This window comes from Notolepis coatsorum (genome assembly GCF_963971535.1).
Source record: "Notolepis coatsorum genome assembly, chromosome: 9".
NCBI lineage: Eukaryota > Metazoa > Chordata > Actinopteri > Aulopiformes > Paralepididae > Notolepis > Notolepis coatsorum.
In genome coordinates this window covers 49656792-49783837 of record NC_140173.1, presented here as the reverse complement: position 1 = coordinate 49783837, position 127046 = coordinate 49656792, and the positions used below count along the sequence as shown (strand labels likewise).

Sequence of the window (127046 nt, the reverse complement as noted above, 5' to 3'; positions counted from 1 at the left end):
GAATGTGAGGCACAAGTTGTGAAGCGCTTTGGTTAAAGCTGTTATATAAATGCAGTCCATTTTCCATATGGTGAAATCCATACTCTTATCACTTTTGATGCTTTTGATGTGAAATGGCACAATGACACATTGAGGGTGAAATGCAGACTGTTGGCTTTAATGTGGTATGTTTAATGTTTAAGACATTTACCTTCATTAATGCACTGCAAGGCAGATTTCGCTATGCTTTTTCAGCAAACCCTGTGTCATACACTCGTGCAACTAGATTAGATTCGATTAGATTCAAATGTATTGTCATTATACAGCACAAGTACAGTACCAACAACATACAACCATAGTGTAACAGTAAAGTGCAATAGTAATATACAATGTACAGGTGATTAAACAGGGTATAAAATATATAAATGAGTACTACTGAGTAATAGTGCTAATCAGATGATCAGTATGTACAGAGTTGTATTATTAATATGTACAGTGATACAGGTATAACAACACTATGGTAGTAAGTCGTGCTGGCCAGCAGCGTAACGTAAGGGATATGTACAGGCAACTTCACACATATATCCACACCTGCAGCTGCCCAAATACCACTGCAGTCACAGTCTTCTGTTGGCCAATGAGCACTTCCACTGGAGCAGTCGGGGGGGTCTGTGCCTTGCTCACGGGCACCTCGGCAGACATGGTGATGGAGGACATTTACTTCCACGCAGACCTTCCAGTCACGAGGCTGCTTCTCAGACCTTTAGGCCATCATCGCACGCCCCCATAGAATGAATAATTAAAGAACTGCATGCTTTCGGCACCCTGCCATGCAGGTTTACTGTGCAGAAAGGTCTTTTTAAGATAAGATAAGATAAGATATTCCTTTCAGATTCAGATTCAGTTTTATTGTTGCATCTTGTCACATTTACATACAAAAAGAGCTAGATTCTTGGGTCTTGCCCACTCGACCTACAGCAGTCAATAAAATACACAATAGAATACATACGATATACAGGGGAGCTCCCAGCCGCAGATTTTCTGAGCTGTCTTAACAACTCTCTGTACTGCTCTGCGGCTGTGAGCAGTGCAGTTCCCGTACCAGGCTTTATTGATCCCCTTGGGGAAATTCGGTATCATAGCAGCATGGGGGAGGGGAGGTACAGGTAGTAGAAGACATACAGGTACAGGTCACAGAATTATAGTACAGTGGAGAAGTAATAATTAAAATAGAATAAAAAGGCAGTGTAAACAATATACAATATAATTAACTCTGGACATGCGCATATGGGTAACAAGGTGCGAGATGAGGGTATGTATGCCCTCTCAGTTATTTTGCCCTACAATAAATATAGTTACAATATATAATCTAATAATCTAAATCGAATCTAATATATAATCTAAAAAACCAAATGCTAGAATGCTAAATATATGCAATATATAATCTAATAATCCAATATTCTAAATCTAATTTAATATATAATTAAAAAATGCTAAATGCTGTTACTGTCCATCCGATTGAAGTTATCCTCAAGTGAATCTGGCGGTCTGCACTTTGACCAGATTGTTTCACGTTCAAAACAATAGGAGCAGAGCGTCAAACATTACATTATTATACAGTTATCCAAATACGTTGGGGCTCGCCGCCTTTATCACGAGGCAGAAGATAAGATGTTCCTTTATCGATCCCCTTGAGGTCATTCAGGGGTCATTGCGGCACAGGGGAGGGGGAGGGGAGGGACAGGCAGAGGCAGGGTAATAGAAACGACAGTAGGGGTATATGATGATATAAAATATAAGAATAAAAGGTAAAAAAAAAACAAGATAAAATATGAATACAAAATAAAAGTGAGGGTCTGGTCAGCCGGGCAGGTGAGACATATGTATACTCTATAATAATTATTACACAATGTGCCTATATATTAAAAAAAAAAAAAAAAAAAAAAAAAAAAAATATATATATATATATATATATATATATATATATATATATATATATATATATATATATATATATATATATAATAAATCTGGTGACCTAAGAAATAAACATAGATAAGTAAATTTACAAACTACACTATAGTGTAGTTTCTCTGGCTAATTTCTGTCAACCAGAGCTGGAGGTCTTACAGCCGAGTAACCTGATCTCAGTCGTAAAATATACTTTATTGCTGAATCTCTAAAAGCAGGTCAACTTTTCAGGAATTAAGACAAATATATACACAAGGCCCCATCCCAATTCCCTTCCCTTGGCCCGACCCCTAAATTGCAAGGTTCTCTTAATCTCTTATGATAATAACGGCTCGTTCCTGCTGACAGCTAGTCTGCTAACACTGCAAGGTTAAAGCTGAGGTTTTTCCATTTCATTAATTCTTTTCATTTAACATACTGTATATTTATCTACCCGAGAACCTCTGAGGGTGGACCATTCAATGACGTGAGGTGAGGCAGTCCGGGGGGGTGGGTGATTCTGTAGATGCTGAGGAGGGTGTCACTCCTCCTGGTTAATGGATTAGCCTCACGGTGTGAGCGCTCTGCCACAGAGCCTCTCCACGCTCCTTCATGTGTGACCAAATGATGCTATGGAACTAACGAAGGAGCCAGCGAAGAGAAGCTCGGGGCGAATTCTAATCAGCCAGGAGGGACCAGTGAAGGACTCCAGGGAGGAGGAATTATTTCATCAAATTATTCACCAAACCACTGTAGCCTGAGGGTGTAACTGTTAACTGATAGATGTGGTTAAGTTCTAAACGTTTCAAAACGGTTAGTGCCAACTTCCAAGAGCATGTCTGACCACGTTTTCAATGAGCGTGTTTACATGAATATTAATATTCTGGATACTAATGCTAATAATAATAATACGTTAAATGTATAGAACCTTTCTAAGTCGCTTTACACTAAGTGGTAGTGAGACAAACAACAGGCGAGCGTAACACAAACACACAAGGATGGGTGGATGGGTGGTGGGGGGCTAAGAGAAGGCAGTGGAGAAGAGATGAGACTTGAGGTGAGATTGCAAGAGAGTGAGAGAGAGTCCCAGAGCCTGGGAGCTGCCCTGGAGAAGGCTCTGTCCCCAAAACCATGAAGGGGGGGGGGGGGGGGGGGGGGGGGGAGATTGGTGGACCAGGAGTTTGTAGTTGCTCCAGTAGGGAGACAGGACGCCAGTGGAGGGCTGGGGTGATGATGTGGTGATACTAGTGATACTAGATAGGGATGCTCGATATTGGCTTTTTTACCGATACCGATATACCGATATTGTCCAACTCTTAATTTCCGATACCGATATGAACCGATAACAACCGATACCGATATATGCAGGGTTACCCCCCCCAAAAAAACGGAATAATATTAGGTAATTAACATTACATATCTCTTGTCGTGGAATTAACACAACATTATGCATACTTTGACAATAAATAAAATAATAATTAATTTGTTCTTACTTGCTTGCCTGGGTAAATAAAGGTTAAATAAATGTTAAAAATTTTTAAATTTCAAACCGATACCGATATTTTCCGATATCACATTTTTATGCCAATATCGGCCGATAATATCGGACATCCCTAATACTAGGTGATGTGGTGATATAGTGATAGCCTACTAGGTGATACTAGCTAACGTCCCAGTTCACGGCATGATATGACATAAGCAGCGCTGTTGATATGCATTTTCATGCATTGATTACCAACACATCAGTATAATGTGAGGAGACGGAATCTTGTGAGCATGACCATGGAATAAAATTGGATTCATTTGATAAGCCTCAGTACCAGGGCAAGTCATGAGCTGTCATGTTTTGGTTTTTCTTGAACTTACTCTGGTTATTTGCAAATGGGACATTGTACAGTATGTGCCAACTCATAATACTTGCTTATCCTGAATAAAATCAGATTATCATTGTGCATGTAAACACAGCTAGTGAAAATCGACCTATGTAGGACGTCGTGTGATCCTTACAGAATTGAGAGTTTTCTGACCCATTATTTTGAAGCCATTAGTTTACTGGGCTGAAGGGAATTATAGCATGGATAAGCTAATTACCTCTGTGCACACAGTGTTCCCACACATGAAGTTATGTGTGGTGGTGGCAAGCTGGGGCAAGTAAGGGACTCAGAGTGCAGTGTAAAGGACTTGTGCAACCCAAGAGGTGCTGTCAATGTGTCATTGTGTCAGCTCGGGGCCTCTATTTGTGGCGGGCCGGTCTGCTATTGCGGTGGGCCCCCCTGTCTCCGGAGGTCTCGTAGTGGTGACCGGAGTGCCGGATGTCCCGCGATGATGTCGGGGAGTTCGTGACCCTCTCTGCGCCGCCCCCTATCTCCCTGTCTCCGGCTGTCCCTGAGCAATGACCAGAGTGTTGAATGTCCCGTGACTAAGACGGGGAGGACGTGACCCTCTTTGCGCCGCCCCTGTGCCTCAAATAGATCCGCTCTATCTTTAATCTTTCAAAATGTTCAGTTGCTATCGCTATTAGCTCTATCTTTAATCTTTCAAAATGTTCAGTTGCTATTGCATGCACTCATCTGTGTTTCACTACACACATGAGTGCATGCTTATGTAACAGAGGCAACTCGCCCCTGTCACGAATTCGACCATGCCTTGAGTGGGAGTCGAACCCCAGGCGGGCGACATCACAAACCGCTGCGCCAAGAAAGGAATTCCCTCCTAAGCGCTCAGTTTGGATGCCTCTGGGGAGTGAGTTTTACACCTGTTACACTCACCCCCCCTAAACTCACACCACCCAAGGCATCCGGGTCTACGGCACCAGTGTAACAGAGGCAACTCGCCCCTGTCACGAATTCGACCATGCCTTGAGTGGGAGTCGAACCCCAGGCGTCCGCACTGCGGGCGACATCACAAACCGCTGCGCCAAGAAAGGAATTCCCTCCTAAGCGCTCAGTTTGGATGCCTCTGGGGAGTGAGTTTTACACCCGTTACACTTACCAACTGTCCGTCTGCAACACTACCATCACCAACATCTAAGAAGGGAGATCCCCCCTTGAATGGCCCTTCTAAGGTTTCTCTCCTCCACACTGCCTGGGGAGCATTTTCCCCTATTGTTAGGTTTTAGTGAGTTTTTCCTTACCTTCGCGTGGGGTATGTCTGGGAGTGCTTGCATTCTTTCATTTATTTGCATTTATCTTACATTTTTTGGACCTTATGGTGTTCTTGTTCTGTTCTTGACTTATTGTTATGTTTTCTTCTTGACTTGTTTAAAGAAGACCTGTACGGCCCATGGGGACATTAACGTGTGTTGTCGGGCCTTATAAATAAATTTGATTTGATTTGATTTAGATAAGTCTAGGCATTTAAAGAAAGGCTGTGATTCGCTGAGCAGATGGTCACATGGCATGGTTCATGGGTCAGCCTCTTTGTGGGGCGTCCTGCTGTGGATTCTCTCCGTACTCTGTCATGTGTGACCAAATGATGTTATGGACCTAACTGGAGCCAGGGGCAAGACACGGAGGTTCCCAGGTCCTGAGGCCATAAAGGTCACTATGGTCAGGAGAGGATGGGTATTCAATCAGCTGGCAGCTGATGACCAGAGGCACAGTGTTTGTTGCGCCCTATCATAGGCGTCAATCAGATGCATAGGGATGGATGGCTGTGGGCTGATACAAGACTAGACTAGAGTTAAAGGTGCTGTACGTGGTATTTTATTTGTTAGAATAAGTGGTCTTATGATGAATTGAAAATGGGGGACCCTGATGTAAACAAGATGAAAGTCTTTCTCTGTCTGCATCCCCTCAACAATTGTGTGTATTGAGCCGTACTGTATTGTACCCATTCTGCAATCTGTTAATAAAATGTTCAATCAATCAATCAATCAATTTCAGTCTACATGTTAGAATAATAGCTCAACATTCTGACAGTCATCACTGATACAGAGTGTCTGGTCAGTAACGGGGTCTCCCAGTCCCTGCAGCTAACAGAAAATACATCTGCCAGCAAATTTGGCTTAGCAAGACTTCTTCTATCTAGATAAAAATAAAAATCGATCTTCTCCTGATTGGATAAAGTGGGAAGGGATACCAGAACATTTATTTTGTGTTTACTGCAGAGTGGAGGGACTGGGAGACCCATGTTACTGACCAAACACTCTAGTGATGGCTGTCATAATGTAGAGCTATTTAACATTTTAACAAAGAAAATACCGCTTACAGCACCTTTAACAAAGAGGTTTTGTTTAATTCATCCATTAGTAAAATCCAATACCAAGACCTAAGAAACATTAGATTAGATTCAAATGTATTGTCATTATACAGCACAAGTACAGTACAACATGTCAGAGAGGATCAAGAAAGAGTCCGGGATGGGGGAAATGGGAAGAATACAGGAGGGGAAGTAACGACATCACAGAGGTTTGAAAAGGATACAAGGAAATGAATGAAAATGTAAATAAATAATGCAAATATAGAATGGACCGAAGGACCCATGCCACACTTTTTCTTTACTCATTTTTTGTCTATTTGTTTTATATTTATGTACTGTTGAGATGTTGAAATGTATTGTCTATGAATGTTGTCTATGTATGTTGTTGAAAAAAATGAAAATAAAAACTTAGGTTTAAAAAAAAAAGAAATAGTCCGGGGCTTGAGATGCGCTTTTGACACATAGAAGGTAGCGATGTTTTCTCTTAACCCTTTCACTACCACACTACCAAATGGTTAACCCTTTCACTGCCATGCGACAAAGGGTTAACCCTTTCACTACCACAATATAGATTTAATATAGAAACTTGTATTATGATTCAGTCATTTCTATCCAGTTACCCCAAAACACATGGTCTGACACTATACTTTTGAGTAAAAGTACTCGTTATTGGGCAATACTCTGTGTAGTTAGTAGAAAAGCGGTATCAGTACATGCTCCAGCTGTTCTGTTGTCCAGCTGATACAGACTGAGGGACTGACTGTGACACAATAGGGAGGTGTAGTGGTTACGTCATTGTTGTTTCCGGCCGGTCCACCTCACTTGAAATTGCAATGTATTTCCAAAATGGACACATTTCTAAATTGTCTCGTTTAAAACAAATGAAGCATGAACATTGGCACGGTGTACCTTTCTGTGTGTATTCATCCACAATCTATAGCTCAACATGAAACTATTCGCAATTAATCGTAAAATAATTACGTATCATTTTATTTCAACCAAAAATGCTTAAACAATAATGTTAGTGATAGAAGGGAACTCATTTTGTGCAAAAATGGAAAGCTTGCCAATGTTCATGGGTAGTGGTGGGGGAAAATATTGATACGTAGTAGTATCGCGATACTTTCCATGGCGATACTGTATCGATACAAGGATGCCAAGTATCGATTTATTTATTAAAATAAAAATAAAGAAATGTGTATAAGGAAGTTGCATTGTTCATTTCAATACCTGTAATAGTACAGTAGTCCACACACACACACACACACACACACACACACACACACACACACACACACACACACACACACACACACACAAACAGAATTATTACAATAGCCGATAATACATTTTCCCAATGATAAATCCCTATATGGGTGGACAGCGCGGGAAACTAAAGTGATGTCAGACTACACCTCCCTATAAAGACACTATGCCCTGCCTGCTGCTGCTCCAAGTGGAAGTTCAGCGTACTTCTCGGTTTAGTCACTAGGTGGCAGTATTATCCTGTCAACATTGTGGCATTGTGATAGTGGTGTACTACTCCACTATCAGGTTGGGCAAATCATACCAACCACATGCTAATGCCGCTCTATTACCAGCCTACCAGCCACTATAATATGAACCTTTATTTAACCAGGTTAGACCCATTGAGATTAAAATCTCTTTTCCAAGAGCGACCTGGCCAAGAATGACAGCAGTTTCATTACAGTATACACACACACACACACACACACACACACACACACACACACACACACACACACACACACACACACACACACACACAGTCACACACACACACACAGTCACACACACACACACGCACGCGCACGCACGCACACACACACACACACACACACACACACAGACACACACACATTACAAACAGATCAGCTCATCAGCGTCTGTACTGTCTTCGCAAACTAAACTCCTTTGGAGTCGACCAGAGAATTCTGACAATGTTTTATTCTTCCTTTATTGAGAGTATTTTAACCTTTTCATTTGTATGCTGGTTCACATCCCTCTGTCAAAGAGACAAGAACAAACTGCAAGGTGTTGTCAACCTTAGCTAAAAAATTATCGGCAGAACACAAAGATCCCTAATGCAGTTTTACAATGCCCATGTGTTCAAGAAAGCACATAAAATAATTGATGACCCCACACATGTCCTTCATGTGTGTTTTGACCTGCTGCCCTCAGGAAAGCGCTTTAGACAGCCTGCCTGCAAAACAAACAGAATAAAATGTGGGTTTGTACCAGAGGCCATTCGACTGGTGAATGGCCACAGTACAAGGAAAGGTCAGTTTACTAACGTGCACCCTTTGACCCCTTGATTTTAAATTTGTTGACGAAAGTGCACTTTTTTATACCCACCGAATCTATTTATTTATTTATTTATTTATTGGACTGACAGATCAACAGATCCCATTCTGGCAGTGTCATGTATTTTATGCTTTGAAGTGTCATGTATGTCTCTTGTCCCTTGTCCTCGCCAGAAGACGCAGAGGGCTACATGGTGGACCCACTACGCGGAGGATAGGCTAATACGGTCTTATTCTTTTTTTTTCAGATTACTTCATTATGGCTTAAACACCAAACGGCGTCAAATACATTTTGATAACCTTGATTTATAAATAGGTTAATATGTGACGCTGGATAACGTATTTTTTAATGGTTCGCTATATCTGGGCCCGCTAGATTTATGAGTGTGACATATTGGAATATTCTGGATCTTTTTCAACGTTCTGTGTCATATTGGAATATGCTGGAACTTTAATAACGCTGTGTGGCATACTGAATGCTCTGGAACTTAAACAACACTTTGTGACTAATATACACATGGCTTAGATCACTTCCGGAAGAACAACAACAGTCTGCACAGTGGAACATCGCCCACCCCTGCTTGGGGGACGAACTTCAAATATGTATTTAAAACCTTCTTTTTATTATATCGCAATAGCTCCACTACTTCTCCATTTTATTTTAAACTTAGCAAAGTTCTTTTAAGATTTAAGCAAATGTTCTCTACTCTTTGAGGTTTCTCTAATTTAGTCCAATACCTCTCTTTTATTCCTCTGTGTGTTTTAACTTACACATGTTCGTATAAGGTTTAAGTGAATATACTATGATATTTGAGGCATATTTTTATTATTATTATTTAAAAAAAATTTAAATTTTCATATTTCATTTTTATTTAACAGGAGAGTGGCCTAGATTCTATGGCAATTTGCATAGGAAAAGTAAGGATGAATTGCTCGATCTGGGCAGACTGGTCGTGCACTTTAGAGGGAGGGAGGGAAATGGGGATAGGGGGATTATATGTTATCATGCTCATGCATGGCTCTCAACAGGACCTCAATAGTTGGATATATATCCATTATGAATCGTTACTCCAGACGAATTACACACAGAAATACTGCAACATGTTTAGATTATGGCTAGTTTGAATATATTGATTTGGAATACTGGGGGTCTAAACATGCAACATAAACGCAAAAGCGTGCTTACATTAATGAAAAACAAACAGGTTGATGTGGCTCTTTTAAGCGAAACGCACCTTATATTGGCTGACAATGGTAAGCTGGCGGATAAAATATATAAAAACATAAGCTATTCATCTTTTGGAACTAGATCTCGTGGTGTAGCTATAGTTGTGAAACGAGGATTGAATATTAAATTGTTGGACGTATGGTCTGATGCAGACGGACGAGTAACCATTGCTAAGATAGAATACAGTAACAGGAAAATCGATTTGGTAGCGGCTTACGCCCCTAATCTTTACGATGCTAACTTCTACGCTACTCTCACTAGAACAATGTTGGATCTACCGGAGTATTAATTTATAACTGGTGCGGATTTTAATGCCATCTGGGATCCCTTGATTGATAAATCTAATACCACCACTTCCAATGATCAGAAACAGGCCTCTAATGCATTACAGGCTTGGGCCAAGGATACAGGTGTAAATGATCTGTGGCGAATACTCAACCCAACGGCCCGAGAGTACTCTTTTTTTCTCAGCAAGACACAAGTCATTTTCTAGAATAGATTATGTTTTTGCTTCCCCTAGACTATTTGATAGCTTTGACGTGGAATTGGTACCCAGTGCACTATCAGATCACAGATATTTACTCCTAAAGGGCTCTTTTAGTAGAATGACTTCCCGAGCACCAAGGTGGCGTTTTAACCCGACACTGTTGAAAAACACTGAATTCAATTTACAATTCAACATTAAACTAAATGATTTCCTACAGAGTAATAAGGGTTCGGTACAAGACCCCAGAATGTTATGGAGATCGGTAAAGGGTTTTATTAAGGAAAACACTACTGTTTTTGCCTCCAACCTCCGCAAGAAACGTCAATCCAAATTGGTAGAACTGGAAATGCTACACTCATCGTTGTTCTCCTCTTTACAACGCAACTACTCATGTAAATTGGAGTCTCAAATTAAAGTGCTAAAAAAAGAGATTAACTCCATTTTAAGACAACAATCTGAATTTCAAATACGCAGTACAAGACAACATTATTACTTTCATGGCTCTAAACCGAGTCACCTACTAGCTATGAAGATACGATCCAATGCACAATTTGCTGATATACCCGCTATTATGGACCAACAGGGACTTGTTACAGACCCCAAGAAAATCAACGAGACGTTTAGTGCGTTTTACTCTAACCTATACAAGTCAGAAGTGGTATTTGATCATAATAAACTGGATTCATTTCTTGATCAAATTAACCTACCTACGCTAAACAGTTAGATGCACCTATTACACTAGAGGAACTTAGGGAGTCGATATCTGAATTGCAAAGTGGTAAGGCCCCTGGATGGGATGGTATCCCACCAGAACTGTACCTCTCATGTTGGGATGTAATCGGACCCCTATTACTTGACATGATTTTATACTCAATCAAAGAGGGGAACTTCTCCAGGGACGTTAATATGGCACTTATAACTGTCCTCCTTAAAAAAGACAAAGACCCCACCGACTGTGCTAGACCCCTCATAAGAGGCCGCCTGATCACGGATAATATTAGACGGTTACTGCATGTGATAGAAGCCAGCAAAGAAGCTGTACCTCCTGTAGCTGTATTATCCTTGGATGCAGGGGGCGAAACTAGAGCCCGCCAAGCGCCATTGGCGATCAGCTTTTACGTTTGGCGACTCCCACTGAGAGGTCTGCCCGCTGTGTGGCGGGCAATCAAATAGTCATGTGAAAACCGAAAATCATGATCCAATTCTGAGCGGAGTTCTCACTCGCTGTCTCAGCACAGACATGCAGCGCACCACGCACTGCTCCTCCTACCCCTCCCGCACCTGTTTCTGTATGCTGCATGTAAACAGAGGACAGTCACCGTGACGTTAGTCTAGTCAGAGGGACCTCCGTGAGCTAATGTTAGCTACTGTTACAAAATGACCCAGTCAACTATTCACTTTTAGTTTAATACATGAGGCATTGTGTAATGTTATCCAGCCGGCTAGCTACTGATTGCTCCCGACATCAACAACTGCTCCAGCAAGTGTCCAGTGCATAATACCTCCGTTGGCTAGGTAGCTCATGTTAGCCCACGTTAGCTCACTAGTCACTACGAAATGTCCCAGTAAACTAAATAGTTCAGAGGCGTTGTCCCAACGCCATCCAGAAGTAGCTACAGATAGCTCCTGACATCAATGTCCTACAACATGCGTATTCGAGCCCCTGGCTTACATCGCATGAGGGCTGCTGAATTGGTCCAGCTGCAGCGCAGGAGAATCCTTTCATGCTGAATGTAGAGTTTAGGGACCAGCTGCAGCGCCGGAGAATCCTTGCTGGAGCTGGAGGCCACTCGAGTATACACACAGACAGTGGAGCTGTTTGCAGACAGCGAGGTGGCGATGTCTCGCAGATAATACAACTACAAGTATGATTATATAATATATATATTTTATAAAAAAAAATTATATAAAATAATTATTATAATTTTTTTAATCAAAAAAAAGTTGGCAGGTAAGAAATATGCTTGGCGGGTAGATTCTTCCCATCTACCCGCCACTGGCCGGTGAGTCAAAAAGTTAATTTCGCCCCCTGCTTGGATGCGATGAAGGCCTTTGATAGGTTGGAATGGTCTTATTTATGGGCAGTACTTGGAAGGATGGGGTTAGGAGATGGATTTATTAATATGATCAAAGTACTATACACAGATCCGTCGGCCATGATTATAACAGGGAAATTCACCTCCCCAAAATTCCCTGTGTCGCGCTCGTCCAGACAGGGTTGTCCTCTTAGTCCCGGACTGTTTGCTCTATCTCTAGAACCTCTGGCACAGTATATAAGACAATCCCAATCCATAGAGCCGATCTCAATTAACGGCACACAGCATCATATCAGTTTATATGCGGACGATGTAATAATGTTCATGCACCTCACTACCTCATCTTTTCAAGGTAATAGATGATTTTGGCAATCTATCGGGATTTAAGATAAACTGGACAAAATCGGCCTTCCTTCCTGGAGTTTAAGTTCATTAAGAGTGACTAGATCCTGGAGTTTAAGTTCATTAAGAGTGACTAGATCCTGGAGTTTAAGTTCATTAAGAGTGACTAGATCCTGGAGTTTAAGTTCATTAAGAGTGACTAGATCCTGGAGTTTACGTTCATTAAGAGTGACTAGATCCTGGAGTTTACGTTCATTAAGAATGACTAGTTCCTGGAGTTTAAGTTCATTAAGAGTGACTAGATCCTGGAGTTTAAGTTCATTAAGAGTAGTGACTAGATCCTGGAGTTTACGTTCATTAAGAGTGACTAGATCAGTGGCGGCTGGCCACTAGGGGCGCTCGGGCGCCCACCCCCTGGTTAACCCTGGTTAAAAGAGAGAAGAATAAGAAATATAGTTTTTTGTTTTTTTGTTTTATAGCCCTATAAATAATATAAACATGTTTAAAATGAATAATATTTACTCATTTTAAGTATGTTTGTGTTTCCAATGCACAATATAACGTTAATATATCAAATATAAATAATCGGTTTCCTGAACAGGAAGTGACTCACTGTCTGATAGAGAATACGTTCCGTTACCGTAGCCACATTTCTCCTCGCCGCATTTCTCTCGGGCTAGACGCAATAACGCTTTAAGTGCGCGTGCACGCCGTGCACTGTTTCATCGCTGTATCCGTCGCAGCCAATCAGTGCGTAACGCGCTGTGCGTTGAAATATGATGTATTATGATGGAACACGGGCGCGTTTTGAAGCGGTCTAAGCAAGAGGCGTCTATAATTTCCGTAGCCGCATTTCTCGGAGACGCTCTCTGATTGGCCGACGCGGCGACGACAGTACTTTTCCGTCGCCGCATTTCTCGGTTTTGCTTAAAAGTGGACGATAGAACGCCAGGTAGTTTGCAGGATGTGCGATGCTGTGTGTTGTGATGCAGTCTCGAGTCTGGACAGTGGGCAGTGGATATGTTATGGTTTGTAAACAACCCCAACAGCACGACACAGACAGGTAGTTCAGAGTTAGCCAAAAACTAGGGCGTATTTATTTTCAAACAGAAAGAGTGAAAAAACAACATAAAGCATTCAGGGGGAATGTCCTTGAGCAGAGTAGGCTCTGCGGCTCTGCAGCTCGGCCCAGAGCAGAGTTGGCTCTGTGGCGCTGCGGCCTCTGGCTCTGCGGCTCTGCAGCTTACTGTCTATCCACTCGGAGAGGAAACAGAGAAACAGAGGAATGTCAATAACCGAACGCAGGGATTACGAGGCAGTCCAGTAATAGAGCTGAATCCAGAAATAACAAAAGGCGATACATCTTCAGTGTTAACGAAACACACAAAAAACAGAAAAGTCTTGAGTCCAGGAAAAACAGAGCATCAAAAATATACTTCCAAAACTCACCAAGGGGCAAAGTGAGATACGGGGCGCGGGTCCACGGGAGCAGAGAAGAGCAACAGCGGCGAATGCCAAGGCATACTGGAGAAACAGATGGAGAACAACAACGGAAGGAACAAGCTGCAGGCGGAGGTAAGCAAAACGACCCGACAATAAACCTTCAGAAACCCCGAGTATATAAGGGCTCCCTTCGAGCTGATTCGAAACTCCCTTCAGGTGTGTGGAGGTAATTGGTACCTGGAAGCGTGTGGTAAAGGACCAATCCTCACAGTACCCCCCCCCCTCCACGGGAGCCACCCGGCGACCTGCCTGGCCTCGGCTTCCCCGGATGGGACCGATGGAAGTCGGTGATCAGGGCGGGATCCATGATGAGCTGGCGGGAGACCCAGCTCCGTTCCTCCGGACCGTATCCCTCCCAGTCCACCAGATACTGGAACCCCCGTCCTCGCCGTCGGACGTCCATGAGCTGGCGGACCTTCCACTGGGGGTGTCCGTCCACCATCTCGGGAGGAGGCGGATCTGGAGCAGGAGGCATAAGGGGACTGAGAGAGACAGGCTTCACACGGGACACATGAAAAACAGGATGAATGCGCATGGACGCAGGAAGCTTAAGACTCACCGCCGTGGGACTGAGCACCTTCTGGATCTCAAAAGGACAGACGAACCGGGGGTTAAGCTTCTTGGCGGAGGATCGAAGCGGAAGATCCTTGGAGGACAACCATACCCTCTGCCCAGGTTGGTACGTCGGCGCAGGGATCCGGCGTCGGTTAGCTCCCCGACTGGCGCGGGGAGCCCCTTCAGAAAGGTGTGATGAAGCACCCGATCATTCCAACCACTCTCGGTTGCGGCCAGTCTGAACTCCAGCGTGTAGTCGGTGACACTGCCACTGCCCTGCCGGAAGGTGCCCAACCGAGCTCCCGGGTCCTGGCCACAAGCTGGGTGGTGGAAAACCCTTCGGAGCTCTGCCACAAAGTCTGGGTATGAAAAACAAAAATCAGCCCTCATTGACCAGGAAGCAGTAACCCATAGTGCTGTTCGGCCTGTGAGCAGGTTAGTCATGCAAGCTACTCGGGCTCCTTCTGTCGTAAATCGGCTGGGTTGATGAATGAAAACCAACTCACATTGCATGATGAACGTGGCACAGTCCTCGAAGTTACCGTCGAACAATCGTGGGTTGGAGAGATGGGGCTCCCGAGGAGCGAGGTCGGGAGGTGCAGGGTCTGTCGCGGCAGCGGGTGGTGGTCTGGCTGGGACTCCTGCCACAGGTGGGGTAAAAAGCAAGGCGTTAAATGCTGCACAGAGAGCCTGTAGCTGGTGCAGAATATCAGCCTGCTGATTACCCTGGGTAGTCTGCTGGGCGGTTAGAGTGTCAAGAGAATTCTGAATTGGCTGGAGGTCCTGGGCCCGGAGGTCCTGCACAGCAGCCGCAGCCGCACCTAACTGTTGGGTGTGGTCGTTGGTCAGCTGGATCTGGCCCGCCAACGCTGCTCTAACACTGTCTGTGTCGGCTGGGGTCGACATGGTCGGGTCGTAATGTTATGGTTTGTAAACAACCCCAACAGCACGACACAGACAGGTAGTTCAGAGTTAGCCAAAAACTAGGGCGTATTTATTTTCAAACTGAAAGAGTGAAAAAACAACATAAAGCATTCAGGGGGAATGTCCTTGAGCAGAGTAGGCTCTGCGGCTCTACAGCTCGGCCCAGAGCAGAGTTGGCTCTGTGGCGCTGCGGCCTCTGGCTCTGCGGCTCTGCAGCTTACTGTCTATCCACTCGGAGAGGAAACAGAGAAACAGAGGAATGTCAATAACCGAACACAGGGATTACGAGGCAGTCCAGTAATAGAGCTGAATCCAGAAATAACAAAAGGCGATACATCTTCAGTGTTAACGAAACACACAAAAAACAGAAAGGTCTTGAGTCCAGGAAAAACGAGGAAAAACAGAGCATCAAAAATATACTTCCAAAACTCACCAAGGGGCAAAGTGAGATACGGGGCGCGGGTCCACGGGAGCAGAGAAGAGCAACAGCGGCGAATTCCAAGGCATACTGGAGAAACAGATGGAGAACAACAACGGAAGGAACAAGCTGCAGGCGGAGGTAAGCAAAACAACCCGACAATGAACCTTCAGAAACCCCGAGTATATAAGGGCTCCCTTCGAGCTGATTCGAAACTCCCTTCAGGTGTGTGGAGGTAATTGGTACCTGGAAGCGTGTGGTAAAGGACCAATCCTCACAGGATATACATCGACAACAGTCTGGGGGACAGTCAGTGGACATACACTTTATCAAGCCCTCCGGCTGCACCACGTTTCAATTAAACAAAGTGAGTTAATTCTCTCTCTCTCTCTCTCTCTAATAATAATAATAATGGATTGGATTTATATAGCGCTCTTTGTGACACCCCAGAGACCCCAGAGCGCTTACAGAGTCCATTATTCGTTCATACACAGTCATACCGGTGGTGGTAAGCTACAATTGCAGCCAGAGCTGCCCTGAGGCAGACTCACGGAAGCGTGGCGAATAATCAACGCCTACGGCCCCTCCGACCACCACCAACATTCTTCACACACATACACATTCATACAAGGCAAGTAGGTTAAGTGTCTTGCCCAAGGACACAACGGCAGTGGGATCTCTCTCTCTCTCTCTCTCTCTCTCTCTCTCTCTTAGCCACTCAGCTAAAGTTAGCCGCTGTTAGCCACTCAGCTAATGCTAAACTAACTAACTAACGCTCTCGCTCTCGCTCTCTCTCTCTCTCTCTCTCTCTCTCTCTCTCTCTCTCTCTCTCTCTCTCTCTCTCTCTCTGGAGTGGAGTTTCGTTTGGATTGAAAATACGTGGATTATGGCTTGTTCAATATCGTCTATGTTTGAATGAATGAATGAATGAATGAAAACTTTATTAACAGATTGCAGAATGGATGGGTACAATACAGTATGGCTCAATACACACAATTGTTAAGGGGATGCAGACCAGAGAAAGACGTTTGTCTTGTTTACATCAGGGTCCCCCGTTTTCGATTCATATCGATAGTTTAATAGCTAGCTTTGGCTCGTTTAACAATATGCAAAATATGTGTACAGCCCTGTACTCATACTGAAGTTATTCTTGGTATATACTACTACACATACTAGGTCTGATTGTGTAACGAATCGATTCCACGTCGCACTGTGTGTGAGAGAGAGAAAGAGAGAGAAGGAGAGATAGAGGGGGATACTAATTAATTCCGCCCCCCCCCCCCGTGAAGAATTCACGAGCCGCCACTGGACTAGATCCTAGTTTACGTCCATTAAGAGTGACTAGATCCTGGAGTTTAAGTTCATTAAGAGTGATTAGATCCTGGAGTTTAAGTTCATTAAGAGTAGTGACTAGATCCTGGAGTTTAAGTTCATTACGAGTAGTGACTAGATCCTGGAGTCTAAGTTCATTAAGAGTGACTAGATCCTGGAGTTTAAGTTCATTAAGAGTAGTGACTAGATCCTGGAGTTTAAGTTCATTAACACATCCCACGCCGGAAACGGCTTACGACGTGTTTCAAGTTCATGCGAATTCTGCCAATCCACGGCGTACGACGTTATTGAGATCATATTTAATTTTTTCGCCATGTTATTCATAATTCCCTCACGGAGCCTGGTCTGATGCAGTGGGAGCATGCACAACTCTGCAACGCTTCAATACTGCCGCCTGGTGGATGATCGGCGAGTTGCCAGACCGGAAATGGACGAGTCGATCTCGGTGCGTCTGGGAAATGCGTCCGGCACTCGCATATTGTTGCGGGACTGTATACACACGTCCGTGTGTAGCGATCGCTGCCATAACGCAATAATCGATACGATTTGGCCGTTTATTATGATTATACAAACCGGAAATGGATTTAGGAGATTGCCGTCAAATAAGTGGGATCTTTTTCCTCCAGTCTCATCGTCGAACGGTAAGAGGACGCTGACGTCATTTTCAGCGCGTTTGTTTATTATTATCCATGCAAACTGCTCTGTTCAATATATCACCCATACTACATAAAGCATTTACTGACGATCACGGAATTATAAACGACCCCCCCCCCTGTTCATCCGCGCATGATCAGTCATAACGTTTAGGATCATGTACAGTTGAAATTTTTTATATAGCGTGTATCGCCAACAAACGGCATTTGATCATCTATATATGCATTTATGCCTATATCTCACGTTCTAGGAATTACTGCAGAAAACGATAAAAACATATTTATATTCTAGACGGTATTTTCGTATGAATCTATGAATGAAAAAGTTAAACTTTCCTACATCCTGAACGATAGATAATCGATGTTGAATGGGCCATAGTAATGTCAATTTAGCAATACAATTTAAAAAGTTATAGCCCTGCAAAGAAGGTGAACATCTCCATAGGCTTACAGTGCTGGCAGAGAGTGGTATAAGATGCTCAAATTGCGTGGCAGGGAATGTGTTAAGAGTAGTGACTAGATCCTGGAGTTTACGTTCATTAAGAGTGACTAGATCCTAGGGCTGGGCGATTAATCGATATTATCGATAATTCGAATTAATGATTTGGGACGATTTTGAAAAACTAAAATCAATTTTTTTTTCTTTTTCAAGAGTCACCTTTTATTTGACAAAAAGTGATGTTTGGTGAAAGTTAGATTTGCACGTTATTTATCCCAATAGGGAAATTCATTCTTTAGGTGCACCTTTTATTTGTTTTAAGTGAAGTTTGGTGAAAAAGCAGGTTATTGCACTATTAATCCCAATAGGGACATTCATCTTTGTTTTATCAAGAGTAACGTTATATAATATATATATATATATATATATATATATATATATATATATATATATATATATATATATATATATATATATATATATAAATATTTTTTAAATTTAAAAATAAATAATCAGGGATTTTATTTTTAGGCCATATCGCCCAGCCCTACTAGATCCTGGAGTTTAAGTTAATTAAGAGTGACTAGATCCTGGAGTTTACATTCATTAAGAGTGACTAGATCCTGGAGTCTAAGTTCATTAAGAGTGACTAGATCCTGGAGTTTACATTCATTAACACTTACCGTGCCACTCACGAGTTTTCTCGGAATTATTAATATCTCGTTGAAAGCCACATTTTTTAGCGATCTGAAATCATATTGCATCACGCGAGCCTACCCTAGTATACCCGAGAGCCGCCGGCGATTAGATGTGGAAAAAAGCGCCCCCTATCGTCTCCCAGATGACATAAGGGATTTTGAAATGGACTCAATGAAAATGGATGGGGAAAAAAATCCTGTACTCCACATTTTCCAGTCCACTGATGCAGCCGGGGTTATCAGAGTTCATTCTGGAGACTCTGAGCCCCGCGCAATCATGTGTCCTACTGTACACACGTTGGATCTATACACTTATCGATTTTTTCGAATGGTGATCAGGAATTGGAATATACCAGTTGGATACCATCTGATGTCAGGTAAGGAATCTATGTTATCAGTGTTAGGATAATCAGACTCATTTTGATGAAGATATAAGCTGTTTTGTGAAATGTCCTCTATCGGTTTCACTATAAAAATTCAAGAGGAAATGAACACGGCGATTATCCGTGCGCGCCTCGAATGGGCGTGCGTGTATGTATAATATTGATCATCTAGCGTTTATTTTAAAACGATTCATAAATAGGCCGACAAATATCAACGTTCTGGAATATTCCAGTAAAAGACGATTATCATAGAATGGCCCAGAATGGACTGTTTTTTACCTCAAAACGGGTGCTTTTCAAAATGCTCTCAAACGGAAATGAAGCGATAAAAAACCAATCTGCCTTGACAGGACTGACTGGAAAAGGATTCTTTGATAAGCGACGGGCAGATTAGACACATAATTTAAAACATAGATTAGGCGATATTAACGTTAACATTGGCGCCGATGGTGGCATTTAAGCGCTAACTCTGGCGCCACCTCGTGGCACTGAAAGTGTTAAGAGTGACTAGATCCTGGAGTTTACATTCACCAACACTTTCAGAGCCGGCCGTGTTATCCTTTTTACCCCCTTGAATGCCCATCATCCACTTCAATGTTAGCGTTAATATCGCCTAATCTATGTTTTAAATTATGGCTATGTGTCTAATCTGCCCGTCGCTTATCAATGACTCATTTTCCAGTCAACGTTGTCGAAGCGGATTGTTTTTTTATCGGTTCATTTCCGTTTTATAGCATCTTGAAAAGCCCTTGTTTTCAAGGAAAATAAAAATATTCCATAATAAACGGAATATTCTAGAATACACAAAAAACGTTCAAATTTTTCGGCCTATTTATGAATCGTTTTCAAATAAACGCTAGATTATCGATAGTATATGTGTACGTATGCACGCTATATAGGCGCTGATATCTGATCTGATATATTTCCTGATTGCTCGCACAGCCAAACAGCCATATCACATATAGGGGAAAAGCTTATATCTCCGTGAAAACAGGTCTGATTATCCTAAGACTGGTCAAATAGATTCCTTACTTGAGATCAGATGGTATCCAAAAAGATTATTCCAATTCCTGATCGCCATTCCAAAAATCTATCCTTTTATTGATCCAATGCTACATACTGTAAACACATATTCCACGCTGTTCTGATGCTCCACAATGAATCCGATCGGCTCGGGGTACATGCGTGAGAAGTAAAATGTGGATTCCGGATTTTTTTTTCTCATCCATTTTCATTGAGTCCATTCCAAAAGGGTGCATTACCACCTGGGAGACGATAGGGGGCGCTTTTTCACATCTGAGCTCCTGATGGGGCTGGTTTCCCAACGGTAGACTCGGTTGATGAAATATGAATTCAGATCGCTAATAAAAAAATAAAACGATAATTGTCGTGCTGGGCATTCAGGGGGCGGGCTGATAACTAGTGTTATGTCGTCTGTGGCATCCAAAGTGTTAAGAGTGACTAGATCCAGTTTAAGTTAATTTTATACTATTTCATGCAGACAGTGCAGAAAACATAAAGGCCTTCTTTCCTAATTCAGTCCAAACTCAGGAAACAGTCATACGTCCAGTGTCCTGAGACTGTAACCCATATTTGTCCTGCTTTCTGGTTAACAAGACCGATACTGTAAATAACAGAGGATAAATAACGGGTCAGTAGCCCAGCAGTATGTTTGCATTTCTCTCCTCTCTTGTTTACTATTCTGCTGTCGGCCGCCCAGCTGCAAGATATGTCTAATCCTGTGTAAACTTTCTCTCTTCTCCCTGTCTCGCTTCTCACTTTCTCTCACTTTTACCGTCCACCCCCTCTCTTTCTCCCCCTATTCCCCCTTTCCATCCCCCTCTCGTTCTGAGCAGAGACATATTTGTGTTCTAAGGTCCATGTGGACTTTCCCTACAGTTATTATTAACAGGACAAACCCCCTCCTCTAGAATCCCCCTCCTATGACCTCATCGAGCTGTTTACTTTCACTTTCACTTTTTGTCATTTCACCCTCATGTCCTTACATGCATATAGTGGGACAGAAGGAGAGAATGAGTGCGTGCGTGCGTGCGTGCGTGCGTGCGTCTGTCTGTCCATGTGTCTGTGTGTAGTACTTCAGGTCTCTGATTCCTGTATGCCCATATCCAGCAGGGTCCTTATCACATGATTTCCAGTAAATCCCAGAGGTTGCGCTAGCAGGAAGTCTTTCACGCACCTCCTCTGCTTTTCAACGGCTCACCCTGTGTTCACCTGGGCCTCTCTGGACAACCCTAACAGCGGCAGATCACATTCTCACACATTATAGGCTGTAATATGAACCGTGATAAGAATATAGTTATTGTGTTTTGGAAAACACCATAAATTACGTCACACCGTGCAATCTTATTGGTACTACGGGAAGAGACAGCCACTCCAAAGTCACCAGGCATTATCTCCTTATTTCAATGCATGTGTGTCTTCCCATTGGTTACAGGAGACAGGTTTAACCTTTATCAAAAGCTCCTTTTTTATTTTATATTTCTTTTTATTGTCTCTTTTTTATACTCGTCCATAGTGCCGCAATACTGTATTTTAAGATGTTCTCGCAGGTAGTTCTTCCAGCGAAGACCCCAACGGAGGCTCATGACAAAGGTTAATTAAATTGCACTCGTAAAAAAAGTGCATCGCTTGTTCAAGTGCCATAACATTGTATTGTAAAGATATTTGTGTTTACTTTGTGCCCCGTGGCTGAGTCATGTCCTGCAGATAATGATCTGAAGCTCAGGGGAGCATGGCAGTGACCTCTCATATCCTGCTCAGGAAGCAGCCCGTCCTTCCACAGAAATCCCATAATTCTTCACACTTTAAGGGCAATACCACTCAATACATATATATAGTCCCCTTAAAGTCTGAAGAATGATGACTTTAGATCATTGATATATAAACCTAAACTATAAAGTGTTAATATATATATTTTATATATATATATATAATTATTTTTGAACACTTTATGTTTAGGTGGCACAATAATAATGACATACCTTAGGAGCTAGTGAGAAGCTATTATGCTAACAAACCATCGATTAACTTATATATAACTAAACTATAACTATTACATCTACTTCTGCACCAATGGTCCTGATGTCTCCTTTCAGAATGGCTTCTACAGTACTTTGCTTTCCAATTACATTATTCAGTAAAAATCCATCAATTCGACTTTAAACATCAACATTTTCTGCTTATCTCTAATTCTAATAGTTAACTATCAATTAAAACCACCTGAAACCCACATACATTACATTTACATTTACATTTAGTCATTTAGCTGACGCTTTTATCCAAAGCGACTTACAAGTTCTGTACGACAAGCCATCAGGAAGAGCACAACTCTATCAGCTGAGTAACAATGTTCATCAAAGTGTTGAGTGCTACAGTGTAGGTTAGTTTATTAGGACATATATGCACATACATGTAGACCCTTTTTCTTTTATTTAGAAATTAACAGTTTTTTTGGGGGGTCTTGAGGGGGGTACACACGGACAACAGAAGATGTCACGAGACGAGTTTCACATCATCTGAAAGCTGGGAAGATTAATTTCAGATGCATCAGACATATATGTCAATTCCGTCTAGTCATAAATATGTAAATAACACATTTTGGAAGTTTAGAGTGTGTAAGCTTTATGATCTACTGTAATCGTAAGCCATTTCCAAGCTCAATTATATGTAATAGTTTGCTGTAGCCGGTGTTTATGTTGATACCATGTTACACAGATTTAATGCTTTACCAAACCATTTTTGACCACAAAAAAATTGCTCAAACTTTTTTTTTTTTACAACATAAAGACCTCAATACTTGTGAAATGTTCATACTGTGATTTGGTATCAATAACCTTTGACATCTGGAGATTTCTGCACGAATTGTTGTCTTCTCTGCAATTGGATGGCAAGTACATTTTGAGCGGAGGTACTTAATAATAATTTGTGCCCCAAAAAGTACAGTAAAGTATTGCCAAAACTTCAGATATTATTCTTATGGTTTAGGAAGATTCCCCAGGGTGCTCCCACGGTCATCATTGTCAAGTCACTCTTTATGAAACAGCTCCGGATTGGACATTTAATGACATTGCAGATTCAAATCTAAGTTGGTTTCTGGCTTGGACCACATTCACAGATACAGTTTGGACCGACTGCCCTAAACTATCGCTGAAAACCCTCATAAAAGAGTTTTATGAAGAAATAATACAAACAGACATGCAACAATTTGATATATATGACCACATAAAGACCTCAAGACCTTAAAGGGGAACTATCTTATAAATGGCCTTTTTGAGTGTTTAGCATTGTTTCCTAGCTATGTGAACTTATATTAATATGATCTATGTCTCAAAATTCTCATATTGGTGCATTCTTCCAATTCTCCTCTCACAATATTCACCCTCACTGAACTGAGTCGTTTGAAAATGTGCCTATATGTGATGTCATATAGTCACTGCTGCATGTTAATGTTCAGGCGAACACGACGCTCAGCAGGCCCGGCGCAGTGGTTTAGGAGCCCAGGCTCAAAACAGCTCGAAATCTTGAGGTAGAAAAATGCTGTTTTTGAGGACTTGATTAGAAATACAAAACAATGAATAAAAAAAAAATATATATTACAGAGGTGTTCCATAGACTCACAGAAATTGTGTAAAAGTGCCCAAATAGTGAAAGAAATAGTAAAATAGTTCCCCTTTAAATAACACTTATAATGTTCCTCAGGGTGACAGTGAGGTCGTAGCAGCAGTCAGGTCAGAGTGTCTGCCTGGCACAAAAGCAAAAAAAAAAGGGGGGGGGGGGGGTCACAGTTTAAAAATAAAAAGGGGGGGGGGGGACTAGCTGGGCGAGCTATCATTCACAAGCCTGATGGCCTGTGGGTAGAAACTGTTTGTCAGTCTCGTAGTCCTGGCTTTCAGACTCCTGTATCGCCTGCCTGATGGCAGGAGGTTGAAGAGTCTGTGCTGGGGGTGTGTACTGTCCTTTTATGTTATGTGCTCTCCAGGGGAGGAAACTAACTTTTTGGCTTACCAGCCAACTGGCGAGTATCTGATTTTTTTTACCAGCCAAACAGATTTTTTACCAGACAAAAAAAATCGCTAATTGTGATAATTACTTCTTTGTATGTCAAGCCGCGTCAATGTTGTGTATGCATCTGGGTAGGCACACTGTGCCTTTAAGACAGCACGGTGGTCTTACGACAGTGCTGTGAAGTACCGTCAAGTGTTGTGGTAACGTCAGTTGGGTTGGTGTGCTGTTGTGCACAGTGCACTGGTTGAGCTAGCCCCTTTCGTGACTGCGATGTGCAAGCCAGGGGCTTTTGAGCATGAAATAAAATGTCTAACCTTACGTCGTAGTCCGGTGCTTTTTTGGAAACATTATAGTCATAACAGATACACCTAGCTGGCTGCTTTGAGCACACGGGGCTAACGTTAGCTAGCAAGCAGCTATAGCTAAACGCTAACTAGAAGCTAACCACTGTATACAGTTCCAGTAGACTAACATTACACCTCTGTGATTTAAATGTGTCCTTAGTAACTTATACTCGAGGGTTGTACTAGGGTTGGATGCAGTTCCCCGTTGGTCAGTCTGTCTGTTTTCCATCTTCTGCTGTGTTTAACGTTATCCGTTTGCGAGTGCTCCTGATGGCTAGCCTAGTACCGCGGGACTTTTATTATTATATGTCCGAGGGTTGGCCAGTACTGCGCAAACGTTTATTAAACATTATATGTCCGCGGGTGGTCTTGTGCAGTGCTCTCGTGGCACTGTCAACTAAAGCGAACACTCAGAAGACGCGCACCGTTTGCCAGTGCAGTGATTGCAGAATGTTTTATTTTTTTGTATACTCGCCAGCAGGGGAGGAAACTAACTTTTTGGCTTACCAGCCAACTGGCGGGTATCTGATTTTTTTACTAGCCAAACGTAAAAAATACTAGCATTTGGCCAGTAAAGTGGCCTAATTTCCTCCCCTGGTGCTCTCCTGGTGGCCCTGGTAGAGTAAATGTCCTGTAGTGAGGGGAAGGCTGCTCCTGAGATGTACTGAGCAGTTTCAATCACTCGCTAATCAATGAATCAATCACTTCCTGTCCTTAGCAGTGCAGTTTCCATACCAGACTGTGATTGAGCTGGACACTCTCAACCGTACTTCTATAGAAGTTGCTGAGAAGTTTGGGTGGCATGCCACATTTTCTCAGCCTTCTTAGGAAGTACAGTCGTTGCTGGTATTTTTGTGATGATCTGTTGGGTGTTGTGAGCCCGGGTGAGATCGTCACCCTGTCCACCTCCGTCTCACCTATGTACAGAGGTGTGTACTGTACACTCCTCCTCCGTGGGTCAATAATCATCTCCTTGGTCTTGTCTGCGTTCAAGGAGAGATTATTGTCCTGACACCAGGCCACCAGTTCCGCCACCTCCCTTCTGTACACCGCCTCAGCTCCCCCAGTGATCAGTCCGACGACTGGAGTATCATCTGCGAATTTGATGATACTGGTGTTGTTCTGGGAGGCCACAGTCGTGTGAAGAGGGTGTACAGTAGGGGGCTCAGCACGCAGCCCTGGGGGGTCCCTGTGCTTAGAACCTTTGTGCCTGATGTCCAGTTGCCGACTCTGACTGACTGGGGCCTGTTTGTAAGAAAGTTCAGCACCCAGTCACAAAGAGCCGGTGTCAAATCCACAGTGAGGAGTTTAGCAGAGAGTTTGTGTGGGATGACGGTGTTAAATGCAGAGCTGTAGTTGATGAATAATAGTCTGGCATATGTGTCCTTGCCCTCTAAGTGGGTGAGGGTGGTGTGGATGACGGTGTTGACTGCATCCTCAGTGGACCGGTTCTGACGGTAGGCAAACTGCAGAGGGTCCAGTGTGTCTGGGATGGTCTCCTTGATGTGTGACATGACTATCCGCTCGAAACACTTCATCACTATTGGGGTGAGTGCAACAGGACGATAGTCATTCAGGCAGGTCACAGTGTTTTTCTTTGCCAGGGGTAGGATGGTGGTGGTCTTGAAGCAGGTGGGCACATCAGCTTGTGCTAGTGACAAGTTGTATATGTCAGCAAGTACGTCAGCCAGCTCTGATGAACAGACCCTGAGGGCACGGCCGGGGGTGTTGTCTGGGCCGGCTGCCTTCCGTGGGTCTGTTCTCCTCAGAACCGCACGTACCTCTGCCGTTGTCACAGTGAGTGGCACTGGTGAGTCCTGCGTGCACTCCGTGGTCAGAACCCCTCTCTGTTGGTTGATGTTGGGGACCTTGAAGCGGGCGTAGCACTTATTCAGCTCATCTGGCAGTGAGGGTTGGCTGTTTGTGACCCCCCTGCTCCCCTGCTTGTAGTCTGTGATGTGTGGCCTTGCCACATGCGCCGAGAATCTGTGGTGGAGTAGAATCCCTCCAGCTTTTGTCTGTATTGTCCCTTGGCCTCGCTGATTGATCTATGCAGGTCGTATCTGGCCTTCTTGTAGTCCTCAGTGTTGCCTGAGACAAATGCAGTGGAGCGGGCACGTAGCTTGGACCGAACATCACAGGGTTTTTGGTTTGGGTATGTCCTGTATTGTTTTGTGTGCTGATGTAGCTAGTTACACTGGAAGCATATTCCTCTAAATCCACAGTACAGGCATCCCTCTGAGCAGCAGTTTTAAAAATAAAAGCAATGCATGAAGTACAGACATAGAATGAGTATAAAAAAGACAGAATAAGAGCAGTGTAATAAAATAAACATAAACTAGCATAAGATAGACAGTGTAAAATAGTGCAATGGTGCAGTGCAATACAATACAAGATAATAAAAGATATAGACAAACTTATTGTCACTGCCTTATTGGCCCACGTCTCTAGTTTATGGGTATAAACTAAACTTCCATGGTGCTGTGATTAACCTAGAGGACACAATAGGTCATTTTATACAGTGAGGTGAAGTTTAAAGCTTATAATTAGGGGTGTAACGATGCATCGATTAATCGAAATGCATCGATTCTAATGTGACCATTCAACGGCATCGATTTGAATATGTTAGAATTAGTATTAGTATTGTTTTTATTGATCTATAGTCCATTCATGCTGAGTGAATCAGTTCCCCCAGCCACATTTGTGTATTCAAAATGTTTGGGGGAATTAACTGATAGAACATTTTCGAAAATTAATCGAATCGAATCGAATCATGGTCAAATGAAGAGATTTCATGATGCATTGAATCGTTGCCTGAATAATCGTAATCGAAATTAATCGTTGTGAGGTCGCATCGTGACACCCCTACTCATAATATGTTATGGAAAGAGAGCTACTGTGAGTACTCACACCATCACACATATACATATGAATGAATGAATGAAAACTTTATTTAACAGATTGCAGAATGGGTACTGCCCTTTTTGCCTGTTACCCTTCAAGAGGCCATTTTGTCCTCTCGCCAGGCTGTCATTGTACATATGAATTTGTTCTTAATTGACCTGCCTGGTTAGATAAAGGTTAAATAAAATAAAAAATAAAAAGTTCCTAGAGTAGGTACTTAATCATTATTTGTGCCACCCTAAAGTACAGTAAAGTTTTGCTAATAATTCAGACGTTATTCTTATGGTTTAGGAAAGTTCCACAGGGTGCTCCCACAGTCACCATTACCAAGTCACCCTTCATGACATTTAATGATGCTGCAGATTCAAATCTCAGTTCTTTGGTTCCTGGCTCGGGCCACAGTCTCTCCACAGATAGGGTTTGGACCGACCATTGCCATACATCGCCCCTAAACCACCAGAGTCTCATGAAGAAATAAAACAAACAGACGTGCAATCATTTTGACATATTTATTGTGAAACGGCAATGTACAAAAAAAACATCAACAATGTGATATATAAAAAATAAATAAATAACCAATAAAGTAATTTGCTGAACTGTTACAAAACAAGAACCTCCAGGGCTCCATTTCAACATTTATCTCAGACATTTGACACAAAGGTAAACATCTGACCGTGGTGTAGAAGAGTTAACGCCTGAGCCAGGAGACCTCTACACAAAGAGAACATGTTCGCTCGCGGCTTCTCTCTCCTACACAGTCACTGCTAAACAGTCGCAGGCAACACGGCCGGCGATCAAGCCTATGTATCACTTTGGTGCAAAGGAACCACAGTGGGACACGAATAGACAACATGTCTCCTCTCCTCTGTGCACCAGAGCTGTGCTTTAAAAGAGTGTTAAAACTCCATCTCTAACTACCATGCAATAGTAGTAGTAGTAGTGGTGGTGGTACTATAGGGAGGTGTAGTGGTTACGTCATTGTCGTTTCCGGCCGGTCCACCTCGCTTGAAATTGCAATGTATTTCCAATGGACACATTTCCAAATCGTCTCGCTGAAAACAAATAAAGCATGAACATTGGCACGGTGTACCTTTCTGTGTGTATTCATCCACAATCTATAGCTCAACATGAAACTATTCGCAATTAATCGTAAAATAATTACGTATAATTGTATTTCAACCAAAAATGCTTAAACAATAATGTTAGTGATAGAAGGGAACTCATTTTGTGCAAAAATGGAAAGCTTGCCAATGTTCATGAGGCAGAATTATTACAATAGCCGATAATACATTTTCCCAATGATAGATCCCTAAACGGGTGGACCGCGCGGGAAACTAAAGTGACGTCAGACTACACCTCCCTATTGTCCCGTTCATCAGGCTGTCGAGCTAAGAGGAGGGGGGGGTGGAGGACGTCCTCTTCTGTGACCTCTGATCCCTGGGTTTCCTCTGCCGTAGCCCCTGCTGCTGGCCTCTCCTCCTCCTCCTCCTCCGCAGGCACACGCTCACGTCCCGTCCCAGCTTGTGGGCCCTGGAACAGAACAGGAACAGAAGCACCATGTTCAGCCAAGTCTGACGACCCAAGACGTGCTTCGTGTCCGGGTTGCTACCGGATGTTGTCATTACATTAGCTGAATGAATGGATGTCATTAAATTAGCTGTATGATTGGATGTCATTAAATTAGCTGTATGATTGGATGTCATTAAATTAGCTGTATGAATGGATGTCATTAAATTAGCTGTATGCTGTACTGACTGACCGCTTGATCTCTTATCTTTACTGTATATGAGACTGTTGATCAGCTGACAGGGGCTTCTTTGTAGAGCAGTCTTTTATTACCAATATTGGTTGTAAAAAGGCTCCGCTTTGTTGGCCCAGTGTACTGTAGATTAGATTAGATTCATACAGCACAAGTACAGTACAACGAGAAGAGGTTTGGCACCCAACCAGAGTGCAAGGTAACAGTAAAGTGCAATAGTAATATACAATGTAAAGGTTATTAAACTGGGTATAAAATATATAAATTAGTACTATTAGTGTGTACAGAGTTGTAATATGTACAGTGATACAGGTATGTAGCCAAAATGGTAGTAGCCATACTGGCCAGCAGCAGTGCAGCAAAATATAACCAGATGTCAGTGCAGTGCAGCAAAATATAACGTAATTTCTGTGCATGGTTGCTTTCGTGGCCAGATAAAATGTGTGTAAGGAAAGGCCAGGGATAGCCATTGTGCGAGAATCATTCATAAACAAAACAGAAGCAAAACTAAAGTGGATCTAATACGTAAACTCCAAAACTGAAATTAACTGAGAAGAACCATTTGTTCCAGATATGGGTTTTACACCACACAGTCTGGTGGCTGAATGTCGGGAATTTGTTTTTAAGTAGGCTCAATTTATCAACGGAAAAGTCTGGCACTCTAACGAGGAAGTCTTGCTCTGTTGACATGGAACACTAGAGGCCTTAATATCCACACTCTGTGGAATGTCCACCGATCCGTTTATTGATTTTCAAACACAGGTTCTTCTCACAGAATCACTGCCAGTGTTTTAGATCGGACAAATAGCTATTCAGGTCGAAACCGTCATTTAGAAAATCTAAGATTTTATCCTCACGGCCAACATGTGGATATAAATATTGGGGGGAGGGGGGGTGACAATGGTCTGGTCTCTCACCTGTTCCAGCAGCGGATCAGTTGTTTACCCAGCGGAGCCTCTGGGTTCAGACACACGGCCTCACTGTTCCTCTTCAGGACAACTCTGACATGAACCACAGATACACACAGAGTTATAGTCACGTGTGTGTGTGTGTGTGTGTGTGTGTGTGTGTGTGTGTGTGTGTGTGTGTGTGTGTGTGTGTGTGTGTGTGTGTGTGTGTGTGTGTGTGTGTGTGTGTGTGTGTGTGTGTGTGTGTGTGTGTGTGTGTGTGTGTGTGTGTGTGTGTGTGTGTGTGTGTGTGTGTGTGTGTGTGTGTTGATCTGGTACTCTCAAGACCCACATGTGCGTTTACATGATGTAATTTGCATGTGTGTATTTTTTGCATGTGTGTATTAATGCTATCAGACTTTTAAACACAGACAGTAGTCATTTTAAGTAGCCTTTTACACTTAGTTGTCTGTTTTTACTTTTACTTTTACTTTTGCTGTGCTGTCATTGAGATGTTTTTGTTACTCGTGAAGCTACAAATATGAATTGCCCCACGCAGGATCAATAAAGTTGTCTGAATCTGAATCTGAATGTCAGATTTTGATACTCACATGACTGTATGTCTGTGACAGCTGGGGCTTCTTGGCATAACAGTGAGCTCTTTTAGCTGTCCTCTGACGGACCCCTGTGTATCTGGACACACGCATCGTCCAGGGACAAACGTCCCATCTGACTCCCGCACTGCAAAGACACAGCAGCAGTAGCAGGGTTAATGGCAGGGCAAGAAGAGCATCAAAACAGCAGCACACATGATAGACAGAACTGACTGACAAACGTTGACACCCACATGAGTTATAGGAGGACTGCTGTCTAATGTACTTCACTGATTATTATTATTTTTTAAACAGAGAGAGAGAGAGAGAGAGAGAGAGAGAGAGAGAGAGAGAGAGAGAGAGAGAGAGAGAGAGAGAGAGAGAGAGAGACAGAGACAGAGACAGACAGACAAACGATAGATAGATAGATAGATAGATAGATAGATAGATAGATAGATAGATAGATAGATAGATAGATAGATAGATAGATAGATAGATAGATAGATAGATAGATAGATAGATAGATAGATAGATAGATAGATAGATAGATAGATAGATAGATACAAATAATAATAATTACAATACAAAAAAAGATTGCAGTAGATTTCTTATTGATTATGATAGATTATAGACAGATATATACTATAGATAGATACTACAGATATATATATATATATAGAGAGAGAGAGAGAGAGAGAGAGAGAGAGAGAGAGAGAGAGAGAGAGAGAGAGAGAGAGAGAGAGAGAGAGAGAGAGAGAGAGAGAGAGAGAGAGAGAGAGGGAGAGAGAGAGAGAGAGAGACAGAGATAGAGATAGATAGATAGATAGATAGATAGATAGATAGATAGATAGATAGATAGATAGATAGATAGATAGATAGATAGATAGATAGATAGATAGATAGATAGATAGATAGATAGGGCTACTCTTACCTGTGATCAGTACACAGTAGAGGCTTAGAGCAGCTAGCTGACAGACTGACGGGAGGTAAAGCTTCATGCTGGCACTGAGCTGAGCTGACACTGAACCCTGAGCCGTGGGGTGTTACTGCTTTATAGAGCCCCTCCCACCTTTATAGAGCTCCTCCCACACACTCATCTGCACTCACAGAGCTCGGAATTCCCCAAGTCACTTACTTTCCCTAGAGAGAGAGAGAGAGAGAGAGAGAGAGAGAGTCAAGGACAACCTTTCCTCTGGATATGTCACAAATAGACTGCTTGACACCTTGAAGGACGCAGTGATTCATTATTTTGTCTCAATGCTAATTCAGTCCCCTCCCCCTTGCATATTGCCTTTTAGAATGCATATAGAACTGACATTAACATTGGAGAACTTGATGGTAACCTTCCTATAGTATAGCATATCTCTCTCCAACAGGGATGCCTTTAAGCATTACATCACGCGCAGGAGTGTGTTATAGGAATTAGATCATGCCTAGGGGTGGTTGTTAGGCCGGAGGCGCAGCCAAGGGTCGTTAGACCCCCCCTAGGCATGATCTAATTCCTATAACACACGACTACAAGTGGTGTAATGTCTTTTATACAATGGCCGAATTCACCCAACCTTATTGCTATAGAATAAACACACAGTAATTGAAGCATAATGGAGATTTATTCACAAAACCATCCACAGAGAAAGTAGATCCAATAGTAGACCCACTAGTAGACACCAGAGGGAGCTCCACAAACCATGTTAAACCCAGATAGACAGTACTGCTACATCTATACATTTATGACATACCAGATTTACAAATACAGTACTGTTTTTGTAGGGTGATTGTGGTTTATTTACATTTACATGTGGAGTGTGTTATACGAAATACCCCCCCCACCCCTCCACCCCACCTACCAATCTCCTACCTACCAACGTCCTCCAATGTACAGTTTCTTCGTCAAATGTATATACTCTCTTTTTTAGACTCTTCTTGTATCACAAACAGTACTGTATTTGTAAATCTGGTATGTCATAAATGTATGTAGCAGTACTGTCTATCTGTATGTCATGTATGTCATATATGTTATGATGCATTGAAAATGGGGGACCCTGATGTAAACAAGACGAAAGTCTTTCTCTGGTCTGCATCCCCTTAACAATTGTGTGTATTGAGCTGTACTGTATTGTACCCATTCTGCAATCTGTTAATAAAATGTTCAATCAATCAATCAAATAACAACCGGTAACTTCACTGTGCTTTTTAAACAAGATGTAGCAGTACTGTCTATCTGTATGTCATGTATGTCATATATGTTATGATGAATTGAAAATGGAGGACCCTGATGTAAACAAGACGAAATTCTTTCTCTGGTCTGCATCCCCTTAGATGGCAAATAAGCTAATTTCCCAAAATGTTGGCGTTTTCCTTTAACAATTGTGTGTATTGAGCCGTACTGTATTGTACCCATTCTGCAAACGTCGGCCATTTTTATTTATTTTTTATCTCCGCGATTTTTCTTTAGTTTCACAATGAGTCATGACAAATTAATTACATAATCCATGTGTATGTAACGAACTAACATATTCCAGTTGAATGTATCTTTTTTGGAGGATTTGTTCAAAAGCTATTCATACTTCCATTTTTCTATCTATGGCGGATTGATTCAGACAGAAAAAATTAAGTAATTCGGTTGTGGGAGGGATCTGGGGTCACGTGGAGTGTGTTATACTAAATAACAACCGGCAACTTCACTGTTTCAGCCAATCAGAATCATAGTAAATTTTTTTTTAAATAAATACCTAAAGTACAAAATGCAAACAATGAGGTATGGATGTTAGTGCAAATCCTTCTGTAATAAATAGATAAAATATGGTGGGGTGTTAAAGGTGTTTTAAGTGTCTAAAGTGAATGTTAAAGGTGAGGTTTAAAAGGTTTAAAGTGAGTGTGTGCATGTGGATGTGTGAATTAATGTAGATGGATGGGTTAGTGAACTCTTAGCTTGCCCACAGACCACCTACCTATGTATTTTGTATCTTTTGCTTGCAGATGGTTTCTAAATTGCGTCTCCCCCCCCCCCACACACACACACACAGACACAAAGTCCCAAAATGAGCTCTTATCTGCTCTTACTTGTGTAAGATCCACCCCACTGGTGCTGTTCAGCCCATGGAGATCAAATATTAATATTAACGTTAAAGGAACACGCCAACATTTTGGGAATCAGTAGAAAGCTATCTGGCTGAATGTTAGCCTAGCTTAGCACAATGAATGGAAGTGGACATGGCCGGTTAGCCTTCGGGAGAGGTGTTAGTTGGACAATGGGTCTCATTCACCAACGACTTACAACAAAAAGGGCTTTCTCTTAGGACCATTTGAGACCTTTTCGGGACGATTTTGGGATTCACCAACCGTCCCAATATAGAATAGAATAGAAATACTTTTATTATCCCGTGGGAAATTTGACACTGCAAATCGCTCAACATTTAAACATTTAAACATTTAGACAGAACAGGTCACGAATAAGAATAATAAAACAAATCAAATCAAGTTGCCTAAGATATATTCATGTCTTGCCCGAAAATATCTCAAATGGCCCTAAGAGAAAGTCCTTTTTGTCGTAAGTCCATTGGTGAATGAGACCCAATAGGCTACCCGACCATGTCCGCTTCCATTCAGCCAAGTAGCTTTCTACAGAACGCACAGAGAGGAAACTGGTATCTATCTTCTTGTCTCTCTCTGGAGAAGACGGTACGCTAATTTCCCAAAATGTTGGCGTGTTCCTTTTAAGTTAATTAGATGTTCTATGTTTGATCCAAACTGAGGGAAAGCTCTGTAGTTGTCCAGAGTTTCCGTTTTGATTCACTGTATCCACAGTTCATTTCAGGATGTCTAACCATTGTCCTCACATGCGTTTGAGATCAGTCCCTGGCGTTGTGTCAAACAAATGCCACGTGGTTTCTCCTAATGCCATGTGATTTCTTCTAATCCTCGCCGCCGCTGCCTCTACACTGGAGTTATAGCTTTCCTTTGTAGAAGCCATTCCAATCCTGCAATTTGAATGGAAGATTAAACCCAGCGACACTATGATGGCATTTATAGTTTCAGTCTGAATACAAATCTGTTTCAATGTTATCAATTACACTTTTCATGTGATTCACTTACAGTACCATGGATATGACAAATCCACGCACTTCTTATTGTTGTTCTTCTTTCAATGTAAACATGTTGTAGAAAGTGTACACACACTGTACAGAGGTCCTGACTCCACGTGTGCTTCTCTTTTGCTGTGTCCACCAGCTATGATCCAGTCAGAATGGATGAGGGTCAGACCGTATATGTGAAGCTCAACGAGGACAAGCTCATCCCCAAGTAAGTCATTTCATTTCAAACCTTTATTCATACAGGTAAAATACCTTTTTTTTCTTACAGGTAAAATACCTTTATTCATACAGATAAAATACCCTTATTCATACAGGTAAAATACCTTTTTTTCTTACAGGTAAAATACCTTTATTCATACAGGTAAAATACCTTTATTCATACAGGTAAAATACCCTTTTTCATACAGGTAAAATACCTTTATTCATACAGGTAAAATACCCTTTTTCATACAGGTAAAATACCTTTATTCATACAGGTAAAATACCTTTATTCATACAGGTAAAATACCTTTATTCATACAGGTAAAATACCTTTATTCATACAGGTAACATACCTGTATTCATACAGGTAAAATACCTTTATTCATACAGGTAAAATTGTTATGGTTTGTAACCGACCCCAATCGCACAACACAAGACAGGTATGAGAGTAAGCCAAGAACTGGGCATTTATTGAAACACACAGAAAACGGCACTGTCCCTTTAAGGGAGAACACAAATTACTGGAAAACAAGAAATGGGAAAAAGGCACAGTGCCTCTAGGAGGCGAGCTGGCTAAGGGGAAGGCTAAGGGAACAGGACAGGGCAAGGGACAAGGGCAGGAACAGGGAGGACTAGGAGGACTGGACGGGATGACTAGGAGGACTGGACGGGATGACTAGGAGGACTAGGAGGACTGGACAGGGAGGGCTAGGAGGACTAGAGAGGGGAAACAGGGACAGAGGCTCGCGGAGGCGGGCTGGGGAGAGGGAGGACTGGAAGGACTAGACAGGGAGGACTAGGATGACTAGGAGGACTGGAAGGACTGGACAGGGAGGACTAGGAGGACTAGACAGACTGGACGGACTGGACAGGGAGGACTAGAGAGGGGAAACAGGGACAGAGGCCCGCGGAGGCGGGCTGGGGACAGGGAGGACTAGGAGGACAAGAGTGGGGAAACAGGGACAGAGGCCCGCGGAGGCGGGCTGGGGACAGGGAGGACTAGGAGGACTAGACAGGGAGGAACTGGGATGACTAGGGTGGGGAAACCAACAAAGACTGGGATACAAGCATTAGAAGAATGTTGCTGCTCTGCAGCTTCTCCCGGGAAGGTTCGTCTGAGGAATCTGACAGTGACGTCAGAGCCGCTCTGCAGAATCCTCTCGGCAGCTCTCCGAGGTGGAAACGGGACAGAGAGGGAGAGAGAGAGCGGGTTAGCTCAGAGTACAGTTGGGAACAGAGCAGGTGACAGGAGAAGTGACTTGTCCCAAAACAGAGTAATCCAAGTGACTGAATCTTCGGTGTAAATACACACTGTGAGTAATGTCCCGACAACAATCCACGTGATAGAATCTTCGGTGCAAATACACACAGTGAGCGAAGTCCCAATTATAATCCAAGTGATAATATCTTCGGTGTGAATACACACAGTAAGCGATGTCCCAATAATAATCCAGGTGATAGTATCTTCGGTGTGAATACACACAGTGAGCAAAGTTCAAGCAAATATTATCCCAAATGAACAATCCAAAAAGCAGGCACAGGGTGAGTGACAGTCAGAACAAAAAGCAGGATCTCTTCAGTGTTTAACACACACGAAAAATGATAGGATCAAAAAGACAGTCTTGCAAACTCACCCAGGCGCTGTGCGTAAAGAGAGCAGGATCAAAACAGGGGGAGCGCGTCGCTACGGGGAACGGGTTGTCCAGCGTCGTTACCGGGAACGGGTTGTCCAAGCGGAGGTCTGAGTGGTGCGCGACTAGAGTGCGTCAGGATGCGCGTCTGGAGTGAAGAGCGCGTCTGCTGCGCGGAGGTCTGGATGCGCGTCTGGATGCGCGTCTGGAGTGAAGAGCGCGTCTGCTGCGCGGAGGTCTGGATGCGCGTCTGGATGCGCGTCTGGAGTGAAGAGCGCGTCTGCTGCGCGGAGGTCTGGATGCGCGGAGGTCTGGATGCGCGTCTGGATGCGCGTCTGGAGTGAAGAACGCGTCTGCTGCGCGGAGGTCTGGATGCGCGTCTGGGCGTCTGCTGCGCGGAGGTCTGGATGCGCGTCTGGACGTCTGCTGCGCGGAGGTCTGAAGTGGAACACTGGAATACCTCCCGTGGAAGTTTAGAGAGCGCAGTCCAGTGTCTCCTTCCAGGCAAACGGCGACAGGAGGCGAAGGCTTGAGCGCATCTCACGCCGGAGATGAAAACAGCATAACAGACAGAAACCAAAACTCCCGTAGGAGCCCTTAGACAGAGAACCTCCCGAAGGAGTCTTGGTGATAGAGATATGATACGGAACGACCCGACAAGGCCAGAGGGGAAGAGCGAGGTACTTAAAGCCCAAAGGGGAACTAATTAGAATACACGTCAGGTGCGTGAAGGTAATTGATACTTGAAACTAGAAGTGTGTGTTCGGCACCAGACCAATCAAACACATAATGACAGGTAGTCCAAGGGTGTGGCTGCTGAAGAGCAAACGAACGCGAGGGTGGGGGCTAGTGAAGTGAGGAGACAGGGAATTAAAGTACAGGGAAAGGAATTAAAGGTCCAGGGAGAGGAGAACCTCACAGTACTCCCCCCTCCACGGGAGCCACCGGGCGACCCAAAAACACAGACAGAGGGGCAGGGGAAAAAAACAAGGCAACAAAACAAAAAGTACTGGGCCATGCTAGCAGGGGAAGCTACAACAAAAGTGGGGCTAGCAAAGGAACAGGGCAGCTGAGGGGTAACTAGGGAAGCCGAGGGGCAACTAGAGGAGCTGAGGGGTAACCAGAGGAGCAGAGGGGTCACCATGGTAGCTGAGGGGTAACTAGAGGAGCTGAGGGGTAACTAGAGGAGCAGAGGGGTAACCATGGTAGCTGAGGGGTAACTAGAGGAGCTGAGGGGTAACTAGAGGAGCTGAGGGGTAACTAGAGGAGCTGAGGGGTAACTAGAGGAGCTGAGGGGTAACAGCCAGGGCACTGATAGCCACAGGGCCTATGCTAGCTGTACCGCTACATTAACATAGAGGCTGCGCTAGCTGCCGGAGCTAGGCTAGCAGACAGGGCTGGAACAGGGGCACTGGAGAGGGGAAACAGGGAAGGGGCTAGCAGAGGGAAAGGGTAGCTGCCAGGGCACTGATAGCTACAGGGCCTATGCTAGCTGTACTGCTACATTAACATAGAGGCTGCGCTAGCTGCCGGAGCTAGACTGGCAGACAGGGCTGGACCAGCATGAGAGAACAAGCTAGCTGGAAGGACAGTCCTAGCTGAGAGAGAAAACTGACCTTGCTAGCTGAAGGGGCAGTCCTAGCAGTGGGAGCAAACTGACCTTGCTAGCTGAAGGGGCAGTCCTAGCAGTGGGAGAAAACTGACCTTGCTAGCTGAAGGGGCAGTCCTAGCAGTGGGAGAAAAACTGACCTTGCTAGCTGAAGGGGCAGTCCTAGCAGTGTGGGCAAACTGACCTTGCTAGCTGAAGCGGCAGTCCTAGCAGTGGGAGAAAACTGACCTTGCTAGCTGAAAGGGCAGTCCTAGCAGTGGGAAAACTGACCTTGCTAGCTGAAAGGGCAGTCCTAGCAGTGGGAAAACTGACCTTGCTAGCTGAAAGGGCAGTCCTAGCAGTGGGAAAACTGACCTTGCTAGCTGAAAGGGCAGTCCTAGCAGTGGGAGAAAACTGACCTTGCTAGCTGAAAGGGCAGTCCTAGCAGTGGGAAAAACTGACCTTGCTAGCTGAAAGGGCAGTCCTAGCAGTGGGAAAAAACTGACCTTGCTAGCTGAAAGGGCAGTCCTAGCAGTGGGAAAAAACTGACCTTGCTAGCTGAAAGGGCAGTCCTAGCAGTGGGAAAACTGACCTTGCTAGCTGAAAAGGCAGTCCTAGCAGTGGGAAAAAACTGACCTTGCTAGCTGAAAGGGCAGTCCTAGCAGTGGGAAAAACTGACCTTGCTAGCTGAAAGGGCAGTCCTAGCAGTGGGAGAAAACTGACCTTGCTAGCTGAAAGGGCAGTCCTAGCAGTGGGACAACTGACCTTGCTAGCTGAAGGAGCAGTCCTAGCAGTGGGAAGGCTACACAAAAAGTGGAGGCCATGCAGAGGGACCGGGTTAGCTGCCTGGGCATGGCTAGCTACAGGGCCTATGCTAGCTGCAAGGGCTGCATTAACATAGAGGCTGTGCTAACAGCCGGGGCTAAGCTAGCAGACTGGGGCCATGCAGAGGGACTGGGTTAGCTGCCTGGGCATGGCTAGCTACAGGGCCTATGCCAGCAGCAAGGGCTGCATTAACATAGAGGCTGTGCTAGCAGCCGGGGCAAAGCTAGCAGACTGGGGCCATGCTGGTAGTAGAGGCCTAACAAGCTGCAGGGGAGCTAACGAGGCTAACAGGGAAGCAAACAGGGGAGTCAACAGGCTAACAGGGGAGCTAACAGGGGAGACTAACAAGCTAACAGGGGAGCTAACAGGGAAGCTAACAGGGCTAACAGGAAAGACTAACAGGCTAAACAGGGGAGCTAACAGGGAACAAAAAAAAAAGGCAAACTCAACATACACCGTCTGTGCTGGCTGGGGTCGTCGATTGGTCGGGTCGTACTGTTATGGTTTGTAACCGACCCCAATCGCACAACACAAGACAGGTATGAGAGTAAGCCAAGAACTGGGCATTTATTGAAACACACAGAAAACGGCACTGTCCCTTTAAGGGAGAACACAAATTACTGGAAAACAAGAAATGGGAAAAAGGCACAGTGCCTCTAGGAGGCGAGCTGGCTAAGGGGAAGGCTAAGGGAACAGGACAGGGCAAGGGACAAGGGCAGGAACAGGGAGGACTAGGAGGACTGGACGGGATGACTAGGAGGACTGGACGGGATGACTAGGAGGACTAGGAGGACTGGACAGGGAGGGCTAGGAGGACTAGAGAGGGGAAACAGGGACAGAGGCTCGCGGAGGCGGGCTGGGGAGAGGGAGGACTGGAAGGACTAGACAGGGAGGACTAGGATGACTAGGAGGACTGGAAGGACTGGACAGGGAGGACTAGGAGGACTAGACAGACTGGACGGACTGGACAGGGAGGACTAGAGAGGGGAAACAGGGACAGAGGCCCGCGGAGGCGGGCTGGGGACAGGGAGGACTAGGAGGACAAGAGTGGGGAAACAGGGACAGAGGCCCGCGGAGGCGGGCTGGGGACAGGGAGGATTAGGAGGACTAGACAGGGAGGAACTGGGATGACTAGGGTGGGGAAACCGACAAAGACTGGGATACAAGCATTAGAAGAATGTTGCTGCTCTGCAGCTTCTCCCGGGAAGGTTCGTCTGAGGAATCTGACAGTGACGTCAGAGCCGCTCTGCAGAATCCTCTCGGCAGCTCTCCGAGGTGGAAACGGGACAGAGAGGGAGAGAGAGAGCGGGTTAGCTCAGAGTATAGTTGGGAACAGAGCAGGTGACAGGAGAAGTGACTTGTCCCAAAACAGAGTAATCCAAGTGACTGAATCTTCGGTGTAAATACACACTGTGAGTAATGTCCCGACAACAATCCACGTGATAGAATCTTCGGTGCAAATACACACAGTGAGCGAAGTCCCAATTATAATCCAAGTGATAATATCTTCGGTGTGAATACACACAGTAAGCGATGTCCCAATAATAATCCAGGTGATAGTATCTTCGGTGTGAATACACACAGTGAGCAAAGTTCAAGCAAATATTATCCCAAATGAACAATCCAAAAAGCAGGCACAGGGTGAGTGACAGTCAGAACAAAAAGCAGGATCTCTTCAGTGTTTAACACACACGAAAAATGATAGGGTCAAAAAGACAGTCTTGCAAACTCACCCAGGCGCTGTGCGTAAAGAGAGCAGGATCAAAACAGGGGGAGCTCGTCGCTACGGGGAACGGGTTGTCCAGCGTCGTTACCGGGAACGGGTTGTCCAAGCGAAGGTCTGAGTGGTGCGCGACTAGAGTGCGTCAGGATGCGCGTCTGGAGTGAAGAGCGCGTCTGCTGCGCGGAGGTCTGGATGCGCGTCTGGATGCGCGTCTGGAGTGAAGAGCGCGTCTGCTGCGCGGAGGTCTGGATGCGCGTCTGGATGCGCGTCTGGAGTGAAGAGCGCGTCTGCTGCGCGGAGGTCTGGATGCGCGTCTGGATGCGCGTCTGGAGTGAAGAGCGCGTCTGCTGCGCGGAGGTCTGGATGGGCGTCTGCTGCGCGGAGGTCTGGATGCGCGTCTGGACGTCTGCTGCGCGGAGGTCTGAAGTGGAACACTGGAATACCTCCCGTGGAAGTTTAGAGAGCGCAGTCCAGTGTCTCCTTCCAGGCAAACGGCGACAGGAGGCGAAGGCTTGAGCGCATCTCACGCCGGAGATGAAAACAGCATAACAGACAGAAACCGAAACTCCCGTAGGAGCCCTTAGACAGAGAACCTCCCGAAGGAGTCTTGGTGATAGAGATATGATACGGAACGACCCGACAAGGCCAGAGGGGAAGAGCGAGGTACTTAAAGCCCAAAGGGGAACTAATTAGAATACACGTCAGGTGCGTGAAGGTAATTGATACTTGAAACTAGAAGTGTGTGTTCGGCACCAGACCAATCAAACACATAATGACAGGTAGTCCAAGGGTGTGGCTGCTGAAGAGCAAACGAACGTGAGGGTGGGGGCTAGTGAAGTGAGGAGACAGGGAATTAAAGTACAGGGAAAGGAATTAAAGGTCCAGGGAGAGGAGAACCTCACAAAAATACCTTTATTCATACAGGTAAAATACCTTTATTCATACAGGTAAAATCTCATTGAGACACAGTCTCATTTGCAAGAGCGACCTGATCCACCAAACAAACACAACAAATACATAAAACAAGTAGTAATAAGACAAGTAACTCAACAAAAAATCTAAGAGAGGCTAAAATCTAGCTAAATTAAATTAAGAACAAGAACGGGCCCCCATATTATATTGCGTATAAGAAGTTTAAAATCCCCGATGCGAATTGGGTTCGGGAGCCTCAGTTCCTTTTGCAATAAGTTCCACGTAGACGGGGCAGAATAGGAAAAGGCATTTTTTTCCAAGTTCTGTGCGGTCAAATGGTACAACAGAGAGTTAAAAGATCCTGTGACCGCAGGCCAAAACGACTCTGTTTCTGCACCATGAGGGACGATAGGTGAGAGGGGAACAGACCGAGGAGAGGTCTATAGATGAAGCGGTACCAGTGGAGAGTCCTACACAAGTGTAGAGATTATGTCCTCTGGATTCACACTGCGAGAACATCAGTGCAACACATTCTTGCTGTTACGTCCCCCCCCCCACCCCCCCATGTATTACTTTGTTTAAAGGTGCTATAGATAACATTCAGCCACTATATGTCGCACTAGAGCATCTTCAAGTCATTTATCCAATCATGTGCATTCCCACGTGGGGAAATGGGAAGTTGGGTACATGAAACGACAACATAAACGACAACATTAATTTTGGACCCGGCAAAGTATTTTAAATGGTAAAATCATTAATGAATAATTATTTTGGGGGAAAAGCAATACTTTTATTCCACGCCTTTCTTTTTTTGATCAACTTTTTCTCCCATTTTCAATTTGTATCCCATCCCAATTTCGTATTGTCCATTTCTACCCTCCCCTGTCTCGAACGCTGTTAGGCCATGCCTCCAACAGGCCGGCTGCAATGTGGACGAAGCCTTACATCACGTGTCCCCTCCGGTACTCGAGGAAGCAGCCGTCGCATCTTTTCACCTGCACAGCGCGATCTCTCAGCGTCGGGGGTCTGCGTGGGAGGGCACGCCGCCCCCGTCGCTTCCTGATTCTGCTGCGCAGGCGCACCAACCGACCTGTAGGAGTCGCTGTCCACAACGTCCGATCCCCACCCATCAGCTTCCCACCCCCTAATACTGCCAATTGTATTAGTATGAACGACCAGCCAAGCTGATAGCAATGCGGAGAGCTGGGCTCGAACCCAGCGTCTCCTGCATTGGTGGTGAGCGCCTTGCCCACTGCACCACCTAGCTGCCCTATTCCACACCTTTCTAAAAGCTCTGTGGATGTATTATTTAGAATAATGTATTACTCTACATGAAAATTTTTATCTATATCACTTTCTATGCCGGCCTTGTTTACCTTTTTACCCCCTTGAATGCCATCATCCACTTCAATGTTAGCGTTAAAAACGCATAATCTATGTTTTAAATTATGGCTATGTGTCTAATCTGCCCGTCGCTTATCAATGACTTGTTTGCAGTCAACATTGTCAAAACAGATTGTTTTTTAATCGGTTCATATCCTTTTTATAGCATTTCGAAAAGCTATCGTTCTCTCAAAAAAATTCGGAAAATTGAAATATTCCCCCATAAACTACATTTATTGGAATATTCTCGAATACACTAGACACGTTGTCATTTGTCGGCCTATTTATGAATCGTTTTCAAATAAACGCTAGATTATCGATAGTATATGTGTACTTATGCACGCTATAGAGGCGGGCTGAAAAATCTATTCTCTCGTTTCCTCAAGATCACACACACACACATACACTTACGGGACACGCTGTTATCTCAGTGAATACAGCTCCCATTACCCCAAGACTGGTAACATAGACTCCTTACCTTAGATCAGATGTTCTCCAAAAAGATTATTCCAATTCCTGATTGCCATTCAAAATATCGATCACGTTTATTGATTGATTATTGGCTGCTGTAAATATATATTCCAGGCTGCTTTCCGTCTCGCGATCAGATCCCTCATCATCAGACGGCTCGCCAGCATAATGGAGCCAGTTGGCTCCACCTCTACAGATCCCACAGGGATCTCCCAGTATAATTGACTGACCTGCAGTTACACACGGATAGACGATAGGGGGCAGTTTTTTCCCATCGGAGCTCCTGGAGGGGCTGCTGTACCAACGGGAGACTCCGTTGATGAAATATGAATTCAGATCGCTAATAAAAAAATCAAACGACAAATCGCGTCGTTGGCACTCAAAGTGTTAATGTTTGCATTGAGTAAGCATTTAACCAGTGGTGGATAGTAATTAATTAAGTACATATAATCAAGTACTCTCCATTAATCAACGGTGGATATAGTAATTACATTTTACATTCTTAAATAGAATTGTCAAAGCAGGACTTTTAAAAGAGAGCACTGTGAGGCTATTTGTACTTTTTTTATTTGTACACAGAGAATTATGTCCCCCATGCATTACATGTCATTCAAATGTCGACATAGTTAGCATTTATTTGTGCACATATTAATCTGGTGTCATCTTCATATTTTTTACATGTTGTGTTAATGTATATTGTACTTGTTAACTGTGTATTTTGTGCTGTTTACTTGTGTGTTTTTAATGTATTACTAGCTGTAAAGCTGTAAATCATCCTTTGGGGACAATTATAGAGATTTACTCTTTTGCTCTACTCTACTCTACTCTGCTCTATTCTACTCTACTCTACTCTACTATATTCTACTCTGCTCTATTCTACTCTACTCTACTCTGCTCTACTCTGCTCTACTCTGCTCTACTCTACTCTGCTCTACTCTGCTCTACTCTACTCTACTCTACTCTACTCTACTCTACTCTACTCTACTCTACTCTACTCTACTGTCTTTAGGTCTGGCATCTTGTCTCTGCTGAGAACCTACAACTGTTACCATGAGGGAAAGAACTTCCAGCTGAGAACCAGAGAGGTCAGACAAACCACCACTTAACAACCACAACGAAACCGACTGTGTGTGTGTGTGTGTGTGTGTGTGTGTGTGTGTGTGTGTGTGTGTGTGTGTGTGTGTGTGTGTGTGTGTGTGTGTGTGTGTGTGTGTGTGTGTGGTGAATATAGCAGTTTGGCATTGTAGTGTATGGGAGTGTGCCATTGTAAGTGGGTCACCCAGGTGAAAGTACTGGAACCAGTTTAACCACCTTCCTCATCTCAGTTCACTGTGGAGTGTGTCCACAACAGAGACCTTGCCTAGTGTCATGTCAGGGCCATCTCCCTGGTACATGGCGGCCAATCATGTTGATCATGTTACAGAAATCAGCATTGTTTCATGTCGGTACAGGATGTTTATCACAATTGATCTATCTCAAGCCCCGCCCTCTTTTCTTGATCCTCCACTCACAACTGTTGCTAGGGAAGCAACATACATTTAGATTTAGATTTTGTCATTTAGCTGACGCTTTTTTTTTTTTTTTTTTTTTGGTCTTTTTCCCCCTCCATTTTCCTCCGATTTTCTCCCACCCCAATGTTAGTCGTATGCCAATTCCCAGTCCCTTCCTGGTCGCTGCGCACTTACCCCCCACAGTCAGATCATCTGGGAGAGTGGAGGCTACCACGTGCTTCCTCCGACACACGTCCAGCCAATCACCGCTTCTTTTCACCTGGCAGCGCGGATTCTCATTGAGAGGGCGTAGCGTGTGGGAGGACCACACTATCCCCCTCACGTCCAATCCGCGCTTAGCAGGCGCCCCGACCGAACTGTAGGAGTCGCTGTTTACAACGACCCGGACCCACCCCGCCAGCTTCTCCCACCCTCTGATACAGCCAATTGTATCAGTGCAGACGGCCAGCCAAGCTGGTGACAACCCCGGAGCTGTGAGCTGGATTCGAACAGGCAAATCCAGCTCAGCTCCGGGGCTGGTGACGAACGCAATCTCCGCTCGGCCACCTAACCGCCCATTTAGCTGACGCTTTTATCCAAAGCGACTTATACGTTTTGTACAACAACACAGCAGGAAGGGTACAACTCTATCAGCTGAGTAACAATGTTCATCAAAGTGTTGAGTGCTACAGTGTGTAGGTTAGTAACAGTCGTGAAGCAACCGTTGTGATTGGAGGATCGAGAAGAGAGGGGCTTGAGATAGGTAATTTGTCACTGGAATATTCATCCGAATGTGTGGGACAGTGTCATGGGACTCTGTGAGTTAGAATGTTTAACACGGCTGTCACTAGAATGTGCAGCCGTGGTGACATCAGCTTTGATTAATTGATTGATTGAAAACTTTAATTAACAGATTGCAGAATGGGTACAATACAGTACAGCTCAATACACACAATTGTTAAGGGGATGCAGACCAGAGAAAGACTTTCGTCTTGTTTACATCAGGGTCCACCATTTTCAATTCATAATGATCAGTTCTTTCTCTCTCACATGCTAAAACAAACGACTAGTAGGCTACTCTCACTGAAGTACTGTACCTAAGTACACATTTGAAGTACTTGTACTTCACATCCATTTTGGGTGGCTATACCTCTACTTGAAATGTCTAACTTTGTACTCCACCACATTTGTGAACCCCGTAATCACTAGTTACTCCTCCTACGCGGAACACTGTGTTCCACTGTCAAACATCTCTACCCAAACAGGAAGTAAACTAGCCGGTGCTACCTTTACTCTTAACACTTTCAGTGCCCAGCAGGGGGCGCACATTTAGTGCTTGAATGCCCACCATCCACTTCAATGTTAGCATTAATATCGCCTAATCTATGTTTTAAATTATGGATATGTGTCTAATCTGCCCGTCGCTTATCAATGACTCATTTCCAGTCAACATTGTCGAAGCGGATTGTTTTTTTATCGGTTCGTTTCCGTTTTATAGCATTTTGAAAAGCCATCGTTTTCAAGAAAAAAAAAGACTCCATGATAATCGCCCTGTACTGTAATATTCTAGAACGTTGTCGATTTTCGGCCTATTTATGAATAGTTTTCAAATAAACGCTAGATTATCGATAGTATATGTGTACGTGTGCATGCTGGTGCCGCGAGCTGAACATCGATTCTCTCAGTTCCTGATCGCTCTTACAGTCAAACAGCCATATCAACATATAGGGGAAAAGCTTATATCTCTGTGAAAACAGGTCTGATTATCCTAAGACTGGTCAAATAGATTCCTTACCTGAGATCAGATGGTATCCAAATGGATTATTCCAATTCCTGATCGCCATTCCAAAAATCGATCCTTTTATTGATCCAACGTGTATACTGTAAAACACATATTACACACTGTGCTGAGGGTCCAGAATGAATCTGATCGGCTCCGGTTACATGCATGAGAAGTAAAATGTGGATTCCGGAGTTTTTTTTTCTCATCCATTTTCATTGAGTCCAATCCAAAAGGTTGCATTACCATTTGGGAGATATCTCGTGATGGGCATTCAAAGTGTTAATATTCCCCCTCAACATATTTAATAAATAATATAATATTATTGCCCCCCCCCCCCCCACCATACACATTGTTAGTCTCTTTTTATAAATAAAAACCGAAAATGAGTTGAAAAAAGTTCAATAATAAAATGTCACAGTGCCTTGTTTATGACTTATTCTTGTTTATTATGGTGACGATGAACATTATAAAGGTATGGTTTCCTTATGCAGAAAAGACATAGAACTGTAGTCCCTTTACTTTTCTGATAACTACATCACTGCATAACTCAGGAATGTTCAGACAAGCTTAATGGTTGCTTATTAATGATAAATAATTGATAACTAATTGTATACAACCAATTAAACGTTATAGCCGCATTTCTTTCAAACTAATTCGGTTGCGAATGTCCCGATTTGGCACAAATCTTTGCTCAGGAATCCCAAACTGAGCAAAATGGCCACCGTGTGAATATGGTCAATGGTTTCGGCAACACCACAAAACAACATATTATGTCATTAAGAAGGGCCTTCGGCCAAAATACTGTATTATGTGTCCCTACTATGAACTGGAAATCCTGGATTTCAGGATTCACTGACAGCAAAATGAATCCTAAGGCGTTCTTTTTTTTCTTTTCTTTTTTATACTGAAAACAGTTAGAACATGTCACTCTGTTGCCTCTCAGCTTGATGTCAGATTAATGCCACCCTCTTCCAAAAGCTAGAAGCCACAAAAATTAGGCTTCAGCGAGGAAGGAAGACGCTTTGTCCAGCGGCTTAGGCATATCGCTGAATCACGCTCCCCCAAACCAGCCCAACGTCGTCCCGTGGTGGAGTTTCCCTTTAAGACACAAGACGCACTAAACTCGTCTAAGTGTGGTTGTCCTAAGCTCAGATCTGAAGATTCCGGCTGGTTTTCCAATGCGCCAAATGGTTGTGATTATCGGTCAAGCCCAAAAAAAAGCCCCTTCCCACTAGAACTCCACACCATGGAAACGAGATGGAGCTATAAAATCACACATACAGGAGCTGCTTACTGAAGCCCTTCCACCATCAATGTTATGCCACTGTGGTATAAACAACCACAACGCTGAGAGGCTGTATAACGCAGGAGTGAGGCTATTTGTTTGATAATCATCCTATTATGGGTTTTTACGGTCTGGAGTTCCCCCATAAGAATGTGTGGTCAGTGACGGGGGCCCAGGTTGTTGTGTGTGTGCGCCTGTGTGCGTGTGTGCGCGTGTGTGTGTGCGCGCGCGTGTGTGTGTGTGTGTGTGTGTGTGTGTGCGTGCCTTTGTGTGTATGTGTGCGTATGCGCGCGTGCGTGTGTGTGTGTGTGCGTGTCTTGCATATAGCTGCCATGTTAGCTGGGGATTTTCCAGTACTAGCACAATCTAGGGAGACTCTGACCGGAGAGACGAAACAGACCACCACGACCACCCGATTACACACACACACACACACACACACACACACACACACACACACACACACACACGCACACATGTACACACAAAAGATGTGAAGGAATTTGTCGGCTGCCTGGTGTGTATGATGACGTCATGTTTTAGCCATGAGACACAGACTATGTGTGGATCTCCTGTGAACGAGCCGCCCTCTTCACACAAAGCGCCATGTGTACCGTTTTATGAGTCGTGAAATGAATGAATGAACGAAGTTTATTTTTCGGTCTTGTTTACAGATAAATCAAACATACACTTGTGTGGGATTACAAAAATGTTTTAATAAAAAACAAATCACAAATGTACATATTCAAGGTAAGCTCACACACAAAATCCAAAATCAATGACAGAAAAAAAGGAATAGGCTGAAGCACATGCTTATTTTTGCCTATCCTTTACAAATTCTTAAAAACTAAATATATTTTAATATATAAAAAAGAAAAACTTAAAATATGAAAGAAACAAATGTTTCATGTTTTACTCAAAACTGTACTCCTGAATTATTTGATCCTTTAAGGCTTTTTTAAATCTCCCCTGAGAAGTACACAACTTCAACCGTCACTAAGGCTATTCCATAATTTAACTCCCAAAATTGAAACACATCTAGCTTTTACATTCGTTCTTACTTTTTTACATGTTGAATACATAACCCTCTTAAATTATACTTTCCTTCTCTTGGTTTAAAGAGACATTGAATACAAACTGGTCATGAAATGAGATTAGAAGAAAAAGCTACAGTATCTGGCACAGAGCCACGTTGTTGAGAGGAGGGTGACTCCAACAAAAGAAAATGTTGATCCTGCGTGAATTATACAGTGATTATAGAGTTGCTTTCAATTGCTTTCACGGTAGTTTAGATAAGATAAGAGTTCCGCCGTGTCGCATGCCACGGGAAGGCACCCTTTTTTGTTGTTTGGGAGAAATCGTAGGCAATTGTAGGGAGTTTTAGTCGTTGGCGAGGCAGGCTTTGTTCTTGGGAAATCAGCCTGATGTTTCTAGTGTGGTTGTTTTTGTCAACAGAGACGAGGATGTGCTGTGGTGCGTAATGCAGCGGGTGAGCTCTTCACTATACTCACCGTGCCCACAGAACATGCCCCGGTGTGCCCCCTCCGCCAGCCTATAGCCTCCAGCTGCATCCGTCTATTTCCTCATATCCATGTGTGCTCTACTCTGCATTTAATTTTTTACATTTCAAACTTAGGGATGTCCGATATTATCGCCCTACCGATATTATCGGCCGATATTGGCATTAAAATGTGATATCGGAAATGATCTGTATTGGTTTTCAAAAAAAATATATATATATATATATATATATTTTTTTTTTACATTTATTTAACCTAGTCCTTTAAAAGTAGTGAGAGGGATCAATGTGTCCATTTTCAAAGTCTTGTTCATCTCGTTCCAACTGCTGGGAGCAGCAAATCGGAAGGAGGATTTACCGAAGGAAGCGTTAACACAGGGAACATCTAGCAGGATATGGTGAGCAGCTCTGGTGTTATAGGGAGTAGATGACCATTCTAACAGGTGCTATGCAGGGCTTATTATGTCTTGTTTATAATTGTCAGTATCACATCGTCAGAGGGTGTTTGTCTCTCAGGGTCTGTTCTGAATGTATCATGGTGGGGGAGGAGGGGGGTATTATTTGCATTCCCAGCCAAATGTGTGCATGTATTTGCACTGAGAGCGTCTTGAGAGCAGAGCCTATACCACCAAATACAACTGTATAACCACATGTTGCTTTAAATGGTTTACTCACTGTGATGATGGTGGTCATGTCTGCCTGGTGGCGAAGGGTTTCAGGAACCTCATGCACCTGCAATGTATCGTCTCTCGTTGAACATATCGTGTGAATTTAGTCCGGGGAAGATGAGAGGCAAGATAGGATTTCTCCGAGAGTTTTGTTTAGTCGACAGCTCAAAGTGAATCACATGACTGCCGTATGTAATAACATTCTCCGGGATGAGACGACAAAGGAACAGTCGGTACTTTCATTGTGGTCTTTGATTCCCGCTTGCCTGAAAGCCACATAACATACCAACGTTGGCCTACCTTTTGAAACCTCATAAGCAAAGTGTGTATACAGTGACTCTGTGGATTACTGGAGGTTGACTCAGCAGACTAGTGGAGAACACACTCGCAGTGCAGGATCTACGCTAGACGCTCGTTGGTATAAGTCACAGTCTTGGAATCTCTTTAAAGCCTGGATTTCCAACCTACAGTACTTCCACAGTACTGATTGAAAATACATCTAATTGGAAATGATGAAATGATGATGATTAAGATTGAAAATTCCTGTGACCCCCAACATTGATTGTTTTGCATCTGAGCTGGCTATTAATGCCTGCTCTGTAAATGTGCAAATACATATATTTTGTTTATAGGAAAGCTACGTGGATTTCAGAGTGGCTTCTGTGCAAAAGAAAAGCTGTCAGCACTAATTGCTTATGTCAAAATAATGACCAGATATTATTACAGCTATTTTTATTAGGACATTTACAAGGGGCCCCCGTTTTTATATCGGGGGAGGGGGAGGATTTGGGACCCACGGTTGGGAAAGCCTGTCTTAACCCTTTCACTGCCGCACTACCAAAACGGTTATCCCTTTCACTGCGACAATACACAGATGGTTAACCCTTTCACTGCCACGCGACAGCAGGTCGATTGTGTGATAGTAAAGGGTTAACCTTCTGTCGTGTGGCAGTGAAAGGGTTAATAAAGGAAAAAGTCGCCATTCAAACCAAAACAGATGTAGGTTTATCGTGTAACTACAATGGGAAAGAATGCATGTTATATATAAAATGACATATGTCTGTCCCAATGGGATATATTGCATGTTGGCTATAACCTGCATTCTTTCAAATGTATAATTAATCAATAAAACAGATATTTAACACGGTTGGGGAATCCCAAAATCTAAGATGTTTTGAATGGCCCTAAGAGCAAATTTTTTGTCTTAAGTCCGTTGGAGAATGAGACCCATTGTCTTATGAAGGTCCCGGAACTGTAGGCAGAGTTGCACTGTTTCCTTACATTTTAGAGTACATTGAGAGTTATTTAAATGTGTCCTCAAGACTGTTGTTATCTGAAGGACAGATAAAGCACCCTTGTGTTAATTAAAGCTCATTATACAACAGTTAGTTCCAACCAAGTCATTTGATTGGGCAAGAGGCATCCCATGAGCGCTGATATTCAGTACAACAGCACTGCGACTGTTCACTCCTCCGCACAGGTGTTCTATTAATAATGCGTTAATTAGGCTACATTAATGGTCGTTATCAATAAAATATTTCAGCTAACTAAGTGAAATATTTATTATCAACTAACCGGTTAGTTTTGATGGTGTAATGTTTTGCTACTTCTAATCATTGGATGGAGAGAGAGAGAGAGAGAGAGAGAGAGAGAGAGAGAGAGAGAGAGAGAGAGAGAGAGAGAGAATCTGGACTCAACCCCTCCCATTCCTCACTGAGCAGGAAAAGCCAAACTTAACCTGCTGAGCGTTCAGGTTGCCTGGCAACAGTCCAAGTTTAAGAGCACAGTTGTGGAACTATTTGTTGGCGGAGCTAAATAAACAAACAGCTTGTAATCTGTTGTCGCTTATTACTGTTAACTAATAAATGGTAAATGGACTTTATCCAAAGCGCTATATACAATTTATGCCTCACATTCACCCATTCTCACACCGATGGCGGAGGCGACCGTGTGCATCGACATCCTCAGCCCCCTCAGCACGGGGCACCGGTTGAGAGAGTGAACAGTTTTAAGGACCTCAGAGTCCACATATCCGAGGACTTGACATGGACCTCACACATTGACATTGTTGTGAAGAAGGCACGGCAACGCCTCTACGTCCTCAGGCGCCTAAGGAAGTTCCAAGTCAGTCAGAAGATCCTTAAGAACTTCTACTCGTGCACAATAGAGAGCATCCTGACTGGCAACATCACCTCCTGGTTTGGGAATAGCACCGCACAAGACCGCAGCAGACTACAGAGAGTTGCCCGTTCAGCCGAACGCACAATTGGAGGGGGGCTTCCCACCCTCCAGAACATTTACAACAAGCGGTGCATGGGTAAGGCTAAGAGAATTATCAAAGACTCCAGCCACCCAAACAACTGCCTCTTTGAACTGCTGCGGTCAGGCAAGCGATACCGGAGTCTCATGGCAAGCACAGAAAGACTCAGAAGAAGCTTCTATCCTCAGGCCATCAGAATGCTAAATGACAATAACACTATGTAACAACCATCAAATGCACTCACAGCACACACATCCACATGCACACACTCACTTTAAACAAACAACTCACTGCAGCACCCACTTTACCCACTTTAGAACACCTAAACACACTTTATATTTATTGGTAAAGAATTTGCACTACAACCCATACCTCATTACACCTTACTGAAAATGTTACCTAAATTGTACCTCATCCCATTTCTGCTTTGTACTGTATAGTATATTGTATTGTAACTCAGTTACTTCTACTCTGCATTGTACATTGTATATATGTATATACTGAACACTTTTGTCTACGTACTTGACTTCTATTTTATACTTGCTATACTTATTTTATACTTATCTATTTTTGTCTAGCACAGTCTCTGGAGCGTAACAGAAAGAAGCATTTTGTATAAAAGTATGCTGTACTTCTGTATGACAACTAATAAAGAAACTAGAAATTTGAACTTGACCGTGCGAGGTGCCGACCTGCTCACCGGGAGAGCAGTTAAGGGGTTAAGTGTCCTGCATCATAAGACATATTGTGTTCTCACGTTGTGCAGTTTTCGGTGGTAGCTGCTTAGCTTGCGTTCTAGCTGGGTTGAGCTACCTGTTAGCCAGTTAGCTGTTAGCTACGACGCTAGCTCTGTACGCTTGCTCGGCTGGGAACGTTAGCCTGATGCTACCAGTTAGCCTGGAGTTAGCTGTTAGCTTATGCTACACCGTTGAACATTAGCCGTGAGAATAGCAGGCCATAGCACTCTGACTACGACATCATCTTTGACAGAAGATGTAGTCGGCCCTGCACCATGATCGGCTGTTGGAGGGGGGCGTCTCGCGGAGCCTCGCTCCGGCCTTAGCTTCTTTTGGGAGCATGTCTATGTTCCCCGGGTCCTATGTTTTCCGGATTCTATGTTCCCCGCTTTGATTGATTGATTGATTGAACATTTTAGACCACCAGCCCTTATTCCAAACTCTAACCTTAACCAGTTCGAAAGAGGGCCTAAGCTTAACCAGTTCGAAACAAGGCGGACATTAATAATTAATAAAATAATAAACATTTATAAAATGTTCAATCTATTAATCAATCAAGCGGGGAACATAGGACCCGGGGAACATAGGACCCGGGGAACATAGGGATGATCCCAATGGTGATCCCCTTCTTTTGCCCCGCCAGCGAGGGCCTTCGTCAACGTGGAAACCAGCCTGTTGCGGTCCTCTCAGCCTGCGTTCATTGGTGCAGGTAAGGGTCCATTGGACACTTCCCCCCTCTTCCTTCCTTCCCCTTTCCGAATGTTTTGTAATAACGATGTTTTTTCCAAAACGTATGTTGCTTCACTACATTTGGGGATGCGACATGTGTTGTGTGTGGTATAGCTTTCTCTCTACCTAGAAAACGGCGTTGTTTTTTACGTGAGTACAAATGAACTGGTTTTGTTGTATGATGAGAGGTTGTGTATTCATGTAACGTTAGGCAACGTAGCTGAGCTCACAACAGGCTGGGTTAAAAATCCTGCAAAGCTATGCATAGTGGCATGTGATCGAGGGGTGAGTCCCTCTCTCAGCTTGTGATGACAATAAACAGGTGGCGAGTTTCACATATGAACAGGGCTGTACCTGTTCAAACGAGTCGTATCAGGGGTAAGGTGGTGAGGGGTGGTTTTTTCCCCCGGTTTTCCCCTGGGCCCCCCTCCCCTCAAACGTGATTTTGTTTACAATATATTGTTTCACTATGTTTGTGGGGATACGGTGTAACCCCTCAGCTTCTGCTGGGGTTGTGCTCCTGCTTAGAGAGGCAATTTTTTTCTGAAGATTGTTTGGTCACTGTCATGTGGACTTAGCAAGGCCTGTGACCAGTACTTAATCGAGGACTTGTGTCTTCTCTCGTTATGAAAAACGGCATTCCTCTTACGGTAGTGAGAGTGTACTTTTGCCTTTTTTGTTGTGATGGAGGGTTGTGTGTGTCGTTGAGATCCACAACTGGGTTAGGTGTTGGCCTACAGAAGTTACATGTGTAAGCTCTTGTACCAGGGCCCTTAAAGGGGCCCTCTCTTGGTCTGTGTTTTTCTTCCTTTAGGAAAAGGTGTAAAAATTCAGGTGGCAGGTTCGCACATGAGCCTATGTGAAGCTGTTACCTTGACAGGTGTACATGCGCCTGGTCCCACGCAATATTGGGCGGTGGGCCACGGAATTCCCCCCGCCATAGAGTACGTCACTGGGCGCGTTTCTATTGGTTGTGAGACTTTCGTGAGTGATTTTCAGGCTCCATGTTGTGGACCTCTGTTACAGGGAGTTTCAGAGCCTCCTCCTCAGGGAGTTTCAGAGCCTCCTCCTCAGGGAGTTTCAGAGCCTCCTCTGTGAGTTTCAGAACCTCCCTCTCAGTGAGGGAGCCTCCTCAGAGTTTCAGAGCCTCCTCCTCAGATTGTCAAGGTGAGTAGAACTTAAAAAGAAGTTCTGCTAGGGCGGTTAGGTGGCGTAGCGGAGATTGCGTTCGTCACCAACCCCGAAGCTGTGAGCTGGATTCGCCTGTTCGAATCCAGCTCACAGCTCCGGGGTTGTCACCAGCTTGGCTGGCCGTTCACACTAATACAATTGGCTGTATTAGAGGGTGGGAGAAGCTGGCGGGGTGGGTCCGGGTCGTTGTAAACAGCAACTCCTACAGTTCGGTCGGGGCGCCTGCTAAGCGCGGATAGGACCTGAGTGGGATAGTGTGATCCTTCCACACGCTACGCCCTCTCAGGGAGGATCCGCGCTGCCAGGTGAAAAGAAGCGGTTGATTGGCTGGACGTGTGTCGGAGGAAGCACGTGATAGCCTCCACTCTCCCAGATGATCTGACTGTGGGGGGTAAGTGCGCAGCAACCAGGAAGGGATTGGGAATTGGCATACGACTAACATTGGGATGGGAGAAACTCGGAGGAAAATGGAGGGGGGAAAAGATCAATAAAAATAAAAAATAAGTTCTGCTCTGTTGTATGTGTTTTGAGCTTGGTAGGTGATGCAATGCAGTAGAGACAATTTGTTCTTCTGCTCTGCTCCCTACTGGTAGTGTGTATATTGGGTCAGAGCCTCCTCTTCAGGGAGTTTCAGAGCCTCCTCCTCAGAGAGTCCTAGTCCAATTGTTACATAGCTCAATGTTGCATATGTCTTTTCAATTTATTGCTCACATGGGAAGTCTCTCTCGGGGTTCCCCGTCCCCTCTTTTGTGGAGCAGGTTGACGGCGTGTTGTTTAGGGAGTTCCCTGACTCCTCGCCTGTAATGGTCGGTTGAGTCATGGGATTCCCCCCGCCATAGGGTACGTCACTCCCCGTCCCCTCTTTTATGGAGCAGGTTGACGGGGTGTTGTTTTCCCTCAGCCGCGTCGTATGGGACCCATGTCCGTATTTTCTTCTGTGAAAAAGGCGGCTTCTTGTCGTTCTCCCAGGCGGCTTGGAGGAACGGTATCTGGGTTCTTGTTAGAATGTCCATTGATATGTTTTGGGTCTCGACGTGTACATAGTGCTGGCCCTGGGTGCTTCTGATAGGAACCATGTATGGGCTTGCGCGCCTTGGTTGCTCATCATTGAAACAGCGTTTTTATGGGGCAACTGGGATGGAGTTTGTCTCTTCCGAGCGCCAGTGTACTAGGCTTGCCTCGACGAATTCTCGTTCATCTCTGGGGGATGTTAACAAAATAGATCAAAGCATTGGTAGAGGGGTCTCACGCCCTTGGGGTGGGCCACCGGGCACGGTGCTTTGTGTTCTGACCGTCTGGGTGGCGCCCTCTATAATGTTTTGGATCGACACGCGTACCTACCCCCCTCCTGGGACTGGGGATGGCGGCGTGATTAGGGCACGGGATTGGTTCTGGTCGCGCCGGACCAGGTCAGTTAACCCGTTGTCCGCCGGGGCGCAGATCTGCTGTTCTGGTACCCTGAGGGACTTGTGCTTTTTTCGGGGGGGAAATGCCGGGTCGGCCCGGGCGTTGCAGGGTTTGACGTTATGGAGATGTTCGTGGTTATGTTACTATGTGTTATCCCTCATTGTTGCTTGGTCCATGTTGTGTTTACATTTTACATTTACATTTAGTCATTTAGCTGACGCTTTTATCCAAAGCGACTTACAAGTTCTGTGCGACAAGACAGCAAGAAGGGTATAACTCTATCAGCTGAGTAACAATGTTCATCAAAGTGTTGCGTGTTACAGTGTAGGTTAGTTTATTAGGACAAGTGCATGACATTAAGGTTAGTCGGGGTTAGATTTTTTTTCTTTTTTTTTTTATTATCATTTCAGATAATGGTTGAAGAAGTGAGTCTTTAGTCGACGGCGAAAGATTGGACGGGATTTGGCTGTCCTAACTGGGATGGGTAGTTCATTCCACCATTGTGGGGCAAGGACTGAGAATAGGCGGCTTCTCTTTGATGACCCTCCGGGAGCTTGGATAGGAGTAGATCTGAGGCGGCCAGAAGATGCAGAGCGTAGGGGTCTTGAGGGTGTGTAGTTAGAGACCATTGACCGGAGGTAGGCGGGAGCGGTTCCCTTTGCCGCACGGTATGCTAGGTCGAGGGCCTTGAAGCGGATACGTGCAGCAATGGGGAGCCAGTGCAGGTCCCTAAGAAGTGGGGTGACATGGGCCGACTTCGGTAGGTTTGAGATCAGGCGGGCCGCTGCGTTTTGAATGAGTTGAAGAGGCTTGGTGGCAGTGGCCGGGAGGCCAGCTAGCAGTGCGTTGCAGTAGTCGAGGCGGGAGATGACTGTTGATTGGACGAGGAGTTGGGTGGCTTCTTTTGTCAGGAAGGGGCGTATCATTCTGACGTTGCTCAGGAGGAATCTGCAGGTTCTGGTTGTCGCTGCGATGTGAGCAGAGAAGTTCAACTGGTCGTCGAGGACAACACCAAGGTTCTTGGCGGTCGGCGACGCGGTCACAGCTGCATTCTCGACTGTGATGGAGAGGTCGGTCAGGGGGGAGGATTTGGCCGGCAGGTGGAGCAATTCTGTTTTGCTTAGGTTCAGTTTGAGGTGGTTGTTCGTCATCCAGGCGGAGATGTCGGACAGACAGGCCGAGATCCGCTCAGAGACGTGGATATCTGAGGGAGGGAAGGAGAGGAAGAGTTGAGTATCATCGGCATAACAATGATATGAGAAGCCATGAGACGTGATAATGTTACCCAGTGATTTAGTGTAGAGGGAGAAGAGAAGGGGTCCTAGGACCGAGCCCTGGGGGACACCCGTCCGGAGGGGGCGGGTGGCCGACAGAGTCCCTCTCCATGACACTTGGTAGGAGCGGTCATTGAGGTATGATGTCAGCCATGTCAGCGCAGATCCAGCCACTCCCATTCCTGCGAGGGCCGCAAGGAGGATCTGATGGTTGACTGTGTCGAAGGCTGCAGATAGATCTAGGAGAATCAGGACAGAGGAGAGGCCTTTCGCTTTTGCTAAGTGAAGTGCCTCTGTGACCGCAATGAGGGCCGTTTCTGTGGAGTGGCCAGTCCGGAAGCCAGACTGATTGGGGTCTAGGAGGTCATTCTGTAAGAGATAAGCAGTAAGTTGGTTGGATACAGCACGTTCAAGTGTTTTAAAAAGGAAGGAGAGAAGAGAGACAGGACGATAGTTGGCTATGACGGTGGGGTTCAGGGTTGGTTTTTTTATGAGGGGCGTGACTCTGGCTTGTTTTAGGGAGGTGGGGACCACCCCCGAGTTGAGTGAGGAGTTGATGGTTGCAGTTAGGAATGGGAGGATGTCCGGTGCTATGGTCTGGAGGAGTGGGGAGGGTAGCTGGTCCAGCTGGCATGTAGTCGGACGGTTCGACGTTACCAGTGTCAGGGTCTCAGCTTCTGTAATGGGAGAGAAAGATGACAGAGTGAAGGATGAGGTTCTCGATTCAGCATTTGGAATGGGTGGGGGTTGGGAGAAGGAGCTGCGGATGTTCTCCACTTTTTCCTCAAAGAAAATCGCAAAGTCTTCGGCAGAAAAAGATGAGGGAGGAGGAGGTGGGGGGGGGAGTGAGGAGGGAGGACATGGTAGCATGCAGTTTGCGAAGATTCTTGGCAGAGGCCTCGATCCTATGGTGAAAGAAAGAAGCTTTGGCATTAGTAATTGTGTTGTACCTTGCACAGTGCTGAAGGAGCCTGGTCCTTCTCCATTCTTTTTCGCCCCTCTCTTCTCCTGCTTAGGCAGGGCTGGGAGGGGGCTGTTGAGGTGGTTCTTGTAGAACTCCTCTGGCATCCCTGTGTACGTCCCGGTCCGCCAAGCCCGGGTTCGAATTTGTTTTCGTCGACCTGTTGGCCTGGGTTAACCCCTTCTTGAAAACTGAAACACTTGTACTGCTGTATAGCCAGTGTATACCCGCAGTTGTGTTTTGGAGTTTTTTCTTGGGGGGTTATAGGAACAACCGCCTCATGTTAGAACCAAGGGGGTGGTTGGTTCCCTGGTGTGTTGGTAGCGGAGTCAACTCTCGAGGTAGGCCGGGTTTGGCCCCGTCTACCTGTGAGTGTGCCCCCGCACCTTTCATGACGTCTGCCAATCATGTCAGCCTTCTCTGCCTCGGCCCCTCTAGAGAGTCGAGGTTTTTTTTGTGGAGGCTGCGACATGGTGCACAGCATGCCAGCATACGCCCCTTCCGCCGGGGTGCTGTTTCAGCAGACCCCTTTGGCGCCTGTCTAGTCCGCAGTGCTCCAGGCTCAGGTCGACTGGCCTGTTGCCTGGATTGAGGGATCGACCTCTTTTGGGGGTTGTCTCCCCTGTGCGCTGCCTGGTCCCGCTGTGGGTGTAGCCTCTTGAGTGCTTCGGGGCGGCGTGCTGTAGGGGGTAAGGGCCTGCTCTTGGATGGGCCCTGTCCGAATACGCTGGCGATGTGTGGGGTGGTGTCAATAGTGACCGCCTGATGGGGTCTCGATGCTGCGGCCTCACCAGGCCCCCTTTTCCGGGGGGTCCAGTCCCTTCCTGGGGCTGGGTCCTCCTTCGCGCTCCGCTGCTACGGCCTTGCCACAGGGTTGGGTTTTTGCCCTTGACCCCGTGATATTAGGGGTTGTAACAGGGGTTTTATTTCTTCCCGTTCGTTCCCTAGTGGCATGTGGGTTGCGCGTTTGTGTAGTCGTGGGTTCTTCTGTGGAAGGTAAGTCCCACGGTCTGCTCACCCTGTGCGTTTGAGTTGCTAAACTCCTCTTCGCACAGTCGGATCCGATACCCTCCCGTCCTCCGCTAGGGGGGTCCGGGGGCTCGGGTCCTCCCCGGTTCTGATGGTTGTGGGGGGCCTCACCGGGTACATTTGTCGAGCTCCGCTCTGCTCAGCTCCTGTATTCCAATATGACGCAGAGCGGAGCTACACGACTTATAACGTACGTATAGACGTTATGTCTATAACCATAGTTATATATGAGTGTAGTGACGCTCTGCGTCGGACTCACTGAGGACCCTGTGGTCTTCGCCTTTGTGGTGAAAGACTTGGAAAGGAGCTGTTAGTAGATGGGGGTGTGGCCAGGCGGATGGGTGTGTAAAGGTGCATGTGAAAATGTATTCAGTGCTAGTACTGATATGGAAGTGGATTCCAGTATGACGCAGGGTGTCACTACACTCATATAATTATGGTTATAGACATAACCGTACGTTAACCCTTTCACTACCACACTACCGAATGGTTAACCCTTTCACCACCACACTACAGAAGGTTACCCCTTTCCCTGCGACAATACAGAATGTTAACCCTTTCACTACCACACTAACCCTTTCACTGCGACAATACAGAAGGTTAACCTTCTGTAGTGTGGTAGTGAAAGGGTTAAACCACAACTTGAATTACAACCAAATACTGTATCTTTAGAATGCATCTCTTAGACTCAAAAGGTAAAGGCGAACTAACTGCATCTTTTTATTAGGATTAATTAAACGAAAGTACTAGTGGCTGAGAAATACGCTTGAATACTCGAGTAAAGGTGCTTAAATACTCTTTATCCGCGGCTGTCACGTGCATGTCTGTCTGCGTTGTGGTTCATTGTTGTTGTTGCTATCCAAACTCAAGAGAACAGGTTCTGTGTGAATGAGGGAGGGTGGGAGGGTACGTGGGGTTATACCTCATTCATGTCTCGTAAAAACCTCATATCTCCTTTTCCCCCACTGTCATTGCCACAGTTCAACATTTCTTAACCCTTTCACTACCACACTACAAATGATTAACACTTTCACTACCACACTACAAAGGGTTAACACTTTCACTACCACACTACAAAGGGTTAACGCTTTCACTACCACACTACAAAGGGTTAACGTTTTCACTACCACACTACAAAGGGTTCACTCTTTCACTACCACACTATAGAAGGTTAACCCTTTCACTACCACACAACAGCAGATTAACCCTTTCACTACCACACTACAGAAGGGTAACTCTTTCACTACCACACTACAGAAGGTTAACAATTTCACTACCACACTACAAAGGGTTAATGCTTCCAATACCACACTATAAAGGGTTAACCCTTTCACTACCACACTACAAAGGGTTAACTCTTTCACTACCACACTACAGAAGGTTAACCCTTTCACTACCATACTACAGAAGATTAACCCTTTCACTACCACACTACAATGGATTAACAATTTCACTACCACACTACAGAAGATTAACCTTTCACTACCACACTACAAAGGGTTAATGCTTCCAATACCACACTATAAAGGGTTAACACTTTCACTACCACACTACAAAGGGTTAACTCTTTCACTACCACACTACAGAAGGTTAACCCTTTCACTACCACACTACAGAAGATTAACCTTTCACTACCACACTACAAAGGGTTAACCATTTCACTACCACACTACTTTTAGATTCTGATCAATCGGCCAGTATCACGTCTTCATCTGTTTGGCTTGTGTAATCATCTCCCCATCTGCGTTGTGTACTTTTAATGGTCCTGACATCTCATACACTGGCTGATACAATCCTTATCTCTCCCCGTTAGTGCGATCCGCAAACCATAATAATCCTCCACCTTCGTAAGAATTCGACACTTTGACACAGCGTAATACCTTTCTTGGAAGAGCGTTGTTTATTCAATAAACAGAACCTCATAATCAGATGTTATCAAATTGTATCGTCCTTGCTATCATCCTTCTGCTATTCAGTCCAATGGTGGTCAGGCCTGGTCGTTAGCCAAGACCATCCTCGTGGTAGCCGAAGCTAATAATGATGTGGCATCCTTCCTCCCCCCCCTCTCCGTGATGAGAGGAGAGAGTCTCTAGTCAGATTGTAGTCTGCCCTTAGCCGCTCTTGGTCTGGCTTACACCCGGAACCACTGTCCGCTTTATAGGATCTTCGTCATAGCAACGATAGCCCGCCCCTCTTCTGGTTGTCATGCGACGTGCTGTCATGACAACTGCTAATAACCTTTCACACATTTTAAACGTTTCATTACTGTCAAAACCTGCATCGCGCTCTGCCTCTGTGCCCTGCCACGGTATCAGCTTGTTGTGTCTTAGATCGGAATTCAAAACATTCTGCTGGCTGCTAAACATTCTGCTGGCTATGCCTCTGAACCGCTTCTTCTATCACCGTCTGCATGCACTTTGACCTCTCTGACACCGTTACATGCTACCATCTCCCCCCAATCTATACATCACATACATTGAAAAACACCCCAGAACCCTGTTTTATCTCACTACAAAGGGTTAATGCTTTCACTACCACACTACAGAAGGTTATATAGCCTACTGGTATCGCGTCTCGCTCTTCGCCATATTGAGATATATCTTTATCTCCAGTACCTACTTTACTTCATTAACGAAAACAATGCACTCATGCACTTGACCAGGCCCCGCCCCAGTGTCCCCCTATAAGACACTGGACATGGTCATACTCGCCCTTCCTCTTTTTTGTTTCCATCATGGACGATGCAGTGCACTCCATGAACTAGTTGTTATGAAATGCAGAAGGAAATTGAACAATGTTGGGTTTTCGCCGGAGATTTGCCAGCCCCTGGAATCTTCTCGGCACGTTCTAACAGCGCATCGGGCCTGTCCTGGGGTTTCCTCGTCTTCTGACAGCGGATCGAGGGACGTCGCGCGGCGGCTAGCTGTCGGGCTAGGTCGCGCCCAGGTAGGGCCTGCGCCACCAGGCATCAATGCTGGCGTTAGTGATACTGCTCGTTGTCCCGTGAGACAACCGAGTTGTGAATTGGTGCAAGGGGCAGGATATCTGGGTAAACGTTGTCGTTTTCCCGGCTATCCTGGAGCGTGCGGCTAATGCTAAATGCTACGATGCTGGGTTACTGTTCCTTTGATTCCCCGCCGAGCGCTGTCTTTTTAAAAGGTCTTCCCTCCTCTTACCCATTCATGCTGACGGTCAATCGGTGTCTACTGTTGGGAGTTTTGACGGGGGCTTGTTTACCTTTTCATGGGTGGATGGGCTGAGGCCTAGGGCTGGTGTGCTTTTTGTGAATCTATGAATTGTGTGCAGGACTGATGTTTCTCTGGTCTGCATCCCCTTAACATTGTGTGCATGGGCTAGCCCATTCTGCAGTGTGTTGGTGGAGTTTTTATTCATTTACCCCTTCATGGGTGCACACCACAGTGGAGGTTGCTGCATTCCTACTAGTGAGGCAGTGCTTCACTAGCACTTCATATCCTTCAGTGCCCCCCTGTGCCCCAGTAGAGTGCTTGGTCTAGATACGCCCCTGGATTGGGTGATAGCCGGCAGGTGTGTAGTCTGGCACAGGTGAGTAGGTTGATGGCGAGATGGGAACAGGAAGGTGACCATGTATGGGCCTGGGAACCTGCTGACAGACAGGGGAGAGAAACACCCTGGCCGTGGCTGTAACACGTTATTTGTAGAGCACCTTTCATACAGGAGATGCAGCGCAAAGTGCTTCACAGCAGGAAAATAGACATAGGCAAATGGAAAATGGAAAATGCTGCATTTATATTGCGCTTTTATCCAAAGCGCTTTTAAATCATTGTCACTCACTCACTCACACATTCACACTCGACCGTGCAAGGTGCCGACCGGCCCATCGGGAGCAATTAGGGTGTTTAAGTGTCTTGCTCAAGGACCTTCTGATCACCAGACGACCGCTCTAACCTCCTGAGCCTGAGCCACTCCTGAGGCAGAACATCAGCATAACATTTGGATTGATTGATTGATTGATTGAAAATGTTATTAACAGATTGCAGAATGGGTACAATACAGTACGGCTCAATACACACAATTGTTAAGGGGATGCAGACCAGAGAAAGACTTTCGTCTTGTTTACATCAGGGTCCCCCATTTTCAATTCATCAGGACATATATGACAGGCGGGGGGGGGGGGGTAACTGTACATTGGATTATCGACGAAACATTACTTGGTCCCAAGAAGAGGTTCTCGTGTATTATTTGGTTTAATAGGACATTTATTGTACATTGGAGGGGGTTGCGTTAGGACATTTACAGGGGCCAGTTTACGTTGGTAAAGTGCAGACATAAAAATAGCCATAAAATGAGTTTCCCAAAGTGCTTCACAATAGTCAAATAGACATAGGCATGAAATGAGCATAGAACAGACACACTGATAAGGTGCATCATGATCTTTAGATTATTGGTATATTAGCATTTTAGCATTTCGTTTTTTTAGATTATATGTTAGATTAGATTTAGATTATTAGATTATATATTGTAACTATTTATTGTAGGGCAAAATAACTGAGAGGGCATACATACCCTCATCTCCCACCTTGTTGCCGATATGCGCATGTCCAGAGTTAATTATATTGTATATTGTTTACACTGCTTTTTATTCTATTTTAATTGTTTACTTCTCCACTGTACTATAATTCTGTGACCTGTACCTGTATATGTCTTCTACTACCTGTACCTCCCCTCCCCCATCCCCCATGCTGCTATGATACCGAATTTCCCCAAGGGGATCAATAAAGGAATATCTTATCTTATCTTATCTACCCAACAGTCATTGGTCAATTGCGGAGAAAAATAGCGAACACGACCTCATTTGACCTAGAAACCCCCTCCTCCACGGGCTCTATTTACACGGTAACGTCATGGTGAAAAGGCCCAGTCGACCGACACCATTGCCCACATGTAGAAAGGGTTTTTATGACCCAGCCTGCTTCAAGCCAAACCAAATGTTCCATGACCCCGAGCCACTATAAGCCATAACGTTGATAATACATTTTGAGACGCCAAAAACACATGGGTGTCAGTTCTTGACATTTTCCTAAATGTTGTGTGGAGATACGAGGTTGTGGCGGGGAAGGGAATGTTGTTGTAAGCTCACGTCAGGTGACCGTCTGGTTTTTGCCGACAGGTGATGATGTGTAGCTGCCTGCCTAGTCATGCCTTGGGGAGACATGTTGTGTGAGAACTCAGGCGTGTAACCTCCTTGGCACGAAACGATACATGGAAAGACAAAAGTCTTTCTCTGGTCTGCATCCCCTTAACAATTGTGTGTATTGAGCCGTACTGTATTGTACCCATTCTGCAATCTGTTAATACAATTTTCAATCAATCAATCAATCAATCGAATAGGTTGTAGCATTAGCAGGGCCGGACCTAGCACATTTGGTGCCCTAGGCAAGCTTCAGTAGACCTGCCTGAAGCCTGTATCTAATGACCTCCCCTGACCAGGAGGAGTGGCCCCCCTTCAGGTAGACGTGTGCTTCCCATGATGCGCGAGACACAGGTTCAAATTCAGATATGTTATTGCGTTGACTCGGATGTCTTTCCCCATAGGGGGAGATCAAAGGAATGATGTTTTATTGATTAATTTATTTGATTGACTAATCAAAATAGTTTTCATAGTGTTCCATCGCCGAGATCTTGGTCGTAAACAACAGATGAGTGTAATCAAATAGCAGGTGACCACATCTAAAGCATCTCTTTAAATCACATCTCCATAATCCAAGACGGATAGAAAAACTGATTCAATGACCCTCTTTCTGCTAATCATTGGGAAGCTGCTTCTGTTCCTGTACAGAAGCCTGGAGAGATTCTCTATATGATACTTAAATGTATCAGAGGCCAGATGCCAATATATTTGTATTCTGTAACTCTTGCGATGTCAGACCCATTCACAGTCAATTATACACGTTTTTATTTTGACAAACATTTAGTCCACATCTAAATGTAAATGGCACTGTATAAAGAATCTTGCTTAATCAATGTCCTATCTTCATAAAACATTTATTACACTATACTTGAGTGCTTGTCGATGGAGCCGATTGGATATTATACAGTAGCCTCATTACAGAATAAAAGGAGCCTCTAGATGGCAGTATACACATGAAAATAGAAAATGTTCCCTACACATGTTGTAGAACAGGGGTCGCCAATTAGGTTTGCCCACGGGCCAAATTTTCCCCAAGCCATTGTGTGGCGGGCCAATGATAAGTGAACATTTCTTAACTGTAAAAAAAAAACGACATATACATGTTTGCACTGTCTTTTTTCTATTATAAAGTGCCTCTCAGACAGTGCATTACACATGAACAGATCAGTAATTTGATTTTAATGCAGGTGCTCGCATTATAAATCGAATTTACGATGAATTGAAAATGGGGGACCCTGATGTAAACAAGACGAAAGTCTTTCTCTGGTCTGCATCCCCTTAACAATTGTATGTATTGAGCTGTACTGTACTGTACCCATTCTGCAATCTGTTAATAAAGTTTTCATTCATTCATTCATTTCATCAGTAGGGTGCATTTGATTTTAAGCACCACGGCGGGTGTATTATACATTGAATGTATTATTATTATTAAAACACAACACTCACCGGCATAATGCAGGCAGCCCTGCACTGGACTTATTGTTTCTGCTTCGGTCCTCAAAAATCCATGCTAATAACATGTTAAATGTCCGCTCGCGTTGAATGCCCACCCAACTTGAACACAGTTGCTTGCTCGTGTTGCCATGTCAACAAGCGAGAGTCACCGGTTGCTTATTGCGAGAGTTACCTGTTGCGATAAACCCGTATTTTAAGAATGACTCCTGTTTATTAAAAATAAGCTTTATAGGTCGTAGGCTCCTCTTCTGGCTCATCATATTTCCCCGTTGCAAAAAAGTTATTCAAAGACGTTTGTTTTGTTTTTGCAAACGTTCGCTCGCGGCATCCCAAACGCGGAAGTGAAAGTGAAATTCCATTGGTTCTCCCAGTCCATGTGACCATTTCTAGCATTTCAATTGGCTATAGTGACAGCCATAGATATGATGAATAGATAGATACAGCTTCAAAAGACACTCTGGCGTCAAGACGAGTGAATATTTCCTCATTTTCCTGCGCGTAAAATAAACATCATATTCTCAAAATAACCTGACGGGCCAGAAATTATTGCTGGCGGGCCCATTTCGGCCCGCGGGCCGTCTATTGCCGATCCCTGTTGTAGAAGATAAGATAAGATAAGATATTCCTTTAATGATCCCCTTGGGAAAATGTGGGCATCATAGCAGCATGGGGGAGGGGGGAGGGGAGGTACAGGTATGGGCAGGGTAAAGACATAACTATAGGCAATACAATTAGATCTGAATATAACATTATGAGACAATTAAACAGTGTAATCAAAGGTGTAGATGAGTCTGAATCTGATTATATACTATGAGGAGGGGTGTAAAAAGTACCCATAAATTATACTTAAGTGAAAGTATGGGTACCGTCTCAAAATCTTACTCAGGTAAAAGTCAGAGTATCTGGCTAAAAACACACTTGAGTCAAAGTAAAAAAGTTTATACTTTTAAATGTAGGCCTACTTAACCCATTCTCTGCCGGGCTTATATCCATCCTAAACCATCCTCTGCCAGCGCTATTTGTCTATGGAGATGTTCACCTTCTTTGCAGGGCTATAACTTTTTAAATTGTATTGCTAAATTGACATTACTATGGCCCATTCAACATCAATTATCTATCGTTCAGGATGTAGGAACGTTTTACTTTTTCATTCACACATTCATACTAAAATACCGTCTAGAGCAGGGGTGGCCAACCCGCGGCTCGCGAGCCGCATGCGGCTCTTTGCCCGTCAATGTGCGGCTCTTCCATCCATAAAAAGTAATTGTAAAATTGTAATGAACCAAAGGAGAATATCAATTCAATTTAAAAAATATATATTATCTTTGACTGTGAATAACACCAAAATTGACCAGACCTGAAAAATCTAACCAAATGAATAAAGGGAAGATGATTAAACAGAAGGTTTTGTAGATACAGTACTGAATTCTGCCATCTATTTTATAATGTAAATTTCTCCACCATTTTTCATCGTATTGCAACACCGTTTTTTACAAGACGTTCACAGAAAGGTAGAGAAACTAACTGTGTTCTGTTTTATGGCAATAACGTTCAGGTTTGTGGGAGATAATCCCAAAAAATAAGAGAAATAAAAAAGTTAATCCAGAAGTCAGATGATTGACAGGGGCTGGTGTGAGCTGGGTAGGGTAGTTTTTCTAAATTCGAAAGCCCTGAGTCTCTTCCTTCAAAAGACTACACTCACTTTTGGCTGCGCCACTTCCTCCTGTCAATATGCGCCGGTTTCCGACTCAATGCCCTGAGATTTCTATAATCTTATATTTCACTAATAACAGTTAAAATAATTGGTAAACAAACGTAATGCTGAAAATATACACTTTTACTGTATATCTCGGGCTTAAGAGGTTAACCCTGTGAGGCCCAAATTAAAAAGACATTAGCAACTTCAGAGGCCAGAGGGTGGGACATATAAACACATTTACTATCAAATAGCATTGTGAGGCTGAACAACAGGACATGTGCTTAACATTTTTTAAATAAACATTATTTTTTTAAATGGCTAAAAGTGATTTTGTAATTTTACCAACCGTGGGTCTCACAGGGTACTTTTAACCCTGTGAGGCCCAAATAAAAAAGACATTAGCAACTTCAGAGGCCAGAGGGTGAGACCTATAAACAATGAAGGGTGCCGTGACTGAAAAAAAAGGTTGAGAAACGCTGGTATATGTTCAAGTTCTCAAGTTCAAGTTCTTTAATAGTTGTCATACAGAAGTACAGAATACTTTCATACAAAATGCTTCTTACTGTTACGCTCCAGAGACTGTGCTAGACAAGATAGTATCAAATAACATAATAACATAATATAGCATGAATTTAGAAGAAGAAATGAGGTCACAGTGTTCGGTATAGACTAGGGATGTCCGATATTATCGGCCGACCGATATTATCGGCCGATATCGGCAGTAAAATGTGATATCGGAAAATATCGGTATCGGTTTAAAAAAAAATAAAAACAATAACAATATTGCATACAGTGAAATTATTAGTTACCTGAAATTATTCCGTATTTTTGGGGGGGAAACCCTGCATATATCGGTATCGGTTGATATCGGTTGATATCGGTATCGGAAATTAAGAGTTGGACAATATCGGAATATCGGTATCGGTAAAAAAGCCAATATCGAGCATCCCTAGTATAGACATATGTACAATGTTCTGAGTTACCATATAATATACAATACACAATACTATGCAGTGTACTAATGTACAGTACTATCTAGTGCAAAGCAGAAATGGGATGAGGTACAATTTTAGGTACAATTTACAGTAAGGTGTACGAGTTGTAGTGCAATCCTTCATCCATAAATATAAAGTGTGGGGAGTGGGTGCTACAGTGTGTTTGTTTAAAGTGGGTGTGTGCTATAAGTGTGTGGAGTGGGTGCTACAGTGTGTTTGTTTAAAGTGAGTGTGTGCGTGTGGATGTGTGTGCTATGTGCGTTTGGTGGTTGTTGTTGTGTAGTGTTCATTCATTGTTCGTTTAGCAGCCTGGCTCTTTGTGGTACCACAGTAATTTTTGTGGCTCTCCTGGTCTAGAGTATAAATATGTTTTTATCGTTTTTTGCTGTATTTCATAGAACGTGAGATATAGGCATAAATGCATATATAAGATGATCAAGTGCAGTTTGATACCGATCAACGTTATATTAAAAATTGCAACTGTACATGGTCCTAAACGTCATGACTGGTCATCTGCGGGTGAACGGAGGGGGGGGGGGGGTCGTTTATAATTCAATGGCCGACGTTAAATGATTCATGTAGTATGGGTGATATATTGATCAGAGCAGTTTGTATCGAAAATGGTAAAGAAAAACGCTGAAACTCACCCCAGTCTCCTCGTAGTGTTGGGTGATGAGAGTGGAGCAAAAAGATCGCTATTATGGGATGTTGATCGATGCGATCCATTTCCGGGTTGTATATTACTAATACACGTCCAAATCATGTTGATTATTGAGTTATGGCAAAGATCAATATCCATGGTGTCTGTATTGAGCCCCGGGACGATAAGCGAGTGGCCGGACGAAAATAGGGGATGGACCAAGCACTTCCGGCCACTTCCGGTTTGGCAACTCGTCGATCGGCCACGAGGTGGCGGTATTGAAACGTTGCAGAGTTGTGATGGCCCAGACAGCATCACCCAAGACTGCGTGAGTGAAATATGAATACCATGACAAAAATATGAAATATTGATCTCAAAGACGCCTTACGGCGTCATTGGCAGACAACGCATGGCGGAGAAAGCCGCTAAAAAGTTAAAGTAAAAACTTTTTTTCTGACTGTCTATTCTTCTGATAGCAGGTTGTTTAATCAATGATCCCCGCTTTCTAGTCTTGCACACGGACCAATCAGCATGGGTATGGGCGGGTTCATTTTCCATTGATGGGGATTTGATTGGCTGTTTTTAAATAAAGCGCGGCCGCAGGATTAATAATGTTAACGTTAGTTCGGCCAGAGAAACAAATACTAATTAAAATAGTTGGACCTGCGAGATTTGTACTTTGTACTTTGTAGGTCTGCATTTTAAATGTAAGGAGTAAAAGGTATGTTTTTTTTCTCTGAAATGTAATTGAGTAAAAGTACAAGTATACAAACCTAATAATACTCAAGTAAAGTACAAATCCCGCAAAACAGTACTTAAGTATTGTAACAAAGTAAAATTACTCAAGTACTTTACACCCCTGACTATGAGTAAAAGTATACACAATGTACAGTATACACAAAGAACAGCATCTGCCTCAAATTCTAGATGGAGTGAGGAACTGAAAGATCTTGTTCCTCGTGGCCCAACGCCATTTTAATCACATGGTCTTCTACAACTTATGTAGGGGAAATTAGAATAGAATAGAATAGAAGTACTTTATTGATCCAGAGGGAAATTCAGCACTACAGAGAGATCACTCACAATGAACATTCAGGTTGTCAAAAATCTAAAATAAGAATAAGTACACAGCTAGATATTATATTATATATATATATATATATATATATATATATATATATATATATATATATATATATATATATATATATATATATATATATATATATATATATATATATATATATATATATATACAGTCTAAAAATATACAGTAATATACGGTAGAAATGTGCTGTAAATGTAAAATGTGCAGGAAGATATACAGGGATTGATACTATTACTCTGTGCTCAGTGAGACAGTGAGGAGGTGTTGTACGCTGTAGGTGTTGATGGCTGTTGGTACGAAGGACTTCCTGTGTCGTTCAGTGCTGCATCATGGGAGTCTGAGTCTAACACTGAACGTGCTTCTTCTGTATATAGACCACCGGTAACACTTCCGGTATTCTGAAATCATGGCAGATCATGTCTCCAGATCTTTTATTTTTAGAGCATTAACTCTTTGGAATGGCCTGCCTCGGAACCTCTGCTGCATTTACAGTAGATTCACTTTTTAAAAGAATCTTAAATTGTTTTTAAATTGTTTTTAACACTGTAAAGTAATTTTTTGTTTTTGTTTTACACTAATGTAATTTTAGCTATCTTAATTGTTACAGTAGTTTCATTATGCATTGTGTGTACTGACTTTTAATAATTTAGTTTTTGCAATAGTGATTGTTTTTGTATGTTTTTTTGTGTGTGTGGACCCCAGGAAGACTAGCTGGTTGCTATGGCACCAGCTAATGGGGATCCCTAATCAAATAAAATCAAATAAAATCCACAGCCGTATCTGCAACCACTTAATGTCAAGGCTTAATGTCATCCACATTCATTAATCTTCTCGCCCCACTCTCTCCTCCGTGAGCTCAGCTCAATGTAACAATGCAGTGGTCTATCGGCCAAATTAGAGGCTCTGATTTATTCTGTAATGATGTTACTGATGACCATCACTCTTTCCACTAAGTATCAGCAATGCAAAAAATGCAGTGTTCCAACCACCACTAGATCTCAAATGAGGAAGACGCTTCTGGGTAGAATGCAGGTGGAGTTTTCCTGAATGGTAGATGCTAGATCACATGGGGCCATCAGTGTTTTACTAGGGTTATTATCAGTTTGTGGCTGCACCTTAAAAGATGTTTATAAACCTATCCCTAACCCAAACCCGAACCTTAACCACTCCCGGCCACTACCTGCTAATTAGAAATACATGTAAATATGTCCTCCCGGGCCGTGGGATCTACCATCTATACCTTTCTGAATCTGCCTCTAATGGTGCGGTAGTAGTGTAGATAGGAAGTCCACTCTCTAGCTTTAATATCTTTGCTCAAATGTCATCTCCTACTGATCTCTGGATCACATCTCATGTGAGGAACAGGATACTTCATAAATGCACACTCTATGCATCTCTATGGTCTGTGAATGCATGCACTTCCCTCTGGTGGTCATTTCGGGAATTACACACTTGTATAGTTTATTGTGTTGCAGCACCACCTAATGCCACCAGAGGGTGATAGAGTCTTGTCTTTACTGTAGCTGAAGTCGGTAGTTTGCTGAGTATCAGCGAAATAAAGCAAACTGAAACGGATATCAGTGAAGGCATTCCCGTTCCATAACATTACTGCTATGCTCCGCGTGCTCATCTCCACATCAAGAAATGGCGTCTGGCCAGTGTTTTAGATTGATATTCTCTTTTTGAACCTCGCAAAACAACCAGGCTTCTCAAAATGTGTCAGCCTTATACCGCCCATGCAACTGCAAGGAACATTATTCTATAATAATATAAAAGAAGGAAGGGTCATCACCTCAGAATATCAGCGTTCTATGCTCTGCTTGGTTCCAGACTTTGGTGCCAGTTCTATTGAAGCCTGTATTAAAATAAATTAATATACCAGCTATCTGAGGAAATATACATCAACCAATATATCAAATGTCAACTAGTTAACAAAGCAACACATTGCATCCGAGGTAATAACCTGGTCATAAACGAGGAGATAATAATAATAATGATAATAATAATAATAAATGTGTTTAGCACCTTTCATACAATAATTGCAGCCCATACAAGCCCACACAATTGCTTCACAGCAGTGAAAGGTAGCATAATATTGGCATAATTATAGACAGGTATAAAATGAGCAGAGAATTGACAATGGCTGATCCCATTCAACTCAATGTCGTCCGAACTGAAAGTTTCCACACTTGGCACCAATGTGTGTTCACACGCTACACAGTGATGTGATGACCCTTCCTTCTTTTATAGTTTCTTTGGTAACGCCCCCACCCCCCTTTTATTTTTTTGAGGTTGGGGTTGTTTTGTGTTTATTTAATCCATGGGTCAGGAGGACACAATGTACTACCGGCGTCGTGCTCACATGATAAGAGTAGCAATCTATTTTATCGAGCCCGGCTCCCAGGAAGAGAGATGAAATGGCTCATTTGGTTTTTTGCGAGCTGAAAACAAGAAAACCAAGACTTTAAAGAGAAATAGAACTCAATGGAAACAGTTTCATACATTTTCTTTTGCTTTTATTAGAAATCTGAAAAATGTTCACGTAAAAAAAATATCACAAGGATGTAAACATAAAGACATGAGTCCTTCATATAGTGCACAGAAATAAATACATCTCCAGGTCTCACCGGGATTGTCTGTTCATCCGCAGCATTGAGTCCATCTGTACAGCATTGTGTTGTCCTCTCTCTCTCTCTCTCTCTCTCTCTCTCTCTCTCTCTCTCTCTCTCTCTCTCTCTCTCTCTCTCTCTCTCTCTCCTTCTTTTTATAATTGTAGGCACGCGATCCATTATGCTGTATATAGTCCTATGTCTCTCCCGCTCTGGCTTGTCAATATAACCACAGACAGGTAGCCTACCTGCGGGAGGCAAGACTGTGTACCAAGATGCCTACAGAGATGACTCCTTCAGACACAGCTCTCCACAAGTCCTGGTCTGTGTCTGAGTCTGTCCAAACAGCCAGTCCACCGGGTCACCCCCCCTGCAGTCTCTGTCCCTGCCCTTCAGGGAGAGTGTCAGGGAGAGCTCCTCGGAGCTCCGGCTCAGGGTGGAGTTCCTGGAAGTCCTCGCCGTGCGGGGGGGACCGCGGGGCGACGCGGCCGAGACCGAGTGCTTCATCTGGGGCTTAGAGAAAAGCCGGGACCTGGCGGAGGACCTCTGGAGCCTGACGGGCCCGCAGCTGGGGGCTTCCGGGGGCTGGGCGAGAGCCTGGATGCTGGTCATGTAGTCGTCCAGAGACTGGGAACTCTGGCTGGACTGGGAGGAGGAGGAGGAGGGGTGGGTGGGGACCCCCTGGGACGTGGTGTCCTCGAGAGCTTCGGTGATGGTGGGTAGGCGAGCGAGGGACAGGAGCAAGCGTCTGTGTTTCATCCTGCAAGGGAGAGAGGAGAGGAGAGGCCCAAGGGTTAACCAAAGACCACTGGAAATGTTTTTTTTTTTTTATAATTTTTTTACTGCTTAAAATAATACATCCCCCATCAGAGCTAGAAGGTGTGATGCATGTAATTTCAGCTTTTAGTGTGCATTAACATTATACAAATTAAAAGAAGTGTGCATGAACACCTCATAAATACCAGTGTTTCTATTTAGGGGCCAGGACCACTATCCCTAGAAGTAGGCCTGGTCTTAAAATCAGCTTGGCTTCAGTTATTTCAGTTAATGGAGGAGTGTCGGTTCATTGTGTTAAATAACAAATAACAAACGTGAAAATCATCGTAAATTACATTTATACTGAAGGAGATTTCAATGTGTCTCATGCTCGTGTTCCTACGGTGTTAGTGTGACATGTACAGTAAAACAACAAACTTGGTAAACAATGTATAACAAGATCATATGTCTCAAAATATAGCTAGTTATTTTACTAAGGAAGATATACAAATATAATACAATATGATAACGATGATTTAGTGGTAATTAGAATAATAACAGTGATGATCAAAACCTATTAAATGAAGAGCTCACCTTTTAGCGGTTGGAGTTGTAAGTGCGTCTGAGCGGCAGCGGGAACTAAAGCTTGTGTTTAGGTTCGCTGAGCGAGAGTGAGTCTGTGAGGGACGGCATGGGCACGCCTTTATATTCACTCTGCACCGGGGAGATTAGCCTGAGTCCAGCCAGCCTGCTAAATATAGAACCCTGCTGACCTTGCTCCGTTCTGTGGGAAGAGAGAGTGCGGTGTGTGTGTGTGTGTGTGTGTGTGTGTGTGTGTGTGTGTGTGTGTGTGTGTGTGTGTGTGTGTGTGTGTGTGTGTGTGTGTGTGTGTGTGTGTGTGTGTGTGTGTGTGTGTGTGTGTGTGTGTGTGTGTGTGTGTGTGTGTGTGTGTGTGTGTGTGTGTGTGTGTGTGTGTGTGTGTGTGTGTGTGTGTGTGTGTGTGTGTGTGTGTGTGTGTGTGTGTGTGGTGTACTCAGGAAGCTCAGGGGTGGTACGGTAAGTTACCAAGGCGAGGTTCGGTGCTGCAGCTGCTCCCAGTGTTTATATTCCAGAAACAATGAACCTCTGGGAGCAAGCGTGTCCACGTTGTCACACACACACAGGCACACAGAAACACACGCACACACATACACTTTTTATCTCACATACACTCTCTCTCACACACACACACACACACACACACACACACACACACACACACACACACACACACTCCCTCTCTCTCTTTCTCTCTCTCTATCTCTCTCTCTCTCTCTCACACACACCCTCTTTATCTCATACACTCTCTTTCTCAAACACACACCCTCTCTCTCTCACACATACACGATAAAGACACACAAACAAATGCACACATAATATGCACACATAATACACACACACACACACTCTCTCTCATACACTCTCGCTCTTTCTCTCTCACACACACATACACAATACAGACACACAAACAAATGCATGCATACATAATACACGCACACACATATAATGTAATTATATATTTATATATACACACACATATATAATGTAGATATATAAACACACACATATAATGTATACACACACACACACACCGTCCCTCTCTCTTCTTCTTTTTCGCATGCGTCTCACAGTTTAAGTGAGTGATGTCACACTGTTCATGTGTCTTAGTGACGTCACACTGTTCATGTGTCTTAGTGACGTCACACTGTTCATGTGTCTTAGTGACGTCACACTGTTCATGTCTTAGTGACGTCACACTGTTCATGTCTTAGTGACGTCACACTGTTCATGTGTCTTAGTGACGTCACACTGTTCATGTGTCTTAGTGACGTCACACTGTTCATGTGTCTTAGTGACGTCACACTGTTCATGTGTCTTTGTGACATCACACTGTTCATGTGTCTTAGTGACGTCACACTGTTCATGTGTCTTTGTGACGTCACACTGTTCATGTGTCTTAGTGACGTCACACTGTTCATGTCTTAGTGACGTCACACTGTTCATGTCTTAGTGACGTCACACTGTTCATGTATCTTAGTGACGTCACACTGTTCATGTGTCTTAGTGACGTCACACTGTTCATGTCTTAGTGACGTCACACTGTTCATGTGTCTTAGTGACGTCACACTGTTCATGTGTCTTAGTGACGTCACACTGTTCATGTCTTAGTGACGTCACACTGTTCATGTGTCTTAGTGACGTCACACTGTTCATGTGTCTTAGTGACGTCACACTGTTCATGTCTTAGTAACGTCACACTGTTCATGTGTCTTAGTGACGTCACACTGTTCATGTGTCTTAGTGACGTCACACTGTTCATGTGTCTTAGTGACGTCACACTGTTCATGTCTTAGTGACGTCACACTGTTCATGTCTCTTAGTGACGTCACACTGTTCATGTCTTAGTGACGTCACACTGTTCATGTCTTAGTGACGTCACACTGTTCATGTGTCTTAGTGACGTCACACTGTTCATGTCTTAGTGACGTCACACTGTTCATGTGTCTTAGTGACGTCACACTGTTCATGTCTTAGTGACGTCACACTGTTCATGTGTCTTAGTGACGTCACACTGTTCATGTGTCTTAGTGACGTCACACTGTTCATGTGTCTTAGTGACGTCACACTGTTCATGTCTTAGTGACGTCACACTGTTCATGTCTTAGTGACGTCACACTGTTCATGTGTCTTAGTGACGTCACACTGTTCATGTGTCTTAGTGACGTCACACTGTTCATGTCTTAGTGACGTCACACTGTTCATGTCTTAGTGACGTCACACTGTTCATGTCTTAGTGACGTCACACTGTTCATGTGTCTTAGTGACGTCACACTGTTCATGTCTTAGTGACGTCACACTGTTCATGTGTCTTAGTGACGTCACACTGTTCATGTCTTAGTGACGTCACACTGTTCATGTGTCTTACTGACGTCACACTGTTCATGTGTCTTAGTGACGTCACACTGTTCATGTGTCTTAGTGACGTCACACTGTTCATGTGTCTTAGTGACGTCACACTGTTCATGTCTTAGTGACGTCACACTGTTCATGTCTTAGTGACGTCACACTGTTCATGTGTCTTAGTGACGTCACACTGTTCATGTCTTACTGACGTCACACTGTTCATGTCTTAGTGACGTCACACTGTTCATGTGTCTTAGTGACGTCACACTGTTCATGTCTTAGTGACGTCACACTGTTCATGTCTTAGTGACGTCACACTGTTCATGTGTCTTAGTGACGTCACACTGTTCATGTCTTAGTGACGTCACACTGTTCATGTGTCTTAGTGACGTCACACTGTTCATGTGTCTTAGTGACGTCACACTGTTCATGTCTTAGTGACATCACACTGTTCATGTCTCTTAGTGATGTCACACTGTTCATGTGTCTTAGTGACGTCACACTGTTCATGTCTTAGTGACGTCACACTGTTCATGTCTTAGTGACGTCACACTGTTCATGTGTCTTAGTGACGTCACACTGTTCATGTCTTACTGACGTCACACTGTTCATGTCTTAGTGACGTCACACTGTTCATGTGTCTTAGTGACGTCACACTGTTCATGTCTTAGTGACGTCACACTGTTCATGTCTTAGTGACGTCACACTGTTCATGTCTCTTAGTGACGTCACACTGTTCATGTCTTAGTGACGTCACACTGTTCATGTCTTAGTGACGTCACACTATTCATGTGTCTTAGTGACGTCACACTGTTCATGTGTCTTAGTGACGTCACACTGTTCATGTGTCTTAGTGACGTCACACTGTTCATGTCTTAGTGACGTCACACTGTTCATGTCTTAGTGACGTCACACTGTTCATGTCTTAGTGACGTCACACTGTTCATGTCTTAGTGACGTCACACTGTTCATGTGTCTTAGTGACGTCACACTGTTCATGTCTTAGTGACGTCACACTATTCATGTGTCTTAGTGACGTCACACTGTTCATGTCTTAGTGACGTCACACTATTCATGTGTCTTAGTGACGTCACACTGTTCATGTCTTAGTGACGTTACACTGTTCATGTGTCTTAGTGACGTCACACTGTTCATGTCTTAGTGACGTCACACTATTCATGTGTCTTAGTGACGTCACACTGTTCATGTCTTAGTGACGTTACACTGTTCATGTGTCTTAGTGACGCCACACTGTTCATGTCTTAGTGACGTTACACTGTTCATGTGTCTTAGTGACGTCACACTGTTCATGTGTCTTAGTGACGTCACACTGTTCATGTGTCTTAGTGACGTCACACTGTTCATGTCTTAGTGACGTCACACTGTTCATGTCTTAGTGACGTTACACTGTTCATGTGTCTTAGTGACGTCACACTGTTCATGTGTCTTAGTGACGTCACACTGTTCATGTGTCTTAGTGACGTCACACTGTTCATGTGTCTTAGTGACGTCACACTGTTCATGTGTCTTAGTGACGTCACACTGTTCATGTGTCTTAGTGACGTCACACTGTTCATGTGTCTTAGTGACGTCATACTGTTCATGTGTCTTACTGACGTCACACTGTTCATGTGTCTTAGTGACGTCACACTGTTCATGTCTCTTAGTGACGTCACACTGTTCATGTCTTAGTGACGTCACACTGTTCATGTGTCTTAGTGACGTCACACTGTTCATGTCTTAGTGACGTCACACTGTTCATGTGTCTTAGTGACGTCACACTGTTCATGTCTCTTAGTGACGTCACACTGTTCATGTCTTAGTGACGTCACACTGTTCATGTGTCTTAGTGACGTCACACTGTTCATGTCTTAGTGACGTCACACTGTTCATGTGTCTTACTGACGTCACACTGTTCATGTGTCTTAGTGACGTCACACTGTTCATGTCTCTTAGTGACGTCACACTGTTCATGTCTTAGTGACGTCACACTGTTCATGTGTCTTAGTGACGTCACACTGTTCATGTCTTAGTGACGTCACACTGTTCATGTGTCTTACTGACGTCACACTGTTCATGTGTCTTAGTGACGTCACACTATTCATGTGTCTTAGTGACGTCACACTGTTCATGTCTCTTAGTGACGTCACACTGTTCATGTCTTAGTGACGTCACACTGTTCATGTGTCTTAGTGACGTCACACTGTTCATGTCTTAGTGACGTCACACTGTTCATGTGTCTTAGTGACGTCACACTGTTCATGTCTTAGTGACGTCACACTGTTCATGTGTCTTAGTGACGTCACACTGTTCATGTGTCTTAGTGACGTCACACTGTTCATGTCTTAGTGACGTCACACTGTTCATGTCTTAGTGACGTCACACTGTTCATGTCTTAGTGACGTCACACTGTTTATGTCTTAGTGACGTCACACTGTTCATGTGTCTTAGTGACGTCACACTGTTCATGTCTTAGTGACGTCACACTGTTCATGTGTCTTAGTGACGTCACACTGTTCATGTGTCTTAGTGACGTCACACTGTTCATGTGTCTTAGTGACGTCACACTGTTCATGTCTTAGTGACATCACACTGTTCATGTCTTAGTGACGTCACACTGTTCATGTGTCTTAGTGACGTCACATGTCTCTTAGTGACGTCACACTGTTCATGTCTTAGTGACGTCACACTGTTCATGTGTCTTAGTGACGCCACACTGTTCATGTCTTAGTGACGTCACACTGTTCATGTGTCTTAGTGACGTCACATGTCTCTTAGTGACGTCACACTGTTCATGTCTTAGTGACGTCACACTGTTCATGTGTCTTAGTGACGTCACACTGTTCATGTCTTAGTGACGTCACACTGTTCATGTGTCTTAGTGACGTCACATGTCTCTTAGTGACGTCACACTGTTCATGTGTCTTAGTGACGTCACACTGTTCATGTGTCTTAGTGACGTTACACTGTTCATGTGTCTTAGTGACATCACACTGTTCATGTGTCTTAGTGACGTCACACTGTTCATGTGTCTTAGTGACGTCACACTGTTCATGTGTCTTAGTGACGTCACACTGTTCATGTGTCTTAGTGACGTCACACTGTTCATGTCTTAGTGACGTCACACTGTTCATGTCTTAGTGACGTCACACTGTTCATGTCTTAGTGACGTCACACTGTTCATGTGTCTTAGTGACGTCACACTGTTCATGTCTTAGTGACGTCACACTGTTCATGTGTCTTAGTGACGTCACACTGTTCATGTGTCTTAGTGACGTCACACTGTTCATGTGTCTTAGTGACGTCACACTGTTCATGTCTTAGTGACGTCACACTGTTCATGTCTTAGTGACGTCACACTGTTCATGTGTCTTAGTGACGTCACCTGTCTCTTAGTGACGTCACACTGTTCATGTCTTAGTGACGTCACACTGTTCATGTGTCTTAGTGACGTCACACTGTTCATGTCTTAGTGACGTCACACTGTTCATGTGTCTTAGTGACGTCACATGTCTCTTAGTGACGTCACACTGTTCATGTCTTAGTGACGTCACACTGTTCATGTGTCTTAGTGACGTCACACTGTTCATGTGTCTTAGTTTTGATTGATTAAAAACGTTATTAACAGATTGCAGAATGGGTACAATACAGTACGGCTCAATACACACAATTGTTAAGGGGATGCAGACCAGAGAAAGACTTTCGTCTAGTTTACATCAGGGTCCCCCATTTTCAATTCATCGTAACATTTATGACATACAAGATATACAAATATACACAAGAGACAGTTTCTAAAAGAGAGTATATACATTTGAGGGGGAATAAACTGTACATAGTGACGTCACACTGTTCATGTGTTGGTGACACGTTGAATTATGTAAACGTCATAAGCTGTGTAGAAATATAATGTCTCATTTAGGATCATTTGAATCCTCGAAAGCATGTGGCTTTGTCCCTATGCTGTCTCACTGATCAGTCTAGACATGACCTGCTAACGTGCCATGTGTGTGTGTGTGTGTGTGTGTGTGTGTGTGTGTGTGTGTGTGTGTGTGTAAATTCAATGTGAATATTCAGAGGCACGTTCACTGCGCATAAATGTTTCCCTGACATTCCTTTCTATTTTAAACAAAATGCCATCTAAATTTAGATCTCTTTCTAAATTTAGATTCCCGTAGATATATGCACTACGTGATTATCGAAAAACGACCGTTGCACGTGTGCTACGTGACCCGCCGTGCGTCTCAGGCCTGTAACCGCTGCTTTCTGAGGAACGACCCCGCCTCCATCCAGCAGGGTGGGTGGGGTCAGTCGTGGCCTGGGTTTCTCCCAGAAGAGTGGGCTCACCCTGCTACTGTGAGCGACTGGTTCCGCACGTACACCTGACATGGAGCCGCAATGGCCAACCGCCAGCAGGATATCCCCCCCTGATACAGGGATACGAATGATTATTATTACAGTTGGTTTGAATCGTGTGTGTGTGTGTGTGTGTGTGTGTGTGTGTGTGTGTGTGTGTGTGTGTGTGTGTGTGTGTGTGTGTGTGTGTGTGTGTGTGTGTGTGTGAGAAAGTGTCTGAACGTATATACTGTATGTGTATTTTGGTGACTAATAATTAGGCTACTATTTTGTTTGTGTGTGTGTGTGTGTGTGTGTGTGTGTGTGTGTGTGTGTGTGTGTGGGTGTGTGTGTGTGTGTGTGTGTGTGTGTGTGTGTGTGCAGGAGGATGGAGAACTGATCCTAGAAGGGTTGCTGAACATCTACTGGGGTCTGCGTCGACCAATCAGGCTCCAGATGCACGATGACAACGAAAGATTCCACTACACTGCCACGGGAGGCAACAGGTAGTCAGCAGGATGTAGAACAACTACACTGACAATAATGACAACAGTGTGTTGTTATTATATATATATATATATATATATATATATATATATATATATATATATATATATATATATATATATATATATATATATATATATATATATATATATATATATATATATATATATATATTGACCTATGGACTGAATCATGTAATTGTTTTTAATCCATCATTGTAATAATTGTAATTCATTGTAATTATTAACTGTTATGATATTTGTGTCCTTTGTTAACTCGTCATCACTGTAAATGAGGGAAACCTCAGTGCTTTCACGAGTATAAATAAAGGTTTGAAATGAAATGAAAGTATATATATATTTCTAAGTATGCAGTCAAACAGTGTGATAATGAATAATGAATGAAATGTGTGGACGTTATTGTCCATTCATGCAAGCAAAATAGACATATCATTATAACTATATATCTTGTTTGATCAGTACTTTTTACACATTTACATCATTTAGCTGATGCTTTTATCCAAAGTTCTGTACAACAAATCAGGAGGAAGGGTACAACTCTTTTAGCTAAGTAACAATGTTTGTCAAACAGTGTTGAACTTGGGTGCTACAGTCTTGAGTGCATAGTAGTAAAGAGATAGCAGGTACTGTAGTAATATAGGCAAGGAAGATTATTTAGTGGCAAAGTGTATGATAGTAAAAGACAGTATGAAGGTTAGTTGTTTTTTGGTTTGTTTTTTTCTTAATTTCAGAAGCTTCATCATAGCTATACTACAAATCATCACGTTGGTCTCCTGGTGGTCAGCATAGTGTCACTCCTGGTGGTCAGCGTAGTGTCACTCCTGGTGGTCAGCGTAGTGTCACTCCTGGTGGTCAGCATAGTGTCACTCCTGGTGGTCAGCATAGTGTCACTCCTGGTGGTCAGCATAGTGTCACTCCTGGTGGTCAGCATAGTGTCACTCCTGGTCCCTGGGCTTCAGTCTGCATCTTCAATTAGGAGTGCTGATCCCAGTGTTATGTTGGACGTTGTTGTACAGTAGCTTAACAGTGTTTTTTCTTTTTTTTTATCAAATTTTTTTTTTTTTTTTTTTTTTAACATGAAACAGAACATATATCACAAACAATACAATAATAATACATAAAAAGACTTCCCAAGACAATAACTTAACACCACATGACAAGACAATAACTGATACAGACTGTACAGTGATCATCCTACATGGACACTCGCTCGTTCTCTTCCCCCCCCCACCCCGCTCACCCAAGGACCTCAACATGAGTCACACTCACATTACATTATTCAGTAAAAGAAAAAGAAAAAAACTAAAATCAAAACAAATCAAAACAAAACAAATTCCCAAACTTATATGCGTTCTTTTAACTTTAGCTTAACGGTGTTTACTCAACTGAACCAGATGCATGGTAACGTACATACAACAACAACGGCAATGTCACGTCCGTAACGTGAATCTGAACACATGAACACGACACTAGTCAGAACACTGGTTTAAGTGCTGGCACTGGCTAGAGTACCAGACGTAACACCCAGACCAGATAATAATAAGACTCATAATAAGACATAGTGAGGTGTATAAACGGCCATGTGATATGAGAACTGATCCTAGATCAGTTGTCCTATTTGAACATCTCCATACTTGCCCAGAGATACTTGTCTGTAGGAAGTTGCCCAGAGAGACTTATCTGTATGAAGTTGCTCAGAGAGACTTGTCTGCTTTATGAAGTTGCTCAGAGAGACTTGTCTGTAGGAAGTTGCCCAGAGAGACTTGTCTGTATGAAGTTGCCCAGAGAGACTTGTCTGCTTTATGAAGTTGCTCAGAGAGACTTGTCTGCTTTATGAAGTTGCCCAGAGATACTTGTCTGTATGAAGTTGCCCAGAGAGACTTGTCTGCTTTATGAAGTTGCCCAGAGAGACTTGTCTGCTTTATGAAGTTGCCCAGAGATACTTGTCTGTATGAAGTTGCCCAGAGAGACTTGTCTGCTTTATGAAGTTGCTCAGAGAGACTTGTCTGCTTTATGAAGTTGCCCAGAGATACTTGTCTGTATGAAGTTGCCCAGAGAGACTTGTCTGCTTTATGAAGTTGCCCAGAGAGACTTGTCTGCTTTATGAAGTTGCCCAGAGATACTTGTCTGTATGAAGTTGCCCAGAGAGACTTGTCTGCTTTATGAAGTTGCCCAGAGAGACTTGTCTGCTTTATGAAGTTGTCAAGAGAGACTTGTCTGTAAGAAGTTGCCCAGAGAGACTTGTCTGTAGGAAGTTGCTCAGAGAGACTTTTCTCTGGTCCGGTCTCACTGTGTTGATTGGCTGACGCTCATGAAACTCCTTCCCATCAAGACGTTGTGTTACGTTACGTTGTGTTGTGTTACGTTGTGTTGTGTTACGTTGTGTTGTGTTACGCTGTGTTGTGTTACATTGTGTTACGTTACATTGTGTTACGTTACGTTGTGTTGCGTTACGTTGTGTTACGTTATGTTGTGTTACGTTATGTTGTGTTACGTTACGTTGTGTTATGGTACGTTGTGTTATGTTACGTTGTGTTACGTTACGTTGTGTTACGTTACGTTGTGTTACGTTATGTTGTGTTGCATTACGTTGTGTTACGTTATGTTGTGTTACGTTATGTTGTGTTACGTTATGTTGTGTTACGTTATGTTGTGTTACGTTACGTTATGTTATGTTGTGTTATGTTGTGTTACGTTATGTTGTGTTACGCTACATTGTGTTATGTTACGTTGTGTTATGTTACGTTGTGTTACGTTATGTTGTGTTACGCTACATTGTGTTACGCTACGTTGTGTTACGCTACGTTGTGTCACGCTACGTTGTGTTACGCTACGTTGTGTTACGTTACGTTGTGTTACGTTATGTTGTGCTACGTTATGTTGTGTTATGCTACGTTGTGTTACGTTACGTTGTGTTACGTTACGTTGTGTTACGCTACGTTGTGTTACGTACAATGATGTTGTATCAGAACGAGGGAGAATGTCGTATCTAACTGTCTTTGTTTTGACAGGAATGTAGCGAAGCAGCTGGCGGCGGAGTCCAACAACAACCTGCTGAACAGGGAAAATGGACTGGTCCCAACAAGTGAGTAACACACACACACACACACATACAGACACACACAGACACACACACACAGACACACGCAGACACACACACACACAGACACACCCACACACACAGACACACACACAGACAGACAGACACACACACACACAGACACACACACAGACAGACACACACACAGACACACACACAGACACACACACACACACACAGACACACACACACACACAGACACACACAGACACACACACACACATACAGACACACACACAGACACACACACACAGATACACACAGACACACACACACACACACAGACATACACACACAGATACACACAGACACACACACACGTGCAGTGAGAGCCTCTCACCTTTTAGATTACTGAGTCAGAATTGTTAACACCCACACACATGTTGTGCACACACACACACACACACACACACACACACACACACACACACACACACACACACACACACTAATCATCAGTACTTTTACAAATGGAAAACACACAGAATCACCAAGGCCAGATTAAGAATTCAGAGGCCCCTGGGCCAGATTTTTGTGGAGGCCCCCCCCAACACCTGAATACTTTTACCAACGGATTTCCAGTTCCGCGTTCTGCGCTCTGATTGGCCACTGACATTTGGTTAAGGTTAGAGTATGGAATCAGGGCTGGTGTTCTATCGCCCTGCTCTAAGACAAACTCTAACCTTAACCAACTTCGAAAGAGTGCCTAAGCTTAACCGGTGAAAGAAAGAGGCGTCACACGATTGGCGCTACCAGAAACGTCAGTGGCCAATCAGAGCGCAGAACGCGAACGCGGAACTGGAAATCCGTTGGTAAAAGTATTCAGGCGTCGGGGCTGGGATGTGGAGATGCAAGTTTTGACTTTTTCTTGCTGTTTTTACCTCAAACGGAAAACCTCAAACTCTTATGAAGAGGAGAAAAAATACTCAAGATTAGCCACTTGCAGACGGCAGGGTGTGACGTACTGTATATTTTAGTTGATGAAATATTTTTGTTGACAAAATATTTTTGTTGAACGTAACGCAACGTAACGTAACGCAACGTAACGTAACACAACGTAACGCAACACAACGTAACGCAACGTAACGCAACGTAACGCAACGTAACGCAACACACCGTAACGCAACACAGCGTAACGTAACACAGCGTAACGTAACACAACGTAACGTAACATAACACAACGTAACGCAACACAACGTAACGTAACACAGCGTAAAGGCCTCTACATGCTACAGCAACTTCAAAGCAACTGCAACACAACATCGGCGCGATTTCAGCGCGGTTGTTTTAGAGGGTCTTGTAGACTGTGTTGCTTGGACGTTGCGTACATGTCCCCAGAATCTAATCTGAACAACCGTTGCGTTGATATTGCGTAGCAGTGATTGGTTGGTTAGCGAATGGGGGCGGGGCTGTCATAGAATAATATTAGTCCCGCAGAGAATAATATCCTCCATTGTTGAAGCCAGCGTTGACGCTAAATAATCAGCGTCACATAGCTCGCCTTTTTCTGAAAACCCAAGCACATATTGTTCCATAGCATACGCCTTCAGTTGATCATGACAAATCCTCTTACCTTGACGATTAAAAAGCCTCCATAATTTAGTAAATAAAGATGTAGCCAGCCAGCTAGCATTGGGTCTATTCAAAATGCTATCCACATTAGCTACATTAGCTAACCAAGTAAATACAATGAGGTAACGTTAAATACAACGTTTGCTAGTCGAAATGACTGGACACACACAGGGACAAGTTAAACATCAATCAAGTAATTTATTCCAATAGGTAGTTTGAGCTGCATGTGAGCCGAGGTCCTCTCCATTGGAAACTAATGATGTTACGGTAACGTTAGCTCGAAAAGCACAGAAAGTCAAGCTGCTAGCAACAGACACTATAACACTTCCGGTCGGGGGTTTTCAAAATAAAAGAGCGACGTCTAAAATCACCGGAAATACGTTTATTTTGTACATTATCCAAAGTTAACACGAACCTAAACTAACTTTAGATTAGTTTAGGTTCGTGTAACGTTAGATATTGTAAAAAATAAACGTATTTACGGTGCTTTTAGACTCGCTCTTTTATTTTGAAACCCCCCGCCCGGAAGTAAAAATTATACTTATTTTTCTGCTTTTATCAATGGGTTGGTTGAGAAGGGAAGCGTCATCTATCTAGGGAACCTAGCTACATACGGGGTACAATGTTACATAGGCTGCGCGTTGATTTTGCAGAAGCATAAAGGTAGAGTGTCTGCAACACCGTTGCTTTGTCGATGTTGTGTCGAAGTTGCTTTGAATTTGCTGTAGCATGCAGAGGCCTTAACGCAACGTAATGTAACACAGCGTACCGTAAAGGCCTCTGCATGCTACAGAAACTTCAAAGCAACTGCAACACAACATCGACAAAGCAACGGTGTTTTAGACACTCTGCCTTTATGCTTCTGCAACATCGACGCGCAAAGTTAGTTTAACTAAAGTTAGTTTAGGTTCGTGTTAGCGTTAGATAATGTACAAAATAAACGTATTTCCGGTGATTTTAGACGTCGCTCTTTTATTTTGAAATCCCCCGACCGGAAGTGTTATAGTGTCTGTTGCTAGCAGCTTAACTTTCTGTGCTTTTCGAGCTAACGTTACCGTAACGTCATTAGTTTCCAATGGAGAGGACCTCGGCTCACATGCAGCTCAAACTACCTATTGGAATAAATTAATTGATTGATGTTTAACTTGTCCCTGTGTGTGTCCAGTCATTTCGACTAGCAAACGTTGTATTTAACGTTAAAGTTACCTCAGGATACCATTGTATTTAGTTGGTTAGCTATGTAGCTAATGTGGATAGCATTTTGTATAGCACCAATGCTAGCTGGCTGGCTACAGCTTTATTTACTAAATTATGGAGGCTTTTTAATCGTCAAGGTAAGAGAGGATTTGTCATGATCAACTGAAGGCGTATGCTATGGAACAATATGTGCTTGGGTTTTCAGAAAAAGGCCAGCTATGTGACGCTAATTATTTAGCATCAACGCTGGCTGGCTACAACAATGGCGGATGGTATTCTCTGCGAGACCAATATTATTCTATGACAGCCCCACCCCCATTCGCTAACCAACCAATCACTGCTACGCAATATCAACGCAACGGTTGTTTAGGTTAGATTTTGGAGACATGTACGCAGCATCCTCGCAACACAGTCTACAAGACCCTAAACAACAACCGCGCTGAAATCGCGCTGATGTTGTGTTGAAGTTGCTTTGAAGTTGCTGTAGCATGTAGAGGCCTTAACGCAACGTTGTGTTGTTATGTTGTGTTGTTACGTTGTGTTGTTATGTTGTGTTACGTTACGTTGCATTACGTTACATTGTGTTACGTTGTGTTATGTTACGTTGTGTTGCATTACGTTGTGTTGCGTTACGTTGTGTTGCGTTACGTTGTGTTGCGTTACGTTGTGGTGCGTTACGTTGTGGTGCGTTACGCTGTGGTGCGTTACGTTGTGGTGCGTTACGTTGTGGTGCGTTACGTTGTGTTGCGTTACGTTGTGTTACGTTACATTGTGTTACGTTACGTTGTGTTACGTTACGTTGTGTTACGTTACGTTGTGTTACATTGCGTTACGTTGTGTTACGTTACATTGTGTTGCATTACATTGTGTTGCGTTACATTGTGTTGCGTTACATTGTGTTGCGTTACGTTGTGTTGCGTTGCGTTACGTTATGCTGTGTTACGTTACGTTGCATTGCGTTAAGGCCTCTACATGCTACAGCAACTTCAAAGCAACTGCAACACAACATCAGCGCGATTTCAACGCGGTTGTTGCAGAGGGTCTTGTAGACTGTGTTGCAAGGATGTTGCGTACATCTCCTCAAAATCTAATCTAAACAACCGTTGCATTGATATTGCGTAGCAGTGATTGGTTGGTTAGCGAATGGGGGCGGGGCTGTCATAGAATAATATTGGTCCCGCAGAGAATACCATCCTCCATTGTTGTAGCCAGCCAGCGTTGATGCTAAATAATTAGCGTCACATAGCTGGCCTTTTTCTGAAAACCCAAGCACATATTGTTCCATAGCATACGCCTTCAGTTGATCATGACAAATCCTCTCTTACCTTGACGATTAAAAAGCCTCCATAATTTAGTAAATAAAGCTGTAGCCAGCCAGCTAGCATTGGTGCTATTCAAAATGCTATCCACATTAGCTACATAGCTAACCAACTAAATACAATGGTATCCTGAGGTAACGTTAAATACAACGTTTGCTAGTCGAAATGACTGGACACACACAGGAAGTTAAACATCAATCAATTAATTTATTCCAACAGGTAGTTTGAGCTGCATGTGAGCCGAGGTCTTTCTCTCCTCTCCATTGGAAACGAATGACGTTACGTTAGCTCGAAAAGCACAGAAACGGGCGACAGAAGTTAAGCTGGTAGCAACAGACACTATAACACTTCCGGTCGGGGGATTTCAAAATAAAAGAGCGACGTTTAAAAGCACCGTAAATACGTTTATTTTGTACATTATCTAATGTTAACACGAACCTAAACTAACTTTAGATTAGTTTAGGTTCGTGTTAACGTTAGATAATGTACAAAATAAACGTATTTACGGTGCTTTTAGACATTGCTCTTTTATTTTGAAATCCCCCGACCGGAAGTAAAAATAATGCTTTTTTTTCTGCTTGTTATCAATGGGTTGGTTGAGAAGGGAAGTTTCATCTATCTAGGGACCTAGCTACATCCGAGGTACAATGTTGCATAGGCTGCTCGTCGATGTTGCAGAAGCATAAAGGCAGAGTGTCTGCAACACCGTTGCTTTGTCGATGTTGTGTTGCAGTTGCTTTGCAGTTTCTGTAGCTTGCAGAGGCCTTAACACAACGTAACGTAACACAACGTAACGCAACATAACGTAAAGGCCTCTACATGCTACAGCAACTTCAAAGCAACTGCACCACAACATCGACAAAGCAAAGGTGTTGTAGACACTCTGCCTTTATGCTTCTGCAACATCGACGCACAGCCTATGTAACATTGTACCCCGGATGTAGCTAGGTTCCCTGATAGATGACACTTCCCTTCTCAACCAACCCATTGATAACAAGCAGAAAAATAAGCATAATTTTTACTTCCGGGCGGGGGGTTTCAAAATAAAAGAGAGACGTCTAAAAGCACTGTAAATACGTTTATTTTTTACAATATCTAACGTTACACAAACCTAAACTAATCTAAAGTTAGTTTAGGTTTGTGTTAACGTTAGATAATGTACAAAATAAACGTATTTCCGGTGCTTTTAGACGTCGCTCTTTTATTTTGAAATCCCCCGACCGGAAGTATAGTGTCTGTTGCTAGCAGCTTAACTTTTGCCGGCCGGTTCTGTGCTTTTTCTAGCTAACGTAACATCATTAGTTTCCAAAGGAGAGGAGAGAAAGACCGCCGCTCACATGCAGCTCAAACTACCTGTTGGAATAAATTAATTGATTGATGTTTAACTTGTCCCGGTGTGTGTCCAGTCATTTCGACTAGCAAATGTTGTATTTAACGTTACCTCAGGATACCAGGATACCATTTAGTTGGTTAGCTATGTAGCTAATGTGGATAGCATTTTGAATAGCACCAATGCTAGCTGGCTGGCTACAGCTTTATTTACAAAATTATGGAGGCTTTTTAATCGTCAAGGTAAGAGAGGATTTGTCATGATCACCTGAAGGCGTATGCTATGGAACAATATGTGCTTGGGTTTTCAGAAAAAGGCCAGCTATGACGCTAATTATTTAGCTAATATTAATAGCATAGCTTGCTGGCTACAACAATGGAGGATGGTATTCCTCGCTGCGGGACCAATATTATTCTATGACAGCCCCGCCCCCATTCACTACCAACCAATCACTGCTACGCAATATCAACGCAACGGTTGTTTAGATTAGATTTTGGAGACAGGCACGCAACATCCTCACAACACAGTCTACAAGACCCTCTCCAACAACCGCGTTGAAATCGCGCCGATGTTGTGTTGCAGTTGCTTTGAAGTTGCTGTAGCATGTAGAGGCCTTAACGCAACGTAACATAACGTAACGCAATGTAACGTAACACAACATAGCGTAACACAACGTAACGTAACACAACGTAACGTAACACAACGTAGCGTAAAGGCCTCTACATGCTACAGCAACTTCAAAGCAACTTCAACACAACATCAGCGCGATTTCAGCGCGGTTGTTGTTTAGGGTCTTGTAGACTGTGTTGCGAGGAATCTGCGTACATGTCTCCAAAATCTAACCTAAACAACCGTTGCGTTGATATTGCGTAGCAGTGATTGGTTGGTTAGCGAATGGGGGCGGGGCTGTCATAGAATAATATAGGTATCGCAGAGAATACCATCCGCCATTGTTGTAGCCAGCCAGCGTTGATGCTAAATAATTAGCGTCACATAGCTGGCCTTTTTCTGAAAACCCAAGCACATATTGTTCCATAGCATACGCCTTCAGTTGATCATGACAAATCCTCTCTTACCTTGACGATAAAAAAGCCTCCATAATTTAGTAAATAAACCTGTAGCCAGCCAGCTAGCATTGGTGCTATACAAAATGCTATCCACATTAGCTGCATAGCTAACCAACTAAATACAATGGTATCCTGAGGTAACTTTAACGTTAAATACAACGTTTGCTAGTCGAAATGACTGGACACACACAGGGACAAGTTAAACATCAATCAATTAATTTATTCCAATAGGTAGTTTGAGCTGCATGTGAGCGAGCCGGTCTTTCTCTCCTCTCCATTGGAAACGAATGAAGTTACGTTAAAAAGCAAAGAACCGGCTGACAAAGGTTAAGCTGCTAGCAACAGACACTATAATACTTCCGGTCGGGGAATTTCAAAATAAAAGAGCGACGACTAAAAGCACCGGAAATACGTTTATTTTGTACATAATCTAACGTTAACACGAACCTAAACTAACTTTAGATTAGTTTAGGTTCGTGTAACGTTAGATATTGTAAAAAATAAACGTATTTACGGTGCTTTTAGACTCGCTCTTTTATTTTGAAACCCCCCGCCCGGAAGTAAAAAGTATGCTTATTTTTCTGCTTTTATCAATGGGTTGGTTGAGAAGGGAAGCGTCATCTATCTAGGGAACCTAGCTACATACGGGGTACAATGTTACATAGGCTGCGCGTTGATTTTGCAGAAGCATAAAGGTAGAGTGTCTGCAACACCGTTGCTTTGTCGATGTTGTGTCGAAGTTGCTTTGAATTTGCTGTAGCATGCAGAGGCCTTAACACAACGTAACGCAACGTAACACAACTTAACGTAACACAACGTAACGTAACACAACGTAACGTAACACAACGTAACGTAACACAACGTAATGTAACACAACATAACGTAACACAACATAACGTAACACAACGTAACGTAACACAACGTAACGTAACACAACGTAACGTAACACAACGTAACGTAACACAAGGTAATGCAATGTAACGCAACTTAACATAACGCAACGTAACACAACACAACGTAACGTAACACAACGTAACGTAACACAACGTAACGTAACACAACGTAACGTAACACAACGTAACACAACGTAACGTAACACACCGTAACGTAACACACCGTAACGTAACACAACGTACCGTAATGCAGCGTAACGTAACACGACGTAATGTAACACAACGTAATGTAACACAACGTAATGTAACACAACGTAAGGGCGCAACATATTTTGGAAAGTAATCCTGCTTTGTAAAATACCCCCCCAAACACACACACCTACACACCTACACACACACACACATAACAATGAGCGACAAAACTATTTTTCCAACATTGACATACAGTGTGTCTCTGGATATATTGACTACAGGGGTGTCTCTGTGTTTCTGTCCCTGAGGTGGGGACCTGGGGGTTCAGGAGGAGGAGGAGGAGGAGGAGGCCCCACAGCTGCTGCGGACCAGGAGCGACGCCTCCTTCATGGGGGTTCAGAGGAGGTCCAAGACGCACAGCGCCAGAGACCTGCAGCGCCTCCGCACACACCGCTTTTCCATCAACGGACACTTCTACAACCACAAGGTAACACACACACAGAGACACACACAGAGACACACACACACACACCTGGTGGATTAGACCAGATTATTGATCCACAAACACGTGTACAGCACACATGTGTTTTCACACATGCATGATTACTTACTTCATTCTGTTTTGTTCTATTTTGTTTTGTTTGTTCTGTTCTGTTTTTGTATTTTGTTTCTTAGTTAGGTCACCGTTATCCTTTCCCCTCCCCCTTTTATTTTTGTGAACGGCGCTATATAAATTCAAGCTGTTACAGAATACCTCTGAATCATTATCACACAGGCCAAACATGCTGGGCTTAACAGTACAGTGCATGTACAGTGATGTAGACTAGAGGACACAAGAGTAGATCCGATATCTTTCTATATCAAGTCCACAATTCTGTCGTGCCTACAAATGTAAAGCCCCTTATAAGCATGGCAACCATTTAGGATGTGCGACATGGTTTCAGTGATCTGCACATGGCCATGGTGTGTACAGTGAGGGCTATGACTGTCAGGAAGCCAGATGGAAAGATTCAGCTTAGTTGGTCAAACCTGCAGTCTAGCTTTTATAGTGAAGATGATAATACTCTCATCGAGAGTTACACTCTTAAACACTGCATGTGAGACGTAGTGATCAGCAGCAGGGAGACAGGCATACATACACACACACACACACACACACACAATCTCTCTCACACATGCACACATACATACATACATACATACATACATACATACATACATACATACATACATACATACATACATACATACATACATACATACATACATACATACATACATACATACATACATACATACATACATACATACATACATATATAGTCCCCACCAGACTGGTGGACAAGCTGATCGAGCTAGGTCTGAGCTCCGCCCTGAGCGCCTGGGTACTGGACTTTCTGAGCGAAAGACCCCAGGCGGTCAGGGTGGGGGGTCAGACCTCCAACACCATCACCCTGAGCATCGGGTCCCCCCAGGGCTGTGTTCTGAGCCCCCTGCTGTACTCACTCTACACACACGACTGTGTGGCCAAGTTCAGCTCCAACTCCATAGTGAAGTTCGCAGATGACACGGTGGTGGTGGGGCTGATCTCGGACAACGACGAGAAGGCCTACCGGGAGGAGGTTGAGGTACTGGAACACTGGTGCCAGGACAACAGCCTGCTCCTGAACATTGGCAAAACCAAGGAACTGATCGTGGATTATAGGAGAGGACAGCAGGAGACACACACACCACTGATGATAAACGGGGCTACCGTGGACAGGGTGAGCAGCTTCAAGTACCTGGGGGTCCACATCTCAGAGGACCTGACATGGTCAACACACATAGACACAGTAGTAAAGAAGGCGAAACAGCGTCTCTACCACCTGAGACAGTTAAGGAAGTTCAGAGTATCGGGGAAGATACTCCAGTCCTTCTACTCAGGAGCTGTAGAGAGCATCCTGACCGGAAACATCACTGCCTGGTATGGAAACAGCACGGCACAGGACAAGAAGGCCCTACAGAAAGTGGTGCGCTCAGCCGAGCGTACCACGGGTATTGCACTACCCCCCCTGCAGGTTCTATACAACAAGAGGTGCAAATCCAGAGCCTGCAGGATAATGAAAGACCCTCACCACCCCAATAACAGCCTGTTTCAGCTGCTGAGGTCAGGCAGACGCCTGCGAACCCCAGCTACTAGGACAGAGCGGCTTAGGCTCAGCTTCTTCCCCCAGGCCATCAGAGCCATGAACAATGAACATTGAGTGCTCAGAACATTGAACTGTCCATACACAAGCACACATGAACACACACACGACACGCACACTGTGCACGCTCACACACGAGCAGCCACTTAACACTTTAACATGAGCGGGCACACACTCATGTCGCACACACGCACACTTATGGCCAAAGGAAAGGACACTTTAAATTAGAATAACAGGAACAGTGTATTGCACTACCAAAGCTAACTAGCATGTCACACATGCTCTGTAAATAACTATGTACAGATACCGAGATGTCACTCCATGTTACCTGCTACCTGTTACTGCACAATGTTGTTTTCTTCTTTTGATTCTATTATATGTACCACTGTATTGCACATCGTTGCGGGCAAGACCACCCGCATTTCATTGTATACCTGTATGCCGTGACAATTAAAACTCTTGACTGACTTGACTTGATATACATACATACATACATACATACATACATAGACACACACAATCCCTGTCTCTCTCACACATGCACACATACATGCACACACACATACATACATTCATACATACACACACACACAATCTCTGTCACCTAATACATACTGTACTCACACACACACACAGTCTCTCTCTCTCTCTCTCTCTCTCTCTCTCTCTCTCTCTCTCTCTCTCTCTCTCTCTCTGGAACACACACACACATTAGTATATACCCCACTGTTGACTCATGCCCAGGTGCAAAGAGGCAGTGATTTCCTGTGCGGGTGTGTCAGTGTTCGTGCTGAGAGCTTGACAATAGCCTGCTGCATGCTGCTCATCTCATTAATGTCCTATACAGCATGAGTTACACCGAGGTCTTCCTACCAACACCCCTGCCGGATGCCATGTGTGTCGTGCTCATTACCGTCACACACACACACACACACACACACACACACACACACACACACACACACACACACACACACACACACACACACACACACACACACACACACACACACACACACACACACACACACACACACACACACACACACACACACACACACACACACACACACACACACACACACACACACACACACACACACACACACACACACACACACACACACACACACACACACACACACACACACACACACACACACACACACACACACACACACACACACACACACACACACACACACACACACACACACACACACACACACACACACACACACACACACACACACACACACACACACACACACACACACACACACACACACACACACACACACACACACACAGTGCTTGAAAAGAGTCCAGTTGGAGGTAGTACTTCCTTTAAGTAAAACGTGTAAGAACAGATCCTGAACATGTGGTGTTGAAACAAAAGGAAAAGTTGAGCAGCTATGTGTATAATTGTATAATATCAATATAAAAATATAATATAAATACATGTCAGATAGGTAGGCTAGGTAGGAGGCTGGGTAAGGTAAGATAAACAATTGAATAGCTACTGTAGTCACTTTTACACAATAACTATGTAAAGAATGAATATGAAGATGAATGTGTTAAACCTCTGGATATCTATTCGTGGTGGGTCTGTCTTAACATTGTGGTGGGCCACCACAAATAAATCTATGTAAAAATGGGAAACCATGTCTTGTGCCTCTTCACTTGGCTCACAGCAGAACCGCAAGTGAAAGGAAGCTATTAACAGCATCCTCTTTGCCACAGAAAGTAGCAAGTTCACAGGAAACAGTAGCCTTGTTTTCTGAGAAACACTAACATTTAACAACGTTGAATTACTCCTGTTGGTTTCCATGGAACTGGTCTCATGTGAATGTAAAATTTATTAATTAAAGCTACCCCCAACAGCTTTTGGACTGTACAGAAGCCACTGTGAAGGCCATGCAGTCTTACTAGCTTATACAGAATTGTATGCATGTACAATAATGCAGAGAGAATGTATATTCCATTATATATATATGTAACAGTGTTAACAAATACTTTATTATAGTTCAATTATGTTAAACTTGGGACAACAGCCATGGCTATTTATATTTTATTTCGTTTGGTATGTGATGCATTTTACTTTGAAGTTGTTGTGTTGCATTGTGGGTCCTCAGCACACATGAATACCTTGCTGATGGTAAGATGGTTTTCTGTCTGCTCAGATCCAGAATACTTAAAGGCCAACTTGCAGGTTGTATTTTTGTTCAATAAACAATGTGGACTAGGCCAACGGTGACTTTCTGGTTTTGGTTATTATTTTGCACAGTAAATACTTATGCAGGCTTACCTGCAATTCAGCATTTATTCCAGCAGGGCGACAGTGATGTTCCTGCTGCCTTTTGTTATATGAAAAATGGGGCTTTAGAGGGAAGAGGTTATTATGATATTTTGTAATGTTGTGTACTGTATTTTCTTATTTGAAGTTACATGTATTTGGTAATTGTATTTCTATCAGACTTTGTTAAACTAATTCCACTATATGATCCATGTTTGATCCAAGTCTGTACGCACACATGAATACCTTGCTGATGGAGATGACCCAATGCTGTTTTGTACCTTACAAGCTGTGGTTGTGTGTTCCAAATTGTATACAGAATAAAACCACACTCTACTGCTCCAGCACCTGATTCCGTGTCGATTCTGGATGAGACAGCAGGCAGGACAGAATAGGAGAGGTCACATATATATATATATATATATATCCACATATGTCTGTACATACCTGCATACAATCCCATTTGCATATCTGTAGATATTATATCTGTACATATCCCTTATCTAGTTCAAGTTCAAGTGTTGTTTTATTTGTCACGTATAAAGTGCATGTACATTACAGTGAAATGCTTGGTTCTGTATGAGCCCCCTGAGAATGTGCTTCATACAGTAAAAAGTAAAAAGAATAAAGTCTAAACACTATACAACATATACAATATACAAACTAAAGTACAAAAGGAAGTACAAAATGCAAAATAATTACTGTAGGTACAAACAAACAACTCAACACAACAAACACAACAACTATTATTATTACTAGTTACTACCAAGTAACTTTTTACCTGTATACCTGTATCACTGTACATATTAATACTACAACTCTGTACATACTATACTTGCACTATACTCAGTATTACTCATTTATATATTGTATACACAGTTTAATCACCTGTACATTGTACATTACTATTGCACTTTACTGTTACATTTTCACTCTGGTTGGATGCCAAACTTATTTTTGTTGTACTGTACTGTGCTGTATAATGACAATACATTTTAATCTAATCTAATCTAATAATTGCTTTTCATTTTAGTTTTTTAACTAATGAGCAGCTTTGATCTATGTCCCCCTGAGTAATTAAATGTTGTGCACTCAGTACGATCAGTATAATCTGTGTTTTAAATCTCGTGGTCACGGGGGGTTTCTGCCCGGCTCGCCTGTTCCAACGTGTTTATTTATCTTTCATATACCCAGGGTACATTTGCTGAGCTAATTTCCTTACACTCCAGCCAAACGAGAGTGGGTAAGATCTCGGAAATGCAGTTTAAATCCCCCAACCTTCCGGTCACGTTCCCTCTCCTCTGTGCCGCTACTGCCCCCACATATGGAGCTTCTCCTGTATTTCCAGTGAAAACCCCTTTGAAGTTTCCTTTCCAGAATTAGCAACGTTTTCCAGCGTAACATCATAACCGCCCCACCGGTCCAGACTGTTCTGGATCCACTCATTGTTTGGGCGTCCCTTCCTGAGGCATTCTGGGTCATGGATGTGCTGTTGTTTGTGCTCTCTCTCTGTGCCCTCAGACCTGTGTGTTCACGCCAGCCTTCGGCTCCGTCACTAATGTCACTTTCTCTCTGTGCCCTCAGACCTCTGTGTTCACCCCAGCCTTCGGCTCCGTCACTAATGTCACTCTCTCTCTGTGCCCTCAGACCTCTGTGTTCACCCCAGCCTTCGGCTCCGTCACTAATGTCACTCTCTCTCTGTGCCCTCAGACCTCTGTGTTCACCCCAGCCTTCGGCTCCGTCACTAATGTCACTCTCTCTCTGTGCCCTCAGACCTCTGTGTTCACGCCAGCCTTCGGCTCCGTCACTAATGTCACTCTCTCTCTGTGCCCTCAGACCTCTGTGTTCACGCCAGCCTTCGGCTCCGTCACTAATGTCACTCTCTCTCTGTGCCCTCAGACCTCTGTGTTCACGCCAGCCTTCGGCTCCGTCACTAATGTCACTCTCTCTCTGTGCCCTCAGACCTCTGTGTTCACCCCAGCCTTCGGCTCCGTCACTAATGTCACTCTCTCTCTGTGCCCTCAGACCTCTGTGTTCACCCCAGCCTTCGGCTCCGTCACTAATGTCACTCTCTCTCTGTGCCCTCAGACCTCTGTGTTCACGCCAGCCTTCGGCTCCGTCACTAATGTCACTTTCTCTCTGTGCCCTCAGACCTCTGTGTTCACGCCAGCCTTCGGCTCCGTCACTAATGTCACTCTCTCTCTGTGCCCTCAGACCTCTGTGTTCACGCCAGCCTTCGGTTCCGTCACTAATGTCCGTGTCAACAGCTCTATGACAACCATACAAGTCCTCAACCTACTGCTACAGAAGTTCAGGGTGAGCAATAGTAGCTACTGTAGGTCAGATGTTGCATGTAAAATGGTATTTCAGGGACACAATAAGATGTGAATATGATGTGAAAGCTTCGCGAAGTTGAAGAAAGAGCAGTCGGTGACATTTCCGCGAAAAACTCTTCCTCAGACGTCGTATAACTATAGTCGCCAATCTTGAATCCCTATAATCCATGCTACAGAAACACGTGACATAATGACATATACACCTGTTGCACAGTGACATCCATCACATTGTAGGAGACGATACATTTCGTGCTCAAAGATAAATATAAACACAGATCATCAAGTTACCCCTTTCACTACCAAAGGGTTAACCGTCTGTAGTGTGGTAGTGAAAGGTTAACCTTTTGTAGTGTGGTAGTGAAAGGGTTAAGTCAAGTGTTCTTTTATTGATCCCCTTGGGGGAAATTCAGGCATCATAGCAGCATGGGGGAGGGGGGAGGGGAGGTACATGCAGGAAAAAATATAATCATATAAATAATAATAATAATAATAATAATAATAATAATAATAATAATAATAATAATAATAATAATAATAATAATAATAATAATAATAATAATAATAATAATAATAATAATAATAATAATAATAATAATAATAATAATAATAATAATAATAATAATAATAATAATAATAATAATAATAATAATAAATAATAATAATAATAAATAATAATAATAAATAATAATAATAATAATAATAATAATAATAATAATAATAATAATAATAATAATAATAATAATAATAATAATAATAATAATAATAATAATAATAATAATAATAATAATAATAGTAATAATGTGAAATAATAAAAGTGACATAAGAGCAAAATGGCCATGTGAATATGGTCTAATGGCCTAATGTCAAAGTCCTCATTTTGGCTGTTAGCGGGCAAAGTACAGAGTGTATGTATCCAGATATATATTATATATATATTTTATATTTACATAATCAGTGTCTTTTGTCTTTTAAGGTGGAGAACAAATCGGATGACTTTGTTCTCTATATGGTGCACGAGTCTGGAGGTAAGTGTTACTTGTCACTTGTGTGATTGTTGTAGATTTTATTGCACTGCACTATTTTACTCTGTCAATGTTATGCTAATTTATGTAGATTATATCTATTTCATTGCACTACTTTTATATTTTTATACTCATTCTATGTATGCACTTTATGCAGTGCTTTTATTTAGTCAGAAACCTGTATGTTATAGATTTTAATGTAAAAGATCTATCATAATCAATAAGAAATATAATAAATCTTGTTTATATATAGATTTTAATTATGGAAATATATTCAAATCTTTATAAAAAAAATATATTCTAAAAGAGAATCACAGATTTGAATGACAGAAATCTATTAAAGTTTTTTCCGGGAGGTTTTAATATCAATGATCGGCTCACTTTATGCCTGTCTATAATTATGCCAATATTATGCTCTTGTGTCTTATTTTATGTGTCTATTTTGTGTCTACATCACTGCTGTGAAGCACTGTGGGCTGCAATTCTTGTATGAAAGGTGCTATACAAACAAAGTGTATCATTATTATTATTTATATTATAAAAAAAAAAATCTGCCTGTATTATTACTGAAGTGGTTATTATGATATCTGTTGTTGCCTGGTGCAATGTGTTGTCATTAGGCCGGTACCCGACTAAGGATTTGTATAGTCGACTTTGATTGGCCAAAATGTGCCCCCTGAATGCAAAATAAATAAATAATAATAATAATATAATATTATAATTAGCGTTAGCCATGCTTCTAGGCCTCTTTGCTTTTGGAAAGAATGATATAATATATATCAAATATATATTATTATTTTTAAATATATATTTCATTCGACTAAGAGGTTGACAGTCGACTACGGCTCCTTTCGATCAATTAGTAGACTATTCGACTAATCAAGGTCCGCCCTAGTTGTCATGGTCATGTGCACAAGGACAAATTCTGTTATGGTTTGACACCGACCCCAAACGCAACGACACAAGAGAGTAGGATTCAGAGTTGCCAAAAACAAGGGCTTGTTTATTAAGACTAAATAAACAGCACAGACTTGGAAGAGTTCAAACAAAGACTGGAATACAAGCAAGGATGAATGTTGCTGCTCTGCAGCTTCTCCCGGGATGGTAGTCAGGGGAAGCAGACGCTGACGTCAGAGCCGCTCTGCAGACTTCTCTCGGCAGAATCTCCGAGGTGGTTGCGGGACCGAGAGAGAGAGAGGGAGCGAGTTAACTCAGAGTGCAGGTGGAACAGAGCAGGTGAACAGGAGAGGTGACTTGTACCCGAAAACAGAGTTATCCAAGTGACTGAATCTTCGGTGTAAATACACACTGTGAGTAACGTTCCAAACACAATCCCAAGTGATAGATATCTTCGGTGCAAAATAAACACTGTGAGCGAAGTCCCAAAATACAAATCCAATGTGATAATATCTTCGGTGTGTAAACACACAGTGGGAGATGTTAGGCCAAAATATTATCCCAATGAAACAATCCAAAAAAGGCTAAACGCTGGGTGAGTGACTGTCTGATAAAAAGCTGGAAATCTTCAGTGTTATATAAACACACGAAAAACGGAATTGGATCAAAGACAGTCATAAAAAACTCACCCAGGCGTTGTGCGTAAAGAGCGTTGGAACAGAATGGAGCGAGCGCGTCGCCTCGGAGAAAGGGTGTCCAAGAGGAATGCTTCTTGAATATCCTGGAGGCAAAGCACAGGGAAACAACAGCAGGCAGCAGGAACGGCGAATGCAACTGAAATATCAAAACGATCCAACAAAACTTGAATGGGGAAACGGGGTATAAATAATACGGGAATGCTTAATTGACAAGCAGTGACAGCTGAGGGATGTGATTGATAAGCGTGTGGACGGGGGAGAACCAATCAACGACGTCTCTGGGAAGAAGCGTGTGAATAGGGGAATGAAATGATTAACAGAAAACAAATGGAAAACAGAGCGAGTAGGCTTAAAGGAACAGAGCGAGTAAGTGAGCAAAGGACAAAACCTCACAAATTCAGCTTACTTGTGTCACAGATGAACTATTTAAATTTTTTACCAAACAAAACACAAGACAATACTTCAATAATATTAACTACAATAACGATAATAACGATAATAATAATAATAATAATAATAATAATAATAATAATAATAATAATAATAATAATAATAATAATAATAATAATAATAATAATAATAATAATAATAATAATAATAATAATAATAATAATAATAATAATAATAATAATAATAACAATAATAATAATAATAATGATAATAATAATAATAATAATAATAATAATAATAATAATAATAATAATAATAATAATAATGATAATAATAATAAGTATTATTATTATTATTATAATAATAATAATAATAATAATAATAATAATAATAATAATAATAATAATAATAATAATAATAATAATAATAATAATAATAATAATAATAATAATAATAATAATACTAATAATAATAATAATAAATAATACAGAATAAATACAGAGGGCGGCTAGGTGGTGCAGTGGGCAAGGCGCTCACCACCAATGCAGGAGACGCTGGGTTTGAGCCCAGCTCTCCGCATTGCTATCAGCTTGGCTGGTCGTTCATACTAATACAATTGGCAGTATTAGGGGGTGGGAAGCTGATGGGTGGGGATCGGACGTTGTGGACAGCGACTCCTACAGGTCGGTTGGTGCGCCTGCGCAGCAGAATCAGGAAGCGACGGGGGCGGCGTGCCCTCCAAACGCAGACCTCCGACGCTGAGAGATCGCGCTGTGCAGGTGAAAAGATGCGACGGCTGCTTCCTCAAGTACCGGAGGGGACACGTGATGTAAGGCTTCGTCCACATTGCAGCCGGCTTTTGGGAGGCATGGCCTAACAGCGTTCGAGACAGGGGTGGGTAGAATTGGACGATACGAAATTGGGATGGGAAAAAAATTGAAAATGGGAGAAAAAGTAGATAAAAAATAAAATAAAAAAACAGAGTAAAAATAAAAACAACACAAACACCACAAAAGACATTAGACATTAGACATTTCCTCCCCCACTCCCACCCCCCCCACCCCAGGATCACCGGACCCCCCAGGACCAACACTCCAACCATGCTCCGCCGCTATATGGTGGTCTTTAACCTGCCACTCACAGATGAACTCTTGAACTTGAACTTTGTCTGCATTCTTACAAACACTGGGCTTCACGTGGCCATTCTTCTGTATGGAAAACATCAAAAGATGCTGCAAAATGTATTTCACAAATGAAACAGGCATGTTGATTAGGGTTTATTTTTCTCAAAAGAGCCCTGACTTGGAGACACTGAAGACAACTCAAGCTTTTGACAAAATAGTCTACAATGTCGAAATGTGTCAAGCTTTTCAGTATTAGTTGACCCAATTGCATGTATAAAATCCATATCCGTTATGTAATGTGTTGCCATGGCTGCTTTGTTTTGTAATGGCGCAGAGAGAAGCAGGCTGAAGGATGGCGGTTACCCGCTGGTGTCCCGGGTTCTATACGGACCCTGTGAAAAAATATCCAAGATTTTTATCATGGAGACGGACTTGGGAGAGGAGGTCACATATGACGTGAGTCTGTTCCTGCTGTTTTGTTTCCTCGTTCTCCGTCTTCTCTGAGTATAATTACCTACAGGATATTCTGATGAGTAGCTCTCATACACAGGCATGCAGAAAGCTGGTTACTTAGGCTACGTTTACACTGCACGCCTTAAAGGTGCTGTAAGTGGAATTCCCTTTGTTAAAATAAGTGGTCTATGTGTTAAAATAATAACTCTAGACATAGAGTGTTTGGTCAGTAATATGGGTCTCCTAGTCCCTCCTCCCTCCTACAGAAAATACACTTTATCCAATCAGGGGAGAGAACTCCACATTGCAAAGAATTGTCTGACAAAAATAAGAAATAAAAGCAAATATGTGCTTGAAACAAGTAAAACAATCTGCAAGCTAATTTGGCATGGCAAGATTTCTTTAAATAAGTAAAGAAATGGCTAGGGTTCTCTCTCCTGATTGGATAAAGTGGGGGGGATACCAGGAAATGTATTTTGTGTTTACTGCAGAGAGGAGGGACTAGGAGACCCATGTTACTGACCAAACACTCTATATCAGTGATGGCTGTTGGAATGTAGAGCTAGTTAACACTTATTTTAACAAAGACAATACCACTTAATGCTCAATTCTGATTTATTTCTCAGATATCTTAGAATCTCATATTATCTTTTAAATGTGGCCAATGTCAGATTCCAGTGTGAACTGTACACGCCCCTGAACTGACCCGCATGCACAAATGAAGTTTTGCTCGTACAGAAGCATCGCCCCGAAATAATATGGTCAACTCATCACTGTCCCTCCACTGACCACCTCCATCACAGCTGTGTTCCATGTTTGTATTCACAGAGTGACAAATGTCAATCTAGAGAGTGACATAAAAGTCTCATGAATTCCGACATAACTATTCAGACTGAGGTCGCATTGCAAAAAATCTAACCTGTATCTGATTTAGGACCACATTATGAAAGATCAGATTCCATGTGATTTGTGCTGTTCACACTGGAAAAAAACAGATCTGAGTTACAAAAAAAGAAATCACATTTGGGCCAACCTCGCCTGCAGTGTGAACGTAGCCTTAGTATACCCCACACATGTGGTCTCTGGGTTTCTCATCATTTGGATAAACAGTGATTTGGGTGATACATGAGATATAATTTGTACTAATAGTAATACTAGTGTACTAACTCAAATACAGAATACGTGAGTATCCCAATTACTGGATGGACATGCATGTAAACACGGTCATTGTTATTTACTGTACAAAAAGTGATTTTATTGTACTCCTCCAAAATAGATACACAGTGACACAATGGACCAATGACAGACAAGTGGGTTAATTTTAGCAAGTTGAGAATGCGCATCCTGTTTGGGGACTGGTGTAACAATGGGCATAAACATTAGCCTGGTCTGCAGTGAGCTTGTCATAATAAAACAGTGTTGTTGCATGAGAAGGAATAGCTCCCCCTCTTATTAGCAATCGTATGGGTTCTGTGTCTGTCTTGTAAGAGAAGGAAAAGCTCATTACATCTAATAATAGCTAAATCTCTCCCACAGGTTATAGAGTTCTTTCATCTGGGACTCGTTTCCGGCTGCTTATAGTTCTATAAGAAAGAATTAATGGACTATTATTAGATCGCTCTTCGCCTGTGGTTCATGCAAGCTGTGGTCCCGTGGACAAGGCCTTCTAATATAATAATATAATATAAAGAGGATCCGGGCCTTTAATCGTGGCCACACTGTGCTCATGTTGATGTGCCTGTATCCAGGGTTCGAGTTATGGGGAGGCCAATGGGGGCTTGGCCTGTGGGGGTCTCTCAAAATGTTAAAGAAAAATTATATATATATTTTTTTTCTCAATGTACGCATTTTTATTATTTATCTTACCTAAATAAATTGTTAACACTTTAATCGCCATGGGTTAAATTCATAATTTACCATCCCTCGCCAGCTCTATTTGTCTATGGAGAAGTTCCCCTTCTTTGCAGGGCTATAACTTTTTAAATTCTATTGCTAAATTGCCATTATTATGGCCCATTCAATGTCCTATATGTATTGTTCAGGGTGTAGCAACGTTAAACTTTTTCATTCACATATTCATACTAAAATACGGTCTAAAGTATAAGTATGTTTTTATCGTTTTCTGCAGCTTTCTTCAGAACGTGATTTATAGCCCTAAATGCATTGATGATCAAATACAGTTTGGTAGGAATCTGTGCGAGATAAAAAGTTTCAACTGGACGTGGTTCTAGAAGTTTCTACGCATCATCTGATGATGACCGGATGGGCGGGGGATTGTTTATAATTCCGTGGGCAGCGTTAGATGATTCATCCAGAGTGGGTCATATGTTCATCAGATCAGTTAGTATAGAATACGTTAGAAAATAACGCTGAATCTTACCGTGGCTACCTCGCGCCGCTGGCAGATGAGCGTGGAACAGATTTTTTTTCTATTATGGGATGTAGAAATGCCCGATCCATTTCCAGGTTGTATAATAGTATATACGTCCAAATAACGTTGTTTATTGAGTTAGGGCGAGCAATCTATTATCCAGTGTTTCAAGATGGAGTCGCGGGAGCTATAGCGAGTGGCCGGACCACATATGGATGAGCACTACCGGTTCAAAGGTTAATATCCGGTTGGCGATCTGCCGATCGGCCACCAGATGGCGCTCTTGAACCGCTAGAGAGTTGAGAGGAGATCAGCAGTGTGTCTCAGGGCTCCGGAAAGGAAATATGATTTCGATGACAGATTTTTGAAATATTGACATCAAAGACGAGTTACGGCGTCTTCGGCAGAATGAGCATGGCTCGGAATGACGTGAAAACTCGTCCGCGGCGATCATAGTGTTAATATAGATAATGTTTTTCTTTTCAATTCATAAATTGTCTCATTTGTCAAATAAAATTGTTGTATTTTATCAGATGCAAAATGCAAATAAGTAAATATGGCATTATATATCAGAGGTGAGTAAGAAAATTAACAAATATTGATGGTTAAGAATGAGACTGAATAATGACATCACACAATAGTCTAATGATTAGAATGTTGTGTGATGTCATTACTCATTAGTATTAGACTCTAACCCTATGACTTCGAAAACGGCCACAATTTCAGGAAAGAAATAATCAAAAACATTTCCGGCGGCGCACGGTTTCGGGGGCCCCCATAGCTCTCAGGTGATAACTCGAACCCTGCCTGTATCCATGTCTCTTCAGGTTGCCCAGTACATAAAGTTTGAGAAACCAGTTCTAGACAGCTTCGTGGTGAAGCTGAAAGAAGAGGAGGAGAGGGAGATAAATAAACTGACCAAAAAGTAAGTATCTCTCCTGTGCACACACTGGGCTGTGGAATCTGTCAACATCAAAGGAACACGGCAACATTATGGAAAATGAGCTAGTCAAGAAGATAGATACCAATTTCCCTCTGTGCGTTCAGTAGAAGGCTATCAGGCTGCAAGCTAGCCTAGCTTAGCACAAATTAATGGAAGTACATGCGGATCACTAGCCTAGCCGTTGGATAGAAATAACCTCTCCCGGAGTTTTAAGCTAGGCTAGTGGTCCGTATCCGCTTCCATTCATTTGTGCTAAGCTAAGCTAGTTTACAGCCTGATAGCTTTCTACTGAACAGCAGAGAGATGAAAGTGGTATCTATCTTATTGTCTGACTCTGGAGAAGACGGTAAGGGCATTTCCCATAATATTGGCGTGTTCCTTTAAGTTGTGAAACCTTATTGAATAGGCTACCATGTTGCTAACACTAATGTATGTACTGAATGTTACACTGAGTATACACAAGGTTATAAACACCTTGCTAGTGTGGTATAATTATGTCCTCATGTAAATATATCCCCCTCCCTGTGTTCCCTTTACCTGTGCCCCCCCCCCCTCTCTGTGGAATAAGACACCCCCCTCCCCTGTGTCCCCCAAACCTGTACCCCCTCCCCCCCATCTGACCTATCAAATGGGACCACACACCCCCTTTGTTGAACTATAAAGGGCTCTTCCCGACCACAATCAGGGTTCTTACCTGGGTAATTTCAGCTGATCACCTGGGGCGAGAGCCTCAGCCATTCTCTCTATGTATTCTATCTGTTTGGATAATAAACCTTGTTATTATCCAAGCCTCGGTTGACTGAGACATTCTTCATCAGGATATCCACAAATATCCCACAATTGGCGTCTACGAACTTGTGACGGACTTTTTGCGTCCTCCCGGCGTGCTGTATTGTTTCAGCTACACAGAGAAAAGTGAGTATAATAGGATGGTCGACCAAAAATGTATGGAAGGAATTAAAACTTTCCCGCTTTTCTCTGTGCCAGGTGAATATTACAGAATGTTGTCAAATATTGAGATAATGGCTGAGTAAGAATAATGTGCATTAATATATCTGATCTGTATTGAGAATCGTACCGGGGAAACGCGTGTACCTGGGTCCTTATCTGGACAGATGTTCTGAGAGGATGGGTTGTTGTGCTATTCCCGGATTTGGCTGTTGCCAAACCGAAAGTTAGGGCACAAAATAAGGGTGTTGGTTTGCTACCCCTAGTCTAGCTGATGCAGACTAAAAATATAGGCAACAAAATAGATACGTGAGCTTATTATGATGTGATATTCATTGTTTCAACCTCAAACTAAGCCCACAATCTCTTCCTTTCCTGAAAACGATGTATTTTGGATTGAATTAACCAATTGATTATACAGATAGCGGGAAGATGACCTGTCTCGGGAGTACGTGAATGTACATTTAACGAGTCGCAGGTCGAAGGGACCGTGAGTGTGATTAAAAGGTATATATAATCTAATATATCGCTGGTAAATTTCGAAGTCAGGTTCGGTCGTTATGATTTTAATAACGATGTGTAGTTATATATCAAGGGTATAAATGCCTTGTCGCAACAGATGTTGGAACAATACAGATGTTGGTCGACTAAACGTAAAGCGATCCAATACAGTCAGATATATATACACACGTTAACTTATATGTATTAATGTTTGTTTTGTCTGTTTAAAGTCTCGTTTGTATTTGCGTGCGCCGAACATTGAGAGACTATTACCGTTATATAGAGAATAACATTGGAGTTCAGGTAATAACATTGAAGTGCAGTTCACGCGACATATTAGGATAGTAATTTCCGGAACCGACCCACGGGAGCAACCATTTGGAGAAGTATAGTTTTATCGTTTCAGTTTGTTTACGTTTCACATATGCACAGGCGCGTTCATTCGGTAACAAAACGCTGGTATAGGAATTCCAGGCTATTGAGAGTTCGTTGGAAAAATACTGTATGAATTGCAAAGCGTTATTTCCGAGGCGAATGAGAACGCACGAACGTCGCATGGAGCGATGACGTCACGCTATGCGCGCCGTGAAGTGATTATTTTATATTAAACTATCCATAAGCGAACGTAAAGTGTAATGTACCCAAGGCCAAGGGTGCGTGAAATCCACGTGTAGTATATGTTTTATTTGTATATGTATGTGCGCGCTGCTATTGGAAAATGTTGAGTTGAGGTGGCGAGATGCGGGTTGCTGACGACACGTAACGGATCCAACCCAACACAACAGCTGTCCCCGGTGAGTATAAAAAATCATAAATATAGATGCATTGATTGATTGAAAACTTTATTAACAGATTGCAGAATGGGTACAATACAGCACAGCTCAATACACAATTGTTAAGGGGATGCAGACCAGAGAGAGACTTTAGATTTGTTTACATCAGGGTCCCCCATTTTCAATACCAGATTTGTTTACATCAGGGTCCCCCATTTTTCAATTTATCAGAACATATTATGACATACATGACAGACAGATAGTCAGTACTGCTACATCTGTACATTTATGACATACCAGATTTGCAAATTCAGTACTTTTTGTGATACAAAAGGAGTCAAGAAAAGGGAGTCATTTGACGTAGAAACTGTACATATACACAACTATCAGTTACAGTAAATTACAACTATCTCAGATCACTTGAGTGTTTATGTTGCTTTAATTTACACATTATAAGTCACATAAAGCTAATTACAATGTCTGTTTCAGAATTATAATACATCTGTGGGCGTACCGGTCATACTGACCATGGGAGCTAAACAAACACTTCCGGTTCCCAATATATGGCAGTACAGGAATTGTCCACATAAACAGCGTTAGATTAGACTTTATAAGCTTTCAATGTTGAAAACTTGGAACACAAACAACATAGATTATGTTTAAAAGTAAGATGTTTAAGTTATATTCACTTGAGTTAATGTGTTTATCTAAAGAACCAATGAAAGATAACTAGCCCTTTCCATTGTAAGACATTTTTAAACATGATTCAAGGTGTGTGAGTCCACATTCATATGATGCTTGTGTACATGTGCGATATGATTGATAAATGATAAACACTATCATTGCATCCTAGGACAGGATGGATGAGAAATAGCTGATGTTTTGTTAGGCTCACAGACAGTCAAGGAGAACAGATGGTCTTGGAAAGGAGTGGAGAATTAACATGTGTTTGTATTTACAGATCTGGCTCTGAGGCGAGATGCAAAACAGTGAATGACCACCCAAATTGTATCAAAAAAGACAGAAAATCCAACAATTTGCATGTCAACCGAGAGACAGTGCAGAGCTGAGAGACAATCGATTGACCATTTGGAACAAATCTGCATCCAAATACCCACATGTAAATTTCTTCAGAGTGGGCACTTGGGAGACAAAACAATGCAAATGCCTAGAGAGGACTCTGACCACACCTAGAGACGACGATAGCAGACACCATTGGATGGGCACTTGAAACCCACAGGGTATGCCTACACTCTGACCACAGACTTGGTGGACCAACAGAGAACCACTTAATTAACATGAATTAGACACCGGTGATGAATTTGCAGTTATGAAAATCTACCTAACTCCCATACTAACAATAACTAACCAGTCGTTTTCATCATCTCTTTTCAAAAGACACATGAATTTAGAGAAGTGCCCGAGATGAAAGATTAATGATGAAAACAACTACTTACAATCCCCTCCTTCTATTCTCTGTTCATAACCAATAACATGCATGACTTTCCTTAGACTATTCTTTTAACAACTAATACTCTCCATGATTGCAAAATTATCAACCACCAAAATTGCAGCACAATTATCTAAATGTACAAGATATCAACAACATTGATCATTTAGCTGACACTTTTATCCAAAGCGACTCACAGGTTCTGTACGACAGGACATCAGGCAAGGCACACCTCTATCAGCTGAGTAACAATGGTCATCAAAGTGTTGAGTGCTACAGTGTAGATTAGTTTATTAGGACAAATGCATGACAGTAAGGTTAGTTAAAACGTAGATGACAAAACAAATGATTGTTTTTCATGCAAAAATTAACTGGCTACCTAGATTTTATGTTTTTTCCCCATGCTATGCTATGATGAGCCATACTGAGATGTGAAAAACGCCAGAGAAGTCGTGGCGAGGTAAGTATCCTGAGGCACACCCAACGCATCCTGAGGTAAGATCAACTTCAATTTAACACCACAGACTATTTTATCTGATTCAAGACTTTGGCCATTCATTTACAAATTTTATTTAAAGCCTAATGCTGTAAGATCTAGTTAGACACAAGATCTGATAAAATTGTAGTGAATGTGACCTTCTTGACGTAAGTTATCACTGCTAATGCAATTGGTTTGCATTTCCTATTGTCAATTAAGTGATTTTATTTACTATGAATTGAATTAATCCCAAAATGATTTTCCACTTTAGCAGAAAGGCGTTGAATCATTTATGTGAGGAGTTTTCTAAGGCAGTGTTTATCACCCTCAGATCACGAATTGGTGAGAGGACAGGACGAGTGAGACGATGCGCGACCTGAACCACGAAGCTGCGGACACAACCAATGACGATTCGGACAATAAGAAGAGATCTAAAGACGATAAAGGGCGAGAATGTCTCCTTCACTATCGCAGCAAGCGGGCAGCCAGAGAGACGGTATAGGATTACTAATGCTTTCACCAGCCAAGAAATAGGCCTGTCGCAGTACACCTACCCCATCGCCAAGCTGATGGATAAATATGTGCACCTGCGTCAACTACCTATCCCGCTCATAGACGGTGCCACCCCGACCCTGCTGATAGGCTCCGACCATGCAGACCTCATAGTCCCGATAGACCGGGTCCACACAGGGCCCAGAGGCTGTCCTGCAGCAGTCGAGACCCGCCTAGGATGGACATTACAAGGCCCCCTCGCTAAGTCTCTTAACCGAACAGCAGCCACTAGCTGCCTCCACTCCAGAGTGACAGAAGAAGACACCACCCTCCTACAGCATGTCGAGAGGCTATGGACACTAGAGACAATGCCCTTTAAGAACGAAAAGAAAGACATTCGTTCCAAGGAAGACATTTACGCCATAGCACTCCTCGAGCAAGGGACAAAGAGAGTCAAAGTCAACGGAGTGATGAGATACGCAACTCCACTCTTGAGGCGAGAAGGTATGCCCACCTTCCACGCCCCAAAAGAAGCGACGGAGCGGTATCTATTGAACACAGAGCGGCGCCTAGCCAGAGACCCCGCTCAAGAGACTGTGTACCGCGCTGAGATTAACAAGCTAATCACAGCGGGACACATAAAGAAAATTGACAACCAGAGGCAACGACAACAACCGTGGGAGAACCATCCAACCCAGCCCACAGACATCCCCAAGAAAGTGGAGCAGAGGACCACGAAGGAGACTGACCAAGGAGACACTGACGAAGAGGAGATCAAACTTTGACGGCCTCCACCCCGGCACTGCAGACCAAACCCATCACCTGCAGATGGGAACCAAAGCCCCGACCATCAAGGTGGATTCCCATGACAAGATTGTCATCCGTGTGAGAGAGAGCGTCCTACTGACTAGCCACTACACCGGCGGGCCCTCGCCCTCCATCAAGTGGTACCGCAATGACGAGGAACGGGGGGGACCAACCACCACGTTCAAGAACGCCCTGACCACCATGTCTCTAGGCCTGATAGGGGCCAAGCGTGAGCACAGTGGCAGACATGTGATGGTGGTAGAGAACAACATAGGCTGCAGGAAAAGACCACTATAGTTGACTGCTACCGGTGACCCTTGAAAAGGTACACAGGGAGCGGACGGCGACCTCCTGTAGGCCCCCTCTGAATGAACGACGACCAGTGAATGTTCCCGACTGCATCGTCAAGAAGAGACATCATCAGAGACCTGTAGAACAAGATACTTCTGAACACACATTGTCCACATTGTTATGTATGTATTGGCCCTGCCACACGACAGACCGAGAACAGATGATCAACACTTCACAGCAACTGTCAGATTCACAAACAAGAACTGTTTCACAGAGTTCATATGTATCTGGAAAATTATTGACTAGGAATATGATGAAATACAATCAGTAAGATTGCATTAACCAATTTTATAATGACAATGAGAAATGATCACAGAGTCACATTACAAAATGGTATTGTTAAACAGGGCAGAACCAGTAGGATTGTTCCAAGACACCAAGTTTGTTTTGACCACAGAACAATGCATAACGATTATCATAATCACCTTTTATATTAACCACTAGGTTAACGGTTTTCAATTTTATTTTGACACATTAGCCACTAAGGTAATGTCTATTATATATATTTATTTAATTTGTATGTGTTACTGTTTGGCCCTGCCACACGACCGACAGAGAACACCTTGTCAACAACGACGCAACATCATTCAGATTAATACCTTCACAAGAAGGAAACTTTTCACACAATTGTATGTATCTGCAAAACGATGAACTAGAGATGTGATGAAAAGAAATCAATGAGAAAGCATTAACAATGGTTAGTAATAATGAGCTAAAATGTATTGCTGAAGGAAGAAGTGACCACATGATCACATTACATCACATTTGAATTACTTAGGTTACAAAATTGTATTGTCAGACAAGAAAGAATCAGTTGTTTTATTCTCTCATAGAAGAGGACATGTAACGTTGTTTTGCACCTATATGGTGATGCACTAGAATTACATACAGAAGCGATGCATAAGACGTTTTATCTCCTCATTTATAGAGAAGAAATGGAGAAAATTGCCTGATTCTAAGTAAAGACCAACAAAACTGAGGCAATCACAGATGAACGTGACACTCAAACTCAGGGTAAATACAACTGGATCCTAAGTAATTTCATCAAGAATCATCATAAAACGTGCAAAAATATATATATATATTTTTGAACAGTTTCCCATAATCAATCATGTTAGTTTTATTAACCACCAGGTTAACGGTTGTTAAAATGTTTTTGTACACATTAGCCTTATGTGTAAATCCGATTCCTAATAATTATGAACACAATTTTGTTTTTTCACCCTGTGCATTCTGACCACACAGACAGTGCATGTATTTAATTGGTTTATTACGATGCCTGTATGCACAACGATCACATTAGCTCCCCAGAATCACGACATGAACGACTGAAGGTATGCCAAGATATTTGCACAGCGATAGCTTCTAATGATTATGTTAATTGTTGTTTGATATCAGAGATGAGGACCACTCGTTGATATAGGTATTTTAAGCGATTAATAAAAGAAAAGGGTGATATCTATTCCCACATCGCTGATATCAAAATAACACAGACCGCAGTCCAGTCGATCATGTCATGAATCATGTATGTAAATAATTCTATTAATCATGTATGTAAATAATTCTATTTTAAACTATTATCCCCACTTTTACCTGTTCCAAACAATCCTGGTATATTATACATTAATCTCACCCACATTATAAGAAAGAAAAGTGAGTATTGTGGTATAATTATGTCCTCATGTAAATATATCCCCCTCCCTGTGTTCCCTTTACCTGTGCCCCCCCCCCCCTCTCTGTGGAATAAGACACCCCCCTCCCCTGTGTCCCCCAAACCTGTACCCCCTCCCCCCCATCTGACCTATCAAATGGGACCACACACCCCCTTTGTTGAACTATAAAGGGCTCTTCCCGACCACAATCAGGGTTCTTACCTGGGTAATTTCAGCTGATCACCTGGGGCGAGAGCCTCAGCCATTCTCTCTATGTATTCTATCTGTTTGGTTAATAAACCTTGTTATTATCCAAGCCTCGGTTGACTGAGACATTCTTCATCAGGATATCCACAAATATCCCACACTAGTATTGAGTTTCACCCTATAGTACCGAATGTTACACTGAGTATACACAATGTTATGAGTTCCTATAACGTTTAAGTCCTGTTTGTCTTCGCACCACGTGTCTCTGTCGTACTGTGGACCTTATAAGGTATTTGCACCATTTCCTCCAGAGACAAATCCACGTACATTAATTGCACTTGGCAAACGAAATGTCCCTAATCCTGAAAATGAGGGAGAATTCCCCAGGAAACGGCCAGTCCTGCTTAAGCTCATTAAAAGGGTTCTAATCTCCTTAAACTTAGCAAAGATATCTCTCAGGAACTGGGGAAGTAATGATGGTGCAATGGCAGCTGTGATCCAGCAGACCTGCGAGCAGACGAGGGCTCTTCCAACAACATTATCGCGGCCTCCATTATGTGAAGCCAGTAGGTTTGCCTCTCTGCTGACCTGAAGCAGGGCAGTCATGTGTTCACTGGTTGCTACAGTGTCAACAGGGACAGTGTTGTTGTGAAACTGTCTTCTGCAGATTGTATCATCTTTGAACCCATATGACCAAAGCATCAACCCATGCATTCCCATGATGAACTATATGTATCATAACTCCCAATGCTAGTGTGTGTGTGTGTGTGTGTGTTTATATTTGAGTGAGTGTGTATTTGTGTGTGTGTGTGTGTGTGTGTGTGTGTGTTTATATTTGAGTGAGTGTGTATTAGTGTGTGTGTGTGTGTTTATATTTGAGTGTGTGTGTGTGTGTGTGTGTGTGTGTGTGTGTGTGTGTGTGTGTGTGTGTGTGTGTGTGTGTGTGTGTGTGTGTGTGCGCGTGTGCGTGCGTGCGTGGGTGAAAAAGAGAGAGGCTGATAGTCTGTTTCTTTCCTCCACAGATACAGTGCACTTAAGTCCATGATTCTTCATCAGCTGGAAGGCGTAGCTGAAACCACGGACAGAGTTTGAGTCTGTATGAGTGTGTGTGTGTGTGTGTGTGTAGGTGTGTGTGTGTGTGTGTGTGTGTGTGTGTGTGTGTGTGTATGTGGAAAGAGGGGGGGGGGAGGATAAGAGTGAGATCAGCCTAGCAACTATGTGAAGTGCTTGAGGATGTGCACGTGAGAATGCACGGGCAAAAGAGGGAGAGAGATAAATAGATAGAAAGGGAAAATTAGTGTGGTTGTCACCATGGTGATTGTTTGACCAATGGAGGGTTGGGGTCAATTTACTTTCAATTCAGTCAATTCAAAATACAAATTAGAAATACGTTTGACGTAATGATGACATACATTCATAATGATTTTAGACTGTTCATAAGAATATTTTTACGACAAATTTATTTTTAATGAAAAGCCACCCCGATTTGTCCTATTTCAATATCACTATGTAATCAGACAGCTGTTGTGTGGGAGGGGCTAAAATGCTGTCATTGGAAATGTGTGACTTTTTTCATTGATAAACATCATATGGTATAAGCCTTTAGTTTACCAAATATAAGAAGCAAAAGTCTGAAAATAGCATAAGCTCCCAAACCCCTTCCATGAGACTTGAAATTGACTGAATTTAATTGAAGGTGAATTGAACCGAACCTTTAGACTTGGGAAAAACAGAATGGAAGAACATTACCAACCACAGTATAGAATGTTGATGCAATAAATAACGGCTGCAACAGAACCAGGGTGGGAAAATAACCCTCCGTCCACCAGACACAATGGTAGTAAATTCTAAAATATGCTACTTATATATATATATATATATATATATATATAAATATATATATATATATATATATATATATTAGAGCTGATTAATCGCATGATTGTCCATAGTTAACTCGCGATTAATGGCATTAATGATCTTTTTCAAGTTTTAATACTCTTATCAACATGAGAGTCAACAAATGCTTGCTTTATGCAGCCATTTAACACAAAAGGATGACCCTCATGCATTGCAAATTTGCATCAAATTCAAAACAGAGTGATGCACAAGATAACTTAAAAGAAAATAATAATTTAAAACAATGAATAAAGTGCATGAAATAATAGGGGAAAGAAAACGTTAGGAACTTGTTACATTCACCCACACAAGGGTTGAGAACTCACACCCCCCCCCCTCCCTCTCTCTCACCCCCTTTCTCTCTATCTCTCTCTCTATCTCTCACACACGTACGCACACACACACACGCACACACACACACACACACACACACACACACACACACACACACACTTTGAGTCAGAAACAAACATAGTATCAATGAGAGTATCAATAATACACCTGAGTGAAGTCTAGTAAAAAAATAAATAAATTTTTTTTTTTTAAATATATATATTATATTTGTATTTTTGAAAAAGTTAATCGTGAGTTAAAAAAAATGGTGGCGTTAATATAATCGGGCGTTAACGCGTTAATACCGCGTTAACTTTGACAGCCTTAATATATATATATATATATATATATATATATATTAGTGCTGTCAAACGATTCAAATATTTAACTCGATTAATCGCATGATTGTCCATAGTTAACTCGCGATTAATCGCAAATTAATCGCATTTTAATTTTTTTTACCTTAAACAGATCTTTTTCAAGTTCCAAGTTTTAATACTCTTATCAACATGCGAGTCAACAAATGCTTGCTTTATGCAGCCATTTAACACAAAAGGATGACCCTCATGCATTGCAAATTTGCATCAAATTCAAAACAGAGTGATGCACAAAATAACTTAAAAGAAAATAATAATTTAAAACAATGCATAGGGGAAAGAAAACGTTAGGAACTTGTTACATTCACACACACGAGGGCTGATTAATCACACACCCCCCTCTTTCCCTCATACACACACTCTTTCTCTCTTGCCCCTTCCTCATCTCTCTCACCCCCCTCTCTCTCTATATCTCACACACACACACACACACACACACACACACACACACACACACACACACACACACACACACACACACACACACACTTCAGAAACAAACATAGTACCTATCAATGAGAGCATCAATAATACACCTGAGTGAAGTCTAGTAAAAAAAAAAAAAAAAAATCTTTTTTTTTTAGTTAATCTTGAGTTAAAAGAATTAGTGGCATTAATAGAATCGGGAGTTAACGCGTTAATATTGCGTTAACTTTGACAGCCTTAATATATATATATATATAAAAACAGACTTTATGTATACCCTCCACAGCATCTCTGTTCAGCATGTTTCTGTTCTAGTCACTGGTAAAATAACAAAAGTAATATATTATAGGCTATATATATATATATATATATATATATAGCCTATAATATATTACTTTAGTTATTTTACCAGTGACTAGAACAGAAACATGCTGAACAGAGATGCTGTGGAGGGTATACATAAAGTCTGTTTTTATGAATATGTATGATATAAAGTAATATAATACACAGCATAACTAGTATCTGATGTAAAAGTGTTCTAAGTGATATAGAAATAGAGTAAATCAATGCTGTTCTGAAAATATAATTCGATTATTGGGGTCACAATTCGATTCAAAATCGATTCTCGATTCAAGACATGCATAGATTTTATTCTAGATTGCCGAGTTACTTTTCCCATTCAACTGCGGTAGACACTTTAATACTGTAGCTCTCAAACTAAAAAAATCACACTGAATCAAATATAAACCTACTCAATACAAACGTTTTGCTTTGCACTCTTCTGCAATAACAAAGCAAGGCAAAAGAAGTTTTAATCAAAATTAATTTTAGGAATTTGGGAATCGATTTTGAATTGGCAGAGATAGAATCATGATTATTTTTTGCACACCCTTAGTAGATGTGTAGGCTGGTCGCTTGGTTAAGGGCAAAAAGCCAGCATGTGTTCTGTCCAATAGTTACCCAGCGTTGGGTTGTTTTCAACCCAGCCATACTTTCCCTAAGGTGGTTGTCCTTCCGCGTTCGGTTTGCGCGATCTGATTGGCCACTGACGTTTCTGGTCATGTGACATGTGCGCCAATCGTGTGACGGCAAGTTCTGCGCCAATTTCCGGGTCTAACAGCCTGCAAACTACCTAACGCCTAGTTTATCACTGGTTAAGCTTAGGCGACTCTTTCGAAGTTGGTTAAGGTTAGAGTTTGGAATCAGGGCTGGTGTTCTATCCATAGATATATATAGAACACTAGATAGCTTGCCCGCGCTGCCGGCCAATGGAGAGCGACGTCACTGAACCGCCGCCATCTTGCTCCAGTTAGCCTTGAGTGAGAGTGAGTGAGCTGCACAGACAAAAATACTCATAACTCGCTGAAATATTGACGGATTTACAAACGGTTTGGTTTATTACAAGCATTATTAACGTGGCTATGATTCAAGCGGTTTGTAAAAAAAAACATCTTTAAACATCTTTTTTTTATAAGTATGTAGTATCATAACTACATCTTTGATGTTTATAGCAAACCAACCCGTTTGTAAATCCGTCAATATTTCAGCGAGTTATGAGTATTTTTGTCTGTGCAGCTCACTCACTCTCACTCAAGGCTAACTGGAGCAAGATGGCGGCGGTTCAGTGACGCTGGTGACTCCGCCTTAAGCTATCTAGTGTTCTATAGATATCTATGGTTCTATCACCCTGCCTAAGCTTAACCGGCGAAAGAACTTGCCGTCACACGATTGGCCGCACATGTCACATGACCAGAAACGTCAGTGGCCAATCAGATCGCGCAAACCGACAACCCCCTTAGGGAAAGTATTCACGCGACTGGGAGAGTAGACAAACTTACCAGCAGCAGCATCTGACTGGTGGCCGGCGTTAATTTCCCACTCTGAATAAAACCATATCCTTTACCAATGTGCTTCTACAATGATATACCTTTATAATTTGTATGACCCTGTTTTGTTTATGAAGTGTTTTTTATTGTTCTTATATCGATAATATTGATGTTTTTTATATTGATAATAGTGATATATCCATGTTTCTATGTCCATAATTTTGATATATCCATGTTTTTTATATCAATAATATTGATATATCCATGTTTTTTATATCAATAATATTGATATATCCATGTTTTGTATGAAATATCTAACATGATATGTGGTAGGTTGTACTCTCCCAAAATGTGTAATAATTTTACAAAATGTTCTTAGCCATGTTTCTATGTAATAAATCAGTTTTAGCAGGTGTGGTCTTTGAGTGCTGTTATTTATTTAAGCATTACATCACACGCAGGAGTGGTTTGTGACCAATAAACCATGCCTAGGGGTGGTTGTTAGGCCCGAGGCGCAGCCGAGGGTCGTTAGACCCCCCTAGGCATGGTTTATTGGTCACAAATCACGACTGCACGTGGTGTAAAGCTTTTATACAACTGCCAGATTCATCCAACCTTATTTCTATACAATAAACACACATTAATCGAAGATTTATTGAAAAAACCATCCGCCAGAAAAAGTAGTTCCCACAACTCCATGTGGAAGCAGCTTGAAGTGCATCCAACCAAACTAACACATCCAACTGTGTATTATTGGAATGATTGAGAGAAGTTGCCTCATGTGGAAGCAGCTTGAAGTGCATCCAACCAACTAACACATCCAACTGTGTATTATTGGAATGATTGATTGAAAATTTTATTACCAAATGCAGAATGGGTACAATACAGTACGGCTCAATACACACAATTGTTAAGGGAATGCATAGGAAAAAAACGTTTTCTTCGCCCTATTTTTTTATTTATTTCTTTTAGCCTAAACTTAACCAGTTGGAAACCAGGGGTACAGTAATAAAATTAGCAATCAACCAATCAATCAATTCAATAGACCATGCTCACTTAAAACAGCGCTGCTTCTCTCTCAGTCTGACTCCCCCGCTGTTGCAGACAGGAGTGTGTGTGTGTGTGTGTGCGTGTGTGTGTGTGTGTGTGTGTGTCACAGTGTGTGTGTGCGTGTGTGTGTGTATGTGTGTGTGTGTGTGTGTGTGTGTGTGTGTGTGTGTGTATGTGTGTGTGTGTGTTTGTGGGTACGCCAGCGTCGGACAGTGAGAGAGAACGCTGCAGTCAGTAGCAAGAAGGAAGTAGAAATTTAAATCAATCAATTAATCTATCAATCAAACCGCGATTTTTCTTTTGTTCTAGATTGCCTCAAGACCCATCAATTACATCATCCAACATTGTTTAAAGGGCTAACACATTCCCCTTGACAGAATCGCTTCATATTTAGTCGTTTAGTCGCCATTAACATATCCATTTGTAAATATTATTGGCCACCTTCTTGTGATCCGGCGGAGTGATGTGATGTGGGTCGGTTGTGGGCGGGTCCTGGGCCAGCAGCGTGGATTGTTGCCAATAAAGACGTGTAAAATGACTGTTTCAGCCAATCAGAATCGAGAAATTTGCATGCCGTTGTATAAGAGTGTATACAGAATATGAAGGGTTTCATTCCAAGACACTCTAAAAGATCAGTTTGAGGTAAATTGTTTCCTGATGTTCATTAGCCTAATCAATATTTTAAAAATATCTAAATATTAATTTATATTAATATTAATAAGATTAATTAATCTTATTACCCCATCCTCTTTTCTCCAATCACAACAGCTACTTCCTGAATCACAACTGTTGGAAGGAACTTTTGTGATTGAAGGATCAAGAAAAGAGACAGTTATGAGACAATTGTGTGGAGAATATAAGCACTCATTTCGTGGTTGAGTCCACACTCCACATGAATCAAAAATCTTAAAGCAGCTTGATAAATTATAAATAATATAATCCAGTGTAATTTCTATTTTCATGCCAGTAATCATTTCATAAGAGCAAATGCAATTGAAGGACTGCAATGGAAATAAGATGTAAGCTTTCTTGCGTTTTTATCCTTTTGATAATGGTGGGCCTCTATAATGTATATATGTTCATTATCAATAAAGATATCTATCTATCTATCTAAGTGCAAACAAAGAAGAATTTGGAAATCACTTGCATACAAATGTATTTATTATTTTTAAATGTATTAAATTGAAAGTTCAGAATTGTTTAACCAGCTCTATTTCCTATTTACCAATGATGCTGTCGATTGGTAGAATCCTTTCTTAGAACAGTCAGCTGTTCTTCATACTGGATAGTTAGTCACAAAACAAATGCAATGTCAACAGGGTCGTGCTCCCGTCTGTATAAGCCCTGGAAGAAAATACTAAAAGCTACTTTGTGTGTACTGTGGAGCAGTGTTTATTTCAGGGCTTATACAGACTGGAGCACAGGCTAGATCCACAAAGAATGGATTGCAATGTGCTAATTGCACCCTTACTTACAAATCTTTATGAATTGAAAATGGGGGACCCTGATGTAAACAAGACGAAAGTCTTTCACTGGTCTGCACACCTTAACAATTGTGTGTATTGAGCCGTACTGTATTGTACCCATTCTGCAATCTGTTAATAACATTTTCATTCAATCAATCACCACGCAGGTTGATTGAATTTTATTAACAGATTGCAGAATGGGTACAATACAGTATGGCTCAATACACACAATTGTTAAGGGGATGCAGACCAGAGAAAGACGTCCGTCTTGTTTACATCAGGGTCCCCCATTTTCAATTCATAATGAATTGTAAGTAAGGGTGCAATTAGCACTGTGCAATCCATTCTTTGTGGATCTAGCCCCGTTATGTGGCTTATTAGCCAGAGCTCCAGGTAGGATTACTATTGCAACAACACATCATCAGAAGGGTAAAACAAATCTGTCTCACGACGGTCTAGGATGAAGAACAGTGTGGATTGTGCTCAGAAAGGGCCCTACCGATCTACAACATCATTGGTAATTAGGAAATACTGAACTTGCCCTTTAAATGCTAATCAGACAAGACAAACTAATGTTCAAAGGCTAAACACAAACACAATAAAGGGCTGTACTCCATGCAGCTAGAAACAATACAAACAAGTTTCAAGCTTGACGCCCTTTCTCATGATAAGAGTAGTAGTCTATATTTAATTTAGGAACGAAACTCTTAAGACGCTCAGAGATGATGTTGCGGCCTCCCAGCCTCTCAATAGATACAACATCCTAAGAGGGGTGTAGCCTGCAGCCCAAAGAAAATAGAAAGAACAGGCTACTTGTATTGACCCTGCACCTCATATTGTTCCTGCTAAGGAAATTGTTCTTCTAAGTGACCCTCTTTGCCAGCTAGTTCCCATGAGCGTTTGTGTGTGTGTGTGTGTGTGTGTGTGTGTGTGTGTGTGTGTGTGTGTGTGTGTATAGCTATAGTTCCCATGAGCTCTGTGTGTGTGTGTGTTTAGTGTAGTGTGTGTCAGCACTATCTAGTTCACATGAGCTATGTGTGTTTGTGTTCACCAGCTAGTTCCTATGAGCTGTGTGTGTGTGTGTGTGTGTGTGTGTGTGTGTGTGTGCGTGCGTGCGTGTGTGTGTGTGTGTGTGTGCGTGCGTGTGTGTGTGTGTGTGTGTGTGTATGGTTGTATGAGTGTGTATGAGTCTGTCAGCCCATCAAGATAACACAATGCGGGGCATCCTGAGAGAGGTGGGGGGCGTTCCTTTTTCCCACACTCTTGACTGCAACCGTTAACAGGGAAACCTTACAGTGTGTCCCTCAACATCCACCTACAAGCTTTCCGTCCAACATGAATCAGAATAAAAATAGAAGTCATTTAAACACTGCCCTCCTCTGACTGAACATATATATATACATAACCTACGTATACTGTATACATAAACTGCAGCACATTTCACAATATTTCAGACGCATGTATTTTTTATTGAGAAATAGTTAATTCAGGGGATATAAACAACAATATTGGAATGTTTTGCAATGCAGGTTAAAACTAAATTCATTACTATCAATTGGTCCGTTCAAATCTTTAATAGCAAACCACTTCACTACAGTATGCAGTTGTTTTTAATCATTTTAAATGTTAACTGACTGAGTCAGACTGACTAAATGTTGACTTTGTATTTATTACGTGTTGAATTTCTCTATGTCATTGTAAATGAGAGCTTGCTCTCAATGATCGTTTGAGATTAAATAAAGATTGAATGAATATTACTATATTATGGTATATTATTAATAGACATGAATGTGCCATTGTACTCTGTACTGGTGCAATGGCAATAACATTTACTCTAATCTCTATTTTTGATCCACTTTTTTTCTCCTCTTTTTCTATTTTTTGTGTGCCAATTCTTCCCTCCCCAGTCTTGAACGTTGCTCGCATATGCCCCCCATTGGCCGGTTGTAGGGAGGATAGAAGCCTTGCATCACGTGTCCCCTCCGATACACGAGGAGGCAGCCTGTCACATCTTTTCACCTGCCAGCGCGGACTCTCATTGGCGAGGTGTAACATGTGGGAGTCTCACACTACCCCCGCCATTTCCTGTCTCTGCTGTGCAGGCGTCCCCAACCGACCTGTAGGAGTCGCTGTCCACAACGTCCAGATTACCACCCATCGACTTCCACCCGCTAACTCTGCCAATTGAATTAGTATGACGGCTGGCCCAAGCCGGAGGCAACGCCGACAGCCAGAGTCGAACCCGGTGTCTCTTGCGTTGGTGACAGGCGCCATGTCCGCTGCGCCACTCAGCCGCCCTTCTAATCTCTAATCTTAAAGAGAATAGTTTACTGCTCAATTTATTGTCAACACAAAGAATTCAAATGCCAAAGCCAGAGAGGTTTTTTTGGACAGGATGAGCTTTATTTTTTATCTATCATCAGTTCTGACCCAGACAATCCCCCTGGGTTCACTCAAAGTCACTTATACCCAATTCACTGCCTATTGAGCAGCTTTCACATTATCAATCACATCACATGTCCAGGTAGTTATTTTACTTATGTATTTGGGAGAGCGTTGTATGATAACATTGTTAGGACTGTCTTACACCATGCTGAGTTACTTTTATTGTTCCTCCCTTCTAGGTCTACTTGGAAAATTACAAGATGATGTGCTACTATACTGCCCACACCCACCAATGAACTTTTGGGGACAGAGCCTTCAGCGTGGCAGCCCCCACCCTCTGAAACGCTCTCACGGCTGAGGTCCACTCTGTCCACTCCCACCTGTTCATGAAGGCCAACAATGGCCTCTAGTCGTCTCCCTGTGTTATTGTTTTTATTATTTATTTCGTTTATTCCATATGTCTTTTTTTGTTGCCTTGTAAAGCGTCCTTGGGTTTCTTGAAAGGCGGTATACAAATCCATATTATTATTATTACACTATAGGTGTATAGCCTATAAGCTATAACAGCCAAATATGTATTAGTAAAACACTTGTCATCTTAAAATCCTAAAGATTATTCTCAAATGCAGTAGAAAGAGAAATACAATACAATACAATAGAATAGGTTTAGCCTAATAGAAAGTGTAATCCAATAGTAATACTTTTTTTTATTTTTTTTGTAATACTAACATTTTACTATTATGCACTTTGCTACTAATCAACCTTGCCTATATTACTACCTATTGTGTTAATATGTCTATACTACTATGCACAGCACTCAAGTTCAACACTGTTTGACGAACAATATTACATATCCTTAGCTGCCAGAGTTGTACCCTTCCTGCTGACTTGTTGTACAGAACTTGTAAGTCGCTTTGGATAGTGTCAGCTAAATGACTAAATGTAAATGTAAATGTTAATGCAATGTGTATAGTAGAGGCTGTAGTGAGTTTTTGAACCACGTGGAACAGAATAGCACGTGAGACTGCAGAGAGTGGCTCGATCAGCCGAACGCACAATTGGAGGTGGACTTCCCACTCTCCAGGACATTAACACCAGGCGTTGCAGGGCCAAGGCTGAGAGAATAACTAAAGGCTCTAGTCACCCAAACAACTGCCCCTTTGCACTTCTGCAGTCAGGCAAGCGCTACCGGAGTCTCATGGCCACTCCAGTACAGAGAGACTCAAAAGGAGCTTCTATCCTTCTTCTTCTTCTATAGTTTATATAGGCGGCACGGTGGTGTAGTGGTTGTTAATACTGTCGCCTCACAGCAAGAAGGTTCAGGGTTCGATTCCCGCCGCAGTACCTCGCCGGCGCCCCTATCTGCTCCCAGCTGCCCTTGGGGGGAAGGACGACAGGATGGGTCAAGTGCAGAGACTCAATCGCATCGGCAACCCAACAATTGCATGTGTGCGTGCCGCCCATCGCATGTGTGTCACAGTGTCACTGCATGCCAAATAAAGACTTCTCCAAAGTCCTGCATTATTATCCCCAGGCCATCAGGATGCTCAATGACTCTATGGGACACTAACCCATCCATTCATTGCACACACATCCACATGCACACACTCACTTTTAACATTAACTTTAGACACTACACCTATGTTTATGTATTTATTACAAAAATATTTGCACTACATATACCAAAATTTTGCATTTAAAAAAAGGTTAGCATTTTGTACATCATTGTTTGCATTTTGTACTTAATTTTGTACTTAAGGTTGTACTTTAGTTTGTATACATTGTATATTATTTATTTTGTATAGTGTTTGGACTTTATTGTTTTAACTTTTTTACTGTGTGAATGAATTAATGAAAACTTTATTTAACAGATTGCAGAAT

The 127046-nt window shown here is 42.8% G+C and overlaps 3 protein-coding genes across 4 annotated transcripts; 1 reads left to right on the top strand and 2 right to left on the bottom strand.

Moving 5' to 3' along the window:
* Positions 1 to 28219: 28219 nt before the first annotated feature.
* LOC311234298 (C-X-C motif chemokine 10-like) lies at positions 28220 to 31993 on the bottom strand. The gene is made up of 4 exons (XM_084321434.1): positions 31895 to 31993; positions 30982 to 31111; positions 30401 to 30484; positions 28220 to 29254 (listed from the first exon to the last, which is right to left on the bottom strand). Exons 1-4 carry the CDS (start codon positions 31959 to 31961, stop codon positions 29113 to 29115), a joined length of 423 nt encoding a protein of 140 aa, XP_084177560.1. The 5' UTR covers positions 31962 to 31993; the 3' UTR covers positions 28220 to 29112.
* A 3205-nt stretch (positions 31994 to 35198) lies between these two features.
* rassf4a (Ras association domain family member 4a) lies at positions 35199 to 116565 on the top strand. Of its 2 annotated transcripts, none has more exons than XM_084321216.1 (10): positions 35199 to 35265; positions 44801 to 44876; positions 82219 to 82337; positions 85370 to 85443; positions 93337 to 93515; positions 99725 to 99826; positions 100820 to 100871; positions 104312 to 104433; positions 107629 to 107726; positions 116426 to 116565. In XM_084321216.1, the coding sequence occupies exons 1-10, from the start codon at positions 35210 to 35212 to the stop codon at positions 116493 to 116495; spliced, it is 948 nt and encodes a 315-aa protein (XP_084177342.1). In that variant the 5' UTR covers positions 35199 to 35209; the 3' UTR covers positions 116496 to 116565. The 2 variants fall into 2 exon arrangements, with proteins under 2 accessions (XP_084177342.1, XP_084177341.1); XM_084321215.1 differs by having other exon boundaries at positions 82216 to 82337.
* LOC311234103 (uncharacterized protein) lies at positions 73699 to 75228 on the bottom strand. Its single transcript, XM_084321217.1, has 2 exons — positions 75151 to 75228; positions 73699 to 74560 (listed from the first exon to the last, which is right to left on the bottom strand). The coding sequence occupies exon 2, from the start codon at positions 74557 to 74559 to the stop codon at positions 74080 to 74082; it is 480 nt and encodes a 159-aa protein (XP_084177343.1). The 5' UTR covers position 74560; positions 75151 to 75228; the 3' UTR covers positions 73699 to 74079.
* Positions 116566 to 127046: the final 10481 nt, after the last annotated feature.

Excerpts from the sequence above, each read along its gene's own strand:
- rassf4a (XM_084321215.1), top strand. The coding sequence starts at position 35,210 with ATGGATGAGGGTCAGACCGTATATGTGAAGCTCAACGAGGACAAGCTC. Across the intron at positions 93,516-99,724 it reads GACACTTCTACAACCACAAG|ACCTCTGTGTTCACGCCAGC; the intron begins GTAACACACACA and ends CTGTGCCCTCAG. Across the intron at positions 107,727-116,425 it reads ATAAATAAACTGACCAAAAA|ATACAGTGCACTTAAGTCCA; the intron begins GTAAGTATCTCT and ends TTTCCTCCACAG.
- LOC311234298 (XM_084321434.1), bottom strand. The coding sequence starts at position 31,961 with ATGAAGCTTTACCTCCCGTCAGTCTGTCAGCTAGCTGCTCTAAGCCTC. Across the intron at positions 30,485-30,981 it reads TGTCACAGACATACAGTCAT|AGTTGTCCTGAAGAGGAACA; the intron begins GTGAGTATCAAA and ends GGTTCATGTCAG. Across the intron at positions 29,255-30,400 it reads CTGATCCGCTGCTGGAACAG|GGCCCACAAGCTGGGACGGG; the intron begins GTGAGAGACCAG and ends GTTCTGTTCCAG.
- LOC311234103 (XM_084321217.1), bottom strand. The coding sequence starts at position 74,559 with ATGAAACACAGACGCTTGCTCCTGTCCCTCGCTCGCCTACCCACCATC.